Source organism: Sparus aurata, chromosome 9, assembly GCF_900880675.1.
Source record: "Sparus aurata chromosome 9, fSpaAur1.1, whole genome shotgun sequence".
Lineage (NCBI taxonomy): Eukaryota > Metazoa > Chordata > Actinopteri > Spariformes > Sparidae > Sparus > Sparus aurata.
This window is the reverse complement of record NC_044195.1, coordinates 8,154,683-8,298,861: the sequence shown is the minus strand read 5'-3', so window position 1 is coordinate 8,298,861 and position 144,179 is coordinate 8,154,683. Positions and strand designations below refer to the sequence as shown.

The following is a 144,179-nucleotide window of genomic DNA, read 5'->3' as shown; positions in this document are numbered from 1 at the left end:
GCAATACTCCAGGCTCTACTTTTAAACTTACACAACACAAATGACCTATGTATTTATACGTAAATATTAACAATTTCCCAGTCACCTTTCTCATCCTCCGTCTTCTTCTTCTTCTTCTTCGTGTTTAAATAATAAAAAAAAAAATCTTCTTCTTCTTCTTCTTCTTTTTTTGAATTTCCGGCAGGCAAAGTATGGCTCACTGCTGCCTCCCCTGGTTGATTAAAATGAAAAGGCCAACTACGCGAGCCGTTCAGGTACGCGGACTGGTGTGCGTGCTGCAGATCAACGGCTGCGAAGCATCAGAGTCGCGACCGCACGTACATGTGAACACCTAACAACATTTGTCAAACAGTGACAGACAGACGTGCACACGCTGGTTCATACGTACGCAGCTTTTTGTTACGCGTGAAATACAATCTGCACATAACAACGCAGGCACGTATAACAAAATAATCATGCGTGCATGCGTGCGTTGCTGCGTGTCTCTCTAATTGTTTTGACATCGATTTAACGCCATACATGTACACATGTCACATTCACACACATCATAGACACACGTCACATAAACACACGTCACATACACTTACATCACATATACACATAGCTTAGACACGCGTCACATACACACAACTCAAATACGGCTCACATACATACACACCACATACACACACATCACGTACACACATCACGTACACACACCTCACATATACACACAAGTCACATACACACAAGTCACATACACGCACACAATATTAGGGGTGCAATGGATAAAAAAACTCACGAATCTGATCATTTTTCGGATCAGCAAAAAAAAAAAAAAAAAAAAAAAAAGACAAGACAAAAACATAACTCCTGTCAGTGAAACGCCGGGGTGATGTCACTTCAAATGCATGGCCACTTCCACTGTCATATGGCTTTCTTGGGCCACAGTGCCTACACACGTCACGGTTTTATCCACTAACCTCTTTCCTTCATTGTTATATTTGACAGGGAAGCCAAAATGCTCCATTACAGGGAAATTAAATGACACAGGGCGTTCAAGCTCCTCCGTTCCTCCGCTCGCCATGGCCAAGCTGCACTTACAGTTTTTTTCGATAGCTAAGATGCATTGGTCGAAACTGAAGCGACATGTTCAAAACTCTTAGCACAGTCTGCAAAACAGAAATGCATGTGGACTAAACTCTGTCTCACTTTTCATTGCTTTCAGATGAAGTGCATTCAGTGAACACAGTCACCGAAATGGATGAAGTCTTTTCTCATTCACTAGTTCACACCTACAAAACACTATGCTTTAACAGCACAGTGTACTCACTGGTCTTCTCTGTGTTCAGGTCCCGGGAGCTCAGAGAGGTTTCATGGAGCTGCTGTTCTCGGTCTAGGGCTGCTCAGTGTTGTCCTGCTGACTGGACTCATTGGCTTTGGTGTCTATTGTGAGTCTAAATCAAATTAAGAAGTGCAGACGTTAAAGTTGGGCTGGACACACTATCACAAGAGCATCATTCAATTCTGGAACATGTAGTATTTTTCCGTCATATGTGTTTCACTTTTCTTAACTTTTTGTCAGTGTTTCTTTGATTTACTGTCACCTCCAACTCCTCCTTTCTATTTTGTTCCTTTACAGTTGTTTTTCTCTTATGAATGCAGAACTCAAACCCAAACAGGCAAGTCAACTCAACTTATTGTTTTATCCTGATGCCATTTTTAAAAATGAATTTAGTGCAGATCATTTATCCAGTCTCAACTTAGCTGCTATTTTTAACGGTCGTATCATTTTTTAACACAACAACAGCAGTGACATAGCGTATCTCTATTGCTCTAAGTTACACTGATTTACTGTCTACAGTGCCTTGCAAAAGTATTCACCCTCCTTGAACTTTTCAAATTTTGTCACATTTTAACCACAAATGTAAATGTATTTTATTGGCATTTTATGTGATAGACCAACACAAAGTGATGCATAATTGTGAAGTGACATACATAACGTATTGTCCGTTCTATATTTTATTTCTATTTTAATGTATTTACTTTATTTTTTCTCACTTATTCAAATCCTTTTTAATATTTCTTTAGTATTGTACTTATTGTATGTCTGTATGTCTGTCCACCTTGCTATTGTGACAAGTAAATTTCCCCAATGTGGGATAAAATAAAAGTCTAAAGTCTAAAGTCTGAAGTCTAAAGTGGAAGGATATTGATACATGGTTTTAATTTTTTTTTTACAAATAAGAAACAGAAAAGTGTGGTGTGCAAAAGTATTCACCCCCCTGAGTCAATACTTTGTAGAACCACCTTTCGCTGCAATGACAGCTGCAAGTCTTTTTGGGTAAGTCTCTACCAGCGATGCACATATAGAAACTGAAATATTTGCCCATTATTCCTTGAAAAATAGCTCAAACTTAGTCTGATTGGATGGAGAGTGTCTGTGAACAGCAATTTTCAAATCTTGCCAGAGATTCTCAATTGGATTTAGGTCTGGACTTTGACTTGGCCATTCTAACACATGAATATGCTTTGATCTAAACCATTCCATTGTAGCTCTGGCTGTATGTTTAAACTTGTTGTCCTGCTGGAAGGTGAACCTCCGCCCCAGTCTCAAGTCTCTTGCAGACTGTAACAGGTTCTCTTCAAAGATTGTCCTGTATTTGGCTCCATCCATCTTCCCATCAACTCAGACCAGCTTCCTTGCCCCTGCTGAAGAAAAGCACCACCATGTTTCAGGGTGGGGATGGTGTGTTCAGGTTCATGTGCAGTGTTAGTTTTCTGCCACACATAGCGTTTTGCATTTAGGAAAAAAATGTCAATTTTGGTCTCATCTGACCAGAGCACCTTCCTCCACATGTTTGTTGTGCCCCCCACATGGCTTGTGGCAAACTGCGTGGCTTTATTTCAACAATGGCTCTCTTCTTGCCACTCTTCCATAAAGGCCAGATTTGTGGAGTGCACAACTAATGGTTGTCCTGTGGACAGATTCTCCCACCTCAGCTGTGGATCTCTGCAGCTCCTCCAGAGTTATCATGGGCCACTTGGCTGCCTCTCTGATCAATGCTCTCCTTGCCCGGCCTGTCAGTTTAGGTGTAGGGCCATGTCTTGGTAGGTTTGCAGTTGTGCCATACATACTGTATTAAAGCATGTCTAGAACATATGGAAGAAGAGTGGACTCTAGTAAGAGCCATATCCCATTCCTTATCGGACAGCTGGGCCCCCAAGTCATTCTCCCGCTGTTCTCGAATATGTGAAATAGAGATTCAGCTATCCATGATATGCGAATAAATAAATGATATTCTACTCTTATTCAGCATATTAACCCTTTATATGGAATCCAAACAGGAAGGAGAGGGGAGTGTAGAAAATTAGCAAACTTTTTACGAGTAAAATCTCAAAAAATGGCAAAAAATGTGCATTGGTCAGACCAAATTTTCTGGATAGTTAATCAAAGCTAGCAAATGTATCATTGACATACAGGTCCTCATTACTATGAATGCCCTTGTCATACCAAATTTTGAAGTGAGTGAATAGCATGGGTGTAACCACGCATTCTTTTGGGGGGTCGTGTCCCCCCCAATATTGAGAAAATGGCAATCTGTCCGCCCCAATATACCATAAAAAATATGTTAAATATACACTCTTTAATAAATCTTGTCACCAGATCTGTCTTGTTATTTCTTATTTATTTTCATTATATTTACGTTTTTAAGGAAAACATAAGTGTGTGAACCCCCCCTCCCAATTGTAAAGTTGGTTGCGCCCATTAGAGGCTGACATTTCTTCGGGAATCCCATGGGCCACGGGATTCCCGCGGGACGGTACAGGTTTAAATAGGCGAGTTCAAGATCATAAATCGTGATGCATGCTGGTTAAAATGTGTCCACGATGACCTGGATGGGAGTGGTTTCTGCTCCGCATCTGATGTCACATGACCTTAAGTTATCGCGGGAGCAAGGTGGCTGCAGAGCATTCGCGCAGTTGCTCTCCAGGTACTGCGCGACCCCAGACCCACCTTCATGACGTCAGCCCTAATTGGCTCTCATCTATGCTGACGTATATGACGTGTGTTTCGATGAATTTCCATATCCATAAGGCCTCTGCCTCTTTTCTACTCAAATATCAAATACTTTCAGATAAGTAGCAGCCGTGTGGCCGCACCTATGGGATAGTCACCATGAATAAACCTATAAAATCCTTCATGTAACGCAACAACCCTGAAAGATGTCGTCAATAAACTGCTCAGTTCTGTCAGTTTAGGGTGATGATGGAGAAGTAGTTAACTGCTGTGTCCAGTGTTATCTGTACTATCCACTCTTATTAATTAACCCTTTCTGTTCCCGTCACATTAACAATACAAAGAATTATCCTGAGCTATTCTGTGTGTGATGAGATGGCGCAGCGGGACAAGGCATCTGATTCAGTCATTTGTTCTGATTATTGTATTTCATTCATTCAGTGAAATGTATTTCATTCATTGTGAACAATGTTGCTATGAGAAAATGCTTCATCTTATGTGTCTACAGTTATGCTTATTTGTTAAATGTAGTTAGCAAATTCCCCTCAGCTGTGATATAATCATGCACCAAAGCACAGTTGCATCATATTAATTAATAACTGTTGTAATTGTATTGTATTGTTATTAGGCCAGACTTACTATAATGTACCAGATAGACAAAGTTCAAATGTATTTAATGGTGACATTACAAGGAAAACAGAACATGATCATTTGACAACATTTAGGCTCTTCATCTACTCTTGATGAGCCACTGTGTGACCGTTTAGAAGTGAAGCAATTACAAAGTATCCAAATTTGAAGTTGTTATTGTGACAAAGCTGTCACATTCTGTTGTCTCTAAATATGAACTGTCTGTGTATATATATATATATATACATGTATATTTATCAGGGGTGGAAAGAGTACCAAAAAAATCTACTCAAGTAAAAGTACTGTTACCTTGATGAAATTTTACTCAAGTAAAAGTAAAAGTAGTGGTGTAAAAATCTACTCAAGTAAAAGTAAAAAGTAGCTCATTTAAAATGTACTCAGAGTAAAAGTTACTTAGTCCCCATGCAATAAAAAAGTACAAAAACATAACGCTCAAACTCACTTTTTTATTAAATAAAACACATAGATCACAGATCCAGATTATGTCATGTCGGTAGATCTGTTTGTTGTTCTTGTCTGGTGTTGTCTTGTGGGTTCTTGTATTTGATTTCCATGTCTTTGTAACTTGTCTTGTGTCTTTTGTTTTTCCATGCCCTCATGTGTCCTTTAAGTTCTCCTGTGTATTTTCCTATGTTCCCTCTGGCTCCCTCTGTCTATTGCTTTGTTCCCTTCATGTTCCCATGTGCTCCTCCCCCTCGTTATCTTACCTGTTGGTCCACCTCACCTGTTCCTCGTCTTGTCATCAGTGTATGTGTATTTAGTCTCTGTGTTCCCTTCACTCCTTGTCTGGTCATTGTAATTGTCAGCCTCTGTCTCGTTCATGTTCCCGTTCATGTGCCTGCTCCTGTCTGTTCCTTGTTCCCCACGGTATGTGTTTTGGATTTGAGTTTTGCATTTTGCATTTTTGATTTGAACTTTGCCCAGTTTTTGGTATATACATGCATTTATACATAAATGCATATGTATATATGTATATATATATATATATATATATATATATATATATATATATATATGTATATGTGTGTGTGTACATATATATGTGTGTATATATACACATATATATATGTGTGTGTATATATATATATATATATATATATATATATATATATATATATATATATATATATATATATATATATATATATATATATATATATATATATATATATATACATACATACATACATACATACATACATACATACATACATACATACATACACGCACATTGCAGTCGTTGATTGTAATCAAACATTAATGGAATTTCAATTTCCTCCACAAACACAGAAGCTCAGCCAAGTCACGTCACGTCTACGGGAAAAGAGAGTGTCCGACTTCATAGCAGCATTTGTATCTCCGCCCCTGCTGTCGCCAGCAGATCTCGCTGATTCAGTCAGGCAGCAGGGGTCAACTTGAACGCGCCTAATGATAACGGGAGCAGACGGGAGCGGGAACTAGGGGTGGGCGGATCGAATCCAAATACTGATAATATTGATACCAGCGTTGGTATTGTTATTTGATACCAGTGTAATGAGATCGATACTTTCAGTTTCTCTCCCTTATGACCTGCGGTAGTTTCACTAAAGTGGCGAACTGGCTGTTTGTGTCCGCTGCTTTCAAGGGCTGCTCCTCTCAGAGCGGTTCTGCTCCTCACAGACCAGAGCAGCACACTGAAGCAGCTCAGCCAGCCGCATGGGAAGAGGATCAGTCACTGTCACTGTCATAACGGCGACCTGTATCATTTGTAAGAAGGGAGTAAAGTACAGTGGTAACCAGAGCCAGCCCTGGGCATAGACAGCATATAGGCAAATGCTAGGGGCGCTGTCATCCGCCGGGGGGCGCCGAAAACAGGGGGAGAATCAAATTACCGGTAATAGTTTAATGATCGTTGTTGGAGCAGAGTGTTAGCTTGCTTGCTTACTTAGGATTGCAACATCGTTTAATAATCAATAAATAGCTGAGTCGATGTGTGTTAATGTTACTCCACTTAACTTCATCAGGGACGTTTGGAAAGTTAACGTTAGGCCTGTTCAGGTGTTATTTTACAGGTGTCTTTCCTGCTTGTATGTCAGTTAAATATTAGCTATTAGTTTTCCATCCCCTTTGTAATAGTGTAGTTGTAAACCTTTGGCTTATTGTGTCACAGTTTATGTTTGTTAAAGTTTACATCAGTGTCAAAGTGCAGTTAAAGTGTATTACTGTTAATACTCCACACCTTAGCTTTCTCGTATCATTCATAGGCGAAATATATACACTGTACTTGTACTCTGGTTATTGCTTTACAATGACAATAAAGTTGAATGAATCTCATCACATTTTCATTCTTAGTCTATATTAGTCTTATGTATGGCACACACCTGCACATCTGTTTGTTTGTTTTTTTATTAAAATGTAACAAGCAGTGGTCATGTATACTTCTCTCTTCAGATGCACTTTTAACATATTTCAGCACCAGCCCAGTGACACAGCATCAGGTGCTCCTGTCCTCTACCTCAGCACAGCCCAGTGACACAGCATCAGGTGCTCCTGCCCTCTACCTCAGCACAGCCCAGTGACACAGCATCAGGTGCTCCTGCCCTCTACCTCAGCACAGCCCAGTGACACAGCATCAGGTGCTCCTGTCCTCTACCTCAGCACAGCCCAGTGACACAGCATCAGGACTATAGGCTGCACCAACAGACCTGCTGACTGGACATCTCTTCTTACCGACAGAAGTGAGATGAGAGCTAGTTCATAGAGGACCAGTTCAAAAACAGTTACACATTTCCCAAAAACAAAGATAGGAGAGTGTCAACATGACTTTTGTAACAGAGTCTTAGTCAATGCTGAACAAATCAAAAGAAGCTGGCTGATGTACTCAAACAGAAATGATAGCTTGCACGGCTTCTGCTGCTAAATGTTTTCTCCACAAGAATACAGACTAAAGGACTGGAAAAATGCAAGCCACTTGCTGAAGGTTCATGAGGATAGCCGGGAGCACAATACCCACATGGCAACATGTAAGGAGTTGGAGGTCGTTTTGCAAAGCGGCTGACAATAGATAAGTGAGAGATGGCACTCTGAGGCTGAGAGATAACATGTTTGCACAGTGCCTTATTTATTTATATTTATATTTTGCCTAGTAGGGAACCAAATTACTCAGGGCTGGGCCTGGTGGTAACACATGAAAAATCATGTGGAAGAAAACAAGGAACTAAAGACACACAGAGGAGAGAAATCTCCAACCCCCTGACTCAGACAGACCCATAAAATAAATAAATATACTGAATATGATATGTAATGCCATGTATCATTTGTGTTTTGTGCCCTTTAGTGAAGGTTTTTTGTTTGGATTAAGGCAATAAATGCTTCCCTATATTACCACAAATGAACTGTTCATGTTGCCATATCTTTTGAAATAATGTTGCAGAAACAAAGTAATCTAAAAAGAATGGGGAGAAGATCCAGTCAAATCGCATGTATTGCCTAAAGACTAGAAGAAAAAAAAATGGGAGCGGTACAGGAGTGGGAGTCATTTTACCAGGAGTGGGACGGGACAAGCTTTTTTTCTGTGGGATTGGGACGTGAGTGAAAATCCACTCCCGTGTCACCCTCTAGCACCCATCTCTATTCCGATTTAGTAGTTGTTGTTGTTGTTAAATTCCGGTCCAACAGATTAGGACATTTGTTACACATACAGCTCCTCCAGGTAATGTTCAGAATAGCAGTGCATGTGTGAAAGGGGCTACACTACTGTACATTGTACACAGTTATTCATGCACTTTCTATATAGCTAAAGCAAATAAACTAATAACACAAGCAGAAATATCAATGTATCAAATTAAAATGATCATCAAGGTCAGTCGTTGTTCTTCTGGTAAAATAATGGTATCTGGTCACAATGTAGGCAGCACAGAGACACTGGGAGAGGTGAGAAATTTGAACGAGAACTTAAACAGCTTGATAACATTAGTTTTAACCTAGGCCTACATGTCAGCAGTAAATAAAATCCTGGTAACCCCTTAATTTACAGCCTGCTAATTATGTTGTAATGTGGGAAATAACTTAGAAATAATCAATGATATAATGACAAGTTTTAGTAGTAGAATTACCACAAATGACTGCAAAGTACTTGGTAATTAACTATAAGCATAAATAGGTTGTTAAGTTGTGTAGTCTTGTCACCAGAGTTAACCCATTATTATTTTGTGGACCTTATAAGTGTAACATGAGCTCTTTCAGGAACATACATGTGATTTCCATTTGATAGAGAACGAAATAGTAACCTTCACATCAGATATCTTGTGTGCATTATCATCACCTTGACATGTTAATTACAAATACATTAGTTCTTACACTGAAAGTACTTGGCTGTGTCGTGGAAACTGGCCGCTGCATTTATTTTGTGCAACAAAAATTATGACAAGACATGCAGACTCTTCAGATATGAGATGAAGCAACTTTATTATTATTATCTGCCTATTAACAGCCTGTCTTAATGATAGAATAAGGGGTACAAATGCTTAATGCTCAAGCTAAGTATTAGCTAATTCCCATGTAATTACAAGCAATTCAGTTTCATCTTTTCTGTAACAAAAACTCAAAACCTTTCAAAACTCATGTAAATACTGAGGCTTTTTGGCACAGATCCACGGCAGAGAGTTGTCACAATGCACATCATTCCAGCTTTCTTTGGCATTCACCCCAGATTTGATTTGTACACAGTCCTCCTCACCCCCCGGTCCATTATTATTAGGCTCACCTGTTCTCCAGTACCTGTCAGAGCAGTGACAGAGAGAATCATGACACAGTTTATCTCTGACATGAACACAGACCTGATACAACGTTTCATCACAGAGGTCCATCCGCCTCGGAGAAATCACATTTTTCTGGGTCCCATATTGTCAGCAAGTCACTTCTACATCTTTACAGTGTCTCATTTGTAGTGTTTTCTGAAGAGATTGTCCAACATTAGTTGTTCCAGTAGTTCCCCAAAAAGCCTTATGTTTACATTCAACATTATTAAAAACAGTCAAACAAAGCCAGGAGACGTCTTTAAAGAACAACAAATTCTCCAATTGCAGGTCGTCGGGCTGGACACTTGTACCAACAAGATATCAAGCCTTTGTAGAGGGGACTGCTGTTTGTCTCGTCAAATAACATACTGTATTAATCATGCAATATGGAGGACTCGTTAAGTTCTCTTATTGTATTAACAAAATATGCTAAACTGCTGCTCTAGCATCAGTAATTCACAATTCAGGAGTGTCTCTTCATTGAATGAAGAGGCAAGAGGAGCACTGAAGGCCTTTCTTAATGGAAAGATATATTTACACTTCTCACAACTGGCTCTGCTGGTGGGAGTGCTGTTCTACCATTAGTTTCTCTTTCACTTTACTCAGTTAAGACGAGATGTGCTGCAGTACAAAACTGCCACGTTTGGAAAAACCTTTATGCAGACTTGCAAACTGACTTTAACTGCAGTCGGTTAGTCTGAGAGAGATCAAGGATCAATGAACTGGAGCAGCCTTGCAATACATTATTAACTTCTTTCCCATTATTTTAAGTCTGACACTCTTTTCAGTTTGTTCCTGCTGATAGTTGTCTTCAACATTCTTCAGTACATCTTTTGCGGGGGCGCCGTGACATTCCGACACCCCTCCATTGCGAAACACCACCCTTCCGAAACACTGCCACTCGGAAACACCGCTGTTCCGACCCTCCCCTCAAAACACCGCCGTTCCGAAATTAAACACCGCTGTTCCGAAATTGATTTTCAGGTTTACATTACTTCCTACATCAAACACTGCCGTCCGCTCACCGGCCGCATTCACACAACTCATCGCTTTTTATTACTAATAGGCCTATGTCACTATCTTCATTTATTATATAGTATATTTTCGCTTGCAGCAAACACATTTAAACGTTTGTCTAATCTTTTTACACGCACTACCCGTGGTGCTGGAATCCCCACTTCCAGCCGCACTCTCACAACTCTGAAATAAACTGTGGCCCATGGGTGCGATCTGCCGGGGAATGACCCCTCTGCTCGTTCGTTTTAACATAACTTGTCTTTGTGGAAGGTTAACAATGTATGAGTGGATTGAGCACTGCAGCTCAGTTTGTCTTTGAAAAAAAAAAGCAATTCAATTCATAACCACGGGCCTACACACGCAAACTGTGCGCACTCAAAGGCTGTTACATAATTACATTGAATGCAATAATGTCCTCAAACGTAATAAACCTCAAACACCTACTAATAATACTGACCGTGCGTGCAAAATCCAGCTGCTGACCCTCCGCTCCGCTGTCACACAACGGATTCCCCGTCCGCGCTCCCTCTCTCTTGCCCGAAAAATAATTTCCATGAAGAAAACATTGCCTGACATTTAAATTTAAATTCCCATTGAAAGTACAAATCTCAAGAAATCTGGATGTATTGCTCATTTGTAAACACAACACTTATCAGTCTATAGGCAAGAATCTAAAGGTTTATTAATTCAAATCATTTCAAATTCGCTTTATTGGCATGAATGCCACAACAACAATATTGCTACAAGCACCAAGAACCACGAAAAGAATACCTAGCACAGTAAATAATAATAATAATAATGATAATAGTAATAATAATAATAATAATGATAACTTTGAACATTATCACAATTAAGTTATCAATCTGCGATGTAAACAAAATGCAAACATTACAGACTTCTAACCATTTTTCTAAAAGTGTCTGTATTTTAATTGGGACTAGTTTTTATATAAATTACACAAAATGAAAAGAAAATATGATTTGTTTTACCTATTTCAACCATAAGCGGTCATATTGACCGCACATAATTTCGCGGGATTTCATACATTTTCTCTCTTGTGTCTAACTTTGTTAGCGGTCTCCAGCTGTGCGACTGTAACACAACTTTATATGAAGAAGGACTAACACTAATAGCCTAATTGATTGTTATTTCTTACACTTACAGAACTGTTTACGACTCGAAACAATGTTATCATATATGACGTTTCTGACCAAATGTCGCGACTTCAAATGCATCAAATTCCCACATCCAGTTACGCAGGCAGCTGTCCAGGGTGCTGAACCAGGTGACAGACAAAGGCTGCACTCTGCGTTCTGATGTTTGCTGGGCAGATCTCCGTCCCCCTTGGTTTCTCATCCACTCTGTTGTGGGAGATCTCCCACAGAGCAAAAGTAATACACATTTTTTCTCTCCCCGCTCGGCTCGAGCCCGGCTGAACTCTGGCTTGAGCCCACTTCACCCAGGCGCGAGCCTGCAGCACCCGCTCCTGCTGACAACAGACCGGGGGAGAAAAAAGACATTCCTTTGCTCAGAACCCATATCAGGCTGTGTCTGAATATGCACGAAGATCGGTATAACGCATTGGAGCAATTTTCATACAATTTCGGATATTTAGCATGATAAAGTAATTTCAATTCAACATAGCCATTTGTCCAGCTGAAGCATAATGAGCGTTATGTCATTATTAATATGAAGTAGGCTTGTTTTGCGGTTAATCAGCCACATGATCCATTTGAACGCACAAAGGAAAAAAGGATAAATGCGCAGCCTCCGTTTCCTTTCTGATTGAGACCGTTCGGAGTGGGGGGGTTTCGGAATGGAGGGGTTTCCCCAATAGACTTTTCGGAATAGCGGGGTCTTTGAAAAAAAGGGAAACCCCGCCATTACGATGAATTGAAGTCTATGTTCGGAACAGCGGGGTTTCGGAAAGGCGGGGTGTAACCCATATTTGCATAGACTTTTTCTGCTCCTGCAGGCCAGGTTTTCATATAAATGGATTTTTTGTACTTGTACTTGACAAATCACATACACACAGCGAGTCAGTCTGATTCTGATAACAATTATTTGAATAATCAGACAGAAATTACTAACAAATTACTAAAGTAATGTACAATAGTTGTACACTGATCAGGTATAACATTATGACCACCAGTCCAATATTGTTTTGTCCACCTTGATGCCAAAACAGCCCTGACAAATTATGGTATGGACTCCACTAGACCACTGAAGGTGTGCTGTGGTATCTGGCACCAAGATGTTGGCAGCAGATCCTAAGTCCTGTAAATTGAAGGATAGGGCCTTCATGGATCTGACTTGTTTGTCCAGCACCTCTTACAGATGCTTGATTGGATTGAGATCTGGTGAATTTGGAGGCCAACACCTCAAACTCATTGTTGTGCTCCTCAAACCATTCCTGAACAATTTTTGCTTTGTGGCACAGCACATTATCCTGCTGAAAAAGGCCACAGCCATCAGGGAAAACCATTTCCATGAAAGGGTGTACATGGTCTGCAACAATGCTTAGGTAGGTGGTACGTGTCAAAGTAACACCCATTAAATGGCAGGACCCAAGGTTTCCCAGCAGAACATTGCCCAAATCATCATACTGCCTCCGTCGCAGTCGATGTGTTTGTGTTTTATTGGACAAGAAGCAAGTGTGTGTGTGTGTGTGTGTGTGTCCATGGGTGTTGGCAGCTATATATATTTATATGTATATATGATGTGTGTATACTCAGACAGTCTCTGGCCAGACATGGTTTCGCTGCTTTTCATATGCTAATTAGAGCCATTAGCATCTCTGCGAGCTCCACATATGTCATGGTTCGTTTCCGTCAATATCTGGCACAGACGAATGTGACGTTCACAGACTGTAAATTGTCGTTCACTGCCTAAAATTAGGGAGATTTCAGGGGGGTTAACGGGGATGGAAATCCCACTTTTCATGCAGTGCTAACAGGTGCCATGATAAAGAATCAGTTAACCTTTCAGTAGTCATAATGTTATCGGTGTATACATGTCTATATTCAAATACAGTGTTAAACTGTTTGCCTTACCCCACAGTCAGTGGAGTTCCATCGATCCATTTCCAGGTCCCCTCCTTTTCTCTGTCATTCAAACCAATCCAATTGTCTTCCTTAAGGGTTTTAAAGATGAACTCCTGTTCAAGGTAAAGGAAATAAAGCCATCAATTCTATGATATGATAAATATCATTACTGTAATCTGATCATCATAGCTAATACACAGTTCACTGCAAAAGATGGGAGGGCATGAATCACTTGGTGTTCTCTACATGAGGAAAAAGATACATGTGGGTGAGGCAAACATCATTCTGAAAGAGGCAAGGGGAAAACAATCTGATTAGCCATTTAATATCACTAAAGATGATAATTGTTTAATTGAACCACCCACATGTGAATTATAAATGTTTACATGTCTTAGAATAGCGGTCACTAACAACTATCTAAATGAGACCACCTCCCTGGAGGTCCTCATTTCAATGTCTATACGTCTAGACAATATGTTTAGAGAAAGACGTAGGGAAAGGGAAACTAGATAAGCGCCTGACAACCCTCAGCCTAGAAGCCCCATATACTGCATTACCATGTCTACCACATGTCCATCTCCATCTCCACCCTCTGAAGAGTCTATGCAACTTGGGAGGATTTTTCTCACCCCAGCAGAACACCAGCAGAGATACAGAGGTTGACTGCGTGTGCTGTGGATAAGCTGGACATGCCATCTCCCTCTCCCTCCATCTCCAAGGAACTCTCTTGTGGCCTCAACAGACTCTCCCACTTCAGGTACTGACCAACTCAGGTGCTGATGATTCATCAACTCTGACTTTGTCTCTCAAGCTAACATTCCCACTGGGACTCTCCCTTCCCCAGGACGCACTTGAAGGTAGATTACTTGCTGGTATCATTCATCGTACTTTCCTTCTTTCTGGTAATGATACAGACATTTAATCTTTTTGTTATCCCATCAGTTCACTACCCAGTCGTATTAGGTCTCCTGTGGCTTAAGATTCTCAACCCCATATTGGTTGGTCGGCCTCCAGAATAGTCAATTTGAGTATATTTTGTCATCACCATGCCTTCACTCTGCTGCCCTCTCCTGCTACTGCTCCACTCCTGCCACCCCTGAACGCAATGACGACATATTTAGCAGGGACTGTTCCTCATACACACTGCCCTTTGAGTGCGGGGATCATGCGCTAATTCTCAGCACCCACTGTGTGAAAGTCTCAGATGTGGCAAGGGGTGAAATTTTGCTCCTGTACTGATGTGCCTTCAGAGGTAGTATCGGAGGCACGGCACTGGCGAACCAAACCAAACCAAACCAGTGTGAATGGATAAGCTGACGGGGTGGGGTGGGGGCACTTTGATTTGGTGGTGTTCAAAGTGTGATAACTATACAGATCCTTCACTCAACAAAATAAAGAGAGATGACCCACAAAGCAACGTTACAGGACCAAACAACAGCAACATAGTAACTGTAACTGTCTTTGGCGACTTATATGAGGAAAAAAATACTGCAGTTATGTGTGGAGAAGTGTCTGTCACCCTGCACGTTCTACCGACTCTTCGTCACATTTCTGCCCAAAAAAAACAAATACAAACTGGAGTCCTCCTCTTACTGGCTTCCGCTACATGTTCCACAGTCTGGAGCCAAGATATTTTATTCCATCCCGGAGCTTTTTCACACTTAAATCGATTCCAAATCTTTACAAGGAGACAAAGCTTTCCGTGCAAGTGTCCCTCAACTCTGCTCACAGGGTAGCAATAACCTGCGATGCCTGGACATCCAGAGCTACAGTCTCATACATGACCATTACAGCTCATTATGTCAGCAGTTAATGGAAGCTAATGTCTTACGTACTTCAGACGAGAGCTAGGGATGATAGCCACACAGGCGCAAATATGTGTGAGTTTCTGAAAGCAATGGCAGACGAGTGGGGAATAGAGAAACACGCCCTGCTTCTCGTCACCGACAATGCTTCTAACATGAGTCCGGCTGCTGAGCTTGGCAGCTTTCTTTTAACAGTGAAAGACTACATTTAAAACAAAGTAAAAAATAATAATTTGGATATTACAGTTACACTATACAATATTGAAGGTGCTATGACGTCTTACTCAAAAGAGAAGTAAAAAAATTCAGCAGCTGACTGATGTTAAATGGAAGATCAATAATTGTTAACAATTGAAAATCGAATCGATAATCGTAAATAATCGAAAATCGATTCGTAATCGAATCGAGACTTCAATAATTGGAATCGAATCGATTCGGGAAATTGGGCTGATTAACCACCCCTAGAAGACAGGGTTTAACACTCCTCTTGGACAATTCCTGGAGAACCCAGTCATGCCTTTTGGTCTCACCAATGCCCCTGCAGTCTTGCAGAGCTTGGTCAACAATGTTTTCTGCTATATGCTGAAACAGTTTGTGTTCTTTTATTTAGACTATATTCTCATCTTCTCCCAGAGTCAGAAGGAGCATATTCAGCATGTTTGTTTGGTTTTCCAGAAGCTTCTGAAGAACAAATTTCATGCGAAGGGGGAAAAATGTCACTTTCACTCTACATCCGTACATTTCCTGGGTTTTTTTCACTGAGTGAGGGCAGGTGAAGATGGACCCAAGCAAAGTGCAGGCAATGACTGATTGGCCGACTCCTGAGAACCATAAGCAACTATCCTTGGTTTTGCCAACTTCTATCAATGTTTTATCTCTAACTACAGCCATGTGGCAGCCCACCTGACTCAGCTCGCCTTCCTCCCTGTGCTTTCTTCTCACGCCTACCATGCCTACGACATTGGCAACTGTGAGTTACTGGCCATTGTTCTTGCCCTCCTAGAATGGAGACATTGGCTGGAGGGAGCTGCCCATCTTGTCCTCATGTGGACTGACCATAAGAATCTCGCCTTTGTGCGTTCTGTCAAGCAGCTGAACTCCTGCCAGGCTCGCTGATTGTTTCTGATTGATGTCGTGATTTCTCTGTCTCTCAGTAATTTGTTCCCTTACGTTTTTTGGGGGCCAAAAACTCAAGTGCGCATAAAGTATATAGGTGGGTATAGAAGGCATGCAAAGTCTATTTTATTTACAAGTCACAGATTTGTCTCAGAGGACTTTACAATCTATCTAGGCTCTGAAAGGAAAAACTCCACATTACCTGTTTTTCAACAGTGTCAATGATCACCAGCTCTGCTCCCCTGTCTCTGCAGTCTTTTTTGCCATTTTCCCAAGAATCAGTCTTAGTGGAGAAGAGATAGCAGGTACAACTGAACATCTTCCATCCTGCAGGACAAGTTCTCTCTGGAAAAAGCATCAAACAAAGTGACATTACAAATCAGACAGGGGCGCTGTTAAGCTCAGTTGGTAGAGCAGGCGTCCCATGTACAAAGGCTTGGTCCTCAATGCAGCGAACCTGGGTTCAACTCCCGGCCTGGGGCCCTTTGTTGCGTGTCACTCCCCCTCTCTCTCATCCTGTTTCCTGTCATATCTTCAGCTAATCTATCAATAAAGCAATATAAAGGCCAAAAAAACATAGTAAAAAAAACAGACAAGGTCCATGTTGTTAAGCTTGGGATGATGTGGATCAAATTCATGTTCTTTGGATGAAAATTGTTATATCATGGACAATACATCAAAACCAGGAACAAAATAACTCATCATCAAAAACAGAATGATGTTTTTAATGACAATAATGTTTTGAATGGAGGCTGATCTCTTCTCAAGATTTGCACACTGTTAAATCATCAAGATGTGTTGAAGAGTTGATCCAACCTCTTTCCCTGTTTGAACTGTAAAAACATGTTGATTCAAACAAAGCTGTTTTTTTCCTTTCTCAAAATCACACATTAACTACCACCTTTGAAGGGACTTTAAGCAGCGTGCCCAGATGTTTTTATCTTGGAGGGCCGAATCACTGTTGTGTTTTACTATTAATAAGGCTGAAAAATAACACGTTCATTTCAATTAATTGACTACAGATAAAATGACCTGTTAAAAAAACTATTGCAGATGAATCATGCTACATGGCGTCCCTTGCCATTACATCACTGAGGTTAGCAACAGCTTTGTGAACATGATGGAGGTGATAACCAACTGCTGCTGAGCAGACTGGATGGAGAAGTCCCACTCCAGTCAGTGTTTCTAACTGTCAAACTGTTAATGTTCTTTCTCAAACCAAAAACAGGTTGTGGTTGATATCAGGCGTTACACCATCGCTACAAGACGCTGTTGTTTCTTAACTTAAATATATTCCTGTTTGAATGAATTGAAAGAATAAATAAAGTTATTGGTACAATGCAAACTGACTATCAATATAATTTACAGGACTGAGAGAAGGATTTAAGTGTCTCATCAGCACATTCACTGTATACTGGTTTTCTATAATGAGGCTGTGGCAGCTCCTGTCCTTCATGTTAAGAGACAGCTGTGCAGAACACACACAGGCAGGCGAGCACTCACTCTGTTTGGACAAACACTGAAGTGTGTCCAGCTCTTTGGACACTGAAGTGAGGTTGGCTTTCAGCAGGTCTCTCTCTTCAGACACAGAGGACAGCTTGTCATTACTGGCCTGGAGACGCTCTGTCAGGTTGGCTTTGATAGTGGAGTGTTCTGCAGCTAAATCCCGGTCTGAAATAAGATCAAGATTGACTCATGCGTTGATACTAATACTGACTAAAGGTTCTATATCTGAGTCAAAATCATCCTAATTTGTCCTAAGACTGAGGAAGATGTTCATTCTGCTCATGCAGTCTATGAAATATCAACCTAAAGGCTGAAATGAACTTGAAGTCCAAATAGTGTTGTACATTCTTTATGAAAATATCCTCTGATGTTTCCCCAGCAAATATCTAAATACTGAGCAACCTGCACCTGAATTCAAACATGGTTCAGCTCTTGATCATCCACAGATGTTCAAACATGTCATTTTGCTGCACTATCTGCTTGAATATATCTCTTTTTACCATGGCTGTAAAATCATATTCATAAAGACACGTTCATCTTTCAGAGCAGAATAATGCTCCTGAAATCACAAGTTCAACCTGACACTGACTGATGAGAAACAGACTCACAGGTGACACCAAGGATGATGAGTCCAACCAGCAGGACAACACTGAGCAGCCCCAGACAGAGAACCACGGCTCCATGAAGCCTCCTCTCTGAGCTCCTGGGACCTGAACACAGAGAGGACATATCATGATCATAACCCCTGATGATACACAACATCAATATGCACAACCCATGTGTGTGAGCGAGCATTCTTACCTGTCTGATTTGTTGAAGGTGTTGGGTCGACAGGCTTTTTGTAATCAACATGTGCATAGATCGTCTCCATCACTCAAAAGGTAACCAGCTCTCTCCTAAACAGTCAGCTCATGTATATGATGAGGTGGATTCAACTTCTCTTAAGGTTTTCAGGAAGTCACAAGTATTTAAAGGTGTTGAAAATAGTTCGTACAGGAAACATCCACCACTAACTCAATATCTTTAAGTTCCACATCCGTGTAACGGCACATGAACATGTACAAATAAGGCTGTGGTCCTTCCGTCAATTGACACTTTTCTAAAAAAGGAATGGAACATTTCATGTTGGATTGTTGACTTTAAACTAGTGAATAAATGTGTGGTGAATCCATCCGAATCCATCAGAGATTCATTTAAAAGGATGTGTTCATGTTAAGATCTTAAGTTGCTCTTGATGTAAAAAATGTTCATGTAACTCTGTCTTCTCTCTGTGTTGTTTCGTCTTCCCTGTGTCCCTGCTGGTGTTCCTTGTGCTTCTCTGGTTAGGAGCATATTTAATTGTTGCTTTTTGTACTTCTTTATGGAGTTGTATTTGCCCCTGCCTACTCCTCTTGTTTTTATTGCCTTTTGTATTTCGCTTTTGTTGATTTGCTTTCTCGAGTTGAATAAGAAAAAAAGAAAAATGAAGAACATCACTCCCATTAAGCTGTTTAAAACTGACCATAGCATTACCAATAGGGGATTCTCTATTAGAACGTATCTGATGTGCAGATTGATTGTGAAATTGCCAGAAGACATGCTGAAGGAGGGGGTCTTAATGTCTGTGTGGCACTATTAAACAGTTTAATAGGAACGCTGAGTCAAACCTTTACCTCTGTAACATACATGTGTCACTGTGTAACAGGCGTTATATGAATATATATTTGTATATATTTATCATAAAATATACACACTCCAGTCAGTCAGCAGATATACAGTTGCTACTGCTGTAGTGGCGTTATTTTAGATACAAAACCTACTCTGCTACATCCTGCCCTAAAGTAATGTGCGTGTGCAACTCTCACCAAAGATTGAACAGAGATGAGATGTCTCACTCTGTAGTTAAAACAGAGGGTTAAAGACACAGTGTGTAAAGGATGCTGCAGAAATGCACCATATGAGAAAAATTTGTTTTTTGAAAATTGAAGCATGAAAACCTATTCTACTAGGACCCTCAAATAAAAGTTTGAACCTGAAAATGTCCATAATATGACCTCTATAAGATTTCTTATGATTCCACAGACATCTGCTGCCTGTCAAGGAAGATAAAACTGAAGTTTCATTCAATATTTAACAACATGCAAACAATATGACCATAAAAAACCATGGCCACCAAAAACCATGAGGTTAAGAGATTCCCGATAGACATGGTTTATTAAGTAGGCTCAATAAAACACTGTAATTTGACTTCCTGTGAGTTTCTCATATGGTCATTTTGCTGATTCCCTGTTGACTTCTCTGAAGGCTCTGTCATCAGCCTCAATCATGGAAAACAGAGCCTACACAGTACTTACTTAGGACGTCATGGACTGGTGCCAGCAGAACCACCTCCAGTTCCAAGCTGGGAAGACCAGAGAGCTGGTGGTAGATTTCAGCAGGCATGGACAACCCTGCACACAGGTAACAGACATTGAGATGGTGACATCTTACAAGTACCTGGGAGTTCACCTGAACAATAAGCTGGACTGGACTGATCATACTGCAGCAACCTAAAAGAAAAGGTCATCGCAGACTCCATCGGCTGAGGAAGCTCAGGTCCTTTGGAGTGCAGGAGGCACTCCTGAGGACTTGTATGGAGTAGTCTGCTGGAGCAGCAGCATCTCGACAGCAGGCAGGAGGAGAATTGATAAACTTATTAAGAAGGCCAGCTCCATCCTGGGATGTCCTCTTGACCCAGTGCAGGTGGTGGGAGAGTGCAGGACGATGGATAAGCTTTCATCACTGCTGGTGCAGGAGTTCCAACCCGTGCAGGATACTATCTCAGCACAGGGCAGCTCCTTCAGTGACAGACTGATACACACCAAGTGTGTGAAGGAGAGGTATCACAGGTCCTTCCTTCCTGCTGCTGTCAGACTGTACAACCAGGACTGCTCCCAGTAGACCGCACTGTGCACTGTGAAATAAAATCTGTATACATAACGCATTTCTGGGTTTGGTTTGCACTAACTGGGCAATTATAAATGATATCTCTCTATGATACTCATATTTTTTATTTATTAACAATACACTGCCACACTGTTATAATTACACTGTTTATATTTGTACATATCATGTATATAAGATTCAATTTTTGCTCTAGCTCTTCTTCTTATATCTTTATTATATTGTTTATTTTTTACTATTATTATTATTATTTAATGTTATATTGAACTCTCATTGACTGCTGTGATACACACATTTCCTCGTTTGACAGACTAATCAAGGAATTTCCGATTCTGTAGAGTCAAAGTACCAAAGACTGACAAGACTCAACATCACATATCTTCTGCTGTAATACTTTTTCTTTACTTCATTCACTAGTCTCTCCTGAGTGAAATGTCAGCAGCTCATTATAAACATGGGAAGTTGATATCTTTGCTGACTTGAGACAACTTAAATCACTGTTTTGATGACTTGACAGAGAATAAATGCCTTGAGACTGGACTTGGACTTGGAAGTTAAAGGCCCAAGTCTTGACTTGAGATATGACGACTTAAATGACTTAATTTCTGTTTTACATAAGGTTGCAGCAGTGTTTTCTCACCAACCTTTTAACTAGATCTGTATCTCTGCAGCACTGTCCTCATGTACTGCTGAGGCTAACTGAACAACTTCATATTAAAGCATTTAACTGGCAAAATGAGGTTGAAAAAGACTTTAATGCAGAAGTAGACTAGTCACAGGAAATGCATTGTTCAGTGAATTTTTAACTCATACTATTCTATTGTCTAATTTTATGGTGGTACGTAGCCAAAGACCGTAATGAATAGATACTCAGGTCAGTGGAATTAAGTCTGAGCCACAGATGACAGGGAGCATTCATGCAGTGATTTCAGCGATCACTGTATCTGCACGGCTAAATGTCACTAGAGGAAAGTAAGAAAGTATGTTTTTTTTTATTTGGGTGAAAAGGGGCGTTTTGTGAAAATGGGTAGCACGCACTTCTTCATCCCCTAATTTTGAATTCTCTGGCTCAAATCGAGACAGTAAAAAAGGAAAAGCAAGGTGCTGCTTTTATGGCGCCCTCTTTTGGGAGTATCTGGTGAAAAAAAACAGATACAGTGCTTGATCCTGTGTGATTAAAAAAAAAGAAAAGCATATTTTCACAAGCATGGTCATATAAGAAATTTTATCTGGGTTGGTCAACATATCTTTTGGTTATTGAAATTATGTGGATTCATGTCTGACAAGATGAGTGACATTTTCTATTTGAATTTTGTTTAACAAAATAAATAAAATCATTAGAAAACTAAAAAAGACCTGTTTGTTCAGAACAGATATGGTCATTCACAAGACAAGACCACCGGATTTAGGAAAGCACTTGCCAGACTGTGTTTCCTTAGCCCAGGCTAGAATGTCTTTGGAACCATACTTTTATATGACTTGAGGCAAAACATGCCAGGAATCCTGTTCAAGATGACCCTGACAATACTATAATAATGTCATTTGAGCTGACCCTCCCATTCATTTTCTTAAAAACTGTGTAGTTAAATGACTCAAATTTGAGGAAACATGTAAAGGAAAGATTATGAGGGAATAATGAATGGTATATTGTGAATTGAATTGACTTTCCCTTTAATTGTCTTTTAAAGAAATGGTTTCAGCAACCGAGGACTTACTTGCTGACCTCAACAACAGCCAAAGGGGTTGGGGAGTTTCCCAGAAAAAAATACAGCTCAGAATTCGCAGCATCATCTCTGGCTGCTGCATTTATTTTGTGCAACAAGAATTTTGACAAGATATGCAGACCCTTCAGATATGAGATCAAGCAACTTTATTATTATCATTATCTGCCTATTAACAGCCTGTCTTAATGATAGAATAAGGTATACAAATGCTAAATGCTCAATAACACCTATTAGCTAATTCCCCAGTAATTCAAAGTATAATCTAAAAAAAACACGCTGAGATTTCAACTCCACCCCTTAACATATTGTCTACTCTCTCTCCCTCTCTTTCTGACTTTTACATAATCATCTTACGTTCATTGTCAATGCTTTGTTTCAAATAATACTAAGGCATTTTGGCACATATCCACTTCAAAGACTTGTTACACCGCAGATCATTCCAGTTTTTTTTGGCATTCACACCAAATACGAGGTGAACACAGTCCTCTTCACCCCACTTTGGGTTTCCACCACCATTATCAGGCTGTGATTGCAACCAGTACCTGGTAAAAGGAAGTCAGTCAGTCTAATTCTGATAACAATTATTCAAACAATCAGACAGAAATGACCCTAGTAATGTACAATAGTTGTATATGTGTCTTTATTCAAATAAGGTTTTAAACTGCTACTGTTTGCCTTACACCACAGTCGGTGGAGTTCCATCTATCCATTTCCAGGTCCCCTCCTTGTCTCTGTCATTCAAACTAATCCAAGTATCTTCCTTGATGGTTTTAGAGATTAATTCCTGTTTGAGGAAAAGGAAATAAAGCCATTATTTCTAGTTAATTCTGAACCATGTTAAATGTAATAGGGATTCATCTGAGCAATACGGTAACATTCAATTCAAACTTTTATGCACCTGAATAAGATACAGGTTAGCTGTGTAAAAATCCACTGTCTGTGGCTCCACTGGGTTAGGGTTAGGGGCCCCAATTTGCCCCAAGGTGCCCCAATTTGATTTGTAAATGTTGTATTGAGCTCCCAGCTCAATAGAACCAATCAGAGCCAAGGGGAGTGTCTGAGAAGTGTCAATCATTCTCATACATATGCTGCTGGCAGCCCCCCTCCCTCACGCAGCATACTGGGCAGTGCTTCTCCTTCACACAGGCGCAGTGTCTGCTCTTACCTGGTCAGATGTGTTCAAGCCTGTAAACAATGGCGGAGAACAGACAACAACAACAGAGCCGAACAATGCCCCACCATTGCCCACATCAAAGAGAAGAAATAACAAGACTGACGAAGAAAAGCAGTGTATGAACAAGGAATTGGACTGAGCCAGAGAGAAAACAAGGATAAATATCGGTGCGTCATTTCAGAGGTGGAGGGAGCTGCAGGATTTGTAAGGACCCAAGAGTGACGCAGAGTTAGCAGCTTTTTTGCTGGACAAGTAAGGACCCCTGCATTATATGTGTTTCATTCTATGTTTTAACCACAAGGCTATGGTGGCGGCAGAAACAGTAATACTCACAATAGCGAATATCGCCGTGCAACGTTGCAATAGCTCTGTAGCTTGTTGGTAAATCTAACTTGTTAGCTTGTATACTAACTCCAGTGTTTAATTTCTAATAAAAAAAAGGGCAAAAACCAGCACAAAAACCAGACAGACAGGCACACAGCGTTGTAACGAATAGTGAGGAAAAAGAGTCTGACAGAGCAGCACATGAAAATAAACATGAAGACACCGGAGAGGAAACGAGCAAGCAAACGTCAGGTGTTCCCAGTAAAAAATGAAAGGTACGAGGCGTACAAGATGAGCACAGGAAATTTCAAGAGAAGTGGACAGACAAATTCTTATTTGTTCTTCATGGCTTGAAGAAAGTCAAGGACATGCATGCCAGCATCCACTCATCCAAGTATTATGGTAAATATGGTCATAATTGAAAATGTATTGGCTGTTTTGTTTCTTTTTTTTTGCTCTATGACTTTTAAGCTCTTAAGCTACTGCCCCCCTCCGTTTGCATCTGAGGAGCAGAGGAGGTTACATTCCTTGTGCCCTGTGCGTGCACTACACATTTACATAGACCGCACCCAGGGTGTGCGTTTATGTAACCACTAGTTTGTATGTTTTGCTAATCCCGCTAAGGGCAAGGCGCTGTCTAAACAGTGGCTTTCCCACTGGATTGTGGAGGCTATCTCCATAGCATACAGCAGTAGAGGTCTTTCGTTGCCCCAAGGTGTGAAGGCACATTCAACCAAGGGCATGGTGGCCTCATGGGCCTTGTTTAAAGGGGTTTCTGTGAGCGCTGCAGCCAGTTGGTCATCACCGCACACTTTTGTTCGGTTTTATCGTTTGGACGTGACAGCCCCTTCAGTGGCTCACTCTTTCCTCTCTGCTGGGTCTACAATGCACTAGAGCAGCGGTCCTCAATAGGCGGCCCCCAGGCCGCAGCCAGCCCGCCGGCCTCCTGTTTGTGGCCCCTGAACTGTTATTCCTTCACCATGTGTTTTAGTTGGGTCAGCACGTGTACACCAGGACTTGTCTCCATGCCAACGATACACAGACTGCTGGGTCACTCACCGCTGCGAGCGCAAGTTTTTACTTTCACTTTCGTTTTCGGAGCAGTTCGCGTATTCACATTTTGCCGGTGATAAGAGATTGAAAATGGTGTGTTTCCAAGTAAACTGCTATAACAAAGTGGACGGTGAAAATATGCAACTCAGAGAAATAGAAAATTCAAATTCAAATTCATTCTCCCTCCAACCAGGACCAGATAGTGCAATGGTAAAAAAGTACTTGGCCTTATTTTAATTTACGTAGTTTAACAAGTTCTTGCAAGTTTCATCATGTATTTTTAACTATACAATGAGCGTAACGGATGGGAGTTTCTCCCAGCAAACACCCTTTCACTCACGTTGCCAACATTTTTATCATCCTTGTTAAAACTCAACACCATTTAATCACAGACCAAATGATGTGAATTAACCCACAACCATCTTACATATCATCTTATTCACAAACACATTCAGGAACCAATTACACCAACACCAACAGAATACCCAAGAGTCATTGTGCCACAGTCCACAAGGGGCGTTACAATATGCCAGGAGAAGCTGTGATGAAGATTTCCAATTTGAAACGGCATTATGAGACGAAGCATAGGAATTTTGAAGAGACATTTCCTCAAAATTCAGAGATAAGCACAACACAAATAAATGCACTGAAATCGTCATATCAAGCTGCAAGCAGGATGCTTGTCACATCTATGTCACAAAGAAATAAAATAATGCATGACTGAAGTGATGGACACAATGTTTGAAGGCAAACAAAAAGAGGAAATATTCAACTATGTATTTTAATTTATGTTAAAATGGAAATTACATTTTATTTTAGTTCATATTTTGTTGTTCAGAATGAAAAGGACATTTTGTTTTGAATATTACAGTATTATTGCATGTGGCCTGACTGACCTCAATACATGGACCTTTGAGTCATTGAAAGAAATCTTTGTGGCCCTTTAAGATTTGTATTTGAGTACCCCTGCACTAGAGTGTTGGAGGTTTGACTTCGATTCAGTGGATGCTCTGCGGGGCGTGTATACATGTCCAATACTACATGTGCTGTACTGAGTAAATCGAAAGGGAATGAAATGTTAGGAATATAACTTCTGTTCCCTGAAGGAGAGGAACGAGGTATTGAACTGAAGGATGACTGTGGCGATGCAAGTATATATGTGCAGGCCTCACATGCATCACCACAGATCATCTGCTGTAAAGGCGTGAATAGAGGTGTCTTCAGTCAGACCACGCGAGGGCGCGATATCACATACTATAAGTGTGTTGTACCTCGTTCCTCTTCTTCAGGCAACAGAAGTTATATTCATAACATTTCGTTACTGGACCGTCGTCCTCGCCCTCCAAGAATGGAGACATTGGCTGGAGGGAGTTGCCCATCCTTTCCTCCTGTGGACTGACCATAAGACTCATGCCTATCAGCGTTCTGTCAAGCAGCTGAGGTCCTGTCAGGTTCGTTGGTCATTGTTTCTGATTAATGTCGTTGTGATCTCTCTGTCTCTCAGTAATTTGCTCCTTTACTATTTTGGGGGGCAAACACTGAGGTGCGCATAAAGTTTTAAGGAAGGTAAGATGGCATGCAGGAGTCAATTTTATCTATAAGTCCCAAATTTGTCTCAGAGGACTTTACAATCTATCTAGGCTCTATAAGGAAAAAAAACTCTACATTACCTGTTTTTCAACAGTATCAATGATCACCAGCTCTGCTCCTCTGTCTCTGCAGTCTTTTCTGCCATTTTCCCAAGAATCAGTCTTAGTGGAGAAGAGATAGCAGGTACAACTGAACATCTTCCATCCTGCAGGACACGTTCTCTCTGGAAAGAGCATCAAACAAAGTGACACTAAAGCTCAGACAAGGTCCATGTTGTTCAGTTTGGGAGGTTGTGGATTGAATGCATGTTCTGTGGATGAAACTGTTGTTTTGTGATGTGCTAACTGATATTTACTACTGATATTTACTTTAATCAGAATGGAGCAAAATACCTCATCAAAGTCAGAATATTTTTACATGACAATAACTTCAATCTTTGAAATGGAAGTTATTGATTTCTACTTAAGATTTGTGCATTGTTACATTATTAAGATGTGTTGAAGAGCTGATCCCACTATTTCATGTTGGATCGTTGACTTCAAACTACGTCAAAACAGGAGTGAATGAATGTGTGGGGAACCACCAGAACCCAACTTTATTCTACGCACGTGACTTTGAAATGCAAAGAAGTGGCCTCACGTTCATTTAAAAGAGTGTGTTCAATTCATTCACATGTTAGTACATGTATATAGCGGCTAAAGTTAGAAAAACAAAACCATGAACTGCTTTTATCTTAATTTGGTTGACCTTCTATTATTTCATTTTTATTTTTTAAATGAGTGACCTACATTCAAGAAACTGTTGTGGCGGATGTCCACTTTAATTTATTTCTTCACTTTGTGTGTAATGGCCTGTCAACTGTTTCTGTTGTTATTTGCACATTTAAATTCAAGAATAATTTGCCTGCAGAATGATGTTGACCAACAGTGTTGTGGGTAACGCGTTACAAAGTAGCACTCTAATTACTTTTTTCGTGTAACATGTAACGTGTAACGTAACGCCTTAGTTTCGTGCGTCAAGCAATCAGTAACTTCGTTATTCCTTTAAAAAAGTAATCCGTTATTTTAAGAATTTCTCCGGATAAAGAAAGGAAAATCCCGACTGCAGCCTGCTTTTTGTCAGACAGTACTGTGCCACCTGCGGATGTGTCAGCGGAGGCGCAGTGCTGTGATGCGTCTGTGCCCTGCTGCTGACCTACGTTACCTGTGTGTGTGTGTGTGTGTGTGTGTGTGTGAGTGAGTGTTTTCGAACCCCCGGCAAGATGGCAGAGAGGACAGCTTTTGCATCGTGGAAGTACGCACATTATTTTCAATTCGCCAGCAAAAAGTACAAGAACAACATAACGGTAAAATTCACACTCTGCGTTGGTGAAAAGATTCTGTCAACCGCAAAAAATCACGACTTCTCGGTGCATTTAAAGGAGGCTGTGTGTGTGTCAGTTAAGTTGCAGCATGTGCGAGGCGTTGCAAACGGCTTTTAACGCGCCTTTTATTCATAGGTAACGCTGTAACGTAACTGATTACTTTTAATGGATGGTAACGTTGTAACCTAATTAACTACTTTCCAAAGTAACTATACCCAACACTGTTGACAAAGATGAAGATGAAGACGACAATATGCTCTATTGTCTCCCTGGTGAAATTTGTCCCAATTTTTTAATTGCTTGACAGCACTTACTATTAGGACTAATTCAAATCAAAAACATTTTCCCTGTTGTGTCAATTTGCAGGGAGGGATATCTTTTGAAGTTCAATAACTGCTTGGTTCACTTGCCTCTCAGGTCTTCCATAAATGCAATACTTTTGTGCTCCCTCACGATACTTTCATTAGTATTTTTTTTTTTCAATTCAATAAACTCAAAAAGTAAGGCAATAAGGAAAGATCTTCATAGAGCGAAAATATTGTAAATTGGATTCCACCCTAAAAGAGTTTGCACTTTCAGATGGTTCACAATCTTATAGGGAAGTGAAAGTCTGTCAGGTGTTGAACTGAGGAAGTATCATGTCATAGAGTCAGTGGCCATAGAGAAGACATAGCATTAAAAAAAAGTATAGTATGGAAACTATTAAGAGTAAGTAAAAAAGGTGCCTTAACTTAAATATATTCCTGTTTGAATGAATTGAAATAATAAATAAAGTTATTGGTACTAGGTAAACTGACCATCAATATAATTTACAGAACTGAGAGTAGGATATAAGTATCTCATTAGCACATTCTCTGTATACTGGTGTTCTATAATGAGGCTGTGGCAGCTCCTGTCCTTCATGTTAAGAGACAGCTGTGCAGAACACACACAGGCAGGCGAGCACTCACTCTGTTTGGACAAACTCTGAAGTGTGTCCAGCTCTTTGGACACTGAAGTGAGGTTGGCATTCAGCAGGTCTCTCTCTTCAGATACAGAGGACAGCTTGTCATTACTGGCCTGGAGACGCTCTGTCAGGTTGGCTTTGATAGTGGAGTGTTCTGCAGCTAAATCTCGGTCTGAAATAAAATCAAGATTGACTCATGCGTTGATACCAATACTGACTAAAGGTTCAATATTTGAGTCAAAATCATCACTAATTTGTCCTAAGCCTGAGGAAGATGCTCATTCTGCTCATGCAGTCTATAAATATCAACCTAAAGGCTGTAATGAACCTGGAATCCAAACAGTGTTGTACATTCTTTATGATAATATCCTCTGATGTTTCCCCAGCAAATATCTAAATACTGAGCAACCTGCACCTGAATTGAGAAAACATGGTTCAGCTCTTGATCATCCACAGATGTTCAAACATGTCATTTTGCTGCACTATCTGCTTGAATATATCTCTTTTTACCATGGCTGTAAAATCATATTCATAAAGACACGTTCATCTTTCAGAGCAGAATAATGCTCCTGAAATCACAAGTTCAACCTGACACTGACTGATGAGAAACAGACTCACAGGTGACACCGAGGATGATGAGTCCAACCAGCAGGACAACACTGAGCAGCCCCAGACAGAGAACCACGGCTCCATGAAGCCTCCTCTCTGAGCTCCTGGGACCTGAACACAGAGAGGACATATCATGATCATAACCCCTGATAATACACAACATCAATATGCACAACCCATGTGTGTGAGTGAGCATTCTTACCTGTCTGATTTGTTGAAGGTGTTGGGTCGACAGGCTTGTTGTAATCAACATTTGCATAGATCTCCTCCATCACTCAAAAGGTAACCAGCTCTCTCCTAAACAGTCAGCTCATGTATATGATGATGGTTGGTTCCAATGTCTCTTCAGGTTTTAAGGAAGTCACAAGTTTTTAAAGGTGATGAAAATAGATTGCACAGGAAACATCCACCGCTAACTCAGTATCTTCCACATCTGTATGGACGCACATGATCATGTACAGTGCTGCTTGACTGTTTGTGAACCCTCCATACACAGTCACTTTTTTTTGTAAAAAACATTAAAATAACCTCTTTAAACATACATTCAAATCCCAATTTGTAAATCAGACCTTTAAAATAATGGACACGCACACAAAAAGGGATATATCTTCATTATTTAATACAACAAAGGTGTTTTTTTTCCCAAAACTGAAAATCTAATTATATTTATATATATTTATATATATTTATATATATATATATATATATATATATATATATATATATATATATATATATATATATATCTATCTATATATATATATATCTCTATATATATATATATATATATATATATATATATATATATATAGGTAGGGGCACCATATAGGGGGGAAAAATGTATAAATGTATGTATAAATTGATGTAAAACCATCATCATTTAGTATATATTTCAAATATAATACAATTAATGATCTCTTTGTTTTTGGCAATAAAAGTTAAATATCCCCATTGACCAAAAAGTAAACATTCATATTGACCCACCAACCCCCTGTATCTGCATGAAATGGTTTGGTCCTGCCTTGTGTTTAGTTGCAGTCAGTAGATGCGCCAGAACTACAGTGATCACAATGTTGCCTAAATCAAAATCTGTTTTCAGTGACATGCCAGTCAGGGGGTCAGTGGGGATTTCTCTGTCTCTCTTGCTCTTTTTACCATTACAAAATAGAAAAGAAAATATTTATTAATGACATAAATTCAAACACAAATTATTTTCTCACATAATAATCAATGAGGCAGAGTATAATTATAATAAACATGTTGTTCGAACAGATACATCTAGTGCAGCGTCCCCCCTCCCTACATGCAGAAAACGCTCTGTGTGTAGGGCCCCATGATTGCGCAAGGGGACGCATTCTCTGCAAATGCGCATCACTGTTGTGAGGCGCACATAGAGCACCAAGTCAGCCCGAGGCAGGAGAGAGAATAAAAGAGACGAATAATCTGACACTGCACGCGGTGTCGCTATGACTGACAGCGCGCTGCATCCGACCAATCAGCGGTCAGATGCACCGACAGGCAGTTGGATGCAGGTGGACAATTGGCCTCCAAACAGCAATATGAATCTGGAGCAAGTGTGGTGCGAGCAGGTGTGAGTATGTTTGTGTGTGCGTATGTGTATGTGTAGTGTGTGTTGTCAACAACACCACCTAGAATTTTAACCCAGGAAATAGCCATACAAGGCCAACACAGATTTGTGAAATCACACCAGGGGACGTGGTTTCAAAGAAATATACTCTTTATTAACAAATTGCTAAAAATGACTTTGAAATAAATGACGGTTGTGGAGTTGGCTGACCAAAGGGGGGATATGCCCAGATGGCGCCACCACACTGGCAAAACAAACAAACAAAAAGGACCCAACCAGGGCTGGGGCTTACCATGGCGGCAGGGAACTCAAAAAGTAGTCCCCCCAGGAATCTGCAGTGAAAAAGTTCAAATTCCGCGGAGAGCAATTTTGATTCTGCGGAAAGCAATTCTTGATTCCGCAGCAGCAATGTTATGCCTCGCGATTCTTGTTGTTATGGTTGTCTGTCTTTTTAAAGCGATGTCTGTGGAAGTTTCAATCTTTCGCTTCAGATGATTAGCGGAAGACAAGTGGTCTTTTATTGTTGAATTTCTTCTGTGATCCACTACTTTGTTGCATGGTGTGCAATATAGCTTGCCCCCATCCTCGTGTAGTTCTTTATACTGTTTCGGCTGCTGTAATGTTTGCAAGCTTGAAGTTACTTGCTGTCGGGGGGTTGGGTCGGATAAATCGCTCCATGGCTAAGTGCTTTCATTGAGATCGCTACCTGGTGGTCGCCGGTCGCTAACTGCGGCCGAGATGAAAACTACATGCAAAATGTGATATTCCGCGGAAGGTCTTTGAATCCGTGGACGGCCGAGAAATCTGCGGTAATTTCCACGATCGCAGAATCGCGGATTCCTGGGGGGACTAAAATAGGCACAAAATCCAAACTATAAACCACCAGTGCACTGCAACCAAAAACTGTGTCAAACACCACCACCAGGGGAGGGCTGCCGCTCGCTTGGGCCTCAGCACCTGTTGTAAACAACAAAAAAACACACAATTAACACAAGGCGCAGTGTGGGGACATCTGGGGGCATCTATGGTTTAAAAAAAAAAAAAATCAAATACACAAATCAATTAATACCAAAGAAACCCAAAAGAAAATATCCGAAACAAAATAGAAATTATTTATATATATCACAAAAAAAGAACAAATTCGATCTACAACTAAGGAGTTGAAGAAAATTAACAAAGAAACACCATATAAACCAACTTATACCATGGTCTGGAGGAATACTCGATTCTGATTGGCTGCAGGGTGTCCATTGACCCCTGATATATGGACACCTACTAATTAGTTCCAGTCAAATTGACTGTTCACTGCTGTAAATGCGCTAGCTGGCGTATCAAATCTGAATGTTTTATTTCCAGCACTGAGTTCAGTCCTTCAGTCCTTCAGTGTCTTATCCTCTGAACACCACAGGGTGGCGACTGTAACACACAAACTGCAGAAAGTACACTTCTCCTCTAAATTTACTAATACGCGAATAATCTCACATCCCGTTCGCTGTTCAACTCTCTGCCTCAGGCTGCGGCCACAGTAGTGTTACACACGGCTGGTCATTTGTTGTTGAAAATCTTGCTATTGATTTGGGGACAATGACATGACTGGTTATTTAGCTAATCGTGTTAGCTAGCATACTTTCCAATTATATTTACTGTTTGTAAACCGTATTCAATGTTAATGACTTTGAATCTTGATAGCATAACGTTAGCTTTCTGGCTCATCGCTGAGCGGACTAGAATATTTCCCGTTGCCAAGTCGTATCTATGGTCCGTCCTATTTACTGGAGGAGTGAACAACGTCTCTGTTGCATAAGAATCTGACGGGAGAGTAATGTTTGTTCCAGGTATTAGTCAAACCCTCAGGCGTTACCAGGGAAACTAAGTTATGGCTTGTGAAAAACTTTATATTTTGATTGTAAAACGCATGAAAATGTAAATTAATGGTCCGAATTTCTTTTCTTTGGCAAGTGACCATGGTATAAGCGGGATAATGCCCTTCGAGGTGTCCATAAACAGGAGTTAATGGACGACGCGGAGGCCTAAGAACCGCGAAGTCCATTAACTCCTGTTTATGGACACCTCGTCGGGCATTATCCCTTACTTAGTCTAGAAAATAATACATTAAACAAAGCAACAAAATAATATTTGAACCCAAAATCAACTTAATGCAATAAAACGAAATAATCCAAACTATTAGCAAACGAATACTAAACTAAGTGCGACCTGAATTAAATCAACAAAACAATCTTTGATATTTAAATTAGTAAAGGAAAATGATGATTTAAATCAAAAGAAAAGACAGCTGAGCTAAACTCTGCTTAACTCTGACTGCATTTCGTAGCGTGGGCACCGATAATGGCAGGATGCCTTCACACTGGACCTGAAGCTGTGGCCACATGCAGTGACCCGAGACAGTATGGAGCTTCTCAGTCCACTCGGAGCCGAGCCAGGACAGCAGCAAACCTTGTCGTGGTGGCCGATGATGGGAACACACCAGGACGCCAACTGGATAAGTACAGAACTAGGAGAGTGGGAGCCGCTGGTTACGGTGGCCCCGCTGCACAGCGAAAGAGAAAGTGTCACAACTAGCGCAATAGATGGAAAACTGCAGCAGCAGACAAATATGCTCCCTCGCTCCCTCCAGCTCACCTTCGCTCCCAGCACTGCAACGGAACGGGAGGATGAAGCCCCAGAGCCGAATAAAAATGCAACGAAACAGCAGAGAGCAGTGACCAACACACCTGGTTTTAATCATAGACATTTATACATGTCTATGGTTTTAATCACCCGCAGCGCCGCCCAACAATTGTCCTGCACAAGCTGGCACAGCGCCACGCAGTGACCAGGAGGGAGATGACTCACCCGGCCACACAAGCAAAAGAAAGAAAAAGTCAAAACAAGAGGAGGCTCGTGCTTCACTTGAAGGTGGGTATGTTGTTGAAATAAAAAAGAAAAACTTTGTGGCATAAACACCCCAGCTGCTAGCCTGCTAATCATGAGACAGTAGAGGGGATCATTCTGTCTAGATGTGGACTGGAGATTACATTTTCCAGCGGCCCTGATTATCATTTATTGAATGTCTTGTTAACTACATATACCTTCACCTCTGTTGAAAAAGGAGTGGTTAATTGACCGGTTGGTGGTCGTATGTTGGCTCAGGTTTATAGCCTATCAATCTGTGCTAGCAATTTTAAGTTTTGGGCTATTTTTATGGAGGTAAAATGTCGCCATCTCTTGGTGAATTTAATTCATAACAGTCATATAAGATTAGATATGATACAAAAGTACAAAATGCAAAAATAAGTATATACAAATATTTAAATATAGAAATATCAGATCATAATGAATATTATTATTAGTTGTAATCTTTGAGGCTAGTATTTACATTCATTTCATTGTGTAATTTACCATTAGGACCAAAACAAATTTTAGTAATCTGTTTGTATGATGGATTTCTTATCATAACAGGGTCAATGCTGAAGTTTGTTACTAAGGGTGACACGGAGCCAGCACCCAGCATATTACCAGGGCCATCAAGCACCATCTCTTCAGCTACAGATGCTACTATCACTACTCCAAGTGCACAACCAGTTGATCCTGCTCTGTGGCCAGAACACCTATCAGACGTCAATCAGGTTGAATTTGTGCACCGAGGGCCTTTTAAGGTTGTGTCAGACTTCACTTCCGTTGTTGAAAGAGGCTGTTCATTTGATTTGTTCTTACTAATAAAGGTTGTAAACCTAAATGGCATTTCGTGATACGATCATTTTGTAATGGGGGGGGGGGGGGGGGGGGCTCAAAATAAAATTCTGCTTAGGGCCCCAATTTGGCCAGGGGTGGCCCTGGTCTAGTGCATCAGCAGCAGAAGCTGTCTGTCAGCCCCCTATAAAATAAAAATAGCATATAATCCATATTAAATTCAGAAACAGTGTTTATATATGATATAGTTCTATTCATCTATCACTAAAATAGAATGTTTGGTCAGTAGTTTGGGACTCTCACCTTCCTGCTTTGCAGTAGGAACAGAGGAGAACATTTCTGGTGCATGCAGACTGTGTGTCTCAGTACAACTCTCAGTACAATCAGAGAAATGTTTATATTTTCTGGAAATCAGAAGATTAAATCGTAATGACCATATAGCCTCATATATGTATTTTTTCCCGCCAAATCCAATGCCACCACCTGTGAGTCTACAGTTGTGGTGATAAATTAGACCTGCATGTGGGACTGCAAGGTTCTTTTCACAAATATGAGAATGACAGTCAAAAACATCATTAAAATGCATAGTTTTATATGAAAACGGCATAACATTTTTTCGCCGGCCTATATAGGGGCCCAATTACATTTCTTTTTATGGGGCCCAAAATCCCTGGCAGCGCCCCTGAGTGTGCAAGCTAGGTTTTATTTGTCAAACAGGGAGCACTTGGTTCATGAATTACATGGGACTTTCTGCTGTTAGGTGGGCTGGGGCTAACTAATTGTTACTACCAGCAGTGATGAATACTAACTTTCTTGAAAAACATTCTTTTATCCATTCTTCTTTATTCATGTTCTTCTCCTCATGCTGTTCTAGTTGTTCTGTGTGTTTCAAGGTACACAGGCGCTAGGTACCGAGTGCAAGCAAGGTCTCAGGAAAAACATGGACTGGATTTTCAGTGATGTGGGCGTTATCTATATGAACAAGTGGAATGGATTGGATAACGACGCACTGAAGGGGCTCTCTCTACCTTACACCATGAAGTGAAGGGAAACTGACAGATTTATGATCATATTTAAGTGAATAATGACAGGTTATATAATTATTTATTTAAACTCATATTCTGGCCACTTTATATTGAATTTGCCAGCACTTTTTTCTACAAAAAAAAAAAATAAATGATGAAAAAAATAATAATAAAAGCCCCCCTAAAGTAGGCCTAATGATGCTCTATTGTGATGGCCTCAGGGTTGGTCCAGCTCTGTCCTCTGTTGGCTGTGTTTTTCCTTTGATGGGATGAGCTGTGTCATCAGTGATGCAACACACCTGAGCAGGCTGGGCTCAGGTGGCTATAAATCAGACCTGCAGGATTCTCTCTCTCCTGCCCTGTCCGGCCAACTGACATTATCATTTGTTTCTTTATTTTGTTCCATATAGATACATCCACACAAACATTGCATACATACTGACAACTGATATACATAATTATATTGCTTATTTCCTTGAGTTGATTAAAACCATTTGCATTATTTACAGACTATGTGTGGTCTCCTCTTATTTCACATACTGTAGAGCCAGGTTGTGAATCTATTAGAACGTACCTGATGTGCAGATTGTGGTAAACTATCATTTACACACCTGTGCAGATTGATTGTGAAATTACCAGAACACAATGGTAATTATGACTCTGTGGCAGCATCAGCTATTTTCTATGGAGTAGTGCGCTGGAGCTGCAGCATCTCGGCAGCAGGCAGGAGGAGACTTGATAAACTTATCAAGAAGGCCAGCTCCATCCTGGGATGTCCACTTGACCCAGTGCAGGTGGTGGGAGAGTGCAGGACGATGGATAAGCTTTCATCGCTGCTGGTGCAGGAGTTCCACCCCCTGCAGGTCGCTATCACAGCACTGGGCAGCTCCTTCAGTGACAGACTGATACACCCCAAGTGTGTGAAGGAGAGGTATCGCAGGTCCTTCCTTCCTGCTGCTGTCAGACTGTACAACCAGGACTGCTCCCAGTAGACCGCACTGTGCACTGTGAAATAAAATCTGTAGACACAACTCATTTCTGGTTTTAGTTAGCACTGACTGGGAAATGTTCATACTCATATTTATTAGTTATTAACAACAATACACTGCCACACTGTTAAAATTACACTGTTTATATTTGTACATATTATTTATATACGATTATATTTCTATTTCTGGTCTAGCTCTTCTTACCTCTTTATTATATTGTTTATTGTTATATTGAACTCTCATTGGCTGCTGTGATGCACACGTTTCCTCGTTTGACAGACTAATCAAGGAATTTCTAATTCTGTAGAGTCAAAGTGCCAAAGACTTCTGATGAGACACATTATCACACATCTTCTGCTGTAATACTTTTTCTTTACTTCAATCACTAGTCTCTCCTGAGTGAGATCAATTTTTGTGATTTGTGTGTAAATACGTCTTCAAGAAACCTCGGATCACTGAAGACACAGATCAAACAAACTGTCAGCAACTCACTATAAACATGGGAAGTTGATATCTTTTCTGACTTGAGTCAACTTAAATCACTGTTTTGATGACATGACAGAGAATAAATGTCTCGAGACTGGACTTGGACTTGTAAGTTGAAGGCCTCAAGTCTTGACTTGAGATATGATGACTTGAATGACTTAATTTCTGTTTTATGTAAGGTTGCAGCAGTGTTTTCTCACCAACCTTTTAACTAGATCTGTATCTCTGCAGCGCTGTCCTCATGTACTGCTGAGGCAAACTGAACAACTTCATATTAAAGCATTTAACTGGCAAAATGAGGTTGAAAAAGACTAGAAGTAGAGTAATCACAGAAAATGTATTGTTCAGTGAGTTTTTCATTCATTCTATTCTAATGTCTAATTTTATGGTGGTACGTAGCCAAAGACAGTAATGAATAGATATTCAGGTCAGCGATCTGAGCCACAGAATACAGGGAGCAGAGGCTGCAATCTAACTGCATTTGTGCGGTGTACTTCAGTGATCACTCTATCTGCATAAATGTCACTAGAGGAAAGTAAGAATGTTTTTTTGTCATTTGGATGGAAAGACGCGTGTTCTGAAAATCGGTAGCATGCATTTCTTCACCCCGTAATTGTGAATTCCCTGGCTCAAATCGAGACAGTAAAAAAGGAAGTGCACGGTGCTGCTTGTATGGCGCCCTCCTTTTGCATTCGTATTACTGCCATTTGGTTCTTGCATCTTGGGATATGATGCATTGTTACAACACAGTTGTGGGTTATCTGGTCAAAAACTCAGATATGATGTGTGAAAAAACAAACACATTTTCACAAGCAAAATTGATTAGTCTGAATTGGTCAAAACAGTGAATGTGAGCATAAAGGTCTTTATTCAATAACTTGTCCTGACTGAAAAAAAAGTGAAATTTGGATGGCCATTTTCAAAACTCATGTAAATACTGAGGCATTTTGGCACAGATCCACTGCAGAGAGGTATCACACCGCAGATCATTCCAGCTTTGTTTGGCATTCACACCAGATTTGATGTGTACACAGTCCTCCTCACCCCACTGTGGATCTCCAAGGCCATTATCAGGCTGATCTTCTCTCCAGTACCTGTCAGAGCAGCGACAGAGAGAGTCATGACACTGTTTATCTCTGAAATGAACACAGACCTGTCACAACGTTTCAGGTCCATCAGCCTCGGAGAAATCACATTTTTCTGGGTCCCGTATTGTTAGCAAGTCACTCCTACATCTTTAAAATGTCTCATTTGTAGTGTTTTCTGGAGAGATTGTCCAGTGTCAGTTGCTCCAGAAAGTTCCCCCAAAAGCCTTATGTTTATATTCAACATTAACAAGACCCTCGAGCAAAGCCAGGTGACTTCTTTAAAGAGCAACAAACTGCAATGGTAGATTGTCGGGCTGGACACTTGGACCAACAAAATATCAAGCCTTTGTACAGGAGACTGCCGTTTGTCTCATCAGAGAACATACTGTATTCATCATGTAATTTGGAGGACTTGTTAAGTTCCAAGAGCCAAGAAGAGCACTGAAGGCTTTTCTCAATGGAAAAGATATTTTCACTCTTTCACTCTCTCAACTGGCTCTGCTGGTAGCAGCGCTGTCCTACCAATAGTTTCTCTTTCACTTAACTCAGTTAAGACTAGATGTGTGACAGCAGGGGTCCCCAACCACTGGGCCGTGGACCGGTACCGGTCCGTGGGTCATTTGGTATCGGGCCGCAGAAAAAGAATAAATACGTTATTTTATTTCCGTTATAATGACGATCATACTCGGAAAGTTGTTTTATCTTAAAAAACTGATTCTTTGCTACTTTGCAAAGAAAAAAGGAATTATGATGAGACGGAAGAAGAGGGAGATGGACAAATGTATTCAAGTTGGCTGATAAAGTGGCTGAACTGCAGCTGTGGGACGGCGAGTGGACAACTGCTGGAGACTGCATGTTACCCCCCCCCACTGTGCTACAGTACAAACCATCTGCCACGTTTGGATTAACTGGCCTGAGTACTTGACTTGAACTGCAGTCAGTTGGACTGAGAGAGAGCGAGGATCAATGAACTGGAGCAGCCTCGCAAAACATCAACTTCTTTCCCAATATTTTCTGTCAGACACCCTTTTCAGTTTGTTCCATGTACATAGTTGACATGCACTTCTTCTGCTCCTGCAGGCCATGTTTTCATATAAATGCCTTTTTGTACTTGTACTTGACAAATCACATACACACCGTGAGTCAGTCTGAAATCAGACAGAAATTACTCTAGTAATGTACAGTAGGTGTGCACTGATCAGGCTTAACATTATTACCACCTGCCTAATATTGTGTTGGTCAACCTTGATGCCAAAACAGCCCTGACCCATCGAGGCATGGACTCCACTAGACCCCTGAAGGTGTGCTGTGGTGTTTGGCACCAAGATGCTGGCAGCAGATCCTTTAAGTCCTGTTAGTTGCGAGGTGGGGCCTCCATGGATCTGACTTGTTTGTCCAGCACATCCCACAGATGCTTGATTGGATTAAGATCTGGTGAATTTGGAGGCCAAGTCAACAACTCAGACTCGTTGTGCTCAAACCATTCCACCGGCTTGCCTTCTTCCCAAAGTGCATCCTGGTGCCGTGTGTTCCACAGGTATCATTGTTGGCCCTTTCGGTGGTTGACAGGGGGTCGGCATGGGCATGCTGACTGGTCTGCAGCTATGCAGCCCCATATGCAACAAACTGTGCTTCACTGTGTATTCTGACACCTTTCCATCAGAACCAGCATTATTCTCTTCAGCAATTAGAGCAACAGTAGCTCTGTTGGATCGGACCCCACGGGCCGGCCTTCGTTCTCCACGTGCATCAATGAGCATTGGCAGCCTATGACCCTGTCGCCAGTTCACCACTGTTCCCTCCTTGGACCACTTTTGGATACTGACCACTGCAGACCGGAAACACCCCACAGAAGCTGCAGTTTTGGAGATGCTCTGACCCAGTCGTCTAGCCATCACAATTTGGCCCTTGTCAAACTCGCTCAAAACCTTACTCTTGCCCATTTTTCCTGCATCTAACACATCAACTTTGGGGACAACATGTCCCATCTACTTACAAGTGCCATGATGAAGAGATAATCAGTATTATTCACTTTACCTCTCAGTGGTCATAATGTAATGCCTGATCGGTGTATACGTGTCTATATTCAAATAAGGTGTTGAACTGTTTGCCTTACCCCACAGTCAGTGGAGTTCCATCTATCCATTTCCAGGTCCCCTCCTCTTCTCTGTCATTCAAACCAATCCAATTGTCTGCCTTGATGGTTTTAGAGATGAACTCCTGTTCAAGGAAATAAAGCCATTAATTCTATCATATAATAAATATTATTTTGTAACCTGATCATCATAGCTAATACACAGTAAATACAAAAAAAGATATAGATTCATTACAAAAGATTGGAGGGCATGAATCACTTGGTGTTCTCTACATGAGGAAAAAGATACATGTGGGTGAGGCAAACATCATTCTGAAAGAGGGAAGGGTAAAAAATGTGATTAGATTTTTAATATCACTAAAGGTGATGTAAGAGAGATAATTGTTTAATTGAATAACCCATATTAGAATTCTAAATGTTTATGTGCCTTAGAGAGGCAGTAGTAACACGTGTCTAAATGAGACCACCTCCCAGGAGGACCTCATTTCAATGTCTCTCTCTCTCTCTCTCGCCCGCCCTGACCGGCAGACTGACATTATTATTTGTTTGTATATTGTGTTCTGCGTACATACACCCACACAGACATACATACTGACGAGTTATATACATAATTATATTGCTTATTTCCTTGAGTTAATTAAAACCTTTTGCATTATTTCTTGACATCTATGTGTCACATACAGATTGTGACAAAATGGGGACTCGTCCGTCCAACTTCTGATTTCTTGTCTGGTTCTTTGTCTTTCTATTTGTGTCACCTCTTTCTCATGCTAATCTGCACCACTAAAGGTTTGGGGCTGACCTTTTAAATTAGCATTACGTTTTGCTATGGATGACTTGAGGTGGTAGTTCATTCATTCATTCATTGTCTGTAGCCGCTGTATCCCTTTTTCAAGGAGGGTTAGGCAGGGTACACCCTGTACAAGTTGCCAGCTCATCGCAGGGCCCTTACTGATGGCAGAGGTAAGGGCCCTCTGCCATAAGAGGTAAGGGCCCTCTGCCATCAGTAAGCAACTTGTACAGGGTGTACTGATGGCAGAGGGCCCTTACCTCTGCCATCGGTAAGGGCCCTGCGAGGAGCTGGCAACTTGTACAGGGTGTACCCTGCCAACTGCACCTCAGGAGTTATTTAGGGTTCAGTGGGATCAAGGTTAATTCGACGGTTGCCGGTATTCGAACCAGCAACCTTCCGATCACTAGTCGACCTGCTCTACCCACTGAGCTTCAGCTACCCCTTGTGGTAATCTGGTTATAAAAGCTACTAAGTACTAGTTTTGGGAGGCCTCATAGTCTGGAGTTTTGGTTACTGGTTGTGATGGAGGACAGTTTGTCTGTGTTGGGTAATGCTGGAGACAGTTTTTGAATTTGAGGGCCATGGAGACAGTAGCCCTTTTTAGATAGAAAAGGCGGCACACTTGCTCCAAGTAAGGGCGGCAATGTGCCAGCCTGTCTTTCTAAAACGGAGGCGTAATATTCCTCCTTTTCCAAAAGCCGACTCTGAGGTAGGCATAAACATGTGACGTGACGTTAAGCTCGAAGTTGGGCTGTGAACAATGACAAAGAATTTGTCTTCAAAATAAGAGCTTTACATTGCACCCCATTGGAGTTTAGAACAGGGTTCTTAGAGGGGGGCTTTTAATTTGAAAGTAGTGACCATCCTTAGCCTGCCGACACAACAACAAGCTAACACAACCAAACAGCTACAGAGACCCAGGAGACGCTAGCATCTCCTGGGTCTCAGCGGCTGTCCAGTTGCTCATCTTAATGTCCGTGGATGAGATGATGGACTGACTGCTGTGATCAGCTGTTTCCTGGTTTTAAAACTCCCCGGCTGTGGGTCGCACAACAGTGCAGGTCATTGACACCTCCGCCCACCTCATGAGGGGCTGGCACATTGCCGCCTCGTTTTTAGATAGCAGGCGAGGGGGAAATAAGTATACCCTCCGAGGCGGAAAATCGGCGGACCAAAACAGACCCCCAATTTGCCGGCCTCTGTCTAAAACCGTGGACCGAGCCGCCAAAAGGATGGGCAAATTGGCGGCTTGGTGGTCTGTCTAAAAACGGCTAGTGTTGATTGTTTGTTGTGCACATGTTAGAATTTGAGCTTTCCCTGGTAGGATGTAGGAATGTTTCTCCTTTGGGATTCGTTGGTAAATCTTAATAGTGAAAACGGTTAGAGCAGTTGTCTCGGGGGAACATCCCTAGACTTGAGGGAGTCGCTGTTTTTGCAGTTGCCTTGCTGGTTCTAGTGGTTTTTAGTGCATAAATACCCAGTGTAAGTAGCTGCATGACTAGGGTTGAAATTAATAATTTTCTGCGTAGGTAGTTAGTGGGAAGGCCCTAATTTTTACTGTACCTCAGGGATAGAAAATTATGTTTTGCAGAGTCCAAGTGGCAGTGTTGCATTTGTGGGTTCTACTGCAGTAGCTTTAACCTTTGAGCAGCAAAAAGAGCTGTTGCTGTTGCAGATGGAGAAGGACAAATTGGTTATAGAAAGGATTTAGAATATTTGGAAAAGGAAAAATTTGAAGTTGCAGCAGCACTGATTAGATCTAATTAAGACAGCCAAACGGGTGATGCTTGAAGCAGAGTGTCCTGTACTGAAAAGCAGGGTCAATCGCACCAGTTGGAAACATATTAAACCAGTTGCTCACAGTGCTCCAGTTAGGAAAGTTCTAGTTGTTTCTGAGTAGATGCATGGTTCAGTTAAACCTGAAAATTAGAAATATTCTGGTTTTGAAGCTTTTATATCAGATGGGCTTGTATCTCTCACTGGTAGTGAAAGGAAAGTGCCTGTGAAAATTCTAGGATACAGAAGCAAAAGATTCAATTATTCTGGCTTCTGTGCTGCCCTTTTCCCAAGACTCAGATACTGGTGATTGTGTGCTTATACAAGGAATGGGTTTAACTGTCCTGTGTGCTCCTTTGCACAAAGCCAGACTGCCATTTGACCTTGTAGATGGTGATGTCCACGTTAGGGTCAGGCCTGCTTTGCTTATCGATGCGGTAGATGCTTTCCACCTGTTAAGTCTACACCTTTTGTTAATGGAACCAGATGAATGTAAACAAGAGTTTCCTGAGGTCTTCACAGCTTGTCCTGTGACACGTTCAATGCCTAAAGATCAGTCAGATCAGATTGGAATTTGATTTGCATGTAGCTGGATCTCTTTCTATAGCCGTTTTTATACTAGGCAATTAACCACCAATTTGGCTATCTTTTTTGCGGCTCGGTCCACGGTTTTAGACAGAGGGCGGCAAACTGGGGGTCTGTTTTGGGCCGCAAATTTGCCGCATGGAGGGTACACTTATTTCCGCCTCCATTGCTATCTAAAAACAAGGCGTCAATGTGCCGGCAACTGCGTGAGATGGGCGGAGGTGTTGATGACCTGCACTGTTGTGCGACCCACAGCCAGGGAATTTTTAAACCAGGAAACAGCTGATCACAGCAGTCAGTTCATCACTTCATCCGCGGACATCAAGATGAGCAACTGGACAGCTGGTGAGATCCAAGAGATGCTAGCGTCTCCTCGGTCTCTGTAGCTGTTTGGTTGTGTCCGCTTGTTGTTGTAGTGGCAAGCTATGAATGGTTGCTACTTTCAAATTAAAAGCCCCCCGCTAAGAACCCAGTTCTAAACTCCAATGAGGTGCAATGTAAAGCTCTTATTTTGAAGACAAATTTGTTGTCACTGTTCACTGCCCAACTTCGTGCTTCATGTCACATTACATGTTTACGCCTACCCCGGTGGCGGCTTTTGGAAAAGGAGGAATATTACGCCTTCCTTTTAGAAAGACGGGGAGCTTATCAGTCAACAATGAGCAGATACTTCTTTGAGTGAGCTGTTTGACATTCAAGCTAAAAACTGCAGCCTTTGGGTATTTCCTGCAGAATGAGGTATTGGTCTGCAAGTGGGTGCCCCAGGGTTTTGACTGTGTGGCTGATTCGTTTGTTCAGATAGTGGTTCCAACTAAGTATCGAAATAAAGTATTGAAGTGCTCTCATGACCAGACAGGGCTTTTGGGAGTTAAGAAAACCTACTGTCACATTTTGCATTATTACTTTTGGCCCTCTACTTAAGCGTGATGTTACAGCTTATATCAAAACTTGTCATATGTGTCAAGTAACAAGTAAGCCAAATCAGTCAATTAAGCCGGGGTAAGAGATAGGGTAAAGATAATATCATGGCGGATAAACATAATTTTGTTACTGTCCTTAATTTGTGGTGGGTCAGGATCAATTTACCGCCCTCTGTCTAAATCCGCGGACCTAGCCGCAAAAAAGACAGCTAAATTGGCGGCTTGCTACCCTGTCTAAAAATGGCTATAGGCTGGAGGGAGCTGCCCATCTTGTCCTCATGTGGACTGACCATAAGAAACTCGCCTATATGGGTTCTGTCAAGCAGCTGAACTCTTGCCAGGCTGGCTGATTGTTTCTGATTAATGACGTTGTGATCTCTCTGTCTTTCGGTAATTTGTTCCTTTACTATTTTGGGGGCACATACTGAGGTGCACATAATGTATTTAGGAAGGTAAGAAGGCAGGAGTCAATTTTATTTACAAGTCACAAATTTGTCTCGGAGGACTTTACAATCTATTTAGGTTCTATAAGGAAAACTCCACACTACCTGTTCTTCAACAGTGTCAATGGTCACCAGCTCTGCTCCTCTGTCTCTGCAGTCTTGTCTGCCATTTTCCCAATAATCAGTCTTGTTGGAAAAGAGATAGCAGGTACAACTGAACATCTTCCATTCTGCAGGACAAGTTCTCTCTGGAAAAAGCATCAAACAAAGTGACATTAAAAAGCAGACTAGGTCCATGTTGTTTAGCTTGGGAGGTTGTGGATTAAATGCATGTTCTTTGGATGAAAATATTGTTAACTGGTGTGCTAATTAATATTTTTATTATGGACAATAAATCAAAACTAGAATGGAACAAAATAACTCATCATCAAAAACAGAATGATATTTTTAAATGACAATAATGTTTTGAATGGAGGCTGATCTCTTCTCAAGATCTGCACACTGTTAAATCAGTAAGATGTGTTGAAGAGTTGACCCCACCTCTTTCCCTGTTTGAACTGTTAAAACATGTTCATTCAAACAAAGCTGTTCTTTTCCTTTCTCAAAAAAAAACCAAACTACCACCTTTGAGGGGACTTTAAGCAGCGTGCCCAGATGTTTTTATCTTGGAGGGCTGAATCAATGTTGTGTTTTACTATCAACAACGCTTGAAAAATAACACGTTCATTTCAATTAATTGATTACAGAACAGATGACCTGTTAAAAAACTATTGCAGATGAATCGTGCTCTATGGCGTCCCTTGCCCTTACATCACCGAGGTTAAAAACAGCTTTGTGAACATGTTGGAGGCGATAACCAACCGCTGCTGAGCAGACTGGATGGAGAAGTCCCACTCCAGTCAGTGTTTCTAACTGTCAAACTGTCAAAGCGTTCTTTCTCAAACCAAAAACAGGTTGTGGTTGATATTAGGCGTCATACCATCGCTACAAGACGCTGTTGTTTCTGCACAATTAAAATCATCAGCATGGATAGTATTTGCATGGATATTAATACCAAATCACAATGGAGCGGGGCTACATTAAAACGCCCAGATGGAACTGTTTACAGGAGCAATGTTTTGTGCAATTATTAATATTTTTACCATCAAAGGACTGAAGGTTAAAATATCAGCTCCTGTTAAAGGTTAGAATGTTCATTTCAACTCATTCCATTGATTGACTGATCTACCAAAATGCATTTGCACTGAAACATTTGTAAATGCTAACAGCAAAAACTGGCATATGTGGTTCATTTTGATTAATTAATCACAGAGCTTGTAATTGATTAGATATTTTTTTTAATTGCTTGACAGCACTAACTATTAAGACTATTTCACATCTAAATTGTTTCCCCTGTCGTGTTTATGACACAAGGTGGAAAAAACATTTGCAGGGAGGGATATCTGTTTGGTTCACTTGCCTCTCAGGTCTTCCATAGAAGCAATACTTTTGTGTTCCCCCACAAATCTTTCATTAGTATTATTTCCAACTCAATAAACTCAAAAAGTGAGGCAATAAGGAAAGATCTACATTTAACTGTTCACTCCATTTACTTATCTTTTGTCAGGGTTTTTGTCTTATCTTATGTCTTTAGATTTTTAAGGTTTAACCCCAGAGTTTCCTCAGGGGGGTCCTCCACACTGGGAGCTATGTCCAGGTTGCTGGTGGGGGTGCTGTCCTTGGGTCCCCTCGGCCTGGCCAGCTGTTGTCTTTTTTTTTTTCATCATTTAACTTTTTATTCAATTTCTTATATGTCAAAACATCGTGCCCAGGACTTCAGCACAAACAGATCAACCATATTAAACAAAAATACACAGAATAAAAACAAACAAAAAATGCACATACATAAAAATGTACATATATCCATAATTCCAACCCACAAACAGCACAGCATATACCCCAGCACTAAACACTGTGTCCACGAAAAGAGTGAGATAATATAAACATATACGAATCGTCCTCCCCTCAGATGTTGTAGGCACCTATTCCCCTCTTATATGATTCAGAAAATGACCCCAGACCTGGTAAAATTTCCCTTTGTTATCATTCAACCTTGCTATCATCAATTCATAGGCAGCATTATCCGTCATCGACTTAACCCAGTCGGTATATTCTGATCGGGTTTGACTCTTCCAGTGGCGAAGAATGATTCTAGCTGCAGTGATGAAGCCTGTCAGTGCCAAACCAAATTCTGCTTTTGATATTCCCGGTGGGGCACTTGACCTGTCTCCCAGTAGACAGAGTTGGGGGGATTCTGGTAGAACTTTCCAAGCCATTCACCCAGTTTCCCTATGACCTCCTTCCAGAAAGGAAAAACCACAGAGCACTCCCACAGTGAGTGTAATAAGGTACCTGTCTGGGCATTACACCTCCAACACAAGTTGTTCTGTATCAGGCCCATTTTGTGGAGCCTTACTGGCGTATAATAATACCTGTGAATAATTTTATAGTGTGTGAATTTGCCTCGGACGTCCCTGATGGACCGCCCTGTGTTTGCCATTATATTTTCCCATACATCTTCCTCGATGTCACAATTTAGATCTCTCTGCCAAATTAGTCTTAAATTATTATATTTCCCACACTGTGCATCCACAACCATATTATAGAGAACTGAGGCAGAGTGTGCGGAACTAGGTAGCTCAAAAAAGAGTCTGATCATATTTTCCCCTTCCCCTGGTTTAATTCCTGAGGTTCTAACACAACTTCTTAACTGGAGGTACCGCCAAAAGTCCCCTTTTTCTTTCCGGCTAAAGTGTGTACTGATTTCTTGAAATGACAGAAACACCCCGTCTTTATACAGGTCTCCAATCTTGTTCAGGTTCCCCTCAAGCCAGGACTTCCACAGGAAAGGTTTCCTGTCTATTTTTATAGATGGGTTGTTCCATATAGAGGCATAGTCCTGTCTGTATTGGGATATCTCGAGCATCTTATGTAACTTTGCCCATACTACTCTGGAATGGTACAGGATTGGATTACTCTCACAGCCAGTCAGATTATCTGCAGAATTTTGTGACAGGGTTTCAATTGGTTTGAATGGGGCTGTGATTTCCTTTTCTATTTGTGTCCAACCCAGGTGTGAGCCGTAGCTGCCCCAGTGTTTGGCTAACTTCACCATTTCAAATGCAATATTATAAAGCTCCACATTAGGGAAGGCTAGGCCTCCTTTTCTTCTCGATCCATAAAGTTTTTGCATGGCGATTCTAGGTTTCTTTCCATTCCATAGATAGTCCCACCAGCTGTTGTCTGTCAGGGTCGGGGGGCCTGGGCACTGGTGCCCCCCGTGGCACAGCCTGTGACTCCACCCAGTGTGGACGGCCCCAAAGGTGGCGTTTCCTCAATCCTCAGGGTCTTGCCATGTCTCCTTATTGCCAGTAGTAAGAGTGTGCAGGTGTGTGTGTGTGTGTATGTATGTGTGCGTGTATATAGAATGGAAGATGGGAGGGAGGGGCTTTCTTTATTATTGTTCTATCTTTCTTGTGTAAAGCACTTTGTGCTACATGTCCATGTATGAAAAGTGCTCTATAAATAAAGTTGATTTGATTTGATTTGATAGAGCGAAAATATTGTAAATTGGATTACACCCTAAAAGAGTTTGCACTTTCATTAGGTGGTTCACAATCTTAAAGGGAAGTGAAAGTCTGTCAAATGTTGAACTGAGGAATGATCATGTCACAGAGTCAGTGGCCTCACTGAAGCATAGCATTAAAAAAACACTTTAAAATATGTAAACAACAAGATAAAAAGGTGCCTTAACTTAAATATATTCCTGTTTGAATGAATTGAAAGAATAAATAAAGTTATTGGTACAAAGTAAACTGGCCCTAAATATAATTTACAGAACTGAGAGTAGGATATAAGTATCTCATTAGCACATTCTCCGTATACTGGTGTTCTATAATGAGGCTGTGGCAGCTCCTGTTAAGAGACAGCTTTGCAGAACAAACACAGGCAGGCGAGCACTCACTCTGTTTGGACAAACTCTGAAGTGTGTCCAGCTCTTTGGACACTGAAGTGAGGTTGGCATTCAGCAGGTCTCTCTCTTCAGACACAGAGGACAGCTTGTCATTACTGGCCTGGAGACGCTCCGTCAGGATGGCTTTGATACTGGAGTGTTCTGCAGCTAAATCCCGGTCTACAATAAAATAAAGATTGACTCATGCATTGACACCAATACTGACTAAAGGTTCTATATCTGAGTCAAAATCATTCTAACTTGTACTAAGACTGAGAAAGATGTTCATTCTGCTCATGCAGTCTATGAAATATCAACCTAAAGGCTGGAATGAACTTGAAGTCCAAACAGTGTTGTACATTCTTTATGATAATATCCTCTGATGTTTCCTCAGCAAATATCTAAATACTGAGCAACCTGCACCTGAATTCAAACATGGTTCAGCTCTTGATCATCCACAGATGTTCAAACATGTCATTTTGCTGCACTAGCTGCTTGAATATATCTCTTTTTACCATGGCTGTAAAATCATATTCATAAAGACATGTTCATCTTTCAGAGCAGAATAATGCTCCTGAAATCACAAGTTCAACCTGACACTGACTGATGAGAAACAGACTCACAGGTGACACCGAGGATGATGAGTCCAACCAGCAGGACAACACTGAGCAGCCCCAGACAGAGAACCACGGCTCCATGAAGCCTCCTCTCTGAGCTCCTGGGACCTGAACACAGAGAGGACATATCATGATCATAACCCCTGATAATACACAACATCAATATGCACAACCCATGTGTGTGAGTGAGCATTCTTACCTGTCTGATTTGTTGAAGGTGTTGGGTCGACAGGCTTGTTGTAGTCAACATTTGCATAGATCTCCTCCATCGCTCAAAAGGTAACCAGCTCTCTCCTAAACGGTCAGCTCATGTATATGATGATGGTGGATTTAACTTCTCTCACATTTTTCAGGAAGTCACAAGTTTTTAAAAGTGATGAAAATAGTTTGCACCGGAAACACCCACCGCTAACTCAATATCTTTAAGTTCCACATCTGTGTAAATGCACATGAACATGTACAAATAAGGCTGTGTTCCTTTTCAATTGACACTTTTCTAAAACCTTGAAATAGTTGCATTACATTGCATATATATATTTCAGGAGGAATTAATGGACTATTTCATGTTGGATCACTGATTTTAAACTACCTCAAAACAGGAGTGAATGAATGTGTGGGGAACCTCCAGAACCCATCTTTATATTACACACATGAGCTTTATATTTTTTATTTATTTCTTAACTTTGAAATGCAAAGAAGTGGCCTCACGTTCATTCGAGTGTGTTCAATTCATTCGCATGTTTATTCCATGTATATAGTGACTAAAGTTAGAAAACAAAAACCATAAACTGCTTTTATTTTAATTTGGTGGACCTTCTATTATTTCATTTTTTTTAAATGAGTGGCCTGCATTCAAGAAATTGTCGCAGCGGATGTCCGCTTTAATTTATTTCTTAACTTGGTCACACTTTATTTTACAGTACATTAATAAGACTTAAGAAGCCGTATGTATGAAATTAGACAAACACAACATGCCAATAATATGCAAAGCCATACTTTGTATGAAATTAAACAATAACAATATACTAATAAGACGTAACAAGCTGTACTTTGTCTCAAATTGGACCACTAGAAATAATGTAATCTTTATTAGACAGTAAACAAGAAAAGTTATACTGTAATTAGACACCATATAGCCAACCCAAATTATGCTGTAATCAGAAATCGCATATAAAGTCTTATTACTTATTAACGTACTGTAAAATAAAGTGTGACCCTCAATTTTGTGTGTAATGTCCTGTCAACTGTTTCTGTTGTTATTTTCAAGAACAATTTGCCTGCTGAATAATGTTGAAGACAAAGACGAAAATATACTCTATTGTCCCCCTGGGGAAATTTGTCCTGGATGGCGCACATATATGCCTGGAATCGACCCATGTTCCTGCTGCAAAGTCGTCCTCTTTAATGGTGTGGCGACCCCTGTTGGTGTTTGACAGTGGGGTCTGGAGTGGGTTGCTGGTTTGCAGGGGGTTGGGCCAGCCTGGCAATCTGGTAACTGAGAACACCTGGGCTGGTGATCCGGTTTGCCACATAAGCAGGTTCTTCATTCATTGTGTTTCTCTCATTTCCCTTGCAGACAGTTGCCTGCCTCCCCGGTCGACGCGGCAGCCTTAAGCTTCAGTTCTTTTGGGTTTTCTTTTATGCACCATACAGCATCCACACACACCATATTTACCATGCATGCACATCCTACACCACTGATTATACTGACTCTCACACCTCATGTTATTGTATTCTCTGATTTATCTTCACTGTTGAGTTAAATAAACATGCTTTTGTTGTACCTTTGAACAGTGCATCTCTATTGTTTGTCATGGCCTAGAGCCAGCTGTGACAATGACGCTGGAATGAAAATACACATATAGACTGTATATTCTATGAAAAATAGACTACTACAGGAATGAATTAATTTGAAAAGTTTATGCAGGAACCATATTATGATCTGAGATTTATACATTTTTTTTTTTATGGCTGTCACCGCAATGGTTAGACTGGCTTCACTTCACAGTAGTGAGAGTTAAATACAATAAAAAAATTGAAGCAGGGGAAAACAGCCTCAGCACTCTATGTGTCACTCAGCCAGACAGTGTTAGGGAAACTATTAGCAAGGAAAAAAACGTATTTGTTTTTTGTTTCATCATTCAGTAAGCTGTATCTTTTAAAGAGGTCATATGCTTTTTGGGTTATGTAGAATAGAGAACACTGCCCCTGCACTGCCTGAAACACCTGGTTCTGTAGAGTCAAAGCTCTGAAGACTTCTGACAAGACTGATTATCACAGTCTTGACTTGAGATATATTTAGAAGAAGCCTAGTCACGCAAAATGTATTGCTCAGTGAGTTTTTCATTTATTCTATTCTAATGTCTAATTATAGGTGGTACGTAGCAGAAGACAGTAATTAATAGATATTCAGGTCAGTGGAATTAATCTGAGCCACAGAATACAGGGAGCAGAGGAGGCTGCAATCTAACTGCATTTGTGCGGTTTACTTCAGTGATCACTGTATCTGCATGGCTAAATGTCACTAGAAGAAAGTAAGAATGTTTTTTGTCATTTGGATGGAAAGAGGCGTGTTCTGAAAATGGGTAGCATGCACTTCTTCATCCTGTAATTTTGAATTTGCTGGCTCAGAGAGTAAAAAAGGAAGTGCATGGTGCAGCCTGTATGGCGCCCTCCTTTTTGCAATCGTAATACTGCCATTTGGTTTGTCTTCCTCTTTCAGTATGATGCAGTGTTACAACACAGTTTTGGGTTATCTGGTAAAAAAAAACTCTGATATGGTGCGTAAAAAGAAAATCACATTTTCACAAGCAAAATTGATGAGTCTGAATTGGTCAAAGCAGTGCAAAGCAATGTGAGCATAAAGGTCTTTATTCAACAAGTTGTCCTGACTGAAAAAAAAAGTAAAATCTGGATGGCTATGTAGGTAATATTCAATCAGTATAACATAGGTTCAACAAATGTGGTAATAATAAGGCTGCTCTGTAAGTCATGGCCTATGACTCTACAAGTGTAGACAAATACATATGTAACGCCCCTTAGTTACACACACAGTGTAATCCCCACATTTTTACAGCTTAACAATGTGTAGAGCTATACAGCCTAGTAGATTTCAGATATAGTTGCTTAGTTTCACCAGCAGGGTGCGCATTTATCTTAGACAAACGCTGGCAGCGCCTCTAGTTTTCTTGTTTTTCTTCTCTGCTCTAGTTTCCTTTCCATGCACTGATGCACACCAGAGCACCACATGATAGTGATGTTCGATACCACCGATTTCCTTTCAGATTAGGTGCTGAGTAAAAATTTAGGCTGGTGTCGGCGATACCGATCCGAAACTTTGCGCAAATACACCTAATGTGTCTGGTAAATCAAAAAAAAAACAAAAAAACAAGAGTGATCTAAGCTTTTTTGCCTATGTGAGATTATCTCAGTGATACATATATTACTACTCCAAGCTGGACTCATGCAGCTATTTGTTGAAGTTGATGTATTTATTTCGTTACTTATTTCATAAACATATTCATTAATTTGAACAACTCCAACAGCAACAGTTCTTAGTGTCGCCTAAAGCTCCACATTTTCTCTCTCTGTACCTGGACAGTGCCTGCAACAGTGAAGGACTCCGCCAGAGATGACTGTCTTGCCCCAGCAGCAGCACCTGACACTGTGCTCTCCTCTCCTGTCCGCCCCATCATAAATGCCTCGTAATCTGTGTTGTGTTTTAGCCTGAGGTGTTTCACAAGGTTTGTTGTGTTGACACAACTCCTTACCGTTTTTACACAAACATCACAAACCGTGTCTTGTACAGCTCCGCACTTGACTCCGTTTACGCTCTGCGATTGTGTCTACAGACTGAGACTGGGTGACTGAGCAGCGCTTACACATTACGCACTTACCCAGACGGAAGAAAAATTAGTTCCCACCAACCGCTAATCATTTAGACAAGATCTCAATAGATCAGTTATTTTCCACTGTGTTCCTGTTAATGATATACATTACCTCAAATGACTTAAGTATCAAAAGTATTGATATTCTGATTTGAGAATCAAATTTTAGCGCATAAAGATCAGGTATCGGCGGTATCGATATGTCAGAATCAATCCGTACATCACTACCACACGAGGGACGAGCGAGTTTTTTTGCCTAACCTGACCTTGTGGATATTGATTTTTATCGAGTGAAAACTCTGGTGAGTAAATGATATGAACGATTAGAGTAGCATGCTAGCAATGACGACCATGTCTAATTACTTGCTTATTTATTGAATATGTTTACATTGTGTATAGTTATGTTTCTGTGGTAGTGTTTAAAAGCCAACCAGAGACAGATAAACATGTTGTTGAGGTTGAAAATGTATTTTGTTGTTTAGAATTACACAATAAAATGACATCTGTGTTAACTGCGCTAGCACATGCTATACAGCTAAGAAAGCTGGTTTTAACTGGTTTGAGCCGGTTGTTGAGCTACAACAAACGCTGCTGTGTGCATTTGAGTTACAGAAGATATTTAATTTCATTTTCTTGGGGAAAAAAACATGATTGAAAGTCAGTCATTTCATAATTTGTGTACATTAAGCTGTGATTAGTTAATAAAAACCCTTTAAAATTCATATACATAATTGTGTGTAGGTTAAAGTTATACTGCAGCTGTATATGATACTTTGTCATTGAATAATTCATGTTCATTGATTTAAGATAAAAAGAGAATTAATACTGTGCAGTTAAGATAAATAGATAAATACATGAAAAAGAGAGATTAACAAGATTAATAAGATTTCAATTAAAAGAGATGCTATTACTACTTCCCTATGCATGTTTTTTTTGTATGAGTGGATTCTGATGGCGAGCCAGAGCCTAGACCAGTGGATTGTGGAGCGGGACACAGGCCTATATGTGTGGAGGGTGTGACGTCAACAGCAGCTTCACTGTGCATTGGAAGGAAAACCTCTTCATACAGATAAGACATAAAACATAAAATCACACTACCCGGGTAGATGAACAATTACACAATACACGAAGATGAACTATTACACAATCACACTGAAGAAGGACGAACTGTGAACATTGGCTGAATCCAGACAGGACTTTTTTGGACTCTCTTCAAGTTGTGTCGTCTTGTCACCAGAGTTAACCCATTATTATTTTGTGGACCTTATAAGTGTAACATGAGCTCTTTCAGGAACATACATGTGATTTCCATTTGATAGAGAATGAAATAGTAACCTTCACATCAGATATCTTGTGTACAGTATCATCATCTTGACATGTTAATTACAAATACATTAGAGTTCTTACACTGAAAGTACTTGGCTGTGTCGTGGAAACTGGCCGCTGCATTTATTTTGTGCAACAAGAATTTTGATAAGACATGCAGACCCTTCAGATATGAGATCAAGCAACTTTATTATTATTATTCTCTCCCTACTAACAGCCTGTCTTAATGATAGAATAAGGGGTACAAATGCTCAAGCTAAGAATTAGCTAATTCCCATGTAATTACAAGCAATTCAGTTTCATCTTTTCTGTAACAAAAACTCAAAACCTTTCAAAACTCATGTAAATACTGAGGCTTTTTGGCACAGATCCACGGCAGAGAGTTGTCACAATGCACATCATTCCAGCTTTCTTTGGCATTCACCCCAGATCTGATTTGTACACAGTCCTCCTCACCCCCCGGTCCATTATTATTAGGCTCACCTGTTCTCCAGTACCTGTCAGAGCAGTGACAGAGAGAATCATGACACAGTTTATCTCTGACATGAACACAGACCTGATACAACGTTTCATCACAGAGGTCCATCAGCCTCGGAGAAATCACATTTTTCTGGGTCCCATATTGTCAGCAAGTCACTTCTGCATCTTAACAGTGTCACATTTGTAGTGTTTTCTGAAGAGATTGTCCAACATTAGTTGTTCCAGTAGTTCCCCAAAAAGCCTTATGTTTACATTCAACATTATTAAAAACAGTTGAACAAAGCCAGGAGACGTCTTTAAAGAACAACAAATTCTCCAATTGTGGGTCGTCGGGCTGGACACTTGGACCAACAAAATATCAAGCCTTTGTAGAGGGGACTGCTGTTTGTCTCGTCAAATAACATACTGTATTCATCATGTAATTTGGAGGACTTGTTAAGTTCTCTTATTGTAATAACAAAATATGCTAAACTGCTGCTCTAGCATTAGTTATTCACAATTCAGGAGTGTCTCTTCATTGAATGGAGAGCCAAGAAGAGCACTGAAGGCCTTTCTTAATGGAAAGATATATTTACACTTCTCACAACTGGCTCTGCTGGTGGGAGTGCTGTTCTACCATTAGTTTCTCTTTCACTTTATTCAGTTAAGACTAGATGTGCTGCAGTACAAAACTGCCACGTTTGGAAAAACCTTTATTGCAGACTTGCAAACTGACTTTAACTGCAGTCGGTTAGTCTGAGAGAGAGCCAGGATTAATAAACTGGAGCAGCCTTGCAATACATAATATTTCAGAGCATTCTGATGTCAAATTAAAAAAAAAAATCGAAAATGACAGAGTCAGTTTTGAAAAGAAAAAACTGAAAATCTCTTGCAGAATCCTTCAATGATTTGATTTCTAAATGTCTTGTGCCATGTCAGTAATAAAATCTGAGACGGTTCTCCGAGACAAACTGACACTTTGGAACAGCTTGATTTTTTCTGGCGCGAGCAGCTCCACAGCGGCAACGAGGCACAAATTCCCCCTCGGCATGAGGTTTCAGCTTCTTAGCAATTAGCTCACTCACCACGACAAAGCTAGCCTGCTTCACGTTGTCCTGGTCCGCTCGCGGTTTGGATAAAACTGCTTGCTGGCCAATCAAACTCGAATAGCTGCAACTTTATCCACGCACACTTGTCCTTTTAACTCATTCAGTTTGGCATGTTTTCATTACTGCTGGAGCATCCCCACAAACCAGGCAAATTTTTCCTGAATTAATTTTTTGTGAATGTATTTACGGAATGCCTCGCGGGCTGGACCAAACAGTCTTGCGGGCCGTATACGGCCCGGAGGCCGGAGGTTCCCCACCCCTGCTTTAAGTCCTGTAAATTGCGAGGTAGGGCCTTCATGAATCTGACTTGTTTGTCCAGCACCTCCCACAGATGCTTGATTGGATTGAGATCTGGTGAGTTTGGAGGCCAAGTCAACACCTCAAACTCATTGTTGTGCTCCTCAAACCATTCCTGAACAATTTTTGCTTTGTGGCACAGCGCATTATCCTGCTTAAGAGGCCACAGCCATCAGGGAATACCGTTTCCATGAAAGGGTGTACATGGTCTGCAACAATGCTTAGGTAGGTGGTACGTGTCAAAGTAACACCCATTAAATGGCAGGACCCAAGGTTTCCCAGCAGAACATTTCCCAAATCATCATACTGCCTCCGTCGCAGTCGATGTGTTTGTGTTTTACTGGACACGAAGCAAGTGTGTGTGTGTGTCCATGGGTGTTGGCAGCTATATGTATATATATATATATATATATATATATATATATATATTAGTGCTGGGCCGTTAACCGATAATTTTCTTATCGCGCGATAAGAAAATTATCGCCTTTAAACTACTCTCAAAGTTAGAGGATGAGGGGCTGGAGCTTCTTCTCCAGGCGGCCACAGGTGACCCATCTTATAAACTACCTGCGAGGCGAACTATCTTAAGGAGAATCAATGACCAGCACGTGGTTGGACATTTCAAACACAGTCCGGCCAACTCAGACGAGCTGAATGCCCAGCAAGCCTCCCTTGAACAAGCCCAGGAGTCACTCGTGCAAGACGTTCCAACAGGTTGGAATTCCACCCTCGCGATGATCAAGCGCTTGAGGCGCAACAGAGACGCAGTGCACGCAACGCTGTCCCAGCAGAGCCACAGACTGACCCTCCCAACAAATGCTGAATATGAGAAGTTGGCAAAGCTTGAGGAACTGCTAGAGCCATGCAGGTATGGTCTACAAAGATAGCGTGTTCATGAATTGGCATACAAGTTCTTTTAAAACTCACTTTATATTTAAGAAATGCATGCCCTTAAATGTAATATGATTCAGAACTTAAAAAAAAGTGTAATCCAAGTTAAATGAATTAGCCATTAAGAGTGTCTGTGTGTCTGTGTGTTTGTGTGTGTGTGTAGGTACATCAATGAGCTCCTTGGTGGGGAAAAGTATGTATCCTGCTCTGTGGTTCTCCCTGCCCTGTGCCACCTTCAGCAAGCGATGAAGATCTCAGATGAGGATCCTGCCTACATTGTGCGATTCAAGGCTGCCTTCACCAAGGACCTCAACCAGCGGAGGGAGAAAACAAACTTGGAATGGCTGAAGGTATGTCAGACTGACCAGAAGATAACTGTGTTGTCTGACCAGTATAGACTTTTTAAGCCGGTAGATTAGTCAATGAATAGATGAATGAGCCCTGAAGAAATATGGAGGTTGGATTTGAAAAGTAACATTTTCATCCTATTTTCTTTTTTTTATTTATCAAAGGTGGCTACTGCTTTGGATCCACGATTTAAGGACCTCAAGTGCCTGCCCAGAGCAGAGAGGGAGCAAGTGTGGGCAAAGCTGAGTGAGTTGGTGAGGGGAGAAGAATCTGCTCTGCAGCTGCCCAAGAAGGAGAACCCTGAGCCACCCAAGAAGAAAACAGCCCTGCTACTGATGGCATCAGAGTCAGAGTCAGAAGAGGAGACACCAGTAGACAATGCTGTGGAGAGGTACAAGGTAGAGCCCAGTGCTAGCTTGGATCAGTGTCCACTGAAGTGGTGGTCAGAGCACACTGCTGTCCATGGTAAGATGGCCCACATTGCCCGAAAGTACTTGGGGACTCCTGCCACTACTGTCCCATGTGAGAGACTGTTCTCATTAGCAGGCCATATTGTACAGAAGAGGGGATCTAGTTTGTCACCAGAAAATGTGAACAAGCTGGTATGTCTGAGTGACTGGTGGAAGAAGGAGAGGTAGAGGTTGGACTGATTGACTCAAGCCATGTCACAAAGTTACTGACTGTAAACAATTCTTCATGACCTCTCATGTAGGCCTACAGTTGTTTAATTAATGTCATATTATCTCAGAAATGGGGGTTGTTCAAATTGCCTACTGGTTACCTACTTGTTAAATTGCTTGTACTGGTTAAATTGCCTACTGGTTATTTTGTGTTTAACTGAATAAACAATTCCATTAACACAAGTACATCTTACTGAACATTATTTAACATTTTCATACCAATTATCACAGTAGAACAGCTTTATCAAGCAGATTTTGATGCATTTTTGAAACAGGAGATGGGATCCTGGTCTAATGGACCAGCTGGCCTGAGAAACCCGTTCTCAAGGACTTACTTCTGGTCATTATTTAAGTTGCACACACATATTTTGAATTTCTTCATCAGAATTCAAATGAGCCATTTTAATCTAGATTGATCTAGATTAACTCCAAGATTGCAGTGAGATTAATCTAGATTAAAAAAATTAATCTATGCCCAGCATTAATATATATATATATATATATATATATATATATATATATATATATATATATATATATATATATTAGGGCTGTCAAACGATTAATTTTTTTAATCGCGATTAATCGCATTTTGTCCATAGTTAACTCGCAATTAATCGCAAATTAATCGCAATTTTTTTTGCACATTTTTTTCTGTTCTAAATGTACCTTGATGTATTTTTTAATGTTCTTAATACTTTTAACAACATAAGAAAGGGCAAATATGCTTGCATTATGAAATTTTTTTTTCAACACTTCAAATCATGCAGGAAAATAAAAGGCCTTTTTTGTTGTCTGCTTTTGGCAGGGGGGGGGCTCTCTGCATCTGCCGTGTGTTTGGCTTGCAACTGATATTTGAGACTCAATGTACTTCGATGGTAACTCATTTCATGTCGATAGTACATGCAGATAACTTTTGTCCTATCAACCGAACCATCTGGCTGTTTTGAAAGTAGTTTGCCGTTCATACCGTAAATTACCAAATAATATCCGGGTTTCAATTATCCACAGGGTCCCTTTAAACGTCGGTGCAGATGTATATTTTGATAAATAACGGCCGGTTCCAAATAAATGTCGGGTCTAATTTATTATTTTTTTAAAAATTAAGGAAGAAGAGGTGTCCACTGACACTGCACGTTTTTCTTCTTCGTCTTTTTCACGCAGTGTGCTGCTTTCTGTCAGTCAGTATCACACTGATGATCACCATGGCTCCGGTGCAGCAAAACAATAAAAAGTACCACTTGAAATTCAAACTGTCTGTCGTAAAATATGCAGAGGAAAACTCGGGAGAAGCAGCCGCTAGATGTTTCTCTGTCGACCAGAAGAGAGTGAGAGAAACGGAGCTTGAGCGTCTGTCCGAGGAGGACAGCAACAGGGCCAGGCTGCCTGCTGGAGGAAGGAAGAAGGCTAGCGAGGAGCCTGAGATAAACATGCGGGGATGAGTTATCAGCAAACGCGCACGCCATGAGAGAGTGTCCCACAAAATGATCAGGGTGATGGAGAAACAAATGTCCGCCACCGTGAGTGACAGCAGAGATGAGGAGTTTGCAGCGAGTGCTGGTTGGCTGAATCGTTTCCTCCGCCGCAACAACTTCACTTGCAGAAGGATGCCAGAGAATTCACAGAGAAGCTGGAGAAGTTTGTGACATTTTCATCCAGGATTATTGTGAGGAAGGAATTAAACGCCTGTACCAAATTGCCTTTTGGTCTGTTAAGTGATTGAAACAACTAAACCCCCCGGCTATTATTTGGTATTTTACGGTAAGTCCTTTCTCAATTTCCTCACTTTTCAGTCCACCGTGTTCTTCCCGAACCGCCAACCCTGCTGCATCTTCTTCTGATTCCCTTTCTGCCACCCTCTGGATCAAGACTACAGGTGCCACTGACGGCCGTAAATCTTTCAATGCGCGTTTTGTTTTTTGTTTTTTTATACCGAGCGTTAATCACGCGTTAAAAAAATTAACGGCGTTAAGAGGATGTTGCGTTAACGCGTTATTAACGCGTTAACTTTGACAGCCCTAATATATATATATATATATGTATATATATACACTGTAAAAAATGTCTGTAGAAATTACGGTAAAAAACTGTCAATAGCAACAGTAAAATACCGTAAAATAAAAAAATTGTATATCACTGTAGTAAATACATTAAAGAAATGTATTTACACAAAGAATTACCGTAAATCAAGAAACAGTAAATAACTTAAATTTTACGGCCTTACTAAGTAGAAAATATGGAATTTACTGTGAATGTTATAAAAAGTTTGCTAAATTCACGGTAAAATACCGTAATGTCACAAGCGTGTAATTACCCTAAAATTGACGGTATCATTCTGTCTGAATTACAGATTTTGCTGATGTTTACGTTTAAATTTACGGTACAAAACCATTAAATCATACCATCATTTGTATAGAAAGTAGAATGTTAAAAAGTATGGTATATTTAAGCAATACATCATGACAGGCCGTGGTATGTGCTTATTATATCACAGTTAAGGGGCATTGTTCGGGCCGACACAAAGCACTTAATGCAATAGAAAACTATAAATGTTGTATTATTGTCAAAACACAGTGAATTAAGATAAGATTAACTTTATTGTCCCACAGGAAAACATAGGCCTACAACAATCGTTAGAGTTTATCATATAGAGTTTTATTGCAACATTGTTAACACATCCTTTTTGAATAATATGGAAGTCCATTTCCGCCACTTGATGAAAAAAAATTATGAGATACTAAGTCAAAATTATGAGATACTAAGTCAAAGTATCTCATAATTTTTGTCAAGTGGCGGAAATGGGCTTCCATAAAATAATAGTATATTTTATTTTATATCTTTCTTTTGTATAGTGAAAACACAATTTCTATTTTTATTTTATTCTTGTACATGTCCTTTATTATATGTAAAACATGACAATGAAAACGTTGTTGTGTTTGTAGTTGTTCGTGTCAATAAAGCTTTATTGAATTGAGGAGAGAGACAGAGAGAGAGAGAGAGAGAGAGAGATGACCGCTGAGTTAACGGAAGCTAGAAATTTTGAATTTCAGTTCACCGCCATTTCTTCGCGCCCACAGGAGCAGTGTTTGTTGTTGTGACAGAGAGACAGACACACAGACACACAGATAGATAGATAGATAGATAGATAGATAGAGACAGACAGACAGACAGACAGACAGACAGAGAAGAGAGAGAGAGAGAGAGAGAGAGAGGACCGCGAGTTAACGGAAGCTTGAAATTTCAGGTCACCGCCATTTCTTCGCGCCCACAGGAGCAGAGTCTCTTCTTCAGGTAAGCACATTCACAGCTCATTGAGACTGTCTGATTAACGTTAGCTAGCCGCAGAGCCACGTTAGCTCTTATTCGTTGACTTTCAAGCAGAGGAGTTCAGGTAGCTATATCTTAAAAGTTGCTGGACATGTCACTATCTGCTTTTTGCCGAATAAAAGAGTCACTTAAGGGCTCTGAGAGGTCGCTAGCTACAGCTAACGTTGCTAATGCTAGAAAAATGTTTAGCTGTAACTTCTGTAGCATGTCGGTTAAGACTTTGATAATGGAGAAACTGGTTTACTCTTAATAAAAGATGATACAAGGAAACTTGGATGTATTACGAAGGAAACATTTATTGACACTTGATCTAGGCGAATTCAAAGATAACATAACAAGTGAGAATGATCCCTTTAACACCTTAGCCATACAATTTTTTAACAAATAATTTCACCTTCTCCACAGCACGGTGCAGCTGGATAATGTAAGGCAATCAACTTTGCAGGAATGCGGTATGGCCAGTACTCTGATTCGTCGTCATCGTTATCAGCACTCATCTTCAGTGAGTACATTTAAATAGATTAGCTTCTGAACTGGTGCTGCCATTAAATGTTTTTGTTTCTTCATACCTGTCAAATACTTACATGGCCACAACAATAATTATGTCTCCCATATATGTCTACTACCCTGTTATCTGGAGTTCCTTAAGGGTAAATCCTCAGAACTATCCTTAAAAAAATCAAAATCACTGATTCGATGTCAAATCCAAAGGATTGTGTGTTTTCAGCAGTAGTCACTCTCCACAGTTTCTCCCTCAGTCTCTCTCAATCTATTAGATCTGCTAAATCTGTTAACTGTTTTAAGCGCCTCCTGAAATCATATTTATAGGATGGCCTTTTTATGAGATTTTTTAAACCTACTCTTCATTCACCATTTAATTTTTTTTCTGTTCCAACTTCTTTAATTAATGTTTTGTTTTTTGTTGTTGTTGTTGCGGGAAGCACTTTGCAACAGTGTAAGTGCTATATAATAATAATTATCATTATTATCATTAACAATTTTTTCTTTGTTGTCTTTCTTTGTCTGGTTGCAGAGAGATTCATGCCAGTCCAAAGTAAACACCTGATTGAAGATTGCTGGTGAATTTTCAAGCAGGAATGATGACAACACCTGCCCAAAGTTCCAGTTTCCTTAACATTGTAACATGTCTGTATGAGACTCTGTCCCACCTGTCTTCAGTCAAGTCTGGACCCAATGAATCACCAGTCTTGTCAAGGCTAATTAGAGGTAAGCTATGGTTTATGTCAGTGTAGCAAATGAGTAGATGCAAGCACTCAAACTACACTCAATCGATCTCCCTCAAGTGAACGGTGCCAACAGCTTCATACAAACATACAGTAGAAAAAAAAAATCAGTATTATGGACAGGATTCAGGATTTAGGCTGCAATTCGACAAGGGTGAAACAAATACTGATGATCACTTAGTCCTGAAAAGTGGCTGTTTCTACTTTTCACACTAATACAATAAAATTAATGAAATACTCCTGATGACCTGCAAAACTATATTCCAGAGTGCTGGTTTCATTCTATGTATAGCTCATTGGAGCTCAGTTTAACAGCAGAAGGCTGAATTTATCTCTGTAGGCATCATGCTCAGGCACTGCATCAATCTAACCTTTGCTTTGTTTCTTTTTTCTGGCTGCAGAGAGGATCATGCCAGTCTACAGTGGACACCAGATGGACAACACATAAGTCTTCAAGCAGAACTGGTGACTGCTGAATGCTTTAAGTTCCAGTTTCTTGAACACCATGTCCATGTTAAGAGCCCTCTTCAGCCAAGTCTGGACTCAGTGACTCATTAGTGTTGATCAACACAGGGCAAGTGGCTCCTTTTTTCATGACGTTTATTTCTTCTACCATGGACTATCCTTCATATGTATGGACACACACTGTCTTTTGAAGATGTCAACACTGCCTTGTGAGTATACTGGACAAGTTCTGTTTTTCAAAGAGAATTTGTATATGCAAAGAGATGTTCTTAAAGTTTATCAATTATAGTCTGTACTTTGGTTTACAATGGGCTTAATTGGTTATTTCCTTTATAATTTACCATTTGCATTTGCTGACTGTAAAATCTACGCCAACAAACTGTAATTCCATGTGTGTTGTACCATATTTTTTACAGTGAAATTCTGGCAACCACAGCTGCCAGTATTTTACCGTAGTTGAACTTTGCAATAAAATACCGTAATATATCTTACAGTTTTACCGTGTTTTTTCACTGATGGACTGTAATTAGGTTTACAGTATATATGTTATTTTTAAAAGAATTTACCGTAAACAGGTTTATATGATAACTGTTATTTTTATAGCAAATTACCGTAAACAAATAACAGTTCTCTAATGTGAAATTTACAGTTACATTGTGACCGTATTTTCTACGGTAAAATTCTGGCAACCACAGCTGCCAGCATTTTACCGTAAATTCTACAGAATTTTTTTTACAGTGTATGTATATACTCAGACAGTCTCTGGCCAGACATGGTTTCGCTGCTATTCATATGCTAATTACAGCCATTAGCACCTCCACGAGCTCCACATATGTCATGGTTCGTTTCCGTCAATATGTCGCACAGACAAATGTGACGTTCACAGGCTGTAAATTGTCGTTCACTGCCTAAAATTAGGGAGATTTCCGGAGGGTTTACGGGGACAGAAATCCCACTTTTCATGCAGTACTAACAGGTGCTATGATATAGAAATAATCAGTATTAATCAGTTAACCTGTCAGTAGTCATAATGTTATGCCTGATCGGTGTATACGTGTCTATATTCAAATAAGGTGTTGAACTGCCTTACCCCACAGTCAGTGGAGTTCCATCGATCCATTTCCAGGTCCCCTCCTTTTCTCTGTCATTCAAACCAATCCAATTGTCTGCCTTGATGGTTTTAGAGATGAACTCCTGTTCAAGGTAAAGGAAATAAAGCCATCAATTCTATGATATGATAAATATCATTACTGTAATCTGATCATCATAGCTAATACACAGTTCATTGCAAAAGATGGGAGGGCATGAATCACTTGGTGTTCTCTACATGAGGAAAAAGATACATGTGGGTGAGGCAAACATCATTCTGAAAGAGGCAAGGGGAAAACAATCTGATTAGCCATTTAATATCACTAAAGGTGATGTCAGACGGATAATTGTTTAATTGAACCACCCACGTTTGAATTATAAATGTTTACGTGTCTTAGAATAGCGGTTGGTAACAACTGTCAATGTCTATATGTCTAGATAATATGTTTAGAGAAAGACGTAGGGAAAGGGAAACTAGATTAGCGCCTGACAACCCTCAGCCTAGAAGCCCCATATACTGCATATGCCACCAGCCAATTCTACTACATGTCCACCTCCATCTCCTACCTCTGAAGAGTGTATGCAACTTGGCAGGATTTGTCTCACCCCAGCAGAAAACCAGCAGAGATACAGAGGTTGACTGCATGTGCTGTAGATAAGCTGGACATGCCATCTGCCTCTCCCTCCATCTCCAAGGAACTCTCTTGTGGCCTCAACAGACTCTCCCACTTCAGGTACTGACCAACTCAGGTGCTGATCGACTCTGACTTTGTCTCCCAAGCTAACATTCCTACTGAGACTCTCCCCTCCCCCAGGACGCACTTGAAGCTAGATTACTTGCTGATATCATTCATTGTACTTTCTTTTCCTGTACTGATGTGCCTCCAGAGGTAGTATCGGAGGCACGGCACTGGCGAACTAAACCAGTGTGAATGGATAAGCCAACGGGTGGGGTGGGGGCACTTTGATTTGGTGGTGTTGTGTGATAATTATACAGATCCTTCACTCAACAAAATAAAGAGAGATGACCCACAAAGCAACGTTACAGGACCAAACAACAGCAACACAGTAACTGTAACTGTCTTTGGCAACTTATATGAGGAAAAAAACACTGCAGTTATATGTGGAGAAGTGTCTGTCACCCTGCATGTACCGACTCTTCGTCACATTTCTGCCCGAAAAACAGCGTCTGTCACCATCTAATCCACCATCACCATCTTTAACTCACCAGGTGTTTGTGTTGGAAAAAATCACCTCAACTTTCAACCCTCCTGACTGAGACTTCAGTGAACTGTCCCCGAGAAAACAGCTTCTCTCCCCGCAAGTGAAAGAGTCAGACAGGGTCCTGTTTAGTGATGTCGACTATGTAATTATGTAATTTAGTAATCTCAACAACATATTGAAACAGCATCCATGATTATAAACAGTCAGCAGGTACATGTTTAGATTAACAGGTAGACACCAGGGGAAACACCTTGAAAAAAAACCAAACACATCATCATCATCACGCTTAACGTCACACCTCTTGAGGATCCACTACTGTGTTAATTACACAGCGGTTTGTCTTTACGTTAGAGCTGCTTGGCTCTGTGTGAACAAACAATGGCTTTTCAACTTGTGCGCATATGAGAAGGAAATTAGTGGAAGACAGGGTTTAACACTCCTCTCGGCCAATTCCAGGAGTACCCAGTCATGCCTTTTGGTCTCACCAATGCCCATGCAGTCTTGCAGAACTTGGTCAACTATGTTCTCCGCTATATGCTGAAACAGTTTGTGTTCATTTACTTAGACTATATTCTCATCTTCTCCCAGAGTCAGAAGGAGCATATTCAGCATGTTTGTTTGGTTTTCCAGAAGCTTCTGAAGAACAAATTTCATGCGAAGGGGGAAAAATGTACCTTTCACTCTCCATTCGTGCATTTCCTGGGTTTTGTCACTGAGTGAGGGCAGGTGAAGATGGACCCAAGCAAAGTGCAGGCAATGACTGATCGGCCGACTCCTGAGAACCATGAGCAACTATCCTTGGTTTTGCCAACTTCTATCGATGTTTCATCTCTAACTACAGCCGTGTGGCAGCCCACCTGACTCAGCTCACTTCCACCAAGCTCCCCTTTCTCTGGTCCTCTGAAGCTGAGGAAGCCTTTGTACATCTAAAAAAGCATTTCTCCTCTGCTCCGGTGACACCTAAGTTGGAGCTGTCTTGTCACAGCGATCGGCTGCTGACCAAAAGCTTCCTCCCTGTGCTTTCTTCTCCCGCCGCCTACCACGCCTACGACATTGGCAACTGTGAGTTACTGGCCATTGTTCTTGCCCTCCTAGAATGGAGACATTGGCTGGAGGGAGCTGCCCATCTTGTCCTCATGTGGACTGACCATAAGAATCTCGCCTTTGTGCGTTCTGTCAAGCAGCTGAACTCCTGCCAGGCTTGCTGATTGTTTCTGATTGATGTCGTTGTGATTTCTCTGTCTCTCAGTAATTTGTTCCCTTACGTTTTTTGGGGGGCAAAAACTGAGGTGCGCATAAAGTATATAGTTGGGTATAGAAGACATGCAAAGTCTATTCTATTTACAAGTCACAGATTTGTCTCAGAGGACTTTACAATCTATCTAGGCTCTAAAAGGAAAAACTCCACACTACCTGTTTTTCAACAGTGTCAATGGTCACCAGCTCTGCTCCTCTGTCTCTGCAGTCTTGTCTGCCATTTTCCCAAGAATCAGTCTTAGTGGAGAAGAGATAGCAGGTACAACTAAACATCTTCCATCCTGCAGGACAAACTGGAAAAAGCATCAAACAAAGTGACATTAAAGATCAGACAGGGGTGCTGTTTAGCTCAGTTGGTAGAGTGGGCATCCCATGTACAAAGGCTTGGTCCTCACTGCAGCGAACCTGGGTTCAACTCCCAGCTTGGGGCCCTTTGCTGTGTGTCACTCCCCCTCTCTCTCATCCTGTTTCCTGTCATATCTTCTGCTAATCTATCAATAAAGCCATATAAAGGCCAAAACAAATATTAAAAAAAAACAGACAAGGTCCATGTTGTTAAGCTTGGGATGATGTGGATCAAATTCATGTTCTTTGGATGAAAATGTTGTTAACTGATGTGCTAATTAATATTTGTTATATCATGGACAATACATCAAAACCAGGAACAAAATAACTCATCATCAAAAACAGAATGATATTTTTAATGACAATAATATTTTGAATGGAATCTATTGACACCAAGATTTGCACACTGTTAAATCATCAAGATGTGTTGAAGAGTTGATCCAACCTCTTTCCCTGTTTGAACTGTAAAAACATGTTGATTCAAACAAAGGTGTTTTTTTTCTTTCTCAAAACTGAACATTAACTATCACCTTTAAAGGGACTTTAATCAGCGTGCCCAGATGTTTTTATCTTGGAGGGCTGAATCACTGTTGTGCTTTACTATTAATAAGGCTGGAAAATAACACGTTCATTTCAATTAATTGATTACAGATAAAATGACCTGATCAAAAAACTATTGCAGATGAATCGTGCTCTATGGCGTCCCTTGCCATTACATCACTGAGGTTAACAACAGCTTTGTGAACATGATGGAGGCGATAACCAACCGCTGCTGAGCAGACTGGATGGAGAAGTCCCACTCCAGTCAGTGTTTCTAACTGTCAAACTGTTGATGTTCTTTCTCAAACCAAATAGATAGATATAAGTGTCTAATCAGCAGGTCTCTCTCTTCAGACACAGAGGACAGCTTGTCATTACTGGCCTGGAGACGCTCCATCAGGTTGGCTTTGATAGTGGAGTGTTCTGCAGCTAAATCCCGGTCTGAAATAAAATCAAGATTGAGTCATGCGTTGACACCAATACTGACTAAAGGTTCTGTATTTGAGTCAAAATCATCCTAACAACTTGTCCTAAGACTGAGGAAGATGTTCATTCTGCTCATGCAGTCTATGAAATATCAACCTAAAGGCTGAAATGAACTTGAAGTCCAAACAGTGTTGTACATTCTTTATGATAATATCCTCTGATGTTTCCCCAGCAAATATCTAAATACTGAGCAACCTGCACCTGAATTCAAACCGACCAGTATTCCTGCTACATGTCAGACAGATTGATCTAGTTGGCCTCTTCGTGACAGTGGAATAAAAATAGACATTTAGACTATATGCTATAAAGAATAGACTACTAAAGGAATGAATGCATTTGAAAAGTTTAGCATGGATATTAAGACCAAACCACAATGGAGTGGGGCTACATTAAAACGGAACTGTTACAGGAGCAATGTTTCGTGCAATTATGAATTTTTGTACCATCAGAGGACTGAAGGTTCAAATATCAGCTCCATATGTGATTGATTTGATTAATAACGCACAAAGCTTGTAATTTATTTAATTATTTTTAAATTGCTTGACAGCACTTACTATTAAGACTAGTTCAAATCTTAATTGTTTTCCCTGTCGTGTCAATTTGCAGGGAGGGATATTTTTTGAAGTTCAATAACTGCTTGGTTCACTTGCCTCTCAGGTCCTCCATAAATGCAATACTTTTGTGCTCCCTCACGATACTTTCATTAGTATTATTTCCTACTCAATAAACTCAAAAAGTAAGGCAATAAGGAAAGATCTTCATAGAGCGAAAATATTGTAAATTGGATTCCACCCTAAATGAGTTTGCATTTTCTTTAGGTGGTTCACAATCTTAGAGGGAAGTGAAAGTCTGTCAAGTGTTGAACTGAGGAATGATCTTGTCACAGAGTCAGTGGCCACATTGAAGACATAGCATTAAAAAAAAAAAAGTATAATATGGCAACTATTAAGATATCCAAGTAAAAAGGTGCCTTAACTTAAATATATTCCTGTTTGAATTAATTGAAATAATAAATAAAGTTATAGGTACAAGGTAAACTGGCCATAAATATAATTTACAGAACTGAGAGTAGGATATAAGTGTCTCATCAGCACATTCTCTGTATACTGGTGTTCTATAATGAGGCTGTGGCAGCTCATGTCCTTCATGTTAAGAGACAGCTGTGCAGAACACACACAGGCAGGCGAGCACTCACTCTGTTTGGGCAAACTCTGAAGTCTGTGCAGCTCTTTGGACACTGAAGTGAGGTTGGCATTCAGCAGTTCTCTCTCTTCAGACACAGAGGACAGCTTGTCATTACTGGCCTGGAGACGCTCCGTCAGGTTGGCTTTGATAGAGGAGTGTTCTACAGCTAAATCCCGGTCTGAAATAAAATCAAGACTGACTCATGCGTTGACACCAATACTGACTAAAGGTTCTATATTTGAGTAAAAATCATCACAATTTGTCCTAAGACTGAGGAAGATGTTCATTCTGCTCATGCAGTCTATAAAATATCAACCTAAAGGCTGAAATGAACCTGGAATCCAAACAGTGTTGTACATTCTTTATAATAATATCCTCTGATGTTTCCCCAGCAAATATCTAAATACTGAGCAACCTGCACCTGAATTCAAACATGGTTCAGCTCTTGATCATCCACAGATGTTCAAACATGTCATTTTGCTGCACTATCTGCTTGAATATATCTCTTTTTACCATGGCTGTAAATTCATATTCATAAAGACACGTTCATCTTTCAGAGCAGAATAATGCTCCTGAAATCACAAGTTCAACCTGACACTGACTGATGAGAAACAGACTCACAGGTGACACCGAGGATGATGAGTCCAACCAGCAGGACAACACTGAGCAGCCCCAGACAGAGAACCATGGCTCCATGAAGCCTCCTCTCTGAGCTCCTGGGACCTGAACACAGAGAGGACATATCATGATCATAACCCCTGATAATACACAACATCAATATGCACAACCCATGTGTGTGAGTGAGCATTCTTACCTGTCTGATTTGTTGAAGGTGCTGGGTCGACAGGCTTGTTGTAATCACCATTTGCATAGATCTCCTCCATCACTCAAAAGGTAACCAGCTCTCTCCTAAACAGTCAGCTCATGTATATGATGATGGTTGATTTCAATGTCTCTTCAGGTTTTAAGGAAGTCACAAGTTTTTAAAGGTGATGAAAATAGTTTGCACAGGAAACATCCACCGCTAACTCAGTATCTTCCACATCTGTATGGACGCACATGATCATGTACAGTGCTGCTTGAACGTTTGTGAACCCTCCAGACACAGTCACTTTTTTTTGTAAAAAACATTAAAATAACCTCTTTGAACATACATTCAAATCCCAATTTGTAAATCAGACCTTTAAAATAATGGACACGCACACAAAAAGGGATATATCTTCATTATTTAATACAACAAAAGTGTTTTTTTTCCCAAAACTGAAAATCTAATGTGTATATATCTATATATATATATATATGTATAGGTAGGGGCACCATATAGGGGGGAAAAATGTATACATGTATGCATAAATTATTAAACTATCATCATTGAGTATTAATTTCAACTATAATACAATTAATGATCTCTTTGTTTTTGGCAATAAAAGTTAAATATCCCCATTGACCAAAAAGTAAACATTCATATTGACCCACCAACCCCCTGTATCTGCATGAAATGGTTTGGTCCTGCCTTGTGTTTAGTTGCAGTCAGTAGATGCGCCAGAACTACAGTGATCACAATGTTGCCTAAATCAAAATCTGGTTTTCAAAAAAGGAAAGAGGAAGGAGAGAGAGGAAAAACAAAGTCTCCCAATAACTGTTCCCCTCCCCTGTCCTCCTCCCCTCCCTGTCCCAGTGAAGAAGGTGAGCAACACTGTTTTCAGTGACAAGTAGGGCTGCACGATTCTGGAAAAAATGTGAATCACGATTTTTTGGCTTAGAATTGAGATCACGATTCTCTGGCAAGATTTTTTTCACAAAATGTTTATTGCACTGATGAACTTGTACAACATGAGGGATTAAAGGATAGAAATTCAACAAAACAAAAAAAAACATTATAGTATGGCAGAGGCATACTACGATGCCTCTGCCAAAGCAATGGTTTTTTTGTCTTGTTGAAGTTCTATCATTGGATGAGAAATTATTTTTACAAAAGTAGAAGAAAAAATAATTAGTCTCCAAGATGAGAGGGCATCCTTTAATCCCTCATGTTGTACAGTGTTTATTGGGGCCGTATCCTTGGCTAGGTGATATGTGATAGCTGCTGTGGTCGGCTTTCTAAAACGGAGGCCTAATATTCCTCCTTTTCCAAAAGCCGCCTCTGGGGTTGGCGACTCGGTGTAAACATGTGACATGACGTGAAGCCCGAAGTTGGGCTGTGAACAATTGACAACGAATTTGTCTTCAAAATAAGAGCTTTACATTGCACCCAATTGGAGTTTAGAACTGGGTTCTTAGCGGGGGGCTTTTAATTTGAAAGTAGCGACCGTTCCTAGCTTGCGCTACAACAACAAGCTAGAGATCCAGGAGACGCTAGCATCTCTCTCAGCGGCTGTCCAGTTGCCCATCTAGCAGGCGAGGCGGCAAATCGGCGGACCAAAACAGACCCTCAATTTGCCACCCTCTGTCTAAAACCGCGGACCTAGCCGCCAAAAGGACGGGCAGATTGGCGGCTTGCTGCCCTGTCTAAAAACGGCTATAGGCTGGAGGGAGCAGCCCATCTTGTCCTCATGTGGACTGACCATAAGAAACTCGCCTATATGGGTTCCGTCAAGCAGCTGAATTCTTGCCAGGCTGGCTGATTGTTTCTGATTAATGACGTTGTGATCTCTCTGTCTTTCGGTAATTTGTTCCTTTACTATTTTTGGGGCACAAACTGAGGTGCACATAATGTATTTAGGAAGGTAAGAAGGCATGAGTCAATTTTATTTACAAGTCACAAATTTGTCTCGGAGGACTTTACAATGTATTTAGGTTCTATAAGGAAAACTCCACACTACCTGTTCTTCAACAGTGTCAATGGTCACCAGCTCTGCTCCTCTGTCTCTGCAGTCTTGTCTGCCATTTTCCCAAGAATCAGTCTTGGTGGAAAAGAGATAGCAGGTACAACTGAACATCTTCCATTCTGCAGGACAAGTTCTCTCTGGAAAAAGCATCAAACAAAGTGACATTAAAAAGCAGACTCGGTCCATGTTGTTTAGCTTGGGAGGTTGTGGATTAAATGCATGTTCTTTGGATGAGAATGTTGTTAACTGATGTGCTAATTAATATTTTTATCATGGACAATGAATCAAAACTAGAATGAAACAAAATAACTCATCATCAAAAACAGAATGATATTTTTAAATTACAATGATGTTTTGAATGGAGGCTGACCTCTTCTCAAGATTTGCACACTGTTAAATAAGTAAGATGTGTTAAAGAGTTGACCCCACCTCTTTCCCTGTTTGAACTTGAGGTGTCTGCACACTTACACATTCAGAGCTAATCTTTAATAGTGATAGTTGTTTTCCCTTACTGTGAGGTAAGAGAGATGGCGGATGTGATGTTTACATATCTAGGGGCCCCGGAGCAATTCAACAGCTCTCTATGTGTGTGCGTAAAGGTTAGCTGGAGGACAGGTCCATATGGAGAAATAAAACTGAATCTATCTCCCATACTAGTTGTTTAGAGTTGACTTAAGGTATACATCGCCATATAAGCATGAAGAGACAATTCGGTCCATTTCAGGCTGTAAGTTCCAAGAAGTGACCTCAGCGGAAGTTAGATAATGTACAGGAGGAGGCAGACTAATTTCTCCTTCTACAATTGGATAGATGGACCCTCAATCCACCAAAGTGACCAATAAGAAGAAGTGGGACGATGCAGTGATTAGACTTTAAAAAGGCCCGCACAAACGGAGAAGGGGGTGGTACTTTTCTAGATTTCCACGATCGAAGGATAGGATTTCTGTGAGAGCAAAGGATAAAGCATTGGGCAGAACTTTGTCATAAATTTGAGAAACCCAGGTAGCAGCTGTGCCTGGACGGACGCTGGCATTGAGATCTGTTTTCAATAAAGATTGCTCTAACATTCCACCAGCCTGGCTTCCGCAGAATCATTTTATCAACATACCATACACCGACACCTTTGATGAAGAAAGCCCAGAAACAGCCCAATTGACAGCTTGGACACGCGCCAGGGGTCCAGAGACTGACTTTCACCCCAGCCGGCAAACAAGATGAGCTTTTTCGCTCTAGGGGTCAAACTCAGGCTCTGGACAGGACTGTGTGTGTGTTTTCCAATTGCTGTCAAGCTGTAAATGACCAAAGTAAGGGGACGTGGGCAACAGGTGTTTAGTGTGTTGATACGGTTCTGTCTAAATTGTTGAAATTAAGAGAAGTAAAGAGAATAAGGAGAAACTGCAGAAGTGATTTGTGGACTAATTGGAAATACAATGCTGACAGTGGTATGGCTAAGCCTACACTCTCATAAGTCATGCGTGAGATTAGATCCTGTTTCCTACGCTAAAGTTGTCTCAAAAAGAGAAGTGAAGAAGAGAAAAATGTCAGGATAATATAGAGAAGTGAAAAGAGATTTCTAACAAAAGAGAATAAGAGAAATAAGTGAAAAAGAGGAACTGCTGTGGCAGCAATGACTGAACTGATGGCCTTCCGATGCAGACATTGTCATAAGACATGTGGGACATTCGTCTTCATTAGCTGCATGGTCCAGTCTCAAAGAGTAGAAAAGAGTATAAAAGCCTGGCCAGGTAGAAGAGAAAAGTGATGAAGACCACAACAAAGTTAGAATGAGAGAGAAATGTTATGTCAAGCCACTTGTGGTTGTGACAATAGAAAATTCGACACGTCGATGGGACGCTCGTGGACTCTAAAATAAACATGTGGTATGGCACTTGGTGGGCTGCTAGAGACGGTTTACCGTATTCTGAGTCCAACTAACCAACTTGCAGTAGATGTGCACGAGCTCTGATGAAATTCAGCTGAATAAGTGTTTGTATCTGTGAGAAGAAGACACAAAGGGGGGTATATGTTTTGTGTTTTGGCACTTGGTGGACTCTAGTGCTTAGAGGCTTCGTCCTCAGTCTGAGTCCAAAAGCCAAGTTGCAGTGCATGAATTGTGATGTGTGAGCTGTGATAATATCAAGCTGTATGATTGTTTGTTAAAAGATGTGTTTGGGGCCCGGTTGTGCTAAGTGTTCAGAGTTGTTGGTGCTTATTGTGTCCTCGTAAGCTGTGTGTGGGTGTTGAGAGTCAGCTGAAAGCTGATGTGAAAGCTGAGTGTTTGTCTATAGAATTAACCATAAGTAATCTATATATTAAATGCACATTATTAGAATATAAAGTACACAATGCATAGGTATTGTGATTGATAGGGGGGTGTATCAGTAGGGAATTTTTATACCAGTCCTCATTGAGGCAGACTGGCAAATGGGACACATTTCTGCCTACAACCTAGAAGTGATAGTTCAAATACTGTCTTGGTCACAGTTTTAAAATGTGGATAAATGAGTGAAAAGTTATTTGGCAGGAAGATTTCCTTGGCTCCATTCTAAATTGAGTAGTAAGCTTCAGAAGTGTTTTTTAACCTTCAGCTAAAGTTGATATTGTAAATCAGAACTAGGTTTCAAAGGACCTGCCTGTAAATTGGCTGGATAACAAGGGAAATTAAGAATTAGTGGTATGGGGATGTACTTGTCAATACAGTTAGTACTTATATGCACAAATAGCATTGTTGTATCATGTTAAAGAGAAAAATTATGATAAAAGTGATAATGAAAAGCTAAGAGGATATCATGTGGAGAGAATGTGAAGAAAGGAGCTTGTTCAGGAAAAAAGTAGGCTGAAATATGATAGAAAGGTGTGAGATTAATAGGAAATATATGTATATATATATATATATATATATATACACATACATATATATATATATATACATACATATATATATATATATATATATATATATATATATATATACACATACATATATATATACATACATATATACATACATATATATATATATATATATATATATATATATATATATATATATATATATATATATATATATATATATACATATATGAGATGTGCGCTGAAATGCAATGCATCTTTGTTGGATTTTGATCAGAGAGATCCAACTTAGCGTTCTTTGACGCTATTGAGCAGTGTAGGAGTAATTATCTGGGGATGTCTGTTGATTTGTTTTAATGTGGAGAAGTCCAATGAACACGCTAAGTAGACATTTGTTAACGTACGGACAATTGTTTATTTGGTTGATTGATGCAACTGGTCAAGGTATGAAATTGTGTTTTTATTCACTGCAACTTCCACATACAATAGTGGGAGCCCGGATGAGAAGCAAAGGAGAATTAGTTTGAGTAAAGAAATCAATATTTCAAAGGCGAAATACCGGTAAAACGGAATCTGACGTGAAATTTGAATATAAACCATGACAGATTTAAAGGTAGTGGATAAATAAAAGCACGATTGGAGTGGTGTGACGAACATCTAACTAAACCACTGATGTAACGGGATATTTAAATAAATTGGGGAATCTTGGGGTATCCGAAAGCAGTGTAGTTAGACATATATGCAGCAGAGTGAAGATATTTTCTTTCGGAGATTAGAACCGGATCATACATTTTGAATTTGAAACACCTCCTTAGTGCAAATGGTAAACTTGAGATTAAAGGATAAAGTTGTCGTGGGTACCGCAATGTTTTTGGTTTAAGGTGTAGTTTTCGTCATAAAATACCTGTTTGAATGTTGGCAGATAGAAAGCGTTAGTTGATGGCTGACAAGGAGCCGATCCAGCTCTCTTTTTTGTCTCTCTGCGACTGAGATGAGTTTAGAGTGTGTGTGCCCGTGGAGTAGAGAGAAGTGGAGAGAGAAAGGAGGGGCTGAGCTGGTGTGTGAACGCGCGGACACAGAGAGAGCGTCTCTGCGACTTGTGTTGGATTGTGTTGTAAACCCCTCCCACACTTAGATACAGAGGACCAATGTAGTTATTTAAAGATTTAATGATTTTGCGATTTCAAAATAAAACAGATCTGCATCAATGAAATAATGATGTTAAGCCGAATCTGTGTAATGTTTATATTACTTGGACAGTGATAACGAAGTGACATGTTTGGCTTGTTCTTAGTGCGGCTGTAATAATAGTTTTGTTTGTGTTTTTCTTTTTCTTTCTATACACCGGGGATGCGAGAGACTGAGAAAGAAGGCGTAACATCCAAGGTCGGGAGACGAACGTCAATCACCAGACCCCGGTTATGTATACAGGCGTCATCCGCCTGCGCGGCACACACTAAATCTGCCACGCTAGTGCGCTTTTATCTAGAAACTCTTTAAACACACACACGAATACACCTACTTGAAGCTATGAAGATAGATACGCACATACATACACACACACACACTCAAGTAAACATACACGTTCATACACTCACTTAGCCTATGTTTAAGGTTCCGACAAGTACATGCACACAAGTGTTTCTGCACATACATGTGGAGTATTGCTTAGGGGAGAATTACAAGTAATGCTTGGCAACTGACTGACCAACTATAATACATGAAAGGTTGGTAACAGTGATTTCATTATCAGAGTATATAGTTCAGTTGAACCTTGGATGATTCAAAAGTTTGATATCGGAATAATTCATAATGGTTGAAGGAGATAAACGTCGTGAAATAGACAGTGGGCAGATTGGTGCAGACGTTAGAGACAGGTTATCGGTTCTCAGTGGGAACTAGTGGACTTTTAGGTTTTTATTTTCGTTGCATCTTTACAGACATCTGAGTCAACAAAGTTGTAATTTTACTAGATTAATTGTGTCTGTCGACAAGATTATACTTGGTCCCAGTACGGTTTTCTTACTTTTAGAGTGATATATTACTGGTTTTCTCTGAGGTTGGCAAAGTTTACTCCATGTTCCTTTGAGAAGTGGTTGTGGTGACACAGTGTTTTGACATTTCTAACTGATAAAATTTGATTTAAGTGACGCCCTTGGATGGAGTAACTTGTCTTTCCTGTAATATTGTTTAAGGGTTAGGGTTAGAAGAGTTTATGAACAAGAAAGTGAAAGAATATAATTTCATAATGCCGAAAAGGGAATTTAGAACTTTAAGAGCAACTACCCCTGTTGATGTGGTGTACAAAAGCAACTCTCTTATTAAAAGGATTGGAAGTGTCACAGATATGGCATAAGTGCTGGTCGGAAATTGATCAACCCTGGCCGGTGGATAGAACCCTCAAGGAATGAAGGAATCCTTTATTTATTCAGGGAAGGTCAATTGAGAGCAAACTCTCTTTTTCCAATAATGTCTGGAGTACAAAATACATTAAAGCATGTACACAATATGATCATAAATCATGATTACATTCAGACTGCAGAGCATTGAACAATAGGTATTTGAAACTATCTAAGGAAATAAGATAATTTAGTTTGAGAGTTTGCTGTGAGTTATTCCATTTCTAAGGGGCATAGACCTGAAGAGCAGTCTTTCCCATTACGGTTCTTAGAGCGAAAATGTGTACAAATAAGGACTCTTGGGAACAAATGTGCAAATTCAAAGTTATAAATGAGATGAAATTGATGAGATAGTCAAGTAAAACATACAGCAGAGCCTTGTAGGTAAAAAATTATGCAGTGCTGTTCCCTCCTTTCAGATAAAGATGGCCATCCACCCTTGTCATAAAGAACACAGTGATGAGTTCTAAACTCATCACCTGTAATAAAACAAAGTGTAGAACGATACCTTGTCTCAAGGGGCTTCAAAATCGAGAAAATGGCATGCATATAGATGCGTCAGCATAATCTAGAACAGGTAAAAGTGGCCTGAACAAGTTGTTTTCTACAGTTTAAATTAAAACAAGCTTTATTATGAGAAAAGAATGATAATTCAATCTTTAGTTTTTAGTAGAAACATGAATTTAAAGAGATTTAAACTATCCTATCAAAATGTCTAGATATTTGATTGGGAACCTTTCAATAGGAGTCCCATTCAATGTGAGGATACTACTGTCTATAAGAGAAAAAGGTGATAATCTTGTGAATAACATGCATTTTGTCCTTTGGGGGATTAAATAGTAATTTGAGATCAGTCTCAATCAATCAGAGATTTTGTTGATATGATAAACCGATAGGAGGTAAGAGATACATGCTAGTAGTTATAGACAGATTTTGGCGATGGCTTGTCCTATTAAGGGTAAGGATGCTTGGTCTGTTGCCACATTCCTATGTCAGAAGTTCATAGGCCGATGGGGGCTTCTAAAGCGCATATCCTCAGATAATGGGAGAGAGGTTGTGGATAAAACAGTAGATTAATCCAATGGAAATTGGGAGGTCAACGTTTAGGAGAGATCTATCATTCTCAAAGTCAAAGTATTTGAGAAGAAAAAACAAGGGTGGTCTGAAGAACTGCATTGTCTTAATCTGCCAACACACAGGTCCAAATTGGGTCGCGTCGCATTAATAGAATGTCGCTTGAGCAAACATTTACCGTGTTTACGCCCCATCCCAGGCCCCACTACAATAAAATGGACGTATGAGTGATGAACTACACACCAACATAAGTATAAAGAATAAACCTTGTGGTAACATTCAGTGACTAGTATACAGCCTGTATGCAATTAGGGTGCGTTGCTCGGAACGAATGTGTCAAACAAACCACCTGGCTGAATAAGTTATCAAAGGTTAGTGTCTGTGTGATGAGATCCAACCATATGCTTGTATGGGAAGATCAGAGTGATTGTGAATTTTGTCAGAATGATAAGTCCATTGGAAGTTTAGCACCTCTGTCCCAGTGAGTCAATTAAAATCATGAGGAATAAAGCGGGGAAAGTAGAAACTGTATCTGATGCTTGTGCAGACTCTGCTGAATTAAGAGCAGATAAGTGGAGAGAAATGTGGTCAATTTTGGCACCAGGGCACCCATGGGGTGTGGTCATTGAAATATAGAATGCTTAAGAAGATCAGAGTATTGAGTAGCACATAGACAAGAGCACAATTAGACACAAACAATGAAGAGACACACGTAAACAGAAATATTGGTTAAGCGTTAAAGAATAAGTGCTGCTTCTAACAATATTTGATAGTTGATGGTTTGACCAAGAGTTTATTTTGATAATATAAAGATGCGAATCCTGTCATAGTCTAGTCAAAATCAATTTGTAGATTAAGAAAAGAAAATATCCAGTCAGCCCTAAAGTTGAAATCATTGTCACCCGTTTGAGTCGCCCTCATCTTGTCTGAAAAGATGTCAAAGGGGGGTGGAGATCATGAAAGCCCCTTGGGGTCATGAATGAAGCTGGTTAGCAGATGTAACATAAATGTTAAAAATTCGATCAGATGGGGTTTCATTATAGATTTAACAAACGCATGTTTAAGTATTCCTGTTCATCTGGACTCACAGTTCTGGGTTGCTTTTATTATCAATGGTAAACTTTATTATTGGATGCAGATGCCATAGGGGTTTCTTCTCCAATTCATTTTGTGTTTGTCAAGGAACTGAGAACTTGGCATTAGTGGCAATTAGGTGATAATGCACATGTTTGGGATGTTGACAGTGGTTGTGTATATGTTCTTCTATATAGGGGCATGGTTAAACTGAGACAATGTCTCTACTTTGTTTTCTGGCAGAAAACAGTCCTTAAGTTTTCAAGGACAAGTTGCAACTTATTTCACAAACTTTAAGATGCTATTGTACTCCGGAGGGTTCCGATTACATCCAGACAATTATGGATGTTCAAAAACTGTGATTAAACTGTGGATTAATAATTTTGTGGAGATCTCCCAACCCATGTACGACCTCATACATGGGGGTAAAATTTGACCAAGACTGACGTTGACTGACTTGCAGAGATGACCTCTACTGACTTAAATCTACTGACTCAGATCAAGCCTGATGCATTTTTACTAAGGCCTCTTAAACCATAGATAGACACTTCAATCTTTTTGAAATGTTGCAAATAGTGATTGATCGATCAGTAATTGAAATATCTTTCCACCACAGACATGGCTATAGTAAAATCGTCAGAGGGCTGTAATAGCTGCTTTCCCCAAAAAGTTATGGCCATAGCTGATATAACCATGTATCATCTAACTGTTGTGTTTGTGTTGCATGCTGCTCCCTGAAATAACTACTCACCTAAACAAAGCATGAGTATGGAACTAACAAAGGTCTTACTAATAATGTTGCATGCCACCTTACAAAAATGTACAGTCCCTAACACATCAGGTTTTGCTTCCTACAGCTCTGGATGGAAAACTGCATCCATGTCCGGATGGCTGATACTGTGTCAAAACAAATACAAAGCATTATTTGAAACACCTCTCATTAACCCTAATGCTATCTTCTTTTTCAGATGAGTTTGCAGTGAAATATCCAACCGATGGATCTCCTTATGTCTCATAAGCAATATCTAATAACGTGTCTGCTCAGGCAGCTGGAAATGTGGCAATAACTTGGGGTTTTTCTTTTTTAGGAAACAGGAATGGACGTTGCAGTTAAAACTAACATGCAAACATTATAATCTCTACCTGTCTGTATAGTGGCATGCAAATATGAAGTTCATACAGGTTTTGCTGACCCAGTGCAGCTCCAAAGGCAGCTGCTCTTACATCTGTCTCACCAAGGACAAGAGGTTGAAAGCACTCGAGCATTCAGGAGAGGATACTGGGAATGTCCTCTCAGACAATGAACAAGAAGGAATATTTAGTGACATCAATTCAAAATGCAATCAAATAAAATATGTTGTTTGTTGTGTGTTATTCAACTTGCTGATGAGATGAAATAAAAAGATGAGTGATTAGTGACAACGATAAGAAGAAAGCAGTAGCATTGCCTGGAGCAGAGGTGTCCAAACTCTGAATATGAATCTAAATGGACAAAAGAGGGAATGGAAGAAGAAATGAAAAATTCAAGATGCAAAATTGAAGATTGAATGGAAAATTGAAATTGAAGTTTGGAAAATGTAAGATATTAAAGCAAGTGGTGTGCCACTGCTGTTATTATGTGTACATTAGGAGATTAGTGTGACACAAGGGGTATATTAAAAGCAGACATACATGATATGCCATACAAAGCAAAATAGAAATGAAGGGGAGATTATTTGAGAGCTGTTTATGATCCCGAAGTTGGATTTTGGACATGCCTGATCTAAAATGCATAGTAATAGTGATGGATGTTGTATTCATGATATATAGCATCTGATGTTTTTGTTTGCAAAGATGGGGGGGGTTTCTCTTCTCAGGATGACAGTGGAGAGATTGACCTGTCTGGGGACAGGACAGGACTGACAACATGCCAAACCAGATGGCAATGCAGCTGAGAGCGAGATTGCAGTTAACACAGCAAGATGATATGTTTGTTATGTCATGTAGAATTAAATGAATGTTTATGTTCTCATATATGTGCATCCATGCATTATAATGTGGAAATTGTTGTGTTCTGTTGTAATCCTGTGATAATTGCAAACGAATCAAGGAATGAGCATGATCTTAATACTAAAATAGTTTAATTAGACTTTACTCTTTATACTATCGCATAGCGATGTATATACTTCTTATTGATATTTGGAAAATAGGACTTATGAAAGTTTGGAGTTCAATGGTCTATTGGCACATGGTCATTCAGTTAGTGTCTAAATGGTAATTGGTCATTGTAAATTGTAAAAGGAGTTTCCCCGGCTGGATTGGCTTGACGACGTGGATTCTCCATAGTTGATTAGTAAGGTCTCCCTTTTCTTTTTGATACTCCTTAAAAGGGGTAGATTTTTGGAATGGGATTCAACAGCTGATTTGTGGGATTCCCTTACAGTTACACCTGAAAAGCCATAAGCAAAGGTTTCGAGACTTTTCAGAGTTTGCTGAAAAGGAGTGTGCCTGAAGGGAGTTTCGCAGGTGAGGCTAAGAGTAGCTGAATTCGACCTAATTAGGACATGTGAGTGAGTTAACTAGTCATAAAGTAACTTAAAATAAAGTGCTCTAGGACCTGAAGAGGGAACTAGTTATTTAGCTGATTCCAAATTGCAGTTCAAAATAGTACTCTGAAATTAGTAATAGGTTTGAATGAGGAGGACTTTGTTGAAAACAGACAAACTGCGACATGAGTTGGACGAAGGTAAACAATTGTGAATGTGTTTGTGCTTTTCAAGACCGTGTTGGGCTCGAAGGGGGGAATATGAGGTGTCTGCACACTTACACATTCAGAGCTAATCTTTAATAGTGATAGTTGTTTTCCCTTTACTGTGAGGTAAGAGAGATGGCGGATGTGATGTTTTCCATTTTTACCATCAAAGGACTGAAGGTTAAAATATCAGCTCCTGTTGAAGTTTAGAACATTCATTTCAACTCATTCCATTGATTGACTGATCTACCAAAATACATTTGCACTGAAACATTTTTAAATGCTAACAGCAAATACTGGAATATGTGGTTCATTTTGATTAATTGATCACAGAGCTTGTAATTGATTAGATAATTTTTTTAATTGCTTGACAGCACTAACTATTAAGACTATTTCAAATCTAAATTGTTTCCCCCGTCGTGTTTATGACACAAGGTGGAAAAAATATTTGCCGGGAGGGATATCTTTTGAATTTTCCTAACTGTTTGGTTCACTTGCCTCTCAGGTCTTCCATGATGCAATGCTTTTGTGTTCCCCCATAAATCTTTCATTAGTATTATTTCCAACTCAATAAACTCAAAAAGTAAGGCAATAAGGAAAGATCTACACAGAGTGAAAATATTGTAAATTGGATTCCACCCTAAAAGAGTTTGCACTTTCATTAGGTGGTTCACAATCTTATAGGGAAGTGAAAGTCTGTCAAGTGTTGAACTGAGGAATGATCATGTCACAGAGTCAGTGGCCTCACTGAAGACATAGCATTAAAAAAACCTTAAAATATGTAAACAACAAGATATCCAATTAAAAGGTGCCTTAACTTAAATATATTCCTGTTTGAATGAATTGAAAGAATAAATAAAGTTATTGGTACAAGGTAAACTGGCCATTAATATAATTTACAGAACTGAGAGTAAGATATAAGTATCTCATTAGCACATTCTCTGTATACTGGTGTTCTATAATGAGGCTGTGGCAGCTCCTGTTAAGAGACAGCTTTGCAGAACAAACACAGGCAGGCGAGCACTCACTCTGTTTGGACAAACTCTGAAGTCTGTCCAGCTCTTTGGACACTGAAGTGAGGTTGGCATTCAGCAGATCTCTCTCTTTAGACACAGAGGACAGCTTGTCATTACTGGCCTGGAGACGCTCCGTCAGGTTGGCTTTGATAGTGGAGTGTTCTACAGCTAAATCCCGGTCTGAAATAAGATCAAGATTGACTCATGCATTGAGACCAATACTGACTAAAGGTTCTATATTTGAGTCAAAATCATTCTAACTTGTACTAAGACTGAGGAAGATGCTCATTCTGCTCACGCAGTCTATGAAATATCAACCTAAAGGCTGAAATGAACTTGAAGTCCAAACAGTGTTGTACATTCTTTATGATAATATCCTCTGATGTTTCCCCAGCAAATATCTAAATACTGAGCAACCTGCACCTGAATTCAAACATGGTTCAGCTCTTGACCATCCACAGATGGATCAAATGACAAACATCAAACATGTCATTTTGCTGCACTAGCTGCTTGAATATATCTCTTTTTACCATGGCTTTAAAATCATATTCATAAAGACACGTTCATCTTTCAGAGCAGAATAATGCTCCTGAAATCACAAGTTCAACCTGACACTGACTGATGAGAAACAGACTCACAGGTGACACCGAGGATGATGAGTCCAACCAGCAGGACAACACTGAGCAGCCCCAGACAGAGAACCACGGCTCCATGAAGCCTCCTCTCTGAGCTCCTGGGACCTGAACACAGAGAGGACATATCATGATCATAACCCCTGATTATACACAACATCAATATGCACAACCCATGTGTGTGAGTGAGCATTCTTACCCGTCTGATTTGTTGAAGGTGTTGGGTCGACAGGCTTTTTGTAATCAGCATTTGCATAGATCTCCTCCATCGCTCAAAAGGTAACCAGCTCTCTCCTAAACAGTCAGCTTATGTATATGCTGATGGTTCGTTTCAATGTCTCTTAAGGTTTTCAGGAAGTCACCAGTTTTAAAAGCGGATGAAAATAGTTTGCACAGGTAACATCCACTGCTAACTCAATATTTCTAAGTTCCACATCAGTGGAAAGGCACATGATCATTTACAGTGCTGCTTGAAAGTTTGTGAACCCTCCAGGCACAGTCACTGTTTTTCTAAAACACATTAAAATAACCTTATTAAACATACGTTCAAATCCCAATTTGTAAAGAAGACCTTTAAAATAATGGACACACACACAAAAAGGGATACATCTTCATTATTTAATACAACAAAAGTTTTTTATTTTAAAAATCTAACATGTGCAAAACTATGTGAACCCTTTCAGTTAGTAACTTGTGGCTCCTCCTTTGGCAGCCATTACTTCAACCAAACATCAAAAGTCTCTCACATCTGCTTATAGGCATTTTTGGCCACTCCTCCTGGAAGAACTCAGCCAGTTGGGAGAGGTTGGAGGGACATCTGGCATGTACCAACTTCTTCAGGTCTCACTACAACATTTCAATTGGATTAAGGTCCGGACTTTGACTGAGCCAATCCAGAGTATGAATCCTCTTTCTCTCAAGCTATTCCTTTGTAGTTTTGCTGGAATGCTTTTGGTCGTTGTCTTGTTGCACAATCCATTATCGCCCCAGCTTCAACTGCCTGACCGATGTAAGGAGATTCAAGAATTTGTTGACGGGACTGAGAATTCATGGTTCCCTGGATAATATGGAGTCGTCCAGTTCCAGAAGCAGAAAAGAACCCCTAGACCTTCACATGACTCGTCTGTCCAGAGAATGGACTTCCAGAAAGCCCCTGGTTTGTCCAAGCGCTCTCTGGCAAAGTTAAAACAGGAAGCTTTGTTCTTTTTTGAGAGCAGAGGCTTCCTTCTAGAAACCCTCCCACAAATGTCATGGCTATTCAATTTTTGTCTTAATGTAGATGGGTGCACATTTGTCCCAGATGCTGCCTTATAGCCCTCCCCAGACTGATGGGCTGTCACTACCAGGGGCGTCACTAGGTTTAAAGGACAGGGGAGGCTTAGCCCCCAAGAGATGCACAGGATGTGAGCCAATGTAGCACGCAAGGACATTTCCCAACAGCTGACAAAGACTGAGAAATTATTTATTTTTGTTATATCAGTCTGTTTTTGATCTTTTTCTCCCTCAGCGTCTCCTTTTGCCTGACCCTTCAAGATACACTGAAACACAATGAATTGAATTAATAACTGATCAACATAGAGGCTAATGCCATGACTTTTGCTCACAACACAATAATTGGTTGCTCCCAAATATTTTGAAGTCGCACAGATTACATTTTGGGTATATATGTGACTAAAATGGTTGCAATTTCAAGCCCTGAAAAATATTACTTAAAGGGATATTCTGGTGACCCCAGAAACGATCGCACGACAACAATACACTGCAGTAAATGGATCCAAATATAAACCGCCACCAAAAAGCCACAAATAATGCTCAGAACAGCACCAAACTTCAGCAACAGTACAAATAGGGTCTCAGCACATAGTCCGGGGCATCTAACCTCCGCTAGCTTAGCTGGATTTCTACTTTACCACTTTTACCACTCTTCTGCAGCAGCTTCCTGTTGACGGGAAGTCCCGGCAACTCGATTACCGAGTGCAGTAGAGTTCCGTGGCTCATGGATGAAAATGTATGATTATGACTCCATGGAAAAGCAATCAAAGTTCATATGTGTCTTACCTGCCAGTTTATAACAGTTATTATCGAGAGTGGACAGGGAAAAGAACGGAATTGAGCATTTCTAATCGCACTCAGTAATCGACTTCCCCGACCCGGAAGCTGATGGAGGAGAATTGAACTCTGTTTTTAGCATCCCAATAGCTTCCCTAGCTAAGCTAGCGGAGGTTAGATGAACCAATTTAGGCTAGAAAATAATCAATTATTAAACAAAGCAACAAAATAATATTTGAACCCAAAATCAACTTAATGCAATAAACGAAATAATCCAAACTATTAGCAAACGAATATTAAACTAAGTGCGACCTGAATTAAATCAACAAAACACCTTCGCTCCCAGCAATGCAACGGAACGGGAGGATGAAGCCCCAGAGCCGAATAAAAATGCAACGAAACAGCAGATAATAAAGGATGCCTACCTCAATGACACGACGGGGAGACACGGACATGCACGCAGACCAACACAGCAGAAGCAGAGAGGGAGCATGGTGACCAACACACCTGGTTTTAATCATAGACATTTATACATGTGTAGCCCTGTGGCCCTTATTTTCATTCATTTGTATGCAGATATAAAAATGTTTATGTTGTGAATGTAGCAGCAGGATGCTTAAGTATCTGGTCATTAATTGAGCGCCAATGGTAGCCACCCATTGTAGGCGGAACGGAGTATAAATAGGGCAGCTCTTCCTGGTGCTTTCTCTTTGCGCTCCTGTCTGACGCGTAACTTCCAGTCCGGAAGTTTTGGCTCTCGGCAGGTAGGATTGTACGCTGCTCGTCCTTACCACGTTGCCAGGTGTTGACCACTACGTTTATTTGTGGGGCAGTGAAGCATCTTTTATTCTCTCATCTCTGTTGGTATGTCTGTAGTCCTTAGCCAATCCTGTCCTCACCTTGTCCAAGGAGGCGGTGCTTAGCATCAGCTACGTGCTGCTGCAAGGTTAGCGACAGCAGAAGCGGCCTTAAGCCTGGTTTATGCATCTGCGTCACGGCGATGGCGTAGCTACGTCGTCGACCCTACGCCATCATTGAGCATTCGAAGTTCTGCGTCGAGGGAACGCGTTGTTCTGCAATTCACCGCCAAGCCGCTAGGGGGGTGTGGCTCTGTCTTTGTTTGGTTTCGGGGGGTTCATATCGGATTCCTTGGTTTTCTTCCAGTCAGACAGTAAACAATGGCAACTGAGATGGAGCGGGTGTTTTTGGAGATGGAGCTCGTGGATATTGAACAACAAATGCTTGTTATACCGTTGACCGGAAAAGCAACTGCCGGAAATGACGTTCTGAGCGGACCAATCACAGTCCTTGCCGTTCGCGTCTCGACGCGTCGACGTGACGCGTAGTCAGGATTTTTTGGAGCCGCACGTCAGGCTACGGCGTAGGGTCCGCGTAGGGGTCTGCGTCGACGACATAGCTACGCCGTCGCCACGACGCAGAAGCATAAATCAGGCTTTAGTGGCATCCGAGCAGGATAGCTGTAACGCTAAAAGTAAAGTAACAACACTCCTAACTTCCAAGAGTGACGGAGAGTCGTCCTGTGGTTGATGTGTATAAACTTTGAGAATTTGCCAGAGGTAAATACATGTGTTTTGATGTACTTGGAGCTGTTGTTTGATTGTAAATGTGTAAAAGACGAGCTGAATTGCTAAGCGCTGTTAGCCGTTAGCTTAGCGTGCATACTGTTAATTCCACATTGCAGCTAGCAATTGCTCATTTGTTAATTACTGTGGGTTTTTCCCCATGAATTAGCCTGTAGCTTTATTACCAAGAGGAATTATGTGATTCAGGACCGGACATTTGCCATAAGAGGGAGAGAGTGAGGACCGGGAGAGCCCTGTATGGAGCCAGAAGGGTGACTTTAAAATTTGGCATCCAAAAAAAAAATTGGCATTGAAAACAAAACCAGTACTGAAAAAAGAAACATTGTCATTGAAACATTTGAATTGAAAACAGTTGTATTGGCATTGAAACAAGTATTGAAAACAGTTGTATTGGCACTGAAACAAGTATTGGCACTGAAAAAAGAAAGTAATTCAAATAATTCAAATCCGAAAATCTTATCATTTTATTTTATTTGGATTTTTTTATTTTTCAATGACAGTCTTCAGATTTTTTCTTCATGTCACTTTTTTTCAGTGACAGATTTTTTTACAATGTCATTTTTTTTCAGCGTCACTGATTTTCAGTTTCAACTTTCTGTCACTGTTTTGGCGTCGAGAGGGAAGGGCCTGAGGGGAGGGGCAAGTAGAGCGTGGTTTGCATATCATTTGAGAAGGTAATGGCAGCAGCCTGCAGGAAGGCGGGGCTGGACGGTCCAGCCATAATACACCATGTTAGGGCCCGTGTGCCGGCCGTCTCTGGGCAACACAGAGTCCAACTACCTTGCGGACTTTTCTTCAAGCTCTCTCCTGATGTGTCCAAGTCTCTGTGTATCTGGTTCTGTCCCGCAGCTCCCGAGCTCCGGTCTCTATGCGTATGGAGTGTGGTGGTAGTACCAGGGCGCCGAGTAACGGGGCATTAGCCACAGTTAGCACAACAGTAGAACAGCCTGTTGCTCCGAGCTGGGGCTGCAGCGTCGACAGCAGCGCTCTGGTCTGCTCCCCGAGCTCTGTGCCACCGCACCGCTACCGGAGACTAGAGACCAGAGCTCCCCTATAAACTCAGTTCATGTGAATAATATCACTAATCCTACAATGACTCCTTTGAGTCGAAGCGAATAAACTCAACAAGTCAGTGTGCGGGGAAAGTCAGCTGTGATTGTGCTACTGTGGTTCATAGTAAAGTACAACAGACGGCTGTAATCAAGTAACAGACACGTATTTTCATAACTGACTGACTTTTCTCCAAGCACTCTCCTTTATTGTCCGGTCTCTTTATGCGTGTGCAGCGGTGCGGTGGCACAGAGCTCGGGGAGCAGACTGAGCGCTGCTGTCGGCGCTGCAGCCCCGGCTCGGAGCGACACAGCTGGGGCTAATGCTCGTTAGCTCCTTACTACTACCACACTCCATACGCATATAGATACCGGAGCTCGGGGTCTCCGGTAGCGGTGCGGTGGCACAGAGCTCGGAGAGCAGACCAGAGTGCTGCTATCGGCGCTGCAGCCCCGGCTCGGAGCAACAGGCTGTTCTACTGTTATGCTAACTGTGGCTAATGCACCGTGCTCGGCGCCCCGGTACTACCACCACACTCCATACGCATATAGAGACCGGAGCTCAGGAGCTCCGGGACAGAACCAGATACACAGAGACTTGGACACATCAGGAGTGAGCTTGAAGAAAAGTCAGCGAGGTAGTTGGACTCTGTGTTGCCCAGAGACGGCCGGCACATGGGCCCTAACATGGTGTATTATGGCTGGACAGTCCAGCCCAGCCTTCCCGCAGGCTGCTGCCATTACCTTCTCAAATGATATGCAAACCGTGCTCTACTTGCCCCTCCTCTCAGGCCCCTCCCTCTCGACGCCAAAACAGTGACAGAAAGTTGAAACTGAAAATCAGTGACACTGAAAAAAAAGGGACATGAAGAAAAAATCTGAAGATTGTCATTGAAAAATACAAAAAAATCCAAATAAAATAAAATGATAAGATTTTCGGATTTGAATTATTTGAACTACTTTCTTTTTTCAGTGCCAATACTTGTTTCAATGCCAATACAACTGTTTTCAAAATAAATGTCTCAATGACAATGTTTCTTTTTTCAGTACTGGTTTTGTTTTCAATGCCAATTTTTTTTTTGGATGCCAAATTTTAAAGTCACTGTTCTGGCTCCATAGCCCTGGACCGTTGGAGAGAGACTGTAGCTGCTGTACTTGATGGTTGGTTCAACGCAGCGTGTGCTGCACCCCACATTCCCTTGCCGCTGAAACTGCACCTTGCCCTTTGCCCTTCCCCCATTCCCCAATCTTCATCTCTGACTGTTTTGGACTTGTGAGTGCACTTCTAACACCGTGCACGTGCTTTTTGTTTATTCTGGGTAACCAGTGAACTGGCCATTTGTTTCTGGCCTCAGCGCTCACAAGCTTCGACCGGGCCTGCAACGTTTTCTTTTATTTACTTTTAATAGCCCGGTGTGAATGTGTGTGTGAGTGTGGGCTGTGGACATTTGAGTTTTTCTGATTTAACCTTGTCTCTGTGTGTTCATCATGGGTCATTTGTGAACCTACTAGAGCATGTCATTGAGAGTTTTGAACACTGTTATCAGTGCACACTTAAAGGTCAACAGTGAACTAGTTAACTAATTCCAACTTACCAATTTGTGACTTTGTAATGAATGAGTCTAGTTGTTTCTACTAAATCCTGTGTTGTAATTGTAAAGGTAATACTTTTTGGATAAATAAGTGGTAAAACAGGTTAAAGTGAACTGTTGATTTAAAGGGGAAGTACCACATTTGTGTGTACTTCTTCATAGTTATTGGAGGCGCTGCCAAGTTAATTTTCATCATTATCACAGTTTTCACAGGTACATAGCGCCATCTTCAGACGAACTCATGCCCCGTCCCATTGTACTACAATACTGAGAGAGATGGTGAGATTTTTTGTTGAAATTGTGTTGATAGGCCAAGTAAAACCGGACTTATGATAAATAATGTACGGCACGCTTTTTCATTAATATTACCGTCACGTTTGCTGCACGTTTGGTGAAGGAAGAGACGGTCAACACGGACTTCTCTCACGAAAGTGTCAGCAAGCAGGAAAAGTTTGCGAGTGGAAAAACACGTTCCTATTGGTGGAAAAAGGCACCACACCAGCCAATCACAAAATTACATGGCAAGACACGTGATTTGGTTGCTGGGGGACAGGAGGGAGTTGTGGAGGGACCGAGATGTGTGTCAAAATGAAAAAATAACTGTACAGTCACACATGTGAAGTTGTGCTGAAAATAGTGACACCAAACAAGGCAAGGTAAATAGTTTTTAAGGTGAAATATAATGGTAAAATCAAAAATAGTCAAAATGGCCAATTATACCCTGGACTGCATAAAATCCTAGTAACACACCCAATCAAAACTCTCTGTAATCCAAATTGAAACATATTTCTTGGTCCACATTTAAATTCATTAAGCTATTTATTACCAACACCCCTATGAGGTAGGCCTATTCTGATCTCTGGTGGCCTATTCTGGTCGTGTGTGTTTGTTTGTGTGTGATACACCTGATGACACAAAAAGGAAGAAATGTATCTATATACATTGTAAAACTAGGAGAATAATGGGCATTATCTATATGAACAAGTGGAATGGATTGGATAATGACGCACTGAAGAGGCTCTCTCTACCTTACACAATGAAGTGAAGGGAAACTGACAGATTTATGATCATATTAAAGTGAATGATGACAGATTATATAATTATTTATTTAAACTCATATTCTGGCCACTTTATATTGAATTTGTCAGCACTTTTTTGTAAAAAAATGAAAAAAAAATAAATAAATAAAAGCCCCCCTAAAGTAGGCCTAATGATGCTCTATTGTGATGGCCTCAGGGTTGGTCCAGCTCTGTCCTCTGTTGTCTGTGTTTTTCCTTTGTTTCAGGAAGTTGATGGGATGAGCTGTGTCATCAGTGATGCAACACACCTAAGCAGGCTGGGCTCAGGTGGCTATAAATCAGACTTGCAGGATTCTCTCTCCTGCCCTGTCCGGCCAACTGACATTATTTGTTTCTTTATTTTGTTCCATATAGATACATCCACACAAACATTGCATACATACTGACAACTGATATACATAATTAAATTGCTTATTTCCTTGAGTTAATTAAAACCTTTTGCATTATTTACAGACTATGTGTGGTCTCCCTCTTATTTCACATACTGTAGAGCCAGGTTGTGAATCTATTAGAACGTACCTGATGTGCAGATTGTGGGAACCTATCATTTACACACCTGTGCAGATTGATTGTGAAATTACCAGAACACAATGGTAATTATGACTCTGTGGCAGCATCAGCTATTTTCTATGGAGTAGTGTGCTGGAGCAGCAGCATCTCGGCAGCAGGCAGGAGGAGACTTGATAAACTTATTAAGAAGGCCAGCTCCATCCTGGGATGTCCTCTTGACCCAGTGCAGGTGGTGGGAGAGTGCAGGACGATGGATAAGCTTTCATCGCTGCTGGTGCAGGAGTTCCACCCCCTGCAGGTCACTATCTCAGTACTGGGCAGCTCCTTCAGTGACAGACTGATACACCCCAAGTGTGTGAAGGAGAGGTATCGCAGGTCCTTCCTTCCTGCTGCTGTCAGACTGTACAACCAGGACTGCTCCCAGTAGACCGCACTGTGCACTGTGAAATAAAATCTGTAGACACAACTCATTTCTGGTTTAAGTTGGCACTGACTGGGAAATTTTCATACTCATATTTATTAGTTATTAACAACAATACACTACCACACTGTTATAATTACACTGTTTATATTTGTACATTTTATATACGATTTTATTTCTATTTCTGGTCTAGCTCTTCTTACCTCTTTATTATGTTTATTGTTATATAGAACTCTCATTGGCTGCTGTGATGCACATGTTTCCTCGTTTGACAGACTATTCAAGGAATTTCTAATTCTGTAGAGTCAAAGTGCCAAAGACTTCTGATGAGACTCATTATCACACATCTTCTGCTGTGATAATTTTTCTTTACTTCAATCACTAGACTCTCCTGAGTGAAATGATTTTTTTTTTATTTCTGTGTAAATACGTCTTCAAGAAACCTCGGATCACAATCAACTGAAGACACAGATCAAACAAACTGTCAGCAGCTCACTATAAACATGTAAAGTTGATATCGTTTCTGACTTGAGTCGACTTAAATCGTTGTTTTGATGACTTGACAAAGAATAACTGTCTTGAGACTGGACTTGGACTTGTAAGTTGAAGGCCCGAGTCTTGACTTGAGATATGACGACTTGAATGACTTAATTTCTGTTTTATGTGAGGTTGCAGCAGTGTTTTCTCACCAACCTTTTAACTAGATCTGTATCTCTGCAGCGCTGTCCTCTTGTACTGCTGAGGCTAACTGAACAACTTCATATTAAAGCATTTAACTGGCAAAATGAGGTTGAAAAAGACTAGAAGTAGAGTAATCACAGAAAATGTATTGTTCAGTGACTTTTTCGTTCATTCTATTCTAATGTCTAATTTTATGGTGGTACGTAGCCAAAGACAGTAATGAATAGATATTCACTTCAGTGGAATTAAGTCTCAGCCACAGAATACAGGGAGCAGAGGCTGCTATCTAACTGCATTTGTGCGGTGTACTTCAGTGATCACTGTATCTGCATAAATGTCACTAGAGGAAAGTAAGAATGTTTTTTGTCATTTGGATGGAAAGACGCGTGTTCTGAAAATGGGCAGCATGCACTTCTTCATCCCGTAATTGTGAATTCCCTGGCTCAAATTGAGACAGTAAAAAAGGAAGTGCACGGTGCTGCTTGTATGGCGCCCTCCTTTTGCATTCATGTTACTGCCATTTGGTTCTTGCATCTTGGAATATGATGCATTGTTACAACACAGTTGTGGGCTATCTGGTCAAAAACTCAGATATGATGTGTGAAAAAACAAACACATTTTCACAAGCAAAATTGATTAGTCTGAATTGGTGAAAACAGTGAATGTGAGCATAAAGGTCTTTATTCAACAACTTGTCCTGACTGAAAAAAAAGTGAAATTTGGATGGCCATTTTCAAAACTCATGTAAATACTGAGGCATTTTGGCACAGATCCACTGCAGAGAGGTATCACACCGCAGATCATTCCAGCTTAGTTTGGCATTCACACCAGATTTGATGTGTACACAGTCCTCCTCACCCCACCGTGGATCTCCAAGGCCATTATCAGGCTGATCTTCTCTCCAGTACCTGTCAGAGCAGTGACAGAGAGAGTCATGACACTGTTTATCTCTGAAATGAACACAGACCTGACCCAACGTTTTTAGGTCCATCAGCCTCGGAGAAATCACATTTTCCTGGGTCCCGTATTGTTAGCAAGTCACTCCTACATCTTTAAAATGTCTCATTTGTAGTGTTTTCTGGAGAGATTGTCCAGCATCAGTTGCTCCAGGAAGTTCCCCAAAAAGCCTTATGTTTATATTCAACATTAACAAGACCCTCGAGCAAAGCCAGGTGACTTCTTTAAAGAGAAACAAACTGCAATGGTAGATTGTCGGGCTGGACACTTGGACCAACAAAATATCAAGCCTTTGTACAGGAGACTGCTGTTTGTCTCATCAAAGAACATACTGTATTCATCATGTAATTTGGAGGACTTGTTAAGTTCCAAGAGCCAAGAAGAGCACTGAAGGCTTTTCTCAATGGAAAAGATATTTTAATTCTTTCACTCTCTCAACTGGCTCTGCTGGTAGCAGCGCTGTCCTACCAATAGTTTCTCTTTCACTTAACTCAGTTAAGACTAGATGTGCGACAGCAGGGGTCCCCAACCACTGGGCCGTGGACCGGTACCGGTCCGTGGGTCATTTGGTATCGGGCCGCAGAAACAGAATAAATACGTTATTTTATTTCCGTTATAATGACGATCATACTCGGAGAGTTGTTTTATCTTAAAAAACTGATTCTTTGCTACTTTGCAAAGAAAAAAGGAATTATGGTGAGACGGAAGAAGAGGGAGATGGACAAATGTATTCAAGTTGGCTGATAAAGTGGCTGAACTGCAGCTGTGGGACGGCGAGTGGACAACTGCTGGAGACTGCATGTTACCCCCCCACTGTGCTACAGTACAAACCATCTGCCACGTTTGGATTAACTGGCCTGAGTACCTGACTTGAACTGCAGTCAGTTGGACTGAGAGAGAGCGAGGATCAATGAACTGGAGCAGCCTCGCAAAACATCAACTTCTTTCCCATTATTTTCTGTCAGAAACTCTTTTCAGTTTGTTCCATGTACATAGTTGACATGCACTTCTTCTGCTCCTGCAGGCCATGTTTTCATATAAATGCCTTTTTGTACTTGTACTTGACAAATCACATACACACAGTGAGTCAGTCTGAAATCAGACAGAAATTACTCTAGTAATATACAGTAGGTGTACACTGATCAGGCTTAACATTATTACCACCTGCCTAATATTGTGTTGGTCAACCTTGATGCCAAAACAGCCCTGACCCATCGAGGCATGGACTCCACTAGACCCCTGAAGGTGTGCTGTGGTATCTGGCACCAAGATGCTGGCAGCAGATCCTTTAAGTCCTGTTAGTTGCGAGGTGGGGCCTCCATGGATCTGACTTGTTTGTCCAGCACATCCCACAGATGCTTGATTGGATTAAGATCTGGTGAATTTGGAGGCCAAGTCAACAACTCAGACTCGTTGTGCTCAAACCATTCCACCGGCTTGCCTTCTTCCCAAAGTGCATCCTGGTGCCGTGTGTTCCACAGGTAACATTGTTGGCCCTTTCGGTGGTTGACAGGGGGTCGGCATGGGCATGCTGACTGGTCTGCAGCTATGCAGCCCCATATGCAACAAACTGTGCTTCACTGTGTATTCTGACACCTTTCCATCAGAACCAGCATTAACTTCTTCAGAAATTAGAGCAACAGTAGCTCTGTTGGATCAGTCCCCACGGGCCGGCCTTCGTTCTCCACGTGCATCAATGAGCATTGGCAGCCTATGACCCTGTCGCCAGTTCACCACTGTTCCCTCCTTGGACCACTTTTGGATACTGACCACTGCAGACCGGGAACACCCCACAGAAGCTGCAGTTTTGGAGATGCTCTGACCCAGTCGTCTAGCCATCACAATTTGGCCCTTGACAAACTCGCTCAAAACCTTACTCTTGCCCATTTTTCCTGCATCTAACACATCAACTTTGGGGACAACATGTCCCATCCACTTACAAGTGCCATGATGAAGAGATAATCAGTATTATTCACTTTACCTCTCAGTGGTCATAATGTAATGCCTGATCGGTGTATACGTGTCTATATTCAAATAAGGTGTTGAACTGTTTGCCTTACCCCACAGTCAGTGGAGTTCCATCTATCCATTTCCAGGTCCCCTCCTCTTCTCTGTCATTCAAACCAATCCAATTGTCTGCCTTGATGGTTTTAGAGATGAACTCCTGTTCAAGGAAATAAAGCCATTAATTCTATCATATAATAAATATTATTTTGTAACCTGATCATCATAGCTAATACACAGTAAATACAAAAACAGATATAGATTCATTACAAAAGATTGGAGGGCATGAATCACTTGGTGTTCTCTACATGAGGAAAAAGATACATGTGGGTGAGGCAAACATCATTCTGAAAGAGGGAAGGGGAAAAAATGTGATTAGATTTTTAATATCACTAAAGGTGATGTAAGAGAGATAATTGTTTAATTGAATAACCCATGTTAGAATTATAAATGTTTACGTGCCTTAGAAAGGCAGTAGTAACATGTGTCTAAATGAGACCACCTCCCATGAGGACCTCATTTCAATGTCTCTCTCTCTCTCTCTCGCCCGCCCTGACCGGCAGACTGACATTATTATTTGTTTGTATATTGTGTTCTGCGTATATACACCCACACAGACATTGCATACATACTGACGACTGATATACATAATTATATTGCTTATTTCCTTGAGTTAATTAAAACCTTTTGCATTATTTATTTACATCTATGTGTCACATACAGGTTGTGACAAAATGTAGACTTGTCCGTCCAACTTCTGATTTCTTGTCTGGTTCTTTGTCTTTCTATTTGTGTCACCTCTTTCTCATTCTAATCTGCACCACTAAAGGTTTGGGGCTGACCTTTTAAATTAGCATTACGTTTTGCTATGGATGACTTGAGGTGGTAGTTCATTCATTCATTCATTGTCTGTAGCCGCTGTATCCCTTTTTCAAGGAGGGTTAGGCAGGGTACACCCTGTACAAGTTGCCAGCTCATCGCAGGGCCCTTACTGATGGCAGAGGTAAGGGCCCTCTGCCATCAGTAAGCAACTTGTACAGGGTGTACTGACGGCAGAGGGCCCTTACCTCTGCCATTGGTAAGGGCCCTGCGATGAGCTGGCAACTTGTACAGGGTGTACCCTGCCAACTGCACCTCAGGAGTTATTTAGGGTTCAGTGGGATCAAGGTTCATTCGACGGTTGCCAGTATTCGAACCAGCAACCTTCCGATCACTAGTCGACCTGCTCTACCCACTGAGCTTCAGCTACCCCTTGTGGTAATCTGGTTATTAAAGCTACTAAGTACTAGTTTTGGGAGGCCTCATAGTCTGGAGTTTTGGTTACTGGTTGTGATGGAGGACAGTTTGTCTGTGTTGGGTAATGCTGGAGACAGTTTTTGAATTTGAGGGCCATGGAGACAGTAGCCCTTTTTAGATAGAAAAGGCGGCACATTTGCTCCAAGTAAGGGCGGCAATGTGCCAGCCTGTCTTTCTAAAACGGAGGCGTAATATTCCTCCTTTTCCAAAAGTCGCCTCTGAGGTAGGCGTAAACATGTGACGTGACGTGAAGCTCGAAGTTGGGCTGTGAACAATGACAAAGAATTTGTCTTCAAAATAAGAGCTTTACATTGCACCCCATTGGAGTTTAGAACAGGGTTCTTAGAGGGGGGCTTTTAATTTGAAAGTAGTGACCGTCCTTAGCCTGCCGACACAACAACAAGCTAGCATCTAGCATCTCCTGGGTCTCAGCGGCTGTCCAATTGCTCATCTTAATGTCCGTGGATGAGATGATGGACTGACTGCTGTGATCAGCTGTTTCCTGGTTTTAAAACTCCCCGGCTGTGGGTCGCACAACAGTGCAGGTCATTGACACCTCCGCCCACCTCATGCAGGGGCTGGCACATTGCCGCCTCGTTTTTAGATAGCAGGCGAGGGGGGAAATAAGTGTACCCTCCGAGGCGGAAAATCGGCGGACCAAAACAGACCCCCAATTTGCCGGCCTCTGTCTAAAACCGCGGACCAAGCCGCCAAAAGGATGGGCAAATTGGCAGCTTGGTGGTCTGTCTAAAAACGGCTGGTGTTGATTGTTTGTTGTGCACATGTTAGAATTTGAGCTTTCCCTGGTAGGATGTAGGAATGTTTCTCCTTTAGGATTCGTTGGTAAATCTTGATAGTGAAAACGGTTAGAGCAGTTGTCTCGGGGGAACATCCCTAGATTTGAGGGAGTCGCTGTTTTTGCAGTTGCCTTGCTGGTTCTAGTGGTTTTTAGTGCATAAATACCCAGTGTAAGTAGCTGCATGACTAGGGTTGAAATTAATAATTTTCCGCGTAGGTAGTTAGTGGGAAGGCACTCATTTTTACTGTACCTCAGGGACGGAAAATTATGTTTTGCAGAGTCCAAGTGGCAGTGTTGCATTTGTGGGTTCTACTGCAGTAGCTTTAACCTTTGAGCAGCAAAAAGAGCTGTTGCTGTTGCAGATGGAGAAGGAGAAATTGGTTATAGAAAGGATTTAGAATATTTGGAAAAGGAAAAATTTGAAGTTGCAGCAGCACTGATTAGATCTAATTAAGACAGCCAAACGGGTGATGCTTGAAGCAGAGTGTCCTGTACTGAAAAGCAGGGTAAATCGCACCAGTTGGAAACATATTAAACCAGTTGCTCACAGTGCTCCAGTTAGGAAAGTTCTAGTTGTTTCTGAGTAGATGCATGGTTCAGTTAAACCTGAAAATGAGAAATATTATGGTTTTGAAGCTTTTATATCAGATGGGCTTGTATCTCTCACTGGTAGTGAAAGGAAAGTGCCTGTGAAAATTCTAGGATACAGAAGCAAAGGATTCAATTATTCTGGCTTTTGTGCTGCCCTTTTCCCAAGACTCAGATACTGGTGATTGTGTGCTTATACAAGGAATGGGTTTAACTGTCCTTTGTGCTCCTTTGCACAAAGCCAGACTGCCATTTGACCTTGTAGATGGTGATGTTCACGTTAGGGTCAGGCCTGCTTTGCTTATCGATGCGGTAGATGCTTTCCACCTGTTAAGTCTACACCTTTTGTTAAAGGAACCAGATGAATGTAAACAAGAGTTTCCTGAGGTCTTCACAGCTTGTCCTGTGACACGTTCAATGCCTAAAGATCAGTCAGATCAGATTGGAATTTGATTTGCATGTAGCTGGATCTCTTTCTATAGCCGTTTTTATACTGGGCAATTAACCACCATTTTGGCCATCTTTTTTGCGGCTCGGTCCACGGTTTTAGACAGAGGGCGGCAAACTGGGGGTCTGTTTTGGGCCGCAAATTTGCCGCATGGAGGGTACACTTATTTCCGCCTCCATTGCTATCTAAAAACAAGGCGTCAATGTGCCGGCAACTGCGTGAGATGGGCGGAGGTGTTGATGACCTGCACTGTTGTGCGACCCACAGCCAGGGAATTTTTAAACCAGGAAACAGCTGATCACAGCAGTCAGTTCATCACTTCATCCGCGGACATCAAGATGAGCAACTGGACAGCTGGTGAGATCCAAGAGATGCTAGCGTCTCCTCGGTCTCTGTAGCTGTTTGGTTGTGTCCGCTTGTTGTTGTAGCGGCAAGCTATGAATGGTTGCTATTTTCAAATTAAAAGCCCCCCGCTAAGAACCCAGTTCTAAACTCCAATGAGGTGCAATGTAAAGCTCTTATTTTGAAGACAAATTTGTTGTCACTGTTCACTGCCCAACTTCGTGCTTCATGTCACATTACATGTTTACGCCTACCCCGGTGGCGGCTTTTGGAAAAGGAGGAATATTACGCCTTCCTTTTAGAAAGACGGGGAGCTTATCAGTCAACAATGAGCAGATACTTCTTTGAGTGAGCTGTTTGACATTCAAGCTAAAAACTGCAGCCTTTGGGTATTTCCTGCAGAATGAGGTATTGGTCTGCAAGTGGGTGCCCCAGGGTTTTGACTGTGTGGCTGATTCGTTTGTTCAGATAGTGGTTCCAACTAAGTATCGAAATAAAGTACTGAAGTGTTCTCATGACCAGACAGGGCTTTTGGGAGTTATGAAAACCTACTGTAACATTTTGCATTATTACTTATGGCCCTCTACTTAAGCGTGATGTTACAGCTTATATCAAAACTTGCCATATGTGTCAAGTAACAAGTAAGCCAAATCAGTCAATTAAGCCGGGGTAAGAGATAGGGTAAAGATAATATCATGGCGGATAAACATAACTTTGTTACTGTCCTTAATTTGTGGTGGGTCAGGATCAATTTACCGCCCTCTGTCTAAATCCGCGGACCTAGCCACAAAAAAGACAGCTAAATTGGTGGCTTGCTACCCTGTCTAAAAATGGCTATAGGCTGGAGGGAGCTGCCCATCTTGTCCTCATGTGGACTGACCATAAGAAACTCGCCTATATGGGTTCTGTCAAGCAGCTGAACTCTTGCCAGGCTGGCTGATTGTTTCTGATTAATGACGTTGTGATCTCTCTGTCTTTCGGTAATTTGTTCCTTTACTATTTTGGGGGCACAAACTGAGGTGCACATAATGAATTTAGGAAGGTAAGAAGGCAGGAGTCAATTTTATTTACAAGTCACAAATTTGTCTCGGAGGACTTTACAATCTATTAAGGTTCTATAAGAAAACTCCACACTACCTGTTCTTCAACAGTATCAATGGTCACCAGCTCTGCTCCTCTGTCTCTGCAGTCTTGTCTGCCATTTTCCCAATAATCAGTCTTGGTGGAAAAGAGATAGCAGGTACAACTGAACATCTTCCATTCTGCAGGACAAGTTCTCTCTGGAAAAAGCATCAAACAAAGTGACATTAAAAAGCAGACTAGGTCCATGTTGTTTAGCTTGGGAGGTTGTGGATTAAATGCATGTTCTTTGGATGAAAATATTGTTAACTGGTGTGCTAATTAATATTTTTATCATGGACAATAAATCAAAACTAGAATGGAACAAAATAACTCATCATCAAAAACAGAATGATATTTTTAAATGACAATAATGTTTTGAATGGAGGCTGATCTCTTCTCAAGATCTGCACACTGTTAAATCAGTAAGATGTGTTGAAGAGTGGACCCCACCTCTTTCCCTGTTTGAACTGTTAAAACATGTTCATTCAAACAAAGCTGTTCTTTTCCTTTCTCAAAAACAAACCAAACTACCACCTTTGAAGTGACTTTAAGCAGCGTGCCCAGATGTTTTTATCTTGGAGGGCCGAATCACTGTTGTGCTTTACTATCAACAACGCTTGAAAAATAACACGTTCATTTCAATTAATTGATTACAGAACAGATGACCTGTTAAAAAACTATTGCAGATGAATCATGCTCTATGGCGTCCCTTGCCCTTACATCACCAAGGTTAACAACAGCTTTGTGAACATGTTGGAGGCGATAACCAACCGCTGCTGAGCAGACTGGATGGAGAAGTCCCACTCCAGTCAGTGTTTCTAACTGTCAAACTGTCAAAGCGTTCTTTCTCAAACCAAGAACAGGTTGAGGTTGATATTAGGCGTCATACCATCGCTACAAGACGCTGTTGTTTCTGTACAATTAAAATCATCAGCATGGATAGTATTTGCATGGATATTAATACCAAATCACAATGGAGCGGGGCTACATTAAAACGCCCAGATGGAACTGTTTACTGGAGCAATGTTTTGTGCAATTATTAATATTTTTACCATCAAAGGACTGAAGGTTAAAATATCAGCTCCTGTTAAAGTTTAGAATGTTCATTTCAACTCATTCCATTGATTGACTGATCCACCAAAATACATTTGCACTGAAACATTTTTAAATGCTAACAGCAAAAACTGGCATATGTGGTTCATTTTGATTAATTAATTACAGAGCTTGTAATTGATTAGATAATTGTTTTAATTGCTTGACAACACTAACTATTAAGACTATTTCAAATCTAAATTGTTTCCCCTGTCGTGTTTATGACACAAGGTGGAAAAAACATTTGCAGGGAGGGATATCTTTTGAATTTTCCTAACTTTTTGGTTCACTTGCCTCTCAGGTCTTCCATAGAAGCAATACTTTTGTGTTCCCCTACAAATCTTTCATTAGTATTATTTCCAACTCAATAAACTCAAAAAGTGAGGCAATAAGGAAAGATCTACATTTAACTGTTCACTCCATTTGCTTATCTTTTGTCAGGGTTTTTATCTTATCTTATGTCTTTAGTTTTTAAGGTTTAACCCCAGAGTTTCCTCAGGGGGGTCCTCCACACTGGGAGCTATGTCCAGGTTGCTGGTGGGGGTGCTGTCCTTGGGTCCCCTCGGCCTGGCCAGCTGTTGTCTGTCAGGGTCGGGGGGCCTGGGCACTGGTGCCCCCCGTGGCACAGCCTGTGACTCCTCCCAGTGTGGACGGCCCCAAAGGTGGCGTTTCCTCAATCCTCAGTGTCTTGCCATGTCTCCTTATTGCCAGTAGTAAGAGTGTGCAGGTGTGTGTGTGTGTGTATGTATGTGTGCGTGTATATAGAATGGAAGATAGGAGGGAGGGGCTTTCTTGTGTAAAGCACTTTGTGCTACATGTCCATGTATGAAAAGTGCTCTATAAATAAAGTTGATTTGATTTGATTTGATAGAGCGAAAATATTGTAAATTGGATTCCACCCTAAAAGAGTTTGCACTTTCATTAAGTGGTTCATAATCTTATAGGGAAGTGAAAGTCTGTCAAATGTTGAACTGAGGAATGATCATGTCACAGAGTCAGTGGCCTCACTGAAGCATAGCATTAAAAAAACACTTTAAAATATGTAAACAACAAGATAAAAAGGTGCCTTAACTTAAATATATTCCTGTTTGAATGAATTGAAAGAATAAATAAAGTTATTGGTACAAAGTAAACTGGCCCTAAATATAATTTACAGAACTGAGAGTAGGATATAAGTATCTCATTAGCACATTCTCTGTATACTGGTGTCCTATAATGAGGCTGTGGCAGCTCCTGTCCTTCATGTTAAGAGACAGCTTTGCAGAACAAACACAGGCAGGCGAGCACTCACTCTGTTTGGACAAACTCTGAAGTCTGTCCAGCTCTTTGGACACTGAAGTGAGGTTGGCTTTCAGCAGGTCTCTCTCTTCAGACACAAAGGACAGCTTGTCATTACTGGCCTGGAGACGCTCCGTCAGGTTGGCTTTGATAGTGGAGTATTCTGCAGCTAAATCCTGGTCTGAAATAAGATCAAGATTGACTCATGCATTGACACCAATACTGACTAAAGGTTCTATATTTGAGTCAAAATCATCCTAATTTGTCCTAAGACTGAGGAAGATGTTCATTCTGATCATGCAGTCTATGAAATATCAACCTAAAGGCTGAAATGAACTTGAAGTCCAAACAGTGTTGTACATTCTTTATAATAATATCATCTGATGTTTCCCCAGCAAATATCTAAATACTGAGCAACCTGCACCTGAATTCAAACATGGTTCAGCTCTTGATCATCCACAGATGTTCAAACATGTCATTTTGCTGCACTATCTGCTTGAATATATCTCTTTTTACCATGGCTGTAAAATCATATTCATAAAGACACGTTCATCTTTCAGAGCAGAATAATGTTCCTGAAATCACAAGTTCAACCTGACACTGACTGATGAGAAACAGACTCACAGGTGACACCGAGGATGATGAGTCCAACCAGCAGGACAACACTGAGCAGCCCCAGACAGAGAACCACGGCTCCATGAAGCCTCCTCTCTGAGCTCCTGGGACCTGAACACAGAGAGGACATATCATGATCATAACCCCTGATAATACACAACATCAATATGCACAACCCATGTGTGTGAGTGAGCATTCTTACCTGTCTGATTTGTTGAAGGTGTTGGGTAGACAGGCTTGTTGTAGTCAACATGTGCATAGATCTCCTCCATCACTCAAAAGGTAACCAGCTCTCTCCTAAACAGTCAGCTTATGTATATGCTGATGGTTGGTTTCAATGTCTCTTAAGGTTTTCAGGAAGTCACCAGTTTTTAAAGCTGATGAAAATAGTTTGCACAGGAAACATCCACCGCTAACTCAATATCTGTAAGTTCCACATCAGTGGAAAGGCACATGATCATGTACAGTGCTGCTTGAAAGTTTCTGAACCCTCCAGGCACAGTCACAGTTTTTCTAAAACACATTAAAATAACCTTATTAAACATACGTTCAAATCCCAATTTGTAAAGCAGACCTTTAAAATAATGGACACACACAAAAAGGGATACATCTTCATTATTTAATACAACAAAAGTTTTTTATTTCACAAAACTGAAAATCTAACGTGCAAAACTATGTGAACCCTTTCAGTTAGTAACTTGTGGCTCCTCCTTTGGCAGCCATTACTTCAAACAAACATCAAAAGTCTCTCACATCTGCTTATAGGCATTTTTGCCCACTCCTCCTGGCAGAACTCAGCCAGTTGAGAGGTTGGAGGGACATCTGGCATGTACCAACTTCTTCAGGTCTCGCCACAACATTTCAATTGGATTAAGGTCCGGACTTTGACTGAGCCAATCCAGAGTACGAATCCTCTTTCTCTCAAGCTATTCCTTTGTAGTTTTGCTGGAATGCTTTTGGTCGTTGTCTTGTTGCACAATCCATTATCGCCCCAGCTTCAACTGCCCGACCGATGGCAGGAGATTCTGGTCAAGAATTTGTTGACGGGCCTGAGAATTCATGGTTCCCTGGATAATATGGAGTCGTCCAGTTCCAGAAGCAGAAAAGAACCCCTAGACCTTCACATGACTCGTCTGTCCAGAGAATGGACTTCCAGAAAGCCCCTGGTTTGTCCAAGCGCTCTCTGGCAAAGTTGAAACAGGAAGCTTTGTTCTTTTTTGAGAGCAGAGGCTTCCTTCTAGAAACCCTCCCACAAATGTCATGGCTATTAAATTTTTGTCCTAATGTAGATGGGTGCACATTTGTCCCAGATGCTGTCTTATAGCCCTCCCAGACTGATGGGCTGTCACTACCAGGAGCGTCACTAGGTTTAAAGGACAGGGGACGCTTAGCCCCCAAGAGATGCACAGGATGTGAGCCAATGTAGCGAGCAAGGACAACATTTCCCAACAGCTGACAAAGACTGAGAAATTATTTATTTTTGTTATATCAGTCTGTTTTTGATCTTTTTCTCCCTCAGCGTCTCCTTTTGCCTGACCCTTCAAGATACACTGAAACACAATGAGTTGAATTAATAACTGATCAACATAGAGGCTAATGCCATGACTTTTGCTCACAACACAATAATTGGTTGCTCCCAAATATTTTGAAGTCGCACAGATTACATTTTGGGTATATATGTGACTAAAATGGTTGTAATTTCAAGCCCTGAAAAATATTACTTAAAGGGATATTCCGGTGTAAATTTAACCCATGGTCTAAATCACTGTGAAACTGCGTTAGACTTCCTCTTGAGAGATCAAGTTAGCAGACCGCTAATTTACGGAGTTTTATCAACCTCAGAAACGATCGTACGACAACAATACACTGCAGTAAATGGATCCAAATATAAACCACCACCAAAAAGCCACAAATAATGCTCAGAACAGCACCAAACTTCAGCAACAGCAGAAGCGGCCTTAGTGGCATCCGTATGGAGCCAGAACGGTGACTTTAAAATTTGGCATCCAAAAATAAAATCGGCATTGAAAACAAAACCAGTACTGAAAAAAGAAACATTGTCATTGAAACATTCGTATTGAAAACAGTTGTATTGGCACTGAAACAAGTATTGGCACTGAAAAAAGAAAGTAATTCAAATAATTCAAATACGAAAATCTTATCATTTTATTTTATTTGGATTTTTTTGTATTTTTCAATGACAATCTTCAGATTTTTTGTTCATGTCACTTTTTTTTCAGTGACAGATTTTTTTACAATGTCAGTTTTTTTTCAGTGTCACTGATTTTCAGTTTCAACTTTCTGTCACTGTTTTGGCGTCGAGAGGGAGGGGCCTGAGGGGAGGGGCAAGTAGAGCCTGGTTTGCATATCATTTGAGAAGGTAATGGAAGCAGCCTGCGGGAAGGCGGGGCTGGATAGTCCAGCCATGATACCGTTGTAGCCGGCCGTCTCTGGGCAACACTGAGTCCAACTACCTCGCAGACTTTTCTTCAAGCTCTCTCCTGATGTGTCCAAGTCTCTGTGTATCTGGTTCTGTCCCGGAGCTCTCGAGCTCCAGTCTCTATGCGCATGGAGTGTGGTAGTAGTACCGGGGCGCCGAGCACGGAGCATTAGCCACAGTTAGCACAACAGTAGAACAGCCTGTTGCTCCGAGCCGGGGCTGCAGCGCCGACAGCAGCGCTCCGTCTGCTCCCCGAGCTCTGTGCCACTGCACTGCTGCACACGCATACAGAGACCGGACAATAAAAGAGAGTGCTTGGAGAATAGTCAGTCAGTTATGAAAATATGTGTCTGTTACTTGATTACAGCCGTCTGTTGTACTTTACTATGAACCACAGTAGCACAATCACAGCTGACTTTACCCCCATACTGACTTGTTGAGTTTATTTGCTTCGACTCAAAGGAGTCATTGTAGGAATAGTGATATTATTCACATGAACTGAGTTTATAGGGGAGCTCCGGTCTCCGGTCACCGGTAGTGGTGCGGTGGCACAGAGCTCGGGGAGCAGACGGAGCACTGCTGTCGGCGCTGCAGCCCCGGCTCGGAGCAACAGGCTGTTCTACTGTTGTGCTAACTGTGGCTAATGATCTGTGCTCGGCGCCCTGGTACTACTACCACACTCCATACGCATAGAGACCGGAGCTCGGGAGCTGCGGGACAGAACCAGATACACAGAGACTTGGACACATCAGGAGAGAGCTTGAAGAAAAGTCCGCAAGGTAGTTGGACTCAGTGTTGCCCAGAGACGGCCGGCTACAACGGTATTATTGCTGGACTATCCAGCCCCGCCTTCCCGCAGGCTGCTTCCATTCCCTTCTCATATGATATGCAAACCACGCTCTACTTGCCCCTCCCCTCAGGCCCCTCCCTCTCGACGCCAAAACAGTGACAGGAAGTTGAAACTGAAAATCAGTGACACTGAAAAAAAACTGACATTGTAAAAAAATCTGTCACTGAAAAAAAAGTGACATGAAGAAAAAATCTGAAGATTGTCATTGAAAAATACAAAAAAAGGAAATAAAATAAAATGATAAGATTTTCGGCTTTGAATGATTTGAATTACTTTCTTTTTTCAGTGCCAATACTTGTTTCAATGCCAATACAACTGTTTTCAATACAAATGTTTCAATGACAATGTTTCTTTTTTCAGTACTGGTTTTGTTTTTTTTTTTGATGCCAAATTTTAAAGTCACCGTTCTGGCTCCATACATCCGAGCAGGATAGCTGTAATGCTAAAAGTAAAGTAACAACACTCCTAACTTCCAAGACTGACGGAGAGTCGTCCTGTGGTTGATGTGTGTGAACTCTGAGAAGCTGCCAGAGGTAAATACATGTGTTTTGATGTACTTGGAGCTGTTGTTTGATTGTAAATGTGTAAAAGACGAGCTGAATTGCTAAGCGCTGTTAGCCGTTAGCTTAGCGTGCATACTGTTAATTCCGCATTGCAGCTAGCAATTGCTCATTTGTTAATTACTGTGGGTTTTTTGCCATGAATTAGCCTGTAGCTTCTTTAACCAAGAGGAATTACGTGATTCAGGACCGGACATTTGCTATAAGAGGGAGAGATTGAGGACCGGGAGAGCCCTGGACCGTTGGAGAGAGACTGTAGCTGCTGTACTTGTTGGTTGGTTCAACGCAGCTTTTGCTGCACCCCACATTTCCTTGCCGCTGAAACTGCACCTTGCACTTTGCCCTTCCCCCATTCCCCAATCTTCATCTCTGACTGTTGTGGACTTGCGAGTACACTTCTAACACCGTGCACGTGCTTTTTGTTTATGCTGGGTAACCTGGGTAAAATTTATTTTATTTACTTTTAATAGCCCAGTGTGAATGTGTGTGTGAGTGTGGGCTGTGGACATTTGAGTTTTTCTGATTTAACCTTGTCTCTGTGTGTTCATCATGGGTCATTTGTGAACCTACTAGAGCAGCGATCCGCATCGGGCCCGCCGGCCCGCCGGCCTCCTGTTTGTGGCCCCCAAACTTTTATTCCTTCACCATGTGTTTTGGTTGGGTCAGCACGTGTGCAGCTGGGTCACTCACCGCTACGAGCGCAACTTTTAACTTTCACTTTCGTTTTCGGAGCAGTTCGCGTATTCACATTTTGCCGGTGGTAAAAGATTGAAAATGGCGTGTTTCCAAGTAAATTGCTATTACAAAGTGAACAGTGAAAATCTGCGACTCAGAGAAATAGGGATTCAAAATTTGCAATCATTCTCCCTCTGACAGGACAAGCCCCACGTATCTGACAGTGCAGCGATAACAAAGGCCAGACGCAGTTTAACTAATTCTACTCCGTCTTATCATGGATTTTCAAACACTCAAAAATTGTAACGGACAGGGAGTTTCTCCCGGCAAACACCCTTTCACTCACGGTGCCAAAATGTTTAACATCCTTGTTAAAACTCAACACAATTTAATTAAAGAACAAATGACGTGAATTAACCCACAACCATCTTACATATCATCTTATTCACAAACACATTCACGAACCATAATTACACCAACACCAACAGAATACCCAAGAGTCATTGCGCCACAGTCCACAAGGTGCGTTACAATATGCCAAGAGAAGCTGTGATGAAGATTTCCAATTTGAAACGGCATTATGAGACGAAGCATAGGAATTTTGAAGAGACATTTCCTCAAAATTCAGCGATAAGCACAACACCAATAAATGCACTCAAATCGTCATATCAAGCTGCAAGCAGGATGCTTGTCACATCTATGTCACAATGAAATAAAATAATGCATGACTGAAGTGATGGACACAATGTTTGAAGGCAAACAAAAAGAGGAAATATTCAACTATGTATTTTAATTTATGTTAAAATGGAAATTACATTTTATTTTAGTTCGTATTTTGTTGTTTAGAATGAAAAGGACATTTTGTTTTGAATTTTACAGTATAATGGCATGTGGCCTGACTGACCTCAATACATGGACCTTTGAGTTATTGAAAAAAATCTTTGTGGCCCTTTAAGATTTGTATTTGAGTACCCCTGTACTAGAGCATGTCATTGAGAGTTTTGAACACTGTTATCAGTGCACACTTAAAGGTCAACAGTGAACTAGTTAGCTAATTTCCAACTTACCAATTTGTGACTTTGTAATAAATGAGTCTTGTTGTTTCTACTAAATCCTGTGTTGTAATTGTAAAGGTAATACTATTTGGATAAATAAGTGGTAAAACAGGTTAAAGTGAACTGTTGATTTAAAGGGGAAGTACCACATTTGTGTGTACTTCTTCATAGTTATTGGAGGCGCTGCCAAGTTAATTTTCATCATCATCACAGTTTTCACAGGTACATAGTGCCATCTTCAGACGAACTCAGGCCCCTTCCCATTGTACTACAATACCCTAATTGTTTATCAATAAATATTTACTAGCTACATGGGACTGGGATTACACATGTCAATGGATTTAATCACCTGCAGCGCTGCCCAACAATTGTCCTGCACAAGCTGGCACAGCACCACGCAGTGACCAGGAGGGAGATGACTCACCTGGCCTCACGAGCAAAAGAAAGAAAAAGTCAAAACAAGAGGAAGCTCGTGCTTCACTTGAAGGTGGGTATGTTGTTGAAATAAAAAAGATAAACTTTGTGGCATAAACACCCCAGCTGCTAGCCTGCTAATCATGAGACAGAAGAGCGGATCATTCTGTCTAGATGTGGACTGGAGATTACATTTTCCAGCGGCCCTGATTATCATTTATTGAATGTCTTGTTAACTACATATACCTTCACCTCTGTTGAAAAAGGAGTGGTTAATTGACCAGTTGGTGGTCGTATGTTGGCTCAGGTTCAGTCTATATCAGTCTATGCTAGCAATTTTAAGTTTTGGGCTATTTTTATGGAGGTAAAATGTCGCCATCTCTTGGTGAAGTTAATTCATAACAGTCATATAAGATTAGATAAGATACAAAAGTACGCAATGCAAAAATAAGTATATACAAATATTTAAATACAGAAATATCATCAAATCAAATCATAATGAATATTATTATTAGTTGTAGTCGTATTTGCATTAATTGCATTTTAATCTTTGACGCTAGTATTTACATTCATTTCATTGTGTAATTTACCATTAAGAGTAATCTGTTTGTATGATGGATTTTTTGTCCTAACAGGGTCAATGCTGAAGTTTGTTACTAAGGGTGACACGGAGCCAGCACCCAGCATATCACCAGGGCCATCAAGCACCATCTCTTCAGCTACAGATACTACTAACACTACTAAGTGCACAACCAGTTGATCCTGCTCTGTGGCCAGAACACCTATCAGACGTCAATCAGGTTGAATTTGTGCACCGAGGGCCTTTTAAGGTTGTGTCAGACTTCACTTCCATTGTTGAAAGAGGCTGTTCATTTGATTTGTTCTTACTAATAAAGGTTGTAAACCTAAATGGCATTTCATGATACGATCATTTTGTAATGGGGGGGGCCTCAAAATAAAATTCTGCTTAGGGCCCCAATTTGGCCAGGGGTGGCCCTGGTCTAGTGCAGCAGCAGCACAAGCTGTCTGTCAGCCCCCTAGACCAGTGGTTCCCAACGTGGGTGGCGCGCCCCCTTTAGGGAGGCGCCAGAGATCACAGGGGGTGCGCACAACTTTGTCTGTTATGAGGTTGTGAGGTTAAAGTTATATTTGTGCAACCCTCTGAGGTCGATTGACGCGCCGGTAAATCAAAATCACGTGACTTATTTAAAATGACGTAGCAGCAAGACGGAGCCTCAGTGAGTCTAGGTCCGACTTATGTGTTTGAGCAGCCTTCAAGCTGTGTACCAGTTTTTAAATTGTGTTGATAGGAGAAGGGTCTAGCTGCAGCCGCAGCCAAGCCAGAGCCGCTACAAACCACGCCCATTACAAAACACGCCCCCTACAAAACACGCCCATACAACACTACGGTGGCTGTGGAGGCCCAGAGCACTTAGAAAGCAAACACAAAGGAAACAAAGCAATAACCAGATCATTTTTAACAACTTAAACGGTTGATTCACAACATTAAATGCTTTTCAATGCAAACAATGTGCTTGAAACAATAAATATATACAAAAATAGAAAGTTAAGTATTAAAAAAAATAAAAGATTGGGATAAAAGATTAATCTGATAAAAGATTAGATAGGCCTGCTAAATCTGGTGCATGCATCTTTTCATTTTTTATATAAGTGACTAATGTATGTGCACAGGGTTATTTTAAATTCAATAAAATAAAATATTTACGATAATAATAATTAGTGGTAGTCATTTCAATTAAAATAAGTTGTTTCCACCAGCCGTTTTTGTAAGAGCCACACTGTCACAGAGCTTGGCCTACTACATCAGATGCCATAATTATCACTCTAAGGTGATGATTTCTTATGGGTTAACAGAAAAGATTGCTCGCCCTTTGACACAAATAAAATGTATTTATGTATTTATAAATATACAGGTCTTTAAAATATGTACCTCAAAACACAAAAGTTGAGAAAAATGAATTAGCCAGCAACAACTTTTATTGGCAATAAAATAAAACATTATCATTTCACAGACTATTTTTTAATTCATCCTACATACCCACTAAAGCGTCTTCAAAAACTCCTCAGAGTCCAGAGCTCTTCTGAGTTTTTCAGCATATGTTTCTAGTTGCTGTAGAGCCTCCTTGCTCATGTTGTTTGTCATGTAATGAGCCAACAGCCGTTTTTCACTGATGAGACAAAATGGAAGAAAATAGCGATTAGTAAAAGGAAATTCACACGGAAAGGCTGTCATAAACAATGTAAAAAACAATACTTATAGGTATTAGCACTCTCCTTATGTATGTAGCATACCTCAAGTCATACTGCAGTCCACATTTGTACACTTCTGTCGCTCTGTCAATGGAAAATGCATGGACAGCTGAAAGGGCGTGGACTGTTGCCTATGTCATGAGGTGAACAAAAGGACATCTTTCATTTAGACATTTAAGTTGTCTGTCATGTTGCAGTTAACAAGATATTAACCATAAGTTCAAGACTGACAATAATAACAATTATACAAAATGTTAATATAATAAATAAAAAAGTTTCATAGTTTACCTCTGGCAGAAGCACATCCATAACATTATGTCTATGACTGCGACCCCCGAAGCCACTACGAACCACGCCCCATACAAACCACGCCCCTACAAACTACGCCTACGTGTTGCTACGGTGGCCGGGAAGGACAATTAAACTCACAGCAGCAAATGCAAGCAGTCAAAGAAAAATTGCAGAACACACACAGGCAGGCGAGCACTCACTCTGTTTGGACAAACTCTGAAGTGTGTCCAGCTCTTTGGACACTGAAGTGAGGTTGGCATTCAGCAGGTCTCTCTCTTCAGACACAGAGGACAGCTTGTCATTACTGGCCTGGAGACGCTCCGTCAGGTTGGCTTTGATAGTGGAGTGTTCTGCAGCTAAATCCCGGTCTACAATAAAATCAAGATTGACTCATGCATTGACACCAATACTGACTAAAGGTTCTATATCTGAGTCAAAATCATCCTAACTTGTCCTAAGACTGAGAAAGATGTTCATTCTGCTCATGTAGTCTATGAAATATCAACCTAAAGGCTGAAATGAACCTGAAGTCCAAACAGTGTTGTACATTCTTTATAATAATATCCTCTGATGTTTCCCCAGCAAATATCTAAATACTGAGCAACCTGCACCTGAATTCAAACATGGCCTGCATTCAAGAAATTGTCGCAGCGGATGTCCGCTTTAATTTATTTCTTAACTTGGTCACACTTTATTTTACAGTACGTTAATAAGACGTAAGAAGCCATATGTATGAAATTAGACAAACACAATATGCCAATAATATGCAAAGCCATACTTTGTATGAAATTAAACAATAACAATATACTAATAAGACGTAACAAGCTGTACTTTGTTTCAAATTGGACCACTAGAAATAATGTAATCTTTATTAGACAGTAAACAAGAAGAGTTATACTGTAATTAGACACCATATAGCCTACCCAAATTATGCTGTAATCAGAAAGAACAATTTGCCTGCTGAATGATGTTGAAGACAAAGACGAAAATATACTCTATTGTCCCCCTGGGGAAATTTGTCCTGGATGGCGCACATATATGCCTGGAACCGACCCATGTTCCTGCTGCAAAGTCGTCCTCTTCACGATGTGGCGACCCCTGTTGGTCTTTGACAGTGGGGTCTGGAGTGGGTTGCTGGTTTGCAGGGGGTTGGGCCAGCCTGGCAATCTGATAACTGAGAACACCTGGGCTGGTGATCCGGTTTGCCACATAAGCAGATTCTTCATTCATTGTGTTTCTCTCATTTCCCTTGCAGACAGTTGCCTGCCTCCCCGGTCGAAGCGGCAGCCTTAAGCTTCAGTTCTTTTGGGTTTTCTTTTATGCACCATACAACATCCACACACACCATATTTACCATGCATGCACATCCTACACCACTGATTATACTGACTCTCACACATCATGTTATTGTATTCTCTGATTTACCTTTACTGTTGAGTTAAATAAACATGTTTTTGTTGTACCTTTAAACGGTGCGTCTCTATTGTTTGTCATGGCCTAGAGCCAGCTGTGACAATGACGCTGGAATGAAAATAGACATATAGACTGTATATGCTATAAAGAATAGACTACTACAGGAATGAATTAATTTGAAAAGTTTATGCAGGAACCATATTATGATCTGAGATTTATACAGTTTTTTTTATGGCTGTCACCGCAATGGTTTGACTGGCTTCACTTCACAGTAGTGAGAGTTAAATACAATAAAAAAATTGAAGCATGGGAAAACAGCCTCAGCACTCTATGTGTCACTCAGCCAGACAGTGTTAGGGAAAATATTAGCAAGGAAAAAAAACTTATTTGTTTTTTGTTTCATCATTCAGTAAGCTGTATCTTTTAAAGAGGTCATATGCTTTTTGGGTTATGTAGCACAGAGAACACTGCCCCTGCACTGCCTGAAACACCTGGTTTGGAGTCGAGCCTTTACCTCTGTAATTATGTGTGTCACTGTGTAACAGGCATTATATAAATATATATTTGTATATATTTATCATAAAATACACTCCAGTCAGTTAGCAGACATACAGTTGCCACTTCTGTAGTGGAGATATTTAAGATCACAAAACCTTGTGGGGCACGACCCGCCCTACTCTGCTTCTGATTGGCTACATCCTGCCTGCTATGCGCAGTCTCGTTCAAGACACAGTTTGTAAAGGGTGCTGCAGAAATGCACCACATGGGAAAAATAATGTGTTTATTCAAAATCAAAGTATGTAAACCTATTCTACTAGGACCCTCAAGGCCTCAGGGATGGGGACGACATAGCCTACAGAGAACTTACTCAGGACTTTGTGGACTGGCCCCGGCAGAACCACCTCCAAGCTGGGAAGACCAGAGAGCTGGTTCTGTAGAGTCAAAGCTCTAAAGACTTCTGACAAGACTGATTATCACAGTCTTGACTTGAGATATATTTAGAAGAAGCCTAGTCACGCAAAATGTATTGCTCAGTGAGTTTTTCATTTATTCTATTCTAATGTCTAATTTTATGGTGGTACGTAGCAAAAGACAGTAATTAATAGATATTCAGGTCAGTGGAATTAATCTGAGCCACAGAATACAGGGAGCAGAGGAGGCTGTAATCTAACTGCATTTATGCGGTTTTCTTCAGTGATCACTGTATCTGCATGGCTAAATGTCACTAGAGGAAAGTAAGAATGTTTTTTGTCATTTGGATGGAAAGAGGCGTGTTCTGAAAATGGGTAGCATGCACTTCTTCATCCTGTAATTTTGAATTTGCTGGCTGCTGGCTCAGCTCCTCCTTGAACCGGCGCTCCTCCTTGAACCGGCACCTTATCGTGGTGGAGGGGTTTGAGCACCCGAATGATCCTAGGAGCTATGTTGTCCGGGGCTTAATGCCCCTGGTAGGGTCTCCCAAGGCAAACAGGTCCTAGGTGACGGGTCAGACTAAGATCGGTTCACTCGCCCCTGATGAAAGTAAGAATACCAAGGACGTGCACGTCGCCCGGATCGGCGTCACGAGGCCCCACCCTGGAGCCAGGCCTGGGGTTGGGGCTCGCAGGCGAGCGCCTGGTGGCCGGGTCTCTGCCCACGGGACCCGGCCGGGCGCAGCCCGAACGAGCAACGTGGGCCCGCCCTCCTGTGGGCTCACCACTCGCGGGAGGGTTCAGAAGGGGCTGGTGCAGAGGGATATGGTTCAGGCAGCTGCCCCCGCGACCCGGCCCCGGATAAGCGGATGAAAATGGATGGATGGATGGATGGCTCAGAGAGTAAAAAAGGAAGTGCATGGTGCAGCCTGTATGGCGCCCTCCTTTTTGCAATCGTAATACTGCCATTTGGTTTGTCTTCCTCTTTCAGTATGATGCAGTGTTACAATAGTTTTGGGTTATCTGGTAAAAAAAAACTCTGATATGGTGCGTAAAAAGAAAAACACATTTTCACAAGCAAAATTGATGAGTCTGAATTGGTCAAAGCAGTGCAAAGCAATGTGAGCATAAAGGTCTTTATTCAACAAGTTGTCCTGACTGAAAAAAAAAGTTAAATCTGGATGGCTATGTAGGTAATATTCAATCAGTATAACATAGGTTCAACAAATGTGGTAACAATAATGCTGCTCTGGTAGTCATGGCCTATGACTCTACAAGTGTAGACAAATACATATGTAACGCCCCTTAGTTACACACACAGTGTAATCCCCACATTTTTACAGCTTAACAATGTGTAGAGCTATACAGCCTAGTAGATTTCAGATATAGTTGCTTAGTTTCACCAGCAGGGTGCGCATTTATCTTAGACAAACGCTGGCAGCGCCTCTAGTTTTCTTGTTTTTCTTCTCTGCTCTAGTTTCCTTTCCATGCACTGATGCACACCAGAGCACTACATGATAGTGATGTTCGATACCACCGATTTCCTTTCAGATTAGGTGCTGAGTAAAAATTTAGGCTGGTGTCGGCGATACCGATCCGAAACTTTGTGCAAATACACCTAATGTGTCTGGTAAATCAAAAAAAAAAAAAAAACAAGAGTGATCTAGGCTTTTTTGCCTATGTGAGATTATCTCAGTGATACATATATTACTATTCCAAGCTGGACTCATGCAGCTATTTGTTGAAGTTGATGTATTTATTTCGTTACTTATTTCATAAACATATTCATTAATTTGAACAACTCCAACAGCAACAGTGCTTAGCGTCGCCTAAAGCTCCAGATTTTCTCTCTCTGTACCTGGACAGTGCCTGCAACACTGAAGGACTCCGCCAGAGATGTCTGTCTTGCCCCAGCAGCAGCACCTGACACTGTGCTCTCCTCTCCTGTCCGCCCCATCATAAATGCCTCGTAATCTGTGTTGTGTTTTAGCCTGAGGTGTTTCACAAGGTTTGTTGTGTTGACACAACTCCTTACCGTTTTTACACAAACATCACAAACCGTGTCTTGTACAGCTCCGCACTTGACTCCGTTTACGCTCTGCGATTGTGTCTACAGACTGAGACTGGGTGACTGAGCAGCGCTTACACATTACGCACTTACCCAGACGGAAGAAAAATTAGTTCCCACCAACCACTTATCATTTAGACAAGATCTCAATAGATCAGTTATTTTCCACTGTGTTCCTGTTAATGATATACATTACCTCAAATGACTTAAGTATCAAAAGTATTGATAATTTGATTTGAGAATCAAATTTTAGCGCATAAAGTTCAGGTATCGGAGGTATCGATATGTCAGAATCAATCCGTACATCACTACCCCACGAGGGACGAGCGAGTTTTTTTGCCTAACCTGACCTTGTGGATATTGATTTTTATCGAGTGAAAACTCTGGTGAGTAAATGATATGAACGATTAGAGTAGCATGCTAGCAATGACGACCATGTCTAATTACTTGCTTATTAATTGAATATGTTTACATTGTGTATAGTTATGTTTCTGTGGTAGTGTTTAAAAGCCAACCAGAGACAGATACACATGTTGTTGAGGTTGAAAATGTATTTTGTTGTGTAGAATTACACAATAAAATGACATCTGTGTTAATTGCGCTAGCACATGCTATACAGCTAAGAAAGCTGGTTTTAACTGGTTTGAGCCGGTTGTTGAGCTAAAACAAACGCAGCTGTGTGCATTTGAGTTACAGATGATACTTAATTTCATTTTCTTGGGGAAAAAAAACATGATTGAAAGTCAGTCATTTCATAATTTGTGTACATTAAGCTGTGATTAGTTAATGAAACCATTTACAATTCATATACATAATTGTGTGTAGGTTAAAGTTATACTGCAGCTGTATATGATACTTTGTCATTGAATAATTCATGTTCATTGATTTAAGATAAAAAGAGAATTAATACTGTACAGTTAAGATAAATAGATAAATACATGAAAAAGAGAGATTAACAAGATTAATAAGATTTCATTTAAAAGAGATGCTATTACTACTTCCCTATGTATGTTTGTTTTGTATGAGTGGATTCTGATGGTGAGCCAGAGCCTAGACCAGTGGATTGTGGAGCGGGACGCAGGCCTATATGTGTGGAGGATGTGACGTCAACAGCAGCTTCACTGTGCATTGGCAGGAAAACCTCTTCATACAGCTAAGACATAAAACATAAAATCACACTACCCGGGTAGATGAACAATTACACAATATACGAAGATGAACTATTACACAATCACACTGAAGAAGGACGAACTGTGGACATTGGGTAAATCCAGACAGGACTTTTTTTGGACTCTCTTCAAGTTGTGTAGTCTTGTCACCAGAGTTAACCCATTATTATGTTGTGGACCTTATAAGTGTAACATGAGCTCTTTCAGGAACATACATGTGATTTCCATTTGATAGAGAACGAAATAGTAACCTTCACATCAGATATCTTGTGTACAGTATCATCATCTTGACATGTTAATTACAAATACACAGTTCTTACACTGAAAGTACTTGGCAGTGTCGTGGAAACTGGCTGCTGCATTTATTTTGTGCAACAAGAATTTTGACAAGACATGCAGACCCTTCAGATATGAGATCAAGCAACTTTATTATTATTATTATCTCCCTATTAACAGCCTGTCTTAATGATAGAATAAGGGGTACAAATGCTCAAGCTAAGAATTAGCTAATTCCCATGTAATTACAAGCAATTCAGTTTCATCTTTTCTGTAACAAAAAAAAAAGTATTTTCAAAACTCATGTAAATACTGAGGCTTTTTGGCACAGATCCACTGCAGAGAGACACCACATGGCACATCATTCCAGCTTTCTTTGGCATTCACACCAGATCTGATTTGTACACAGTCCTCCTCACCCCATCCACCACCATCATTAGGCTCACCTGTTCTCCAGTACCTGTCAGAGCAGTGACAGAGAGAATCATGACACAGTTTATCTCTAACATGAACACAGACCTGTTACAACGTTACGTCACAGATGTCCATCCGCCTCGGAGAAATCACATTTTTCTGGGTCCCACATTGTCAGCAAGTCACTCTTACATCTTAACAATGTCTCATTTGCAGTGTTTTCTGAAGAGATTCTCCAACATTAGTTGTTCCAGTTAGTTCCCCAAAAAGCCTTATGTTTACATTCAACATTCAACAAAACAGTCGAACAAAGCCAGGAGACATCTTCAAAGAACAACAAATTCTCCAATTGTAGGTCGTCGGGCTGGACACTTGTACCAACAAGATATCAAGCCTTTGTAGAGGGGACTGCTGTTTGTCTCTTCAAAGAACATACTGTATTCATCATGTAATTTTGAGGACTTGTTAAGTTCTCTTATTGTAATAACAAAATATGCTAAACTGCTGCTCTAGCATTAGTTATTCACAATTCAGGAGTGTCTCTTCATTGAATGAAGAGCCAAGAAGAGCACTGAAGGCCTTTCTTAATGGAAAGATATATTCACACTTCTCACAACTGGCTCTGCTGGTGGGAGTGCTGTTCTACCATTAGTTTCTCTTTCACTTTACTCAGTTAAAGGAGAACTTCGGTCGATTTAAACATGCAGCTTCATTGCTCAAGCTACCCTTGACTTGCCAGTACCGAAGACGCGAACACATTTGGTCAAACCATTACAGAGCTCCGTGAACGCAGATTTAGCATTGAACGCTAACAGCATGGGGTCAGAACTTTACACTGTGTTTTAAGCATCTTAACATGCTCCACATCTCACACCAAAAGTTATGCAACATCAGCAGACACCTTAGCACACAGCACTGTAGCGTGTATGACTCAAAATGAATTAAAAAGTAGTTAAAACAGTGTGTTTGTGCAAGCAGCTACTCACCTGTTTGTTGACATCCGTGTCTTCCGGTAGCTAGACCAAACTAGTCAATCCATCGAGCGTGCGCTTACTCCCTCACTGGCGGAGACAGAAACGTATTCCAGCATTTTCGTGTTTCTGTTCATAATGTACATGTCCATATTACAGCCTGTCATGAGCCATGAGCCTTACAATAGCCTGTTAAGCCTGTTAAGTGCACACTCGGTGGATATGCTAGTTTGGTCTAGCTACCGGAAGACGCGGATGTCAACAAACAGGTAAGTAGCTGCTTGCACAAACACACTATTTTAACTACTTTTTTATTCATTTTGAGTCATACACGCTACAGTGCTGTGTGCTAAGGTGTCTGCTGATGTTGCATAACTTTTGGTATGAGATGTGGAGCATGTTAAGACGCTTAAAACACAGTGTAAAGTTCTGACCCCATGCTGTTAGCGTTCAATGCTAAGTCTCCGTTCACGGAGCTCTGTAATGGCTGGACCAAATGTTTTCGCGTCTTCGGTACTGGCAAGTCAAGGGTAGCTTGAGCAATGAAGCTGCATGTTTAAATCGACCAAAGTTCTCCTTTAAGACTGGATGTGCTGCAGTACAAATCTGCCACATTTGGAAAAACCTTTATTGCAGACTTGCAAACTGACTTTAACTGCAGTCGGTTAGTCTGAGAGAGAGTCAGGATGAATAAACTGGAGCTGCCTTGCAATACATCATTAACTTCTTTCCCATTATTTCAAGTCTGACACTCTTTTCAGTTTGTTCCTGCTGATAGTTGTCTTCAACATTCTTAAGTACATATTTGCATAGACTTTTTCTGCTCCTGCAGGCTAGGTTTTCATATAAATGGATTTTTGTACTTGTACTTGACAAATCACATACACACAGCGAGTCAGTCTGATTCTGATAACAATTATTCAAATATTCAGACAGAAATTACTAACAAATTACTAAAGTAACGTACAATAGTTGTACACTGATCAGGTATAACATTATGACCACCAGTCCAATATTGTTTTGTCCACCTTGATGCCAAAACATAGCTGACAAATCATGGCATGGATTCCACTAGACCCCTGAAGGTGTGCTGTGTTATCTGGCACCAAGATGTTGGCAGCAGATCCTTTAAGTCAGGGGTGGGGAACCTTTTTCCTATTGAGGCCCATTTCAAGTTTCATACCGTCCCTCAGGGGCCATGACATTTCTTTTTTTAAAGGTAAGCAGCTCACAACATCATTTTTATGGCCTTTTTAACTTAAATGCAATAACATAAATATCATGACTATTAATTAATGTTTTAGATAATTTTGATTTCATTTCGTTTTGTTTTAATCCAATTAATTGTCTGTTGCTGTTGGTTTTTACATTCACTGATGTTCAGCAGTTTAAGCAGTAGATAACCCATGATGTACCTCAAATCATTTCAGAGCATTCTGATGTGAAATTAAAAAAAAAAAAATTGAAAATGACAGATCTGAGTTGTCTCATATAAGGTTGTCTACTATCAGTCTGAGGTGAAATTGTTGAGTCTTTCCAAGAGTCAGTTTTGAAAAGAAAAACTGAAAATCTCTTGCAGAATCCTTCAATGATTTCTCAATGTATTGTGCCATGTCAGTAATCTGATCTGAGACGGTTCTCCGAGACAAACTGACACTTTGGAACAGCTTGATTTTTTCTGGCGCGAGCAGCCCCACAGCGGCAACGAGGCACAAATTCCCCCTCGGCATGAGGTTTCAGCTTCTTAGCAATTAGCTCACTCACCACAACAAAGCTGGCCTGCTTCACGTTGTCCTGGTCCGCTCGCGGTTTGGATAAAACTGCTTGCTGGCCAATCAAACTCGAATAGCTGCAACTTTATCCACGCGCACTTGTCCTTTCAACGCATTCAGTTTTGCATGTTTTCATTACTGCCGGAGCATCCCCACAAACCAGGCTAATTTTTCCTGAATTAATTTTTTGTGAATGTATTTACGGAATGCCTCGCGGGCTGGACCAAACAGTCTCGCGGGCCGTATACGGCCCGGAGGCCGGAGGTTCCCCACCCCTGCTTTAAGTCCTGTAAGTTGCGAGGTAGGGCCTTCATGAATCTGACTTGTTTGTCCAGCACCTCCCACAGATGCTTGATTGGATTGAGATCTGGTGAATTTGGAGGCCAAGTCAACACCTCAAACTCATTGTTGTGCTCCTCAAACCATTCCTGAACAATTTTTGCTTTGTGGCACAGCGCATTATCCTGCTGAAGAGGCCACAGCCATCAGGGAATGACGTTTCCATTAAAGGGTGTCCATGGTCTGCAACAATGCTTAGGTAGGTGGTACATGTCAAAGTAACACCCATTAAATGGCAGGACCCAAGGTTTCCCAGCAGAACATTGCCCAAATCATCATACTGCCTCCGTCGCAGTCGATGTGTTTGTGTTTTATTGGACACGAAGCAAGTGTGTGTGTGTGTGTGTGTGTGTGTCCATGGGTGTTGGCAGCTATATATATATATATATATACTCAGACAGTCTCTGGCCAGACATGGTTTTGCTGCTATTCATATGCTAATTACAGCCATTAGCACCTCCACGAGCTCCACATATGTCATGGTTCGTTTCCGTCAATATGTGGCACAGACAAATGTGACGTTCACAGGCTGTAAATTGTCGTTCACTGCCTAAAATTAGGGAGATTTCCGGGGGGTTTATGGAGACGGAAATCCCTCTTTTCATGCAGTACTAACAGGTGCTATGATAAAGAAATAATCAGTATTAATCAGTTAACCTTTCAGTAGTCATAATATTATGCCTGATCGGTGTATACATGTCTATATTCAAATACAGTGTTAAACTGTTTGCCTTACGCCACAGTCAGTGGAGTTCCATCGATCCATTTCCAGGTCCCCTCCTTTTCTCTGTCATTCAAACCAATCCAAATGTCTTGCTTGATGGTTTTAAAGATGAACTCCTGTTCAAGGTAAAGGAAATAAAGCCATCAATTCTATATGATAAATATCATTACTGTAATCTGATCATCATAGCTAATACACAGTTCATTGCAAAAGATGGGAGGGCATGAATCACTTGGTGTTCTCTACATGAGGAAAAAGATACATGTGGGTGAGGCAAACATCATTCTGAAAGAGGCAAGGGGAAAACAATCTGATTAGCCATTTCATATCACTAAAGGTGATGTCAGATGGATAATTGTTTAATTGAACCACCCACGTTTGAATTATAAATGTTTACGTGTCTTAGTATAGCGGTCGCTAACAACTGTCTAAATGAGACCACCTCCCTGGTGGTCCTCGTTTCAATGTCTATATGTCTAGATAATATGTTTAGAGAAAGACGTAGGGAAAGGGAAACTAGATTAGAGCCTGACAACCCTCAGCCTAGAAGCCCCATATACTGCATATGCCACCAGCCAACTCTACCACATGTCCATCTCCATCTCCACCCTCTGAAGAGTCTATGCAACTTGGCAGGATTTGTCTCACCCCAGCAGAAAACCAGCAGAGATACAGAGGTTGACTGCATGTGCTGTAGATAAGCTGGACATGCCATCTCCCTCACCCTCCATCTCCAAGGAACTCTCTTGTGGCCTCAACAGACTCTCCCACTTCAGGTACTGACCAACTCAGGTGCTGATCGACTCTGACTTTGTCTCCCAAGCCAACATTCCCACTGAGACTCTCCCTTCCCCCAGGATGCACTTGAAGGTAGATTACTTGCTGATATCATTCATCGTACTTTCCTTTCCTGTACTGATGTGCCTCCAGAGGTAGTATCGGAGGCACGGCACTGGCGAACTAAACCAGTGTGAATGGATAAGCCAACGGGTGGGGTGAGGGCACTTTGATTTGGTGGTGTTGAAAGTGTGATAATTATACAGATCCTTCACTCAACAAAATAAAGAGAGATGACCCACAAAGCAACGTTACAGGACCAAACAACAGCAACACAGTAACTGTAACGGTCTTTGGCGACTTATATGAGGAAAAAAAATACTGCAGTTATATGTGGAGAAGCGTCTGTCACCCTGCATGTTCTACCGACTCTTCGTCACATTTCTGCTCGAAAAACAGCGTCTGTCACCGTCTAACAACTTTAACTCACCAGGTGTTTGTGTTGGAAAAAATCACCTCGACTGTCAACCCTCCTGACTGAGACTTCAGTGAACTGTCCCCAAGAAAACAGCTTTTCTCCCCACAAGTGAAAGAGTCAGACAGGGTCCTGTTTGCTTGTGATTGCTAGTGATGTCGACTATGTAATTATGTAATTTAGTAATCTCAACCACAACATATTGAAACAGCATCCATATGATTATAAACAGTCAGCGGGTACATGTTTAGATTAACAGGTAGACACCGGGGGAAACGCCTTGAAAAAAAAACAAACACATCATCATCATCATCACGCTTAACATCACACCTCTTGAGGATCCACTACTGTGTGAATTACACAGCGGTTTGTCTTTACGTTAGAGCTGCTTGGCTCTGTGTGAACAAACAATGGCTTTTCAACTTGTGCGCATATGAGAAGGAAATTAGTGGAAGACAGGGTTTAACACTCCTCTCGGCCAATTCCAGGAGTACCCAGTCATGCCTTTTGGTCTCACCAATGCCCCTGCAGTCTTGCAGTGCTTGCTCAACAATGTTCTCTGCTATATGCTGAAACAGTTTGTGTTCATTTATTTAGATAGACTATATTCTCATCTTCTTCCAGAGTCAGAAGGAGCATATTCAGCATGTTTGTTTGTTTTTCCAGAAGCTTCTGAAAGCAAATTTCATGCGAAGGGGGAAAAATGTCACTTTCACACTCCATCTGTGCATTTCCTGGGTTTTGTCATCGAGTGAGGGCAGGTGAAGATGAACCCAAGCAAAGTGCAGGCAATGACTGATTGGCCGACTCCTGAGAACCATAAGCAACTATCCTTGGTTTTGCCAACTTCTAGCGATGTTTCATCTCTAACCACAGCCGTGTGGCAGCCCACCTGATTCATCTCACCTCCACCAAGCTCCCCTTTCTCTGGTCCTCTGAAGCTGAGGAAGCCTTTGTACATCTAAAAAAGCATTTCTCCTCTGCTCTGGTGACACCTAAGTTGGAGCTGTCCTGTCACAGCGATCGGCTGCTCACCAAAAGCTTCCTCCCTGTGCTTTCTTCTCACGCTGCCTACCACGCCTACGACATTGGCAACTGTGAGTTACTGGCCATCGTTCTTGCCCTCCTAGAATGGAGACATTGGCTGGAGGGAGCTGCCCATCTTGTCCTCATGTGGACTGACCATAAGAATCTCGTCAAAGTGCGTTCTGTCAAGCAGCTGAACTCCTGCCAGGCTCGCTGATTGTTTCTGATTGATGTCGTTGTGATTTCTCTGTCTCTCAGTAATTTGTTCCCTTGCATTTTTTGGGGGGGCAAAAACTGAGGTGCGCATAAAGTATATAGGTGGGTATAGAAGACATGCAAAGTCTGTTTTATTTACAAGTTACTAATTTGTCTCAGAGAACTTTGAAATCTATTTAGGCTCTAAAAGGAAAAACTCCACATTACCTGTTTTTCAACAGTGTCAATGATCACCAGATCTGCTCCTCTGTCTCTGCAGTCTTTTCTGCCATTTTCCAAAGAATCAATCTTATTGGAGAAGAGATAGCAGGTAAAACTGAACATCTTCCATCCTGCAGGACAAACTGGAAAAAGCATCAAACAAAGTGACATTAAAAATCAGACAGGGGCGCTTATAAGCTCAGTTGGTAGAGCAGGCGTCCCATGTACAAAGGCTTGGTCCTCACTGCAGCGGACCTGCTGTCATATCTTCAGCTAATCTATCAATAAAGCCATATAAAGGCCAAAAAATATATTTTAAAAAAACAGACAAGGTCCATGTTGTTAAGCTTGGGATGATGTGGATCAAATTCATGTTCTTTGGATGAAAATGTCGTTAACTAATGTGCTAATTAATATTTGTTATATCATGGACAATACATCAAAACCAGTAACAAAATAACTCATCAAAAACAGAATGATATTTTTAATGACAATAATGTTTTGAATGGAATCTATTGACACCAAGATTTGCACACTGATATGTTGAAGAGTTGATCCAACCTCTTTCCCTGTTTGAACTGTAAAAACATGTTCATTCAAACAAAGCTGTTTTTTTTTCTTTCTCAAAATTGAACATTAACTACCACCTTTGAAGGGACTTTAAGCAGCGTGCCCAGATGTTTTTATCTTGGAGGGCCGAATCACTGTTGTGTTTTACTATCAACAACGCTTGAAAAATAACACATTCATTTCAATTAATTGATTACAGATAAAATGACCTGTTAAAAAACTATTGCACATGAATCGTGCTCTATGGCTTCCTTTGCCATTACACCACCGAGGTTAACAACAGCTTTGTGAACATGATGGAGGCGATAACCAACCGCTGCTGCGAGAGAGAAGGATATAAGCATCTCATTAGCACATTCTCTGTATACTGGTGTCCTATAATGAGGCTGTGGCAGCTCCTGTCCTTCATGTTAAGAGACAGCTTTGCAGAACACACACAGGCAGGCGAGCACTCACTCGGTTTGGACAAACTCTGAAGTCTGTCCAGCTCTTTGGACACTGAAGTGAGGTTGGCTTTCAGCAGGTCTCTCTCTTCAGACACAGAGGACAGCTTGTCATTACTGGCCTGGAGACGCTCTGTCAGGTTGGCGTTGATAATGGAGTGTTCTGCAGCTAAATCCCGGTCTGAAATAAAATCAAGATTAACTCATGCGTTGACACCAATACTGACTAAAAGTTCTATATTTGAGTCAAAATCATCCTAACTTGTCCTAAGACTGAGGAAGATGTTCATTCTGCTCATGCAGTCTATAAAATATCAACCTAAAGGCTGAAATGAACCTGGAATCCAAACGGTGTTGTACATTCTTTATAATAATATCCTCTGATGTTTCCCCAGCAAATATCTAAATACTGAGCAACCTGCACCTGAATTCAAACCGACCAGTATTCCTGCTACATGTCAGACAGATTGATCTAGTTGGCGTCTTCATGACAGTGGAATTAAAATAAACATTTAGACTATATGCTATAAAGAATAGACTACTACAGGAATTAATGCATTTGAAAAGTTTAGCATGGAAATTAATACCAAACCACAATGGAGTGGGGCTACATTAAAACGGAACTGTTACAGGAGCAATGTTTTGTGCAATTATGAATTTTTGTACCATCAGAGGACTGAAGGTTAAAATATCAGCTCCATATGTGATTGATTTGATGAATTACTCACAAAGCTTGTAATTTATTTAATAATTTTTTAAATTGCTTTATAGCACTTACTATTAAGACTAGTTCAAATCTTAAATGTTTCCCCTGTCGTGTCCATTTGCAGGGAGGGATATCTTTTGAAGTTCAATAACTGTTTGGTTCACTTGCCTCTCAGGTCTTCCATAAATGCAATACTTTTGTGCTCCCTCATGATACTTTCATTAGTATTATACAATGGTCTGGGGGAATACTCGATCCTGAGTAGTTCCAGTCAAATTGTCTGTTCACTGCTCTAAATTAATGCGCTAGCTGGCATATCAAATCTGAATATGTTATCTCCAACACTGAGTTCAGTCCGTCAGTCCTTCAGTGCCTTATCCTCTGAACACCACAGGATGGCGACAGTAACACACCAGCTGCAGAAAGTACACTTCCTCTCTAAACTTACTGATAATAATAATCTCACATCCCGTTTGCTGTAGTGATGGGAACGGCAGTTTTTTTTTACTGTACTGAATCTCTAGAATCTGTTCTTTAAAATGATTTGTTCAAAAGATTCGTCCACCGAATCGTTCAGTGCTCTCCAACTCCCTGAACTGATAAGCAGCCAAACGATCCGTCAGTCAGTTCATGATTCAGCCCTGAGGTTCATGTTCACTTACTGAGGGACGGTGCGTTCACGGACTATAGTACACAATCATTCGCGGGAGACGCAGCACTGCTTTGAGTGGTATACATGCACTAAAATTATTACACGGTGAAATCAGCTGTGCACAGTAAAATCACTTAACATGATGCTATACGGATGTTAGCAAGACAGCGCTAATTTTAGCAGTATGGTTACTGAACGTGGATCAACTCCTCTGCCCTGAGTGAGTGAGTGACACAGCGCCACTTTCAGCACAGTACATGAACGAGAACAACGTCCTCAGCGACGCGATTCATGAGTGAGTGACAGCGCAAACGAGATTCACGTCCTGGCGTCCCTCGTTCGCGAATGACCTGTTGAGGACGTGAATCACGTTCGCACTGTCACTGAATCAGCGTGAACGTGAATCATGTTCGCAAACGTGAGTCACGGCGCGAATGGGATTCACGTCCTCAGCAGGTCGTTCAATGAGAGCATCACGTTCACGAATGTGAGTGACTTTTACTGTGCAGTAAAATCACTTAACATGATGCTACACGGATGTTAGCAACACAGCGCTAATTTTAGCAGTATGGTTACTGAACGTGGATCAACTCCTCTGCCCTGAGTGAGTGACACAGCGCCACTTCCAGCACAGTATGTGAACGAGAATCATCGCGTCCTCAGCCAAGGTTCTCTGTGTGCAGTAGGTTCGCGAATCATGAACGAATCACAGCACGAACGTGAATTACGTCCTCACAGTTCTCTGTGTGAGTTGCGGCAGTCCCACTCCTGGCCGGCATGCTCGAGGCTGAGCTCAACTGAACTGAGAAAGGAACGAATCGGTTCATGAAGTGATTCCATTCACTTCGTTCACTCAAAAGATTTGTTAGTTTGAATGACACGTTCCATCCGACACAACACTAGTTCGCTGCTCAGCTCTCCACTTCAGGCTGCGGCCACAGTAACGTTACACACGGCCGGTCATTTGTTCGTGAAAATCTTGCTATTGATTTGGGGACAATGACATGACTGGTTAGCTAGCTAGTCTTGTTAGCTAGCATACTGCCAAATTATTTTTACTGTTTGTCAACCATACGCAATGTTATTGACTTTGAATCTTGCTAGCATAGCGTTAGCTTTCTGGCTCATCGCTGAGCAGACTAGAATATCTCCCGTTGCCAATTCGTATCTAAGGTCGGTCCTATTTACTGGAGGAGTAAACAACATCTCCATTGCATCAGAACCTTACGGGACAGTGATTGTTCCAGGTATTAGTCAAACCCTCAGGCGTTACCAGGGAAACTAAGTTAAGGCTTGTGAAAAACTTTATATTTTGATTGTAAAACGCATGAAAATATAAATGAATGGTCTGAATTTATTTTCTTTGTCAAGTGACCATGGTATAAGCGGATAATGCCCTCCAAGGTGTCCATAATCAGGAGTTAATGGACTTCGCGGAGGCAATCGTCCGACACGCAGGCCTCTGCGTCGTCCATTAACTCCTGATTATGGACACCTCGGAGGGCATTATCCCTTACTTATACCATGATCTGGGGGAATACTCAATTCTGACTGGCTGCAGGGTGTCCATTAACCCCTGATATATGGACACCTACTAAGTAGTTCCAGTCAAATTGACTGTTCACTGCTGTAAATCAATGCACTAGCTGGTGTATCAAACCTTAATATTATATTTCCAGCACTGAGTTCAGTCCGTCAGTCCTTCAGTGTCTTATCCTCTAAACACCACAGGGTGGCAACTGTAACACACAAGCTGCAGAAAGTTCACTTCCCCTCTAAATGTACGGATACGAGTTGTCTCACATCCCGTTCGCTGCTCATCTCTCCACTTCAGGCTGCGGCCACAGTAACGTTACACATGGCCGGTCATTTGTTCGTGAAAATCTTGCTATTGATTTGGGGACAATGACATGACTGGTTAGTGAGCTAATCATGTTAGCTAGCATACTGTCAAATTATATTTACTGTTTATCAACCGTGCACAATGTTATTGACTTTGAATCTTGCTAGCATAGCGTTAGCTCATCGCTGAGCGGACTAGAATATCTCCCGTTGCCAAGTCGTATCTATGATCCGTCCTATTTACTGGAGGAGTGAACAACGTCTCCGTTGCATAAGAATCTGACGGGAGAGTAATGATTGTTCCAGGTATTAGTCAAACCCTCAGGCGTTACCAGGGAAACCAAGTTATAGCTTGTGAAAAACTTTATATTTTGATTGTAAAACGCATGAAAATGTAAATTAATGGTCCGAATTTATTTTCTTTGGCAAGTGACCATGGTATAAGGGGGATAATGCCCTTCGAAGTGTCCATAAACAGGAGTTAATGGACTTCTCGTCGGGCATTATCCCTTACTTATTTCCTACTCCATAAACTCAAAAAGTAAGGCAATAGGGCAAGATCTTCATAGAGCGAAAATATTGTAAATTGGATTCCACCCTAAAAGAGTTTGCACTTTTATTAGGTGGTTCACAATCTTATAGGGAAGTGAAAGTCTGTCAGGTGTGGAACTGAGGAACAATCTTGTCACAGAGTCAGTGGCCTCACTGAAGACATAGCATTAAAAAAAAAAAGTATAATATGGAAACTATGAAGATATCCAACTAAAAAGGTGCCCTGTTTGAATTAATTAAAAGAATAAATAAAGCCATTGGTACAAGGTAAACTGGCCATAAATATAATTTACAGATCTGAGAGTAGGATATAAGTGTCTCATCAGCACATTCTCTGTATACTGGTGTTCTATAATGAGGCTGTGGCAGCTCCTGTCCTTCATGTTAAGAGACAGCTGTGCAGAACAAACACAGGCAGGCGAGCACTCACTCTGTTTGGACAAACTCTGAAGTGTGTCCAGCTCTTTGGACACTGAAGTGAGGTTGGCATTCAGCAGGTCTCTCTCTTCAGACACAGAGGACAGCTTGTCATTACTGGCCTGGAGAAGCTCCGTCAGGTTGGCTTTGATAGTGGAGTGTTCTGCAGCTAAATCCCGGTCTGAAATAAAATCACGATTAACTCATGCGTTGACACCAATACTGACTAAAGGTTCTATATTTGAGTCAAAATCATCCTAATTTGTACTAAGCCTGAAGAAGATGCTCATTCTGCTCATGCAGTCTATAAAATATCAACCCAAAGGCTGAAATGAACTTGAAGTCCAAACAGTGTTGTACATTCTTTATAATAATATCCTCTGATGTTTCCCCAGCAAATATCTAAATATTGAGCAACCTGCGCCTGAATTCAAACATGGATCAGCTCTTGATCATCCATAGATGTTCAAACATGTCATTTTGCTGCACTAGCTGCTTGAATATATCTCTTTTTACCATGGCTGTAAAATCATATTTATAAAAACACGTGCATCTTTCAGAGCAGAATAATGCTCCTGAAATCACAAGTTCAACCTGACACTGACTGATGAGAAACAGACTCACAGGTGACACCGAGGATGATGAGTCCAACCAGCAGGACAACACTGAGCAGCCCCAGACAGAGAACCACGGCTCCATGAAGCCTCCTCTCTGAGCTCCTGGGACCTGAACACAGAGAGGACATATCATGATCATAACCCCTGATAATACACAACATCAATATGCACAACCCATGTGTGTGAGTGAGCATTCTTACCTGTCTGATTTGTTGAAGGTGTTGGGTCGACAGGCTTGTTGTAATCAACATTTGCATAGATCTCCTCCATCGCTCAAAAGGTAACCAGCTCTCTCCTAAATGGTCAGCTCATGTATATGATGATGGTTGGTTTCAATGTCTCTTAAGGTCTTTAGGAAGTCACACGTTTTAAAGGTGATGAAAATAGTTTGCACAGGAAACATCCACCCCTAACTCAATATCTTTAAGTTCCACATCTGTATAGAGGCACATGATCATGTACAGTGCTGCTTCAAAGTTTGTGAACCCTCCAGGCACAGTCACTGTTTTTCTAAAACACATTAAAATAACCTTATTAAACATATGTTCAAATCCCAATTTGTAAAGCAGACCTTTAAAATAATGAACACACAAACAAAAAGAGATATATCTTCATTATTTAATACAACAAAAGTGTTTTATTTCCCAAAACTGAAAATCTAACACATGCAAAACTATGTGAACCCTTTCAGTTAGTAACTTGCGGCTCCTCCTTTGGCAGCCATTACTTTAACAAAACATCAAAAGTCTCTCACATCTGCTTATGGGCATTTTTGGCCACTCCTCCTGGAAGAACTCAGCCAGTTGGAAGAGGTTGGAGGGACATCTGGCATGTACCAACTTCTTCAGGTCTCCCCACAACATTTCAATTGGATTAAGGTCCGGACTTTGACTGAGCCAATCCAGAGTACGAATCCTCTTTCTCTCAAGCTATTCCTTTGTAGTTTTTCTGGAATGCTTTGGGTCGTTGTCTTGTTGCACAATCCATTATCGCCCCAGCTTCAACTGCCCGACCGATGGCAGGAGATTCTGGTCAAGAATTTGTTGACGGGCCTGAGAATTCATGGTTCCCTTGATAATATGGAGTCGTCCAGGTCCAGAAGCAGAAAAGAACCCCTAGACCTTCACATGACTCGTCTGTCCAGAGAATGGACTTCCAGAAAGCCCCTGGTTTGTCCAAGTGCTCTCTGGCAAAGGCAAGGCAAGGCAAGGCAAGGCAAGTTTATTTGTATAGCACAATTCAGACACAAGGCAACTCAAAGTGCTTTACAGGCACACACAAATTACATTAAAAGACATAAACATTTCATTTAAAAGACATTAAAAATTGCATAAAAAAAAATAAAATAATAATAATAATAATAATGAAAAATAAATAAAAATAGCATTTTAAGACCAGTAAAAACATTAAGAGACAAACATCGAAATAAATAGGCTAAAATAGAGAAGCTTTAAAAGAAACAAGACTGTAGAGTCAGAGTAATAATGCAGTTCAAAGACTTGAATTGCTTCAGTTAAAAGCAGTGGCAAAAACAAATGTTTTAAGTCTTGATTTAAAAGAGGTGAGTGTTGGAGCAGACCTGCAAATTTCAGGGAGTTTGTTCCAAATATGTGGCGCATAGTAACTGAAAGCTGCTTCTCCATGTTTACTTCTGACTCTGGGGCCTGAAAGTAGACCGGTACCTGACGATCTCAGAGGTCTGGATGGTTCATAACGCGGCAGCAGATCAGAAATGTATTTTGGCACGAAACCATTCAATGCTTTATAAACCAACAACAGGACTTTGAAATCTATTCTTTGATAGACAGGAAGCCAGTGTAAAGATCTAAGAACTGGAGTGATGTGATCTACTTTTTTGGTTCTTGTTAGGACTCGAGCAGCAGCGTTCTGAATCAGCTGCAACTGTCTGATGGAGTTTTTAGGGAGTCCTGTAAGGACACCATTACAGTAGTCGAGTCTGCTGAAGATAAATGCGTGAACAAAGTTGAAATAGGAAGCTTTGTTCTTTTTTGAGAGCAGAGGCTTCCTTCTAGAAACCCTCCCACAAATGTCATGGCTATTCAATTTTTGTCTTAATGTAGATGAGGGCACATTTGTCCCGGATGCTGCCTTATAGCCCTCTCCAGACTGATGGGCTGTCATTACTGGGCGTAACTAGGTTTAAAGCAGTGGTTCCCAACCTGGGGTCTGTTGGGACCCACAGATGAAGTCATTCATTGTGGATTTCAAAATGGACTCTGAAATGAACTCAGTGTCCCAGAATTCCCCATTCTTCACACCTAGGTGCAGAATTCAGGTTTGAGCTACTATTGGTCAGGGTGACAGACCCCCTGCTGATCAGGTAGTCAAAACCCCAGAGCATTCAATGTTCTCTCTCTCACTCAACGCGCTCTACTCCTTTAACTTTGGATCTTCAAGGGCTCCTCTCCACCTCCCCCCACGGGGCTGCCTGCCTTCTAGATCCCTTCTTCTGGGCCCAACAAGCTGTGGAGAGCTGCAAGCTGCATTGGCAGCAGGCCCAAAGAACTTCTCCTCACTGCAGCGACACGAGGTCCTGCCAATCTGAGGATCTAAGGAACACCAAGCAGGTTAGCACCGAGCTGCTATCCTTACAAAGTAAAGGAGCGACCAGTTTCCTCCTCTGCCAACTTTCATCAAACCTTGCACAGCAAGAGCAGCTTGTTCAACCTTGGAGCCCCAACTTTCTCCTGCAACCACCAGCACCTTCTCCTCAAAGACTGGTAACGTTGAACTGGGCTTAGATAGCAAACCATAGCACGGCTAAGCACAGGACTTTAAACTCTGGTTGATGTAATGTGTTCAATTGATGTGTTTGTTCAATGTTTTGGTGTTATGGTGACCTCGAGTCAAGTTATTGGTAGTTTGCTTTCCTAGACGGCTAATTCGACATTAGTTTAATTATGCTTCACACAGACTCAGGGTCTCTGCATGCAACTAACCATCTTCTATAACCTGGCACCACGTCACACACACATACATACTCACAGACACACACATTCCTTGAGGATAGAGCATATCACACCCACATGTGATATCATTGACCGCCATTGTTCCTTTGTTCTGCCAGGCACTCACACACACACACACACACACACACACACACACTGGTATAGTACATGTTAGTTAGATTGTGTGTTTCCATTTTGTGTTAAATAAAAGATCTTGAACCTTCTTGCTGTCTATTTAATATTGTACATGAGTGAATGTTGCCAACCTCTACACTGTCAAGAACTCCAAAATCCTTCAACCATTACTAGCTGTTATGGTGAATTTGGTTGTAGTTATTAAGTTAATTATTAACCAGAGTTATAAACAGTTCAGTACGTTTTTATGAGACTGATTTAGTAAAATTGCTATCTTTTTCCCTTCTTCAAGGGTGGTGCCCCAAGGTGATCTAATGCAAATTGGATCATATTATTTATCATAATTAATAATTATCCCAAATAATCATTAATTATTAGTGATAGCCAAATTTAACCTAAATCCCCCTTTTATTGTTGTTAAACACACCTTAACCGGGCCTTGTGTAAGGTGAGGCCCAACAGGTCCGGGCCCCCCCCTAGGGGGGCGACAGAGATCGCAGGGGGTGCGCACAACTTTGTCTGCTTTGACGTTGTGAGGTAACCAAAATTATATTTGTGCACATTAAATTTATAAAATCCCAATAACACACCCAACTGGATAATCAAAACTCTGTATAATCCAAATTGAAACATATTTTTGGTCCACATTTAAATTTATTAAGCTATTTATCACCAACACCCCTGTGAGGTCACACATTAAACTGTGTGTGTGTGTGTAGTTGTGTGTGTGTGTGTGTTTGTGTGTGATATACCTAATGACACAAAAAGGAAGAAATGAATCTAATTGACTTGTAAAATAAGGAGAATACGAGCAAAAACCTACAACTGATGTTTATTTTTGCAAATAATAGTTTGTAATTAATCACTTTATTCTTTATGTGTATGTGGGTTGGGGGGCCTGGCTTGTCTTGGACACGGGCAAGGGGGGCTTCAAGGAAAAAAGGTTGGGAACCACTGGTTTAAAGGACAGGGGAGGCTTAGCCTCCAAGAGATGCACAGGATGTGAGCGAATGTAGCGCGCAAGGACAACATTTCCCAATAGCTAACAAAGACTGAGAAATTATTTATTTTTGTTATTTCAGTCTGTTTTTGATCTTTGGACGATTTCATGTTGGATCACTGATTTTAAACTACCTCAAAACAGGAGCGGGGAACCTCAAGAACCCAGCTTTATATTACACACATGAGCTTTATATGTTTAAAATTATTTCTTAACTTTGAAATGCCAAAAAGTGGCCTCCAATCATTTACAAGAGTGTGTTCAATTCATTCAAATGTTTATTTCATGTGTATAGTGGCTAAAGTAAGAAAAACAAAAACCTTAAACTGCTTTTATTTTAATTTGGTGGTTATTTCATTTTCTTTAAATGAGTGGCCTGCATTCTAGAAATTGTCGCAGCGGATGTCAGCTTTAATTTATTTATCAACTTTGTGTGTAATGTCCTGTCAACTGTATCTGTTGTTATTTGCGCATTTAATTTCAAGAACAATTTGCCTGCCGAATGATGTGGACGACGATGACGGCAATATACTATACTTAACGTTGTGAACATAAATGCCTGGAACTGACCAATGTTCCTGCTGCAAAGTCGGCCTCTTCATGACACGGTAATAAAAATATACATATAGACTGTATATGCTATAAAGATTAGACTACTACAGGAATTATTGCATTTACAAAATGTTTATTTAGGAAATATTTAATGACATCAATTTTTTCATGGCTGTTACCGCAATGGTTTGACTGGCTTCACTTCATAGTAGTGAGAGTTAAATGCTATCAAAAACTTGAAGCAGGGGAAAACAGCCTCAGCACTCTATTTGTTACTCAGCCAGACAGTGTTCCACAAAGAAACTATTAGCAAGGGAAAAAAAAATGTCTTTTTGTTTTGTGAGAGGGCGACCGGTGAGCGGCTGGATGATGCCGAAGAAAAGTCGAGGAGATGGTCAGGTTTTCCAATTTTACATTTTCTTTATTCACTGCACTCAGATATCAGACAACAGACGAAAGTATGGTGAGCGTCATAGTTTAACCAGCAACACCGACAGATGGTAAAATGGCGCCTTATATACTGTGCTACCAATTAACCATGACTGGACTCTTCCACTACTGAGGTAAATTTACATCTGCCCAAATGGCTATTCAACCAAGTGACACTTTCCCCTTTTACCTTTAGCACAAACGCTTCACCCCTCTTCTGTTCCTGATGTGCCCCTGCCAATAAATCTATAAAATACATTTACAATAAATAACAGAACCACCAAACATTTGAAATCCCCCCCCCTCTTCCTATCCGGCCACTTGGTCTCTCCCGGAACGTTTATCACGGTGCCCGTGCCCCCGGGGGAATCTTTTGGCCGCGCACCCTGGAGCAGACACAGGACCGGACAGGTAAGTGTTAACACAAACAACTTCGTACTCGTACAGCATTCACACTTATACCACCCGCTATTGCACCACACATATTTACCAATAAACTCTGCACATGCTTCACACTGTTATCCTCTCAATTACACACAGTCTTTCCGTCGGAGCTCAACTTCGCTCTACTCTCTTGCAGGCGGAGCCTATTGCCGAGTGCCGCACCTGCCCGAAGACATGCAATCACCTGCGGTCACAAGGTCTAATAAATAACTCAACTATTCAATAAAAGAGTACTGTAAATATCTGTATGAACTGTGCAAATACACAATGTGCAAAATGTACTGTGCAAACTTTGGCAAATAAAGTGCTATCGTGACTAAAGTGCAAAGTGCCGTCATTACTGTACCTTCCGAGTTATTATGCAAAAGAACATAATTACCCACATGTGCAAAATGTACAAGTAAACTAATTGCACTTCGTTACATTTCCTCCCCCCTCTCCCGAAGGAGAACAGTACCTCAGTCCTCAGACATTCTCGACAGACAGTCTGCCACCACATTGGACTTCCCTGACCTATAATGAACAGTGAAGTCGTACGGCTGCAGGGCCAGGTACCACCCAGCAATACGCATGTTGGCATCCCTCATGCGATGCAGCCACTGCAAAGCTCGGTGGTCAGTCTCCAAGAAAAAATGTCTTCCCAGCAGATAGTATCTGAGGGTGTCGATTGCCCACTTCATCGCCAAGCACTCCTTCTCCACCGTCGAGTATCTTCTCTCCCTGTCCAGCAGTTTCCGACTCAAGAACACCACAGGTCTGTTCTCTCCCTCCACCTCCTGCAGCAGCACCGCTCCCAGGCCCACTCCAGAAGCATCTGTATGCAGGGTGAATGGCTTGTCGAAGTCTGGAGTGTGGAGCACCGATTGAGTGCAGATGGCATCTTTGAGGTCTTGGAAGGCTCTGTCACACTCCTCTGTCCATCGCACTTTGTTGGGTGCTGAGGCTTTGGTCAGGTCATTCAATGCCACCGACCTGTCTGCAAAGTGAGGCACAAACTTCCTGTACCAACCCACCAGGCCCAGGAAACTTTTAACCTTTCTCTTAGTGGTGGGGACTGGGAAAGAATGGATGGCCTCCACCTTCCCCAGTTGTGGCTTAATCTTCCCGAAACCAATGATGTAACCCAGGTACACTACTTCTCTTTGGGCCACAGCACACTTGTGAGGGTTGATTGTCAGGCCAGCTGCTTGGATTCTCTGTAGAACTTGTTGTAGGTGGAACCTGTGCTCCTCCCAAGACTGGCTGAAAACAACCACGTCATCCAAATATGCTGCCTAAAAGTCACCAACATCCCTCAGCACGTGGTCCATCAGTCTTTGGAATGTGGCTGGCGCCCCCTGGAGCCCGAATGGCATGACCTTGAACTGATACATCCCAAAGGGGGTCTTGAAAGCAGTCAGTTCCCTAACCTCTGGTGCCAAGGCTAACTGCCAGTAGCCTTTGCTCAGGTCCAGCGTTGTGATGTACTGAGCTCTGCCCACTCTCTCCACCAGATCGTCTATTCGGGGCATGGGGTAGGGGTCAAAACTGGAAACTGCATTCAGGTATCTGAAGTCAATGCAGAATCTAGGGGTCCATCTTTCTTTGGCACCAGCACAATAGGACTACACCACTCACTGCAGGAGACCTCGATTATCCCCAGCTCCAACATCAGCTTGATCTCCTTCTGCAGAACAGGAATCAATCGCTCAGGGATCCTGTAGCTCTTTTGGCGGACTGGAACATTTTCCATCAGCCGAATCTTATGCTGGACCAAAGAGGTGAATCCTGGTGTTTCTTTGAAAAGTTCTGGGTCAAGTAGGGGCTTGACCTCTGCCTGCTGTGTGGGAGACAGATGTGACACATCAACCTCAAGGGGTTCTGCCGCAGCAGTGTTTGTTGGAAAAAATTTCTCATTTGTGTCCTCATCCTGAACAGCCCGCACAAACAACTGTTGGACCACAGGCTCCGGCCGAACCTGGAACTCTTTAAGCAGATTGACATGGAAGTTCTGGTACTTTTTCCGCTTTTCTGGCATATACAGTTCATAAGTCACATTACCCACTTGTTTGGAGACTTCATATGGCCCATGCCATTTTGTCAGCAACTTGCTGTCACTGGTTGGCAGCAGTAACAGCACCTTTTGGCCAGGATTGAAGACCCTCTCCCTGGCCTTCCGATCATACCAGGCCTTCTGGTTCTGCTGAGCCGACCTCATGTTCTCCTGTACCAGTGCTGTCATTTCCTCCAGTTTCTCTCTCATTTTGACAACATATGCCACCACATTGTCTCTTTCTGGCTTTGGGCTTTCCCAGTAGTCTTTTAGCAGGTCCAACGGCCCCCTCACTTGGCGGCCATACAACAGTTCAAAAGGTGAAAATCCTGTTGATGCTTGGGGAACTTCCCGGTAGGCAAACAACAGGTACGGCAGCCACTGGTCCCAATCAGCACCTGTATGTGAGACAAACTTGCGTAGCATGCTTTTCAGTGTTTGGTTGTAGCGTTCAACCAGACCGTTCGTCTGGGGGTGGTAAGGGGTGGTCTTAATGCCCTTCACTCCTAACACTTGATACACCTGCCGCAATAGTTTTGACAAAAAATTTGTCCCACAATCTGTGAGGACCTCCTTAGGGATGCCGACCCTGGAAAACAACTGTAAGAGGCAGTTTGCTACCTGTCTGGCCTTGATGGATTTGAGAGGAAAAGCTTCAGGGTACCGGGTTGCATAGTGACACATGACTAATATGTAGCGATGACCTGAGGAGCTTCTCTCTAAGGGTCCCACAATGTCCATGCCTATTCTCTCAAAAGGGGTGTCTATGATTGGTAAAGACTGCAGCTGGGCACGTGCTACTCCTTTAGCCGAGGTGAGCTGGCATGTTTCACAAGAACTGCAGAACTGGGAAACTTGGCTATACATCCCTGGCCAAACAAACCGACCTCCAATTCTATTCAGGGTCTTCTGGAAAGCCATGTGACCGGCCCATGGGATAAAATGACCAAGCTCCATGACTTTATGCCTGAACTGTTGTGGAAGTGCTAAAACCTCAGTCTTTCCCTTCCGCTGATACAGCAGTCCCTGTTTAATCACATAGGTAGCCTCATGTAGCCAGCTTGAGTTACCCTGCTTAACCCCTTCAACCTCAGTCACCTTGTCGAACCACTGTTTCAGTGTGGAGTCCTGTTTTTGCAACATCCCTAAATCTGGGGGAAAGTCAAATTCTGGCATACCAGGGTTAGGTTGGGCCTTCAGATTCTTTCCTAGGGGCACCGAGCAACTTTTCCCTCCTTCTTTGTGCTTTTGGCTTTGATGGTTTTACCTGGCCTGCCTCCCAGTCTTCCCCAAAAAAAGGCAACTCCCTGAGGTCTCCCTTTATCCTCTGTGCTCTTGTGGTGACATTACAGAGTTTGACTGTGTCTGAACTCTCAGCCTCATCTCCGCACCTGTCAGACTCATACTCTGCCTGTGACCTCTGAACCTCATCAGCCCTCATGTCCCTCTCACAATCTGCCTGCTGCACCAGATCATAGAGAGTGGGCACGTCGTTGCCTAGAACAACTGGATATGGCAGTGTTGGCGCTAAAGCTACAGACAGAAGAAACGTCTGGCCTCCTGCTGTCAGATAGACCTCAGCTGTGGGGTAAACATGTTCATCTCCATGAATGCATCCTATCCTTGACCTGTCCTCACTCCACTTTTCTCTGGGCACCAAACTGGACACAACCACTGTCTGATAGCATGCTGTATTCAGCAAGGCTATCTCCCGCTGACCATTTATCAGGACTGGTGCTGTTCTGCCTGCCTTACTCACAGTGTCTACTCTCACTGGCCTTGGAACTGAACACAGGAGAGCTGGCTTAGTGTGATTAATGGTTGGGCAAAATTGTTTGGTGTGGCCTAAGCCATTACAGTGGTAGCACCTGACTTCCTGTTTGACAGATCTGGGTGGGGGCTTTTTAACATTGCTTGGGGCTTGAGGAGTAAACTGCCTACTACTAGGGAAACCCCTACTTTGTGGCTGACCAGACCCCTGTTCACCCCCATAGGACTTACTTGGATAGGTCTGGTGGTTCTCCCAGCCGAACGTGGCCTTCCGGCTCCCTCTTCTGGCCGACATGAAGACCTCTGCTAGGCGAGCTGCATCCTCTGCTGTCTTGGCGTCATGTTCTTTTATCCATATCTCCAGCTCTGGATGGACCATCCTCAGGAACTGTTCCAGGATAATAGTCTCTGATATTTCCTTTACAGTTGATTTTTCTGGCTTCACCCATTTGGAGAACAAATCTTTCAGCCGAACATACAGTTCTCGTGGAGTCCCACCTGGATCAATCTTCAGGGACCGGAATCGTCTTCGGTAGGTATCTGGAGTTATCTCGTATTTTGTCAGAATCGCCCCTTTAACTTTATCGTAGTTTTCAGAGTCTTTTTTTTTTTTTTTGTCATTTAACTTTTTATTAAATTTCTTATATGTCAAAACATCGTGCCCAGGACTTCAGCACAAACAGATCAACCATATTAAACAAAAATACACAAAATAAAAACAAACAGAAAATGCATATACATAAAAATGTACATATACCCATAATTCCAACCCACAAACAGCACAGCATATAGCCCAGCACTAAACACTGTGTCCACGAAAAGAGTGTGTTAATATAGACATATATGAATCGTCCTCCCCTCAGATGTTGTGGGCACCTATTCCCCTCTTATATGATTCAGAAAATGACCCCAGACCTGGAAAAATTTCCCTTTGTTATCATTCAACCTTGCTATCATCAATTCATAGGCAGCATTATCCGTCATCAACTTAACCCAGTCGGTATATTCTGGTCGAGTTTGACTCTTCCAGTGACGAAGAATGATTCTAGCTGCAGTGATGAAGCCTGTCAGTGCCAAACCAAATTCTGCTTTTGATATTCCCGGTGGGGCACTTGACCTGTCTCCCAGTAGACAGAGTTGGGGGGATTCTGGTAGAACTTTCCCAAGCCATTCACCCAGTTTCCCTATGACCTCCTTCCAGAAAGGAAAAACCACAGAGCACTCCCACAGTGAGTGTAATAAGGTACCTGTCTGGGCATTACACCTCCAACACAGGTTGTTCTGTATCAGGCCCATTTTGTGGAGCCTTACTGGCGTATAATAATACCTGTGAATAATTTTATAGTGTGTGAATTTGCCTCGGACGTCCCTGATGGACCGCCCTGTGTTTGCCATTATATTTTCCCATACATCTTCCTCGATGTCACAATTAAGATCTCTCTGCCAAATTAGTCTTAAATTATTATATTTCCCACACTGTGCATCCACAACCATATTATAGAGAACTGAGGCAGAGTGTGCAGAACTAGGTAGCTCAAAAAAGAGTCTGATCATATTTTCCCCTTCCCCTGGTTTGATTCCTGAGGTTCTCACACAACTTCTTAACTGGAGGTACCGCCAAAAGTCCCCTCTCTCTTTCCGGCTAAAGTGTGTACTGATCTCTTGAAATGACAGAAACACCCCGTCTTTATACAGGTCTCCAAGCTTGTTCAGGTTCCCCTCAAGCCAGGACTTCCACAGGAAAGGTTTTCTGTCTATTTTTATAGATGGGTTGTTCCATATAGAGGCATAGTCCTGTCTGTATTGGGATATCCCGAGCATCTTATGTAACTTTGCCCATACTACTCTGGAATGGTACAGGATTGGATTACTCTCACAGCCAGTCAGATTATCTGCAGAATTTTGTGACAGGGTTTCAATTGGTTTAAATGGGGCTGTGATTTCCTTTTCTATTTGTGTCCAACCCAGGTGTGAGCCGTAGCTGCCCCAGTGTTTGGCTAACTTCACCATTTCAAATGCAATATTATAAAGTTCCACATTAGGTAAGGCTAGGCCTCCTTTTCTTCTCGATCCATAAAGTTTTTGCATGGCGATTCTAGGTTTCTTTCCATCCCATAGATAGTCCCTAATTATCTGATTATACTGCTTAAAGATCCCGGCAGGAATTGTCACAGGAACCATCATTGATATGTAATTAAACTTAGGGGCCACTACCATTTTAATTGTATTGATTTTTCCCATAAGTGTAAGGTTTAATAACTTCCATCTGTCTAGGTCATTCCTTATTTTCTGAAGCAGCGGAGTCATATTTAGATTCACAATATTACTCATGTCAGCTGTCAGTCTAATACCGAGATACTTCATCCCTGATGATATCCATTTGAATCGGAGTGCGCTAACCGCTGCTGGGTGACACCCCCTGGACGCCGGCATAACCTCTGACTTGTGCCAATTGATTTTATAGCCAGAAATTTGTGAAAACTTTTCAATTGTGTTTAAAAGAATAGGGGCTGATGAGTTCGGGTCCGCAGAAAGCCAGAGGATATCATCCGCGTACAGAAACAATTTATGTTCTTTGCCTCCTGCCTTCACTCCTGTAATTCCTGCCTCTGCCCTTATTGCACTTGCCAGAGGTTCGAGGAATAAAATAAACAATAAAGGTGATAATGGATCTCCTTGCTTCGTTCCCCGTGAGAGTTGAAAAAAAGGGGACATTTGTCCATTGGTAAGGACTGATGCTCTCGGTGCTGTGTAGATCAGTTTAACCCAGTTGACAAATCCCGACCCAACACCAAAAGCTTCCAAGACATGTATTAAAAAACCCCACTCAACCCTATCAAATGCCTTCTCCGCATCAAGGGAGAAGGCTGCTACTGGGGTGCTTTCTTGACGGCTCTTCCACATAAGATGGAGCAGCCGTCTGAGGTTGTCTGAAGATGACCTTCCCTTCACAAATCCTACCTGGTCTTCATGAATAATGTCTGGTAAAATATTCTCCAGTCTCATTGCCAGGACTTTAGTGAGCACTTTACAGTCCACATTGATTACACTAACTGGACGGAAGCTACCTGGATCCAATGGATCCTTATCTTTTTTGAGGATCAGTGATATCAAAGCCTCATTAAATGTATTTGGGAGCTGCCCCTGTGACAACGACTCTGAGTAAACTGCAGTCAAAACAGGTGCCAGTATGTCTATATGTTTTTTGTAATACTCCATTGGAAAGCCGTCTAATCCTGGAGACTTTCCAGGTTTCATGCATCGGATGGCTGCTTTAACCTCTGACTCTGAAATAGGGGCGTCCAGCTCTCCCACTTGATCTGAGGTTATCTTGTTAAGTTTGATTTTAGAAAAAAATGTATTCAGTTCGTCTATATCCGTATCTATCTCTGAAGTATAGAGTTTTGAATAAAAGGTTTGAAACACTAGATTAATTTCCTTTATACTAGTGACCACTTCTTCCTTTACATTTTTAATACCAGGAATCACATAGCTGGTCTCTCTTTGCTTAAGTTGTCTGGCCAGTAGCTTGCCTGATTTTTCCCCACTTTCATAAAAATTTGTTTTCAATCTGAACAGAGCGTACTCAGCCCTTTTATTATAAATCTCATTTAAATCAAATTTCAGAGCACACACTTGTTTAAGTAATGAATCACTGTAACTATTTGCTAACTGTTTTTCTTTCTCTTTTAGTTGGGATTCCACTTTCTTCAATTTTTCCATGCTTTCCCTTTTCTTTTT

At 41.2% G+C, this 144,179-nt stretch overlaps 3 protein-coding genes and 1 long non-coding RNA gene across 7 annotated transcripts; all 4 read right to left on the bottom strand.

Annotated features, from left to right (window-relative positions):
* Positions 1-9,072: 9,072 nt before the first annotated feature.
* On the bottom strand, positions 9,073-30,093 carry LOC115587656 (C-type lectin domain family 4 member E-like). Of its 3 annotated transcripts, XM_030427576.1 has the most exons (7): positions 29,825-30,086; positions 29,632-29,733; positions 29,018-29,185; positions 17,915-18,082; positions 16,614-16,756; positions 13,500-13,603; positions 9,073-9,409 (listed from the first exon to the last, which is right to left on the bottom strand). In XM_030427576.1, exons 1-7 carry the CDS (start codon positions 29,892-29,894, stop codon positions 9,244-9,246), a joined length of 921 nt encoding a protein of 306 aa, XP_030283436.1. In that variant the 5' UTR covers positions 29,895-30,086; the 3' UTR covers positions 9,073-9,243. The 3 variants fall into 3 exon arrangements, with proteins under 3 accessions (XP_030283436.1, XP_030283437.1, XP_030283438.1); XM_030427577.1 differs by lacking the exons at positions 29,018-29,185; positions 29,632-29,733; positions 29,825-30,086 and adding exons at positions 18,526-18,627; positions 18,719-18,831; XM_030427578.1 differs by lacking the exons at positions 9,073-9,409; positions 13,500-13,603; positions 16,614-16,756; positions 17,915-18,082 and adding exons at positions 22,612-23,105; positions 23,244-23,347; positions 26,785-26,927 and having other exon boundaries at positions 29,825-30,093.
* A 6,900-nt stretch (positions 30,094-36,993) lies between these two features.
* LOC115587497 (C-type lectin domain family 10 member A-like) lies at positions 36,994-131,418 on the bottom strand. Of its 2 annotated transcripts, XM_030427346.1 has the most exons (9): positions 131,308-131,418; positions 131,115-131,216; positions 130,504-130,671; positions 126,396-126,502; positions 112,757-112,892; positions 49,104-49,271; positions 45,206-45,348; positions 40,605-40,708; positions 36,994-38,494 (listed from the first exon to the last, which is right to left on the bottom strand). In XM_030427346.1, the coding sequence occupies exons 1-9, from the start codon at positions 131,375-131,377 to the stop codon at positions 38,320-38,322; spliced, it is 1,173 nt and encodes a 390-aa protein (XP_030283206.1). In that variant the 5' UTR covers positions 131,378-131,418; the 3' UTR covers positions 36,994-38,319. The 2 variants fall into 2 exon arrangements, with proteins under 2 accessions (XP_030283206.1, XP_030283207.1); XM_030427347.1 differs by lacking the exon at positions 126,396-126,502 and having other exon boundaries at positions 112,757-112,924.
* Positions 55,143-84,777, bottom strand: LOC115587498 (C-type lectin domain family 4 member E-like). The gene is made up of 6 exons (XM_030427348.1): positions 84,674-84,777; positions 84,481-84,582; positions 83,855-84,022; positions 72,690-72,832; positions 64,832-64,935; positions 55,143-55,418 (listed from the first exon to the last, which is right to left on the bottom strand). Exons 1-6 carry the CDS (start codon positions 84,741-84,743, stop codon positions 55,253-55,255), a joined length of 753 nt encoding a protein of 250 aa, XP_030283208.1. The 5' UTR covers positions 84,744-84,777; the 3' UTR covers positions 55,143-55,252.
* On the bottom strand, positions 111,975-112,578 carry LOC115587499 (uncharacterized). The gene is made up of 3 exons (XR_003985064.1): positions 112,554-112,578; positions 112,308-112,396; positions 111,975-112,183 (listed from the first exon to the last, which is right to left on the bottom strand). It is a non-coding gene; the product is annotated as an uncharacterized LOC115587499 (long non-coding RNA).
* Positions 131,419-144,179: the final 12,761 nt, after the last annotated feature.

Coding starts and splice junctions, on each gene's coding strand:
- LOC115587498 (XM_030427348.1), bottom strand. CDS start 84,743: ATGGAGGAGATCTATGCAAATGCTGATTACAAAAAGCCTGTCGACCCA. Junction 84,583..84,673: donor ACCTTCAACAAATCAGACGG/GTAAGAATGCTC, acceptor CTCTGTGTTCAG/GTCCCAGGAGCTCAGAGAGG. Junction 64,936..72,689: donor TTGACACTGTTGAAGAACAG/GTAGTGTGGAGT, acceptor TACCTTGAACAG/GAGTTCATCTCTAAAACCAT.
- LOC115587497 (XM_030427346.1), bottom strand. CDS start 131,377: ATGGAGGAGATCTATGCAAATGTTGATTACAACAAGCCTGTCGACCCA. Junction 130,672..131,114: donor CATCATCCTCGGTGTCACCT/GTGAGTCTGTTT, acceptor ATTTTATTTCAG/ACCGGGATTTAGCTGCAGAA. Junction 49,272..112,756: donor TCAGAGTTTGTCCAAACAGA/GTGAGTGCTCGC, acceptor ATTTTATTGTAG/ACCGGGATTTAGCTGCAGAA.
- LOC115587656 (XM_030427576.1), bottom strand. CDS start 29,894: ATGGAGGAGATCTATGCAAATGTTGATTACAACAAGCCTGTCGACCCA. Junction 29,734..29,824: donor ACCTTCAACAAATCAGACAG/GTAAGAATGCTC, acceptor CTCTGTGTTCAG/GTCCCAGGAGCTCAGAGAGG. Junction 29,186..29,631: donor CATCATCCTCGGTGTCACCT/GTGAGTCTGTTT, acceptor ATTTTATTTCAG/ACCGAGATTTAGCTGCAGAA.